This window comes from Ursus americanus, chromosome X, assembly GCF_024610735.1.
Source record: "Ursus americanus isolate L20-20 chromosome X, mUrsAme1.1.p, whole genome shotgun sequence".
In the NCBI taxonomy this organism is placed as follows: domain Eukaryota; kingdom Metazoa; phylum Chordata; class Mammalia; order Carnivora; family Ursidae; genus Ursus; species Ursus americanus.
The window spans coordinates 91,152,919-91,297,097 of NC_142164.1; the positions used below are offsets into that span (position 1 = coordinate 91,152,919).

Sequence of the window (144,179 nt, forward strand, 5' to 3'; positions counted from 1 at the left end):
AATGGCTCTAACCTGGCAGAAATTTTAATGAAAATGAGTGCTTAAGATAGACAACTAGAAGTGTAACTAGGGCCCTCATTAATTATGTACTAATTTATTACAGGGCAGTTAACACACAATGAAGACCCATTCATTAATCAGTGTATGCTTGCGTATACCTACTCACCACTCAGATATATCTAAGAGCTGCTGGGTTTTATATCATATGTGATACTGACTCTCCCTAAGTCAGTCTCTCTCTCTCTCTCTCTCTCTCTCTCCATCTCTCCATCTTTCTCTCTCACACACACACACACAATTTCCTACGGGCGGAGGCAGGGGGGACTAAGAAAAACCAAAGAGGAAACAAACAGGAAGGGCTTGCAAACTGCATTTTCAAGTCCTCCACAGTCAAGCCTCGCCTCGGATATTTTTTCTCCCTGCCTTCCTTCTTCTTCCTGGATATTGTACAGGGAGGAAAAAGGCACGAAAAGGAAGGCTAGCCTGCTCTTTTCACCATACGACTCACCAACAAACCGCTCCAAAGAACAAAAATATGATTTGGTTTTCCTTTCAAGTGATTTTTCAAATTCAGTTCAGAGGTGAAAGTAACAGGTACACAAAGGCAAAAGATGATGCTAGAATTTCTACAGATAAGGGACCTCGCCATTTGTGGAAGAGTCTAGGTGGAAATGACAAGGTTCAATATATGAAGGGAATGTTTAAAAATGTTTTTTAACCCTAAAGGCATCATCCATTGGACCTCAATTCATTAGCACTTCCAATTAAAGAAACAGGGAGAGAGGGCACCCCCAGTATGAGGTTTATGGTAATGCAGGAGGCCCAGATACTTAATATAGCATCAACTTTGGTATTTTTCACAACAGTACCCATAAAATGGCCAGGTTTCTTTATGGAGGAGAAGCAGGATATGTGCAGCCGCTGTTCTATTCTCCCGCACAGCTGCGCTCAGGGTGAACTGTCCTGGACCTGTGACCTGACTGCACTGATGGGCCCAACTCTTGCTGCGGCTGACCTTGAGGTCAGCCCTTCTGTCCAGAGGAAAGTCCAGCCTTATTGAGCCTGGAGCTTTTAGCTACGAACTGACATGGATGGAAGAGATAAGGAGAAATCCTGCCTTCCCAGGCAAAAGGAGGTCACATGATGAAGCACATACAGGAAAAAATAAACATCAGAATGTACCATTTAAAGACCAAAGGGAGGACAAGAAGTTGCTGGATGGTGGGGAGGTTGGTGGTGGTGGGGGGAGATTAGAGGTCCCAGGGAGCAAAAAAACCCACAAGTAAGATGACTGGCTCTCAGCAGCATTAAAAGTGCATCCGCTACTCACAGAGATGCCGAGCTCCAGCAAGCTTTCCCCACCCACCCCTTTGGCTGCCTTTTCATTTGCTTTCCTGGCCAAGTTTATGCCAAGACAACACGGCCTTGGCAAATCTGAGGCTGGCCATTTAGCTATTAATTTGGGACAGTGTTGAGTAAATAACCCAGATCCCCAAAAGAAGGCCTTATATGTAATTGGTATCGCTATATGTCACCCAGTTCCGAGGCCTGAATTATATCGCAGACCAAACTCAACCAAAAATACTTTATTTCCCAGTTCATTTTTGCTCTGCACAGCTAGTCTGCCAGCTCCTTTTCTCACATTACTGGCACTGTAATCCGTTGTTTCCAGCAAGCAAAATAAATATTTGCATTAAAAGGAGCTCCGAGCTAAGCCAGTCTATTCCTATTTACGAAGCCCCAGTGAATCAGAACCTTCTGCTGCACAAATACTGTGGTCAGGATTGGTTCTAGAATATAAAACACATACACTTCATTTTTACCCGTCAAGTGATCAGGACTCTGAGAACTGCATCCACATATGGAGATTCCATTTGGCTGAAATGCTTCTTTGAGGTCAAAATTGAGCATAATTGTCTATGCACATAGAAGGTACTTAAAATATAGGTTCCCTTTAAAATATATAAAAGACCTGCACATCACAAAACTCTCTTATATCCATGTTTATCATTGGCAACCCTCGTAACAATCCTGTGAGGTGAAGAGGGCTCTTTGCACTAGTAATGTTTTTCCTTTTATTCATGTGTTTCCTCAACATGGTTATAAATCACAAGCTTACCTTAGTTGCATTGAAACTATTGAGATTGGTTCTCTAAAGAAATTGAAACAGTTTGAGTATTACCTTGATTAAAATCTTAGTATGCCAAAGAAAGTTAAAGTTATGTAGTGCCATGGAAGAGCTCCAATTTAACACAGACCAACAAAATGACTTTCTCAAATTATCAGAAAGTAAATACTATTATCTTAATAATGTTGTCAGTTGCCTAAAGAATCACAGGGGTGTACATGCTGAAATACCTATTTGTCAAACCTCAGTTATTAGGCTACAAATGGAGCAAAAAAAGTGAAAACTGATGACTGAAATGCAACTGGGTAAAATATATGATATTTGGGGGTATGTTTGGAAGAGAAGGTCTGTAATTGTGTTAATGAAACAAATTGACAGAGTTGTAATATTCTCCAAAACTTTCCATTCTTAAAGTATACTGCAGTCTCCCCGTTGTGGAGAGATTCTCTCAATCTATCCTCAAATATTTCCATTGTTACCTCCAGGATTTATAACTATTCATGCCACATATAGTAACTAATATTACAATTACACTAGTGGTAGTGAAAATGCCCCTGTAGCCTTCACGAGGCAACCTGCCTAAGCGCTTATTCAGAAAAGGTTGTTATGCTTGGAAGGGAACAAGTTGGTTAATTAAACAAGTGACATGCCATGCTTTCTACCGCAGCACTCAACGGTGTTTTCCCCCTTCTTGGGAAAACAAGATAGAAGAGGATCTTCCAAAAGCTACAATTCTACTCTTTCAGGAAAATGAAAACTTTCAACATGTTTAAGTGCTAAACAAGCTTACCCTTCTTTCTAATTTACTGAGGTCTCGATTCATAAACACACACTCAAACATGCCTTTGCTTGGATTTGACACACAAAAGGGTTGCCTTTTCAGAAGGGTCAGCACAATGTCATAGTTACCCTGCTAGACCTTAAAAGGGTGGGCGAGCGTGAATGAGTCCAGTTGTTCTGAAGTTCCTTGAAATGAAACTGATATGTTGAACTAGATCATCACTTCTCAGCGCTTTAGGTTTCAGGTTTCAAGAACGAATGGTGGAAGGATCGGCAAACAGAAACAGAAGGTATCTTCCAGGGGTACTTTGGTTCACTGCTGTATCCCCAGATTCTAGTCTAGAGTACTGAATAAATACACTTGCGAAGTGAAACCCTGGATTTGAATCTTCATTCTGCCCCTTCCTAGCTGTGCGACTTTGTATTAATTACCTACATCACCTTGAAGTGTTGTTGGATGATGAAAAAAGCATGTATTCCATAAAGCCCTATATATTGGATGCTTATTACTTTCAGCCTATAGAGGCCAAAGGAAATGAAATTGAAACCAGATGCTGAAATGATAGGTACCACTATCATTTCAAAAGGAGACCACTCTGTAGAAGGAAGGCATTTTGCCTTAAGGCTTTCTGAGAGGGCCTAGACTCTTCATGAAAGAACCCAACTTTGAGAGTCATCCGAAAGCTGTCATTTACGTGGTGTTGCTCCAACCTGAGTATTTTCAAAGATGAACAAATGAGGCCAATTTTGTATATTTACATCTGAGGATATGAAAATGAAATAATAAACAAAAAAGGTGCAAGCTTTTCAAAACCATTTTGTCCTAGCTTGTTCTGATGAGTGCAAACATAAAGCCATAAAATATATAAAGGTCGTTCTTACCTTTCTTAGCCACAGATTCTTTGAGAATCTTATGAATGCTAGAGAACTTCATCCCAGGAAAGCAAGTGTGCACACGTGCACACATGTGCGCGCACACACACAGCACATGGCACTCGCACATACATGTCAACACACACACACACACACACATTTTTAGGCAACAGAGTATTCCCAACTCCTCCCAGTTTATCTATAAATCAAGAAGTTAGGAATTACTAAACTTAATAAGTGTTCAGGTTTACATGGAGATAGATGTAGAATATACATATATATTTTTTACATCTATCACATATATGCAAATATTTAAAGACTATTTCAATAATTCTTAAATCTTGTATGGTACGCAAGTCCCTCCTCACTCCAATATATGAAATCGCCAGTGACCAAATTCTAGGAAACGGGTAAGCTCACATTCTGACCCAACAGATGTTCCTACCGTGTTCTGCAAACCCCTATTTATCTGAAGTACTTTCACAACTTCCATGTGTATCTAGCAAGGTAGAATTAATAATGACACCTTGGCTCTGTGGGTATTGTAGACAGTTTCTAGTGGAGCCTGGGTCTTGGAGACTAAGGTGATCAGCCAAGGAATTCACTCATCTCTTAATCTAACAGCATAAACTTTAGCAATGTTCTTTTCACCATCGCTAGGTCCCATTCTCAGCCAGGGTCTGCCTGTCCCAGGAGACACAGTATTCCATCAAAGGCAGAAACGACACACCTTTGTAGTGGCTACCCTGATCTTCGAGATGAGTGATTTTTACCACGAGTGTATTTTACAGTTCAGCTAATAGCTTCATAGAGATTACATAAGCATTTTAATATTAATTAACAATAGAGAAGACACAGCTCACACTTCAAATTGAGAAGAACACTTGACAGTAACACTTGCTACTGTATTTGCTAGCCTATGAATTTTACTATTCTAATTGAGCTTTAGGAAAGAAAAAGGAACCAGGAAAAGAGATGTACGCCTAAAAAACCTTTGAATTTCGGGACTTAAACCAAGTTACGATATGTTTAGGGGTGCCTGGCTGGCTCAGTTAGAAGAGCATGCAACTCTTGATCTTAGGGTTGTGAGTTTGAGCCCTACATTGGGCATAGACGTTACTTAAAAATGAAATGGGGGGGAGAAGGTTATGGTATGTTTTCTCTAAAGTGCCCAGGGTAATGATAAAAAATAGAGATTCATATGCAAATTTCTCCATTCAGTAAAAACCATAAATTTCAATAAGCCTAGGACAACCAAGAGCTTCTTTTTTTGTCCTTCAGCAACCTGACATTTCATCCCTCCTAGCAATTTTCAGCTGGGCAATTACTTTAGTTTTTTACTGTGTTTATTTCTGAATTTAGGGGTGGAGGGCACCCACAAATGGCCAAATTCTCTTTCCAATTGCAAAGGTACTGGCATTTTATCAACATAGTCCACATTTCAATTTTGTTTTCTATGCCATAACTGAAAAACGGATGATTTCTCTTTCCCTTTTTCCTCTGATCTCTGGTTTCACATCTATTCCCTGAAATTTTATATCTCTACGGTTTTGAGAAGAGTTGTGGGGTCTTAATTCTGCAGGTTCTCAAACTGTTCTCCCTTAAGTCTGGTATCATGTTGCCTTCACCTGCCTTCTCCCTCCCTTCCCTCCTTCCTTCCTTCTGGCGACAATGTTAAGGCTCATGGTTGTGATACCATTGAATGTGGCTTATGTGGAAACTGCCTCGGGAAATCTCAGGGACCTTCTGCAGGGCCACAGTGGGAGATGGAGCCTTCTAGACAAAGACGCTGAAGAGAGGGAACTCGGCCTGATTGGGCTGCAGCAGATCGATCAGAAAGCACACCGTCCCGGAGAAGCCTTCATACAAGCTGTATATACTTTCAAGGACCCGAGAGCCGGCTTTGAATTCCTCCGTAAATAAAAACTCAGCAAACCTAAGAGAAGAAGAAGAACGTAAGAACAGTTTTAACACGAGTGTTGCCATATTATTGGCCTTCAGTTACTTCTTCCTCCTCTCTGCTAAGTTGAAGTTCTAGCACCATTATCTTTGCAGAACTGTTATATAATTGTGTATGTTTCACAACAAATTGTGTTGACAAGCAAATTCAACACTGTCAGAGTTTGCAAAGCAAATCAGTTCGGTATTTTCTGTGGATTTCTTTCCTTCTGTCATCCAATAATTAAAAGTAAAAGAGACAGATAAATAACCATATTTTTATTTATCTTGAATAGAAGCAAGCTGACGTATGACTGTTCCTTTAAAAGAGTAAATATGCTGTGTTTCTGCAGGCATATCATTTCTGAGCTAGGTTTCATTTATATGTGACAGAGAGCAGAGACTGAAAATAAATGGGCAAGATTTTATACAATCTGTGCTTTGGGCAAACAAAGGAATAAGATGAATGGGAAAAGGCAAGCAACATTTTATAATCACGACATCAAATAGCAAACTCAGCTACAAGATATATTATTTTTAGGACATCTGCCTTAAAAATAAATCACTAGCCTCTAGATTCTCAATGAAAGATCCTTTTTCTTCTACCTGTATTTGCCGCAAATCCTATTCAAATTATTGATAATGAGTAACATTTGTAGTAGTTTAAAGCTTTGAAAGTGCTGTGACCTGTGTTCTCTCTCTTCAGAGACCTGCTCTATTGGATTCTGCCAATGACACAATCACCAGTTCAGAGGAACTCACAGGTTGGTAAGGCCTGAGAGCTGATACTGCCATAAATTTAGATTATTGCTACTGTGTGCGGGGGGTGGGGGGAGGGTCCTACTAAGAGTAATTACTTATTTGATCTTTTTAGGGCTCTTGGAATTACCAACAGCAGCTTAAAATAAGTCAGCAGGAAACATGCTGCAATTCTGTTTGGTACAATTTTTCTATCAACTGTTTTCCTGAATATGCGGCAATTTTTAAATGGAGTTCAAAATTTTAGACAGTAGAATGATGATGCCTTTTAAGAGTTAATTCAAAATTTATAATTATGCAATGAAACTTCAAAGTATAGCTTCAAGGAGTCGTCACCTTTACAGTGCCACAGATCATTTTGCAGTCTGGACTCCTCCCAGAAAAAAAGTCCTCAAATGCAGAAAATAAAATACACAGGATTCCCAAGGAAATTAATTATATCAACGCACAGTTAGCAAAAGTTTTAAAACCAAATTTGTGAAATAATAACATATGGATTCTTTATTAACACATTAAAGAACAAGATCTAGTAGTGGGTCTAATAACTGCTGACATTTCTAAGTAGTTATCAGAGTCAAATATATTTCATAATATCTGCAAAAAGAGCAAAACGATGTGAGAATATCTATGCCTTCTACTGGTGAGAGTCACGGCTCCTGCTAATTCTCCTGTGGCTTATTACCTACGTTCAGAATTGAACGTAACGCTCCATTTCAGTTTGAGATGTAATAGTTTCTCAAGTAAATTCAGGAACCCTAGGTTAAGAAGCCCTGGTAGAGCAGAAAGAGGAAGGGCTTTGGAGTTGAGATCCTCAACTCTGATAATTTCATGTTATATGACCTTTGGCAAATTTCTTAATCTGACTTTAAAATGGTGAAGTTGCAGAGTTGTGTAAGATTACCTGTAAAGATTAAAGATACCATATATTAGGCTCTGAGCATATGGCAAGCATTTGATATATGGTAAATATCATTTTTCACATAAACATAGTAGAATGTTTATAAAACAGAGACTACCATTCCTCCAAACTTGAAAAGAAACCCATAGTTAATTTTGCTCTTTCTCCTCCTGACATCCCCACAAGCTTTGATTTATTTAGCACATTACTGAAATCACAGTCTGTAAATATTTAGTATCCTACATTTTAGTTTAAATATGATGAACATTTTTTGTGCTTTTCAAAATAATTTCTAAATGATATATAGCATTTTATAAGAGTACCAGCAATGTATGAGAGTAGCAGTTTCACTGTGTTCTGACTGGTATAGTGTGTTATCACATTCAAGTGAAAATGACTAATTGAATTTGAATTAAAAATAAATAAATAAATAAATAAATAAATAAATAAAGTGAAAATGATCACTCCCCAAATCTACCCAGTGATGCAAAATTCAAGCTAACAAATTCGTTTTTCTAAAAAATTCTGTCAAAATAGAAATCAGAATGGTAATTCTAGAACTAAAAAGAATTACAGACACTGAGAATGTAACATATCAAAACCTATTGATTATGACAAGAATTGAACTCTGGAAAACTCATTCATCTGAGAATTTTATTACTGTTATTATCAGAAAGATGTAAGGTATTCTAATGAAACATTTTTTTAACTGTAGAAAATAACAAAAGAAAGGAACACTAGAAAATCAAAATAAAGGCAGAAAGTTTCTGTAAATTAAAAAGCAAAAGAACCACAAAAAAGAATCAGTAACCAAAACCAAAAACCAGTTCCTTGAGAGGCTGAATGACATAGATGAAATGCTGATGTCTGACCAAAAAGGAAAAGCGTGAGGAATGCAAAAAGGCATATAATCACAGACATGGGAGATTTAAAATATCATGGAACTACACTGTTAAAACTTTAATCAAACATTTGAAAATCCATATGAATTAAATGATTTATAGAAATATATTCACTACCAAAACTAATTCAAGAAGAGGTAGAGGGGCGCCTGGGTGGCGCATACATTAAGCGTCTGCCTTCGGCTCAGGGCGTGATCCCGGCGTTCTGGGATCGAGCCCCACATCAGGCTCCTCCGCTAGGAGCCTGCTTCTTCCTCTCCCGCTCCCCCTGCTGTGTACCCTCTCTCGCTGGCTGTCTTTCACTCTGCTAATAAAAAAAATCTTTAAAAAAAAAGAAGAAGAAGAGGTAGAAACCCTGAATAGTTAAATAATGATGGAAGAAACCGAAACCATTATCAACTATTTTTCTTCAACTATAAATTTCAACTGGTGACCAAGTAATGTTTGTTATAGGAAGGTACATACTGTCTGACATTACTGTTTTAGGAACTGCCAAAATGAGGGAAGTTTCCCCAATTTAGGCCATAGAATATTTAACTTTGAATTATAATGAAGTGGAAATTTCAGTACACTAAAGCAATTAAATGCAATGCCCCCCAAATATTCAGATATGACCTGCACACTTTCAGGCTCTACCTGGAAGTGAGAAATGGAACCTGTCTGAAGGGCCCTGGACCCCAGAACCTCATAACTAAGACTCTGTAAGCTACGACTGGTCTGCCAGAAAGATAGAGGCCCTTTTCACTGGGCTTTCTAGCGCCTGACAACCTCTGATGAAACCGATCCCAAAGGTGATATCGTATTAGTCTAGACAGGATCCAAAAGGACTTTCTTTTTCTACATTTGGGAGATAAAGGGTCAGGCTGCAACCAAAGAGATTAGGGAGCTGGGAATCAAAATATGTTAATGGAATTCTGGAACAAGGAAGCTCCAAATGGAGGACTGACATATGTTAGTATTTTTCCTTCAGTGACTACCGGCAAATGTCATAAAAGGTATTTTATATGTGTGTTTTTTTTTTTTTACATTGACTACTAGCTAAGTTGGCTTGGGAAGACCTTTCTGAGAAAATGACTTTAGGGTGAAGATCTGGATGAAGTCAGGGGCCTGGGAGATATATGTAGAAAGTGAGCATTACAGGTGGCGGGAACCAAAACTTCAAAGACTGTGAGGTAGGTTGCCCCGGCACCTTAAAAGAACCCAAAGGAAGCCACTGTGGTAGAAAGAGCTAGGTGGAAAAGAGCAGACGATGCTCTCACAGAGGTAATGGGAGACAAGATCCTGTAGCGCCTTTTGTTCAGAAGACAGACTGGCTTTTACTCTGAGTCACACGGGAAGCCACTGGATTTGCCTGAACAGAGGAGTGTCATAATCTGACGTGATATACATTGTAAGAAGCAAATTTCAAAGGTCAGGGTGAAACACAGAAGCACTCCCAATAAAATCGTCATTACTATTGCTCATATTAATGACATTTTTGTGGAGAATCTGACCCATGCAATGGGGGAGAGGGGGAGAATACAAATGAGGAAGGAAGTAACAAAATTATAATTATTTGCAAATATGTCTGTCTATTTAGAAAACCCAATGGACTCTAATGAAAATCTAATAGAAACAGCAATGGAGTTCAGAAAGGTGGCCAGATATATCATTACACCCATCAAAACTAAGATGTTTATAAGATACAATGCAGATTTATACGAGAGAAGTGCATCTTAGATTGCTAAACTGCAGTAATATGCACATTTTAAAAAGCTTTCATAAATACCAGTATAAATGACCTGAAAATATAGTGCAGGAAAAGATTCTACTCACAAACCTGGAAATATAAAATACCTAGGAATAAAATTAAAAAGAAACATGCAGAACCTTCTTCATAAGATCAAAACCTTACCAAATGACATTTCTAAAAACTTAAATAAAGGGAAAACATACCAAGTTCCTGGATAGAAAAACAATATTCTAAAGATGTTAATTCTCACTAAAGTAACCTATAAATTTATTGAAATTCCAATCAAAATGACAGAATTTTTTTAATCTGAAAATTGATTCTAAAATACAATTGGAAGAATAAATGAGAGAAAATGAATAATAAAATATGACAAGTCAAGAAACAAACATTTATATAAATTGTTTATGATAAATTTGACATTTCAAATCATTGGAGTAATTGATCAATAGCTATTACTGGAATGTTTTGTTTTTTCATTAAAAAACACAAAGATACCCAGATAACAGCATTAAAAAAAAGTAAGTTCTAGATTAGTCAGAGATTTGAAAGTTAAGATAACTTTTAAATGGGTGGGAGAAATGGGTGAAAGAGGTATAAAGATTATTTTTTATAAGTTAAAATCACAAAGGCACTAAAAGTCAATGCAAATTGATATTTTTGTAATCTTGGAGCGGGAAAGGTCTCATAACACAAAATCCAGAAATCTTGAAAGTTTAGCAAGAAAAGTACTTAAAATTTTGGTCTGGCAAAAGACCATAAGCTAAGTTGAAAGAGAAATGGCAAAGTAGGAAAATATTTACAGCATATATTGTAACAAGGAGTTACAATCCTCAAGATAAGTATCACAATAGGATAAAAATGGGCAAAAGATAAAGACCAGGCTAGAAATACCCATTGGTCTAATGACTTCAATTCTAAAATTTCTGTGACAAGAAATGCTTGCACAAGTGCATAGAAATGTATGTACTGGATATCTGGGACAATTTTGCTTGTTATTTGTAAAGATCACATAGGTACCAAGTGTCCATTACTTATAGATCGGTGAAATTAATCATGGTACATCTATAAACTGAAATGAAGGATGTCCCTTAAAAATTGTTCATTTAAAATTATAAGCTGTAAATGGCATGTACAGTACTATTATATATACATACTAGTAGGATCTTATTAATATATGTATACATAGTTATATCTACATAAATATATGAACATGCATTTATGCACAGAGAAATGTCTAGAGTGATAGAACTCCAATTTTTAGTAATAATAACAGTGAACACTTACATTGCAGTTATTATGTGTCAGACACTGTTCTAAATGATAAATGAGGACATTATGCCAAGTGAAATAAGCCAGTTACAAAAAAACAAGTACAGCATGGTAACGCTTATATGAGGTATCTACGATAGCCAAACTCGTAGAAGCCAAGAATAGAATGGTGGTAGCCAGGTACTGGGGACAGAAGGGAAAGTGGAAAGTTGTTGCTCAATGGGTATAAAGTTTCAGCTATGCAAGGTGAATGAGTTCTAGAATCTGCTGTACAGCACTGCCTACAGCTAACACTTAAAAGTATGTTAAGAGGGGGACGCCTGGGTGGCGCAGTCAGTTAAGCATTTGACTCTTGGTTTCGGCTCAGGTCATGATCTCCGGGTTGTGGGATCGAGCCCCACATGGAGCTCCACCCTCAGTGTGGAGTGTGCTTGAGATTCTTTCTCCCTCTCCCTCTGCCCCTCCTGCTCGGGCTCGCGCTCTCTCTCTCAAATAAATAAATAAATCTTTAAAGAAAATATGTTAAGAGGACAGATGTCATGTGAAATGTTCTTACCACAGTAAAAAACAATCTCAAATATACATACCCTTTGGCCTAGCAATTGCACTTTTATCTTTCAGACATACCCATACATGTGCAAAATGATATGTTACAAGGTTATCCATGATAACATTATTCATAATGCAAAATACTGGAAATAACGCCCATAACCCTCTACACGGGACCTAGTAACTAAACTCTGGTTCATTCATACAATGCAACAATAAAAATGAAGAGTTGCTTATGTACTGATTTGGGGTGACTGCTAAGATAGCAAGGTGCTACCACTTGTATAAAAAAAAGAGGGACGAAACTTTATATATACAGTACACGTATTCGCTTGTATATATACAATATACACACAGAATATCTCTGAGAAGATAATTAAGAAACTGGTAACCCTGTCACCTGGAAAGAGAAGCAAATTGCTAGAGTGCACAGTTGATGTATCTCTTTTTTCACTTTTCAGGCCATGAGACTCTCTTACCTATTCAGAACATAAATTTGATTAATGTTTAGAAAAAAAATAAAAATAACATGCAAAGCTGAGCTGACCTCTGGGCTCGGTAGATGTATTTAGAGTTTCCAGTGAGGCGGTACAGCAGCAGGAAGACGTAAGCACTGCCAGCTACACCGTGGCAAATCCCCGGCCCCTTCTTCAGCAGGCCCTTCTGCCACGTAAGTTCCCCACACCGGATACACGTGTCCAGGTACTGTGGTTTTTTGGAAACCAGATAAGCTTTGGCAAACAGATAGGCAATTCCTGTGAAAACATCAAAGACATCAGAGGTGACTTTGGGGCTTTATGCTATGGAGCAGAACGTCTCCAACTGTAAAAGGCTCACACCCGTTCTAATCTGGTAGGTCTGGGGTGAGGCCTGAGATTCTGCGTTTCTACCGAGTGCCCTTCCGGGAACCACATTTTGAGTAGCAGTGCTATAGAATCTTCTAGTCTTGTTTTACCTGTGAGATTTAGTTGTTTGAATTGTATCGTGGTATTGGCCCCTGGAGAAAGAGCAACAAGTACAAGGAGTGATACAATCCATAATTTACAAATGGGTTAATATTTAATGATGCATAGTCTGGTAAGCATTATGCATATCTGGCTATTTGAAATGGCTAAGTGTTCATACAGTCTGCTCATTCCCCCACAGAGGTTCGGAATTTGTAATGTTAAAGTGCTTATAACTATACACCTTTCCTTAAGGCAAAACTGGGAGTCCTTCCAGAAACAACAATGATCCCAAACGACCTGGCCAAGATTTCTACCCCAGCTGTGAAGCGAGTCCTTCCCTACTCGATTGTTCCAAAGGAAGACATTTGCCTTCAAAACTCCTCAACAGAGGCAATCTTAATTACACAGGAGGGAACAGAAACAAGAGAAGCGACAGCTATTAATAGAAACGATTTCCCCCAAGTTCCAGGTACTCGTATTGGGAGAGGAGATTAGGAACACAAGATCCCTCTCTCTCCTGCATGGCCTCTAAGTCTCTCCTACAGAAGTGGGAAGACTGCAATTTAGCAGGTATCGCAACTAGCTCATCCATCAGGGTTATCTCTGCCTTTCACTGTTTTTTGACCAGCCTATTTTACAACTCTGTGGAGACAGAAATTACCTTGTAGACAACTGATAGTAATGTAAATACTTCCTATTCCTAGAAAATCACATTCTGTCTGGGAGAGCTTGTTTTGACTTCCCTTGGCCTTTGTGGAAGCAGCCAGTTTTGCATCTGTTAAGCAAATTCATGTCAGCACTCCTAATGGCCCATAAATATGTCTGCTCCTGGAATTTTCCTTTGAAACCAGCTATAACACCTTTCCCGTTCCCTCATTAATTAATGAGCTAAATAAAATTGGTTGACCTGTGTTTATTTTATATTTGTATAAGTCATGATTTTATTCTCTTTCAGAATTTATCATCTAACACTTCCTATAATTAATCCATAAAAACAGGCTCTCCTCAGCCAAGGCTTTCCAGTCAACCACTGACAATGGTCAGCTATAGCCTATTGTCCCTCTTCAGTTCTAGGAACAAAGTGTCTTCCACAAGCTAAAAGAAGATTTTAAAAGAACTGAACTTATTTAATTACACATTTATTCATTCACTGTATCCACTCATTTGTAAGCGATCATTGGATTACTATATACATAGTCTTAGGCAGGGCTTGCTTCATGGGCATGTGACCTATACAGTCTCCAAGGGTCTCCAGAAGGACCTCATGCTGGGTTTAATACTCTGCTGTTACCATTTTGAAATTAGTAATACATTCTTTAAAGAAGGCTGCATTTTCACTTTGTACTGGGCCCCCCCAAATTATGTAGCCAGTCCTGGCCTTGGGTCATATGAAATAAATGCTTCCTGACCTTCAGGAAGGTACTGTGTAGAAAGGGAGAGAAAAATTTGTACATGTGACTGATACCTCATAGGACATGGAGTTCCTGATGCTGTTGGAGCATAGAATGAATGATGCTGTCAATAACACTACAGGGACCAAAAAAGGGGAAGTTCCCTGAGGGAGACAGTTGGGTGAGGCCTAGGATAGAAGTAGGGCTTTCTTCAGGACGTTGCAGGATGCATAGGAATCTCTAGGCCCAACATGAGTTAGAGAGAGCGTTCCAGGCCTCAGGATCGACAAGGGCAAAGATTTGGAGCCAGGGCAAACAACCCACATGAAGACCAGTGGTGCAGTGTTCTAACCAAGGTAGATGGGGTTCACATGATGGGTGGTTTTACAAGTCCAGTGAGGCAGCATGGACTCCATTCTGTGGGCAATAGGGAACCAGTGGGAGGGAGTTTGTTGTGGATTGGTTTGTTTTTTATTTTTAATGATGCAGTATTAGTATTATAGACAAATTATAGACAAAATGTCCCACAGTGGTGTCAAGAGAGACCTAAAGAAGCACAATGGGGTAGCCATGAGCTGATCATGTTGGCAGAAAGATGGCAAAGAGGCTAATAAAAGGCTCAAAGGATTCGGTGGTCGTTCAGATATTAACTGAGCACCTACTATATACCAGGCACAGTAGGAGGTGCTAAGATTTTAAAAAGCCCCTCCCTTCATGGTGTTTACCACTTAACTGGAGGCATTCATTAGGTTACGTGGAACACACAGGAAGGCTCCTAACCCACACCTAGAGGCAGGAAAGGCCCACTGAGGGGAGTGACCCCATCCAGCCTGACTACCAAACATGAGGAAGAATTAGCCAGGTGAACTGGAAGCCCTTGGTGCTCTGCTGGACTGCCTTTACCCTACCTGCAGGTGCCCCATTTCCCAGGTGCTATGAGTTGACTGCTAATAAAGCTCACAGCTGTCCTCTTCTTGGGAGATGTGCACTCAGCCAAATGAGAGGCTATGCTATATGCCCACCTCCCCAGGAAATTTCAGCCAATGACGGCTGACACACGGAGACCAAAGGTCAGCTCCCCTGCCTCAGGATGGACCAACCCTGTAGTGTAATCTGGGCCTCTTAGCATCCACTCAGAAGCCAGGTGAAGCAAGTCTCCAGTTGAGTCACAAAAAACCCTCAGTGACTTAGCTCCTATTCTGTTCTGCCAACGTCTCATTCGTTACCTACTTGAAGCTTTTCAGTCAAACCAAAGCACCCACAGTTCCCCTTCCTTCACTATGTGGTTCCAAGCCTCTGACTGATTTTTCTTGGAATAATCTTCCCAACTATCTTGCCCTGGCCAACTCACCTCAGGCATCACTGCCTCCAGGAATCCCTCTTCTGAGTTCCCATCATTCCCTATACAAACCTGAGCACTTACACAATCTCATATTAAAATTATGTTTATATGTCTGCCTCCCCTAGAATGGGGCAAACTACCCACGGGCAGGATCTCTATCTTGTTCATTTTTGCTCCCCTAGTCTATATGGCATGGTGTTTGACGTGGCAAGGGCTCCACAAACATCTGCTGATGTTATAATGTCTCATTTCTCACCCCAGCACAGGCCGATACCGAAGCAGAGACAAGATGTGGAAGCAAGAAGAGTTCATATGGTCCAATTGCTGTGCCAGGCCATTAGCCCAAGGCAGCTTAATAGCTACTGATACTATTCCGGCCAGAGACAAAGGACCTCTTCCTGCAGCCTGAATCACAGAACGAATGGTACATGGAAGGGACCTTGAAAGACTTCTAAACCTGTTGTCTTCTAACCTGACCTCCTGAAATCCACAATAAGGCTGCTTAATCTAAAAGGAAGGAATGTTCGGTTTCTTTGCTTTTGATAGGAACTGTGTCATTCTGTCACCGGAACACTGATTATTGTCCACTGATAAGAAACCTAAGTCAGCAATGATATACGTGTTTGCCAAACACTGGGAAAAGAAATTATTACTTAAGGGAGAGGGGAGTTAAGATGGCGGAGGAGTAGGGGACCCCTTTCTCAGCCGGTCCCCTGAGTCGAGTTGGATAGGTACCAGACCAGCCTAAACAACCACGGAACCAGCCTGAGACGCAGGAAGATACATCTGGATCTCTACAAATGAACATCTCCAGCGCTGAGTATTGAGGTACGAAGCGGGGAGCCATGAAACCGCGCACAGATATCGGAAGATAAACGGAAGGGGGAGGGAGCCGCCGCGTTCGGGTGCCGGGAAGCGGTAGCCACTTGCACGGGGGAGCGGGCGGACTCGCGGACTGAGACCGTGAGCTGGGAACACACGTGCGACCAGTCTGAAAACCGGAGCGCCGGTGCGCTCACTGGATCCAGACTGAGACCGGGAGCTCCGGGAGCGCGCGGGGGCGGCTGGCGGCGTTAGAAACACAAAGGACAGAGACGCACGACCCTGGAAGTGAGGGCTGGGACACCGGGTGTGGGGTGCACATCCCTGGACGCTGCAGGGTTGAGCAGCACCAACAGAAACAGAGTTAGAGTGGCCAGAACATCAGTGGAGAACGGGCCGCGATCCCTCTGTTCTGAGACAGAGGCTGGGATTCGGCCACTGCTGCTCTGACTCTCAGAAGAGCCACAGCAAACCGCCAGGGAAAGCCGCCAGAGAACAAAAGCCTGGAAATACCGGCTCACAGGGTACTCATCCCCATCCCCCCCTTGCAGGGGACACGGAGACTCTACCCAAACAGGGTTGCCTGAGTATTGGAGCGGCAGGCCCCTCCCCCAGAAGGCAGGCTGAAAAATCAAGAAGCCCACATCCCTAAGATCCCTATAAACCATGGGCGCACAGCCTGGGTCCCGGTCAATAATTTGGTCTCTGGACAGCCCCGCAACCTCTCCTCATCAGAATGACGAGAAGGAGAAATGCCCCCCAGCAAAGAAAAGATAGTGAGTCTGTGGCCTCTGCCACAGAACTAATGGATATGGATATAACCAAATTATCAGAAATGGAATTCAGAGTAATAATGGTCAAGATGATGTGTAGACTTGAAAAAAGTATTAATGAAAATGTTAATGAGAATATAGAATCTCTAAGGGCGGAAATGAGAGCGAATCTGGCAGAAATTAAAAATGCTATCAGTCAAATGCAGTCAAAACTAGAGGCTCTGACAGCCAGCGTGAATGAGGCAGAAGAACGTATCAGCGAATTAGAGGATGGGTTAGTAGAAGAGAAAACTAAAATAGAATCTGGGCTAAAAAAAATCCATTCCCAAGAATGTAGATTACGGGAGATTACTGACTCAATGAAACGTTCCAATGTCAGAATCATCGGCATCCCTGAGGGGGTGGAGAAAAACAGAGGTCTAGAAGAGATATTTGAACAAATTGTAGCTGAAAACTTCCCTAATCTAGCAAAGGAAACAAGCATTCGTGTCCAAGAGGCAGAGAGGACCCCTCCCAAATTCAACCATGACAAACCTACGCCACGTCACGTCATAGTGCCATTCGCAAATATTAGATCCAAGGATACAGTATTGAAAGCGGCCAGGGCAAAGAAATTTCTCACATACCAAGGCAAAAGTATCAGGATTACGTCAGACCTGTCTACACAGACCTGGAATGAGAGAAAGGGTTGGGGGGGCATTTTTAAAGCTCTTTCAGAAAAAAGCATGCAGCCAAGGATCCTTCATCCAGCAAGGCTGTCATTCAGAATTGATGGAGAGATAAGGACCTTCCAGAATCACCAGTCACTGACCAATTTCATAACCACGAAACCAACCCTACAGGAGATATTAAGAGGGGTTCTATAAAAGTAAAAAGGCCCCAAGAGTGATACGGAACAGAAAGTCACAATCTATGGAAACAAAGACTTTACAGGCAACATGGCATCATTAAAATCATCTCTCTCAATAATCAGTCTCAATGTAAATGGCCTAAATGCCCCCATAAAATGACACAGGGTTGAGATTGGATAAAAAGACATGACCCATCCATTTGCTGTCTACAAGAGACTCATTTTGAACCTAAAGATACATTCAGACTGAAAGTGAAGGGATGGAATACCATCTTCCACGCCAACGGACCTCAAAAGAAAGCTGGGGTAGCAATTCTTATATCAGACAGATTGGATTTTAAACTAAAGACTATACTTAGAGACACAGAAGGGCACTATATTATTCTTAAGGATGTATCCAACAAGTGGATATGACAATTATAAATATATATGCCTCCAAAAGGGGTGCAGCAAGATACACAAGCCAACTCTTAACCACATTAAAGAGACATACAGATAAAAATACGCTAATAGTAGGGGACCTCAACACTCCACTATCAGCAATAGACAGACCACCTAAGCAAGAAATCAGCAAAGAAACAAGAGCTTTGAATGCCATACTCGACGAGTTGGACCTCATAGATATATATAGAACACTACACCCCAGAACCAAAGAATACTCACTCTATTCTAATGCCCATGAAACATTCTCAAGAATAGACCATGTTCTGGGTCACAAAAACAGGTCTCAACCGATACCAAAAGACTGAAATTATTCCCTGCATATTCTCAGACCACAACGCTTTGAAATTGGAACTCAACCACAAGGAAAAATTTGGAAGAAACGCAAACACTTGGAGACTAAGAACTATCCTGCTCAGGAATGAATCGATAAACCAGGAAATCAAAAATCAATTTAAACAATTTATGGAGACCAACGAGAATGAAAACACAACGGTCCAAAACCTATGGGATACTGCAAAGGCAGTCCTAAAGGGAAAATACATAGTCATCCAAGCATCACTGAAAAGAACAGAAAAATCTAAAATGCAGTTTTTATATTCTCACCTCAAGAAGCTGGAACAGCAACAGAGCGACAGGCTTAATCCATGCACGAGGAAGCAGCTGACCAAGATTAGAGCAGAAATCAATGAAGTAGAAACCAGAAGTACAGTAGAGCAGATCAACAGAACTAGAAGCTGGTTCGTTGAAAGAATTAATAAATTGACAGACCACTGGCAAGACTTATCCAAAAGAATAGAGAAAGGACCCAAATTAATAAAATTATGAATGAAAAATTAGAGGTCACAACCAACACCAATGAAATTGGAAGGATTATTAGAAACTTTTATCAACAGCTTTATGCCAATAAATTAAGCAATATGGAAGAGATGGAGGCCTTCCTGGAAACCTATAAACTACCAAGACTGAAACAGGAAGAAATTGATTTTTTAAACAGGCCAATTAATTATGAAGAGATTGAAACAGTGATAAACAACCTTCCAAAAAATAAAACTCCAGGCCCGGATGGTTTTCCTGGGGGAATTCTACCAAACATTCAAAGAAGAAATAATACCTATTCTCCTAAAGCTATTTCAAAAAATAGAAACAGAAGGAAAGCTACCAAACTCATTCTATGAGGCCAATATTACCTTGATCCCCAAACAGGCAAAGACCCCCAACAAAAAGGAGAATTACAGACCGATTTCCCTAATGAATATGGATGCCAAAATCCTCAACAAGATCCTGGCTAATAGAATCCAACAGTACATTAAAAGGATTATCCTTCATGACCAAGTGGGATTCATCCCTGGGATGCAAGGGTGGTTCAAGATTCGCAAATCAATCGGTGTCATAGATTTTATCCAGAAAGAAAAATTCAAAAACCATATGATTCTCTCAATATATGCAGAAAAAGCATTTGACAAAATACAGCATCCTTTCCTGATTAAAACCCTTCAGAGTGTAGGGATAGAGGCTACCTTCCTCAATTTCATAAAAACCATCTATGAAAAGCCTACAGCAAATATCATTCTCAATGCGGAGAAGCTGGAAGCCTTTCCCTTAGGATCAAGAACACGACAAGGATGCCCACTCTCGCCACTATTATTCAACATAGTACTAGAAGTCCTTGCAACAGCAATCGGACAACAAAAAGGGATAAAAGGTATCCAAATCGGCAAAGAAGAAGTCAAAATGTCTCTCTTCGCAGATGACATGATACTCTATATGGAAAACCCAAAAGAATCCACTCCCAAACTATTAGAAGTTATAGAGCAATTCAGTAATGTGGCGGGATACAAAATCAATGCTCAGAAATCAGTTGCATTTCTATACACAAATAATGAGACTGAAGAAAGAGAAATTAGGGAATCCATCCCATTTACAATAGCACCAAAAACCATACGTTACCTTGGAATTAACTTAACCAGAGACGTAAAGGGTCTATATTCTAGAAACTATAAATCACTCTTGAAAGACTTTGAAGAAGACACAAAAAGATGGAAAAATATTCCATGCTCATGGATAAGAAGAATTAACATAGTTAAAATGTCCATGCTACCCAGAGCAATCTACACTTTCAATGCTATCCCGATCAAAATACCAAACATTTTTCAAAGAACTGGAACAAATAGTCCTTAAATTTGTATGGAACCAGAAAAGGCCCCGAATCTCCAAGGAACTGTTGAAAAGGAAAAACAAAGCTGGGGGCATCACAATGCTGGATTTCGAGCTGTACTACAAAGCTGTGATCACAAAGACAGCATGGTACTGGCACAAAAACAGACACATAGACCAATGGAACAGAATAGAGAACCCAGAAATGGACCCTCGGCATTTTGGGCAACTAATCTTTGATAAAGCAGGAAAAAACATCCGGTGGAAAAAAGACAGTCTCTTCAATAAATGGTGCTGGGAAAATTGGACAGCTACATGCAAAAGAATGAAACTTGACCACTCTCTCACACCATACACAAAGATAAACTCCAAATGGATGAAAGACCTCGATGTGAGACAGGAATCCATCAAAATCCTAGAGGAAAATATAGGCAGCAACCTCTACAACATCGGCCAAAGCAACCTTTTTCATGACACATCTCCAAAGGCAAGAGAAACAAAAGATAAAATGAACTTGTGGGACTTCATCAAGATAAAAATCTTCTGCACAGCCAAGGAAACAGTCAAAAAATCTAAGAGGCAGCCCACGGAATGGGAGAAGATATTTGCAAATGATGCTACAGATAAAAGACTGGTATCCAAGATCTACAAAGAACTTCTCAAACTCAATACGCGAGAAACAAATAAACAAATCATAAAATGGGCAGAATATATGAACAGACACTTTTCCAATGAGGACATACAAATGGCTAACAGACACATGAAAAAATGTTCAAAATCATTAGCCATCAGGGAAATTCAAATCAAAACCACACTAAGATACCACCTTACGCCAGTTAGGATGGCAAAAATTGACAAGGCAAGAAACAACAATTGCTGGAGAGGATATGGAGAAAGGGGATCCCTCCTACATTGCTGGTGGGAATGCAAGTTGGTATAGCCACTGTGGAAAACAGTGTGGAGGTCCCTTAAAAAGTTAAAAATTGAGCTACCCTATGACCCAGCCATTGCAATACTGGGTATTTACCCTAAAGATAGAGACGTAGTGAAGAGAAGGGCCATATGCACCCCAATGTTCATAGCAGCTCTATCCACAATAGCTAAATCGTGGAAGGAACTGAGATGCCCTTCAACAGATGACTGGATTAAGAAGTTGTGGTCCACATATACAATGGAATATTACTCAGCTATCAGAACGAGTTCTCAACATTTGCTGCAACATGGACGGCACTGGAGGAGATAATGCTAAGTGAAATAAGCCAAGCAGAGAAAGACAATTATCATATGATTTCTCTCCTCTATGGAACATAAGAACTAGGAAGATCGGTAGGGGAAGAAAGGGATAAAGAAAGGGGGGGTAATCAGAAGGGGGAATGAAGCATGGGAGACTATGGACTCTGAGAAACAAACTGAGGGCTTCAGAGGGGAGGGGGGTGGGGGAATGGGATAGACTGGTGATGGGTAGTAAGGAGGGCACGTATTGCATGGTACACTGAGTGTTATACGCAACTAATGAATCATTGAACTTTACATCAAAAACCAGGGGTGTACTGTATGGTGACTAACAGAATATAATAAAAAAACATTAGAAAAATAAAAAAATAAAAATAAATAAAATTTTAAAAAAAGAAATTATTACTTAAGAAATACAGTTTGAGAAGCTAAAGCTGTGAAAGCACGCAATCTAGCAGAGCCTCGTGATAGCTAGGCTCCGCACGCGGAGTTCGAACAGACTGGAGCGTCACCACACAGGTCAGTTCTTCGGTCTGTCACTTCACTAAGGCATGTATTGTACGGTGCACGACAAAGGGACCAATGACACTGGCCCTGGCCAAGCCCTCGTTCTCTATTCAAAGTCACATACCCAGGAGCCCTTGCGAAATGATTTTAAAAACTAGTCACACGTGTGTTTTACATAGAGGCAAGGAAACGCACCGTCAGTGTTAGCACAGTACTGATGTAACATAATGCAATCCAGAGTTTATTTTAGCCACAGCATTTGTTTTAATGATTTTGTAAATGACTCTCATCCTGTATTTTGGAATCATTCAGGCTATGAGGAGGTCATACGCATCTGCCTGCTCTACTTCGTTGCACTTAGTGAGAAAAGCTAGATGCTACCCTGACTATTTCTAAATGTGGGTGCCTGCAGATCTTTTGGGTCATATCCCTCAGGAAGGGCCAGGGCCCACAGGACGAAGGGGATCTGTGGTGATCAAAAGACTGACTTTCACTGCTCCATCTCCACATACTCGTTTCACAGATGAAGAAACAAAGCCACGAAAGGCACACAGCAGTTTTCTCAAGGTCATTTAGTGTTGGAGCTACGACTAGAAGCCAAAGTTATTAACTTCGAGGCAAGAACTATTTGCACACTGCCTAAATGCTAACTAGGGCTGTGTGTCACCTGAGAGGTGGGATGAAGGACAGTCGATCAGAAACAATCACGGGGGAGATAAGATATCGCTGATCAAGTTCCACATTTGGATCATCTCTGGCAGGTTTTTATTCACGGAATCAGTCTGCTGCCCCAAACCATCTGCGCTGCTCATAAATCTACGCTCAAAAAAATGGTTTCCTCAAACCAGGGAAAATGATTTTTCTAAGTCATCTCCTTTAAGAATTTGGGGGGAGTTTAGTGTTGCTGACTTGATGGTCTTTAACCTGTACTTCTCAGCGGTATACTTCTCAGCGGTATAGTCACTCTTATGCTGTTTTTAGCACATCTCATAAAAGGAAGACCAATACCCTGGAGGTGGGAGTGCGGGGTGGCATACCTAATGGGCCCCAGTTGATTCTTTATTCATTTGTGAATTGCTTTATTTTTGGTAGTTCAGTGAATATGGGGGTTTAATGAGTTTGCTCTGCAACCTATGTTTAATCTTACCAAGGTACAGAACGTGAATGATATATGAGGACAAATAAAGTCCCCGAGGTGATGAATCCTACGCTATACTGTTCCAGTACATGATTTACGAAGACAGAAGGAATGTGGTGCACAAAGAGGATGGAATGACCGCCCTGCGAAGACACCCCCATCAATTAACTGACCCAGTCACTCATTTTAATGGATTATCTTCCCATCCTTTACAGGGCTTTTACTAGCACATTGAGTCCCTTTAAAATATTCTGCATTTAACTTGGGACACCTCCAAAATTCAAGGATTCTGGGGGTGCTTGGAGGATAGCCAGAGACCATCACTGAGGATGATTAAAGGGAAATGGGATGTGGGAGTGCTGAGCTTAACATGAAGAGATATCATTTCCAGAATGGTAAATAAGTTGTTTTTCTCCAAAAAGTTCAAAGCCAGAAGAAACAGGCTCACATCATCACCAGCGGGAAATAGCTTGGACATAAGGCACAGCGCGCCGGCACTGGAACAAGCAAACACAGGAGCCTTTGAAGTCCCTTCCTTAGGTAAATGCGGCAGGCGGAGAAAACATGGCCAATGAGCTAAAACTTGTTATTCTTCAACTCAAACTGTACCAAAGAAAAAATGAAATTGCAGCTGGATTACAGATCATTAATTAGGTAAGGAGCGGAAAGGCAGTAATAAAAATCAGGTAACAGACTAAAGAGAAATCGAATCTGTTTTAAAGCTTTGCTCATAGCACTGAAGCATAGCCTTGAAAATTAAATCCCCTCCTGAGACACCTGGGTGGCTCAGTTGGTGAAGCATCTGCCTTTGGCTCAGGTCATGATCCCAGGGTCCTGGGATCGAGCCCCGCATCAGGCTCCCTGCTCAGTGGGGAGCCTGCTTCTCCCTCTGCCTACCACTTCCCCTGCTTGTGCATGTTCTCTCTCTCTCAGCTAAATAAATAAAAATCTTCTTAAACAAAAGAAAATTAAATCCACTCCGAATCCAAAAAATTTGTGTCATTTTGGTATTTTAAATCTCTCCCCTGACCAATCTACTGAAATTAATTGATTTACTTGAATTTAACTTCTTTCAAATTGCTCCTTCTCAGAAAGCCTAATTAACAGTGTAATGGGATTTAAAAAAAAAAAAAAAAACGAAAGAAAGAAAGAAAAGAAAAGATGGAGTCTGATAAGTTTCTAGGCTCAATTCCAGAGAATTCACTGCAGATGGCTTCTCAGTTCTCTGGACTTTTTATTAGGTGATGATGGCAATCCTCATTTGAAGAATTATGGAATAGTGTATCTCAAACTTTAACGTGCATATAAATCATGTATGGATCTTGGTAATGTGCAGATTCTGATTCCGTGAGTCTGGGGTGGAGCCTAACATTTTGCATTTCTAATCAGCTCTCTTGTTGTCCCTGCCACTGGTCCAGGGGCCACATTTTGAATTACCAGCCTCCAGATTTATACCGTTCAACGCAGATACTGAGCTCTTGCCACGTGGCTAGTCTGAATTGAGATGGGGTGTTAGTATAAAATATATTCTGGCTTTCAAACACTTTAATATAAAAAAAACCTGAAACACCTCAAGTTTTAAATTGGTTGCATGTTGAAATAATCCTTGGTGTATATTGGGTCATAAAATATATACTATACTAATATATTATTAAGACCCATGTCACCTGTTTCTGTTTACATTTTTAATGGGGCTACTAAAAATGTAATTTCATATGTGGCTCATGTTATATTTTATTGGACAGTGCTAGTTTAATTTATATGCAAACAGAGATCATATATTTTTAAAACTGCAGGATCATTTCTAGAGATCTTTTACAGATCAAGACTTTTTTTGGTTTGCCAAGTTTCATCTTGACCTTTTGCACTCACGTAGTAATGACATAAGGTGAGAAATAGCCTCACTCCTCAGAAAAGACCCCCATGTTTGGCTAAACCCAGTGAAAGGCAGTGTCTGTAGATAACAGTGGGGGTGAGACCTGGGGCGCCGTGGCACCAGTGCACCAGCTCGTTCTCTCTCTCGATGGCCTCGCCGAGCTCGGGTGGCCAGTTGCAGTTCTGTTCCTGCTCCATGAGGAAGTCCACACTCTGCCATACCAGCTCCTGATCTGAGGGCTTGAGGTGCTCATGGTAAGACAGAAGCATCTGGAGAATGGACGACAGGCCGTGAGCTGCTCCTATATCAAGAAACCAAGCATAATTAATTCGCACAATTGGGAGGACAGCCCATTTAATTCAGTGAAAAGCCAATCATAGTACGAAAAAATAAAGGCAATATTACTTGAGAGCAGACATAATGGTAGAGCTTTCTCTTTGCACTCAGGCACTAGGAACTCCCCTCAAATGGCCTTACAGTTTTATCGAGTCAAAAACGATTCTTCTGGGGTGCCTGGGTGGCTGAGTCAGTTAAGTGTCCAACTCTTGGTTTTGGCTCAGGTCCTGATCTCAGGGTTGTGAGATCGAGACCTGCATCGGGCTGTGCACTCAGCGGAAAGTCTGATTGAGAATCTCTCTCTCCTTCTCCCTCTGCCCCTCCCCACCCCCCCCAATAAATAAAATCTTTAAAAAAATTCTTCCTAAAATTTAGTCATAATACTTGAAGGTACCTGTCTTTCACTGGATTTTAATTTGTTAGGTAAAAATGCTTTCCAGGAAAATATTTATGCATTAGATAGCAATCTGGTTTGTGCTATATATGCAAATGGCTAGAATGTTAATTTCTCTAAAAAGATGGAAAATGAAAGGAATAGTTCTATTAAGGAACTCTAGCAGACATTGCCAGTGCCCTGCCCATCACGTCGCCCACACTCACCATTCGGGGGCACCTCTCCTCCCCACCTTCTACCTCAAGCATTTATCCTTCTGCCTGAGGCTTTCTGTGGCCACAGGGGTATGCCCAGCCCACAGGGAGAGGACTGAAGTCCTAGGGAATTAACAGGTCTGGGAGCAGCCCTCGACCCAGGAAGCAGGGAATTGGTGGATGAATACCCCAGCTTCCTCACCGTTGGGATGGGACAATTTTGAGGCCTGTTCTAGACAGTCTCCAGGGTCCCCAGTGGAACTAAGCCTCAGTTTCCACATTTGTTCACTATTACAGCCTCTATTAACCTCTTTCTCTACCCTGTCTCACTTCTTCATTCCTTTATCAACACTTTCTAGGATCACCTCCCAAATAAGCCATTTATACCTAAATCCTTGTCTCAAGATCTGATTCTAGAGAAAGTCAGATAGGAACTTGAAGGTTCTTTGAGAAATCTCTCAGAGGACGACTAGTCTATAAGCTCATTGCTGAGGTTGGGTACCCTCATTACGTACAGGCTGTTGGTAAATGTCTGGGGATCACAAAGATAAGTGAGCAGAAGTCCTCATCCTGAAGGTGCACAAAGCCCGCTGAGGCAGCTGGACAGGCAAGCCACTCATTACAGCGTGATGTGATAAAGGCGCCGATAAAAGTGTGGCAGGGTGACCTGACGTTAACCAATTTTGCTTCAGCGTAAAACCTGAAACGTGTGAATGTTTCTCCAGAGAGGGTTCAATAAACCCTTCTTCCAAAAGCGCAAAGTTTCTCAATAGCTCCGATGATGTTTGATCAGCTTTGAAGTCTAGGTGTAAGTATTACAGGTAAGTTGAAGGGTTAGGGGAGGCCAGGCATTCTGAGCAAAAGGAACAGGCACAAAGATTTTGAAGATTTGAGAGCACTTTGCTTGTAGATTATACAGGACAGAAACAGAAAAGGGAGAGAGAGCGAGCTTGAGTTTGGAGAAGAGAGCGGGTGACCTACAAAGGGCCCTGTAAGTCATGCCCGGGAGTGATGGGGAGGCACTGAAAGATTCAAAAGGGAGTAACTAATTTTCATTCTACATGCCTCATATCTCGAAAATAGTCATTATGACTCAGTAGCCTGTTATTAATCCACTAATATTAAACACTTGGAAATGTCAGTGGCTTCATCCTAGTTTCCCTGTGCAGAGGCACCATTGGCAATGAGTGTGTAAACCGTTCACAAACTTTCAGTGAAATTCAGCCAATGAACTCACAACCTAGAGCAAGGCTTTTAGTCTTTGGGGCAAGCAATCATAAAAACAGCTACCTTTGTGTCAGACTAGGAGAACAAACATTAAATTGTGATTTGTAGTATCTATCAATATTTGTTTTTAAATGGCATTTTAAAGTGTTTCTAGTTAGGTGAATAGCGATGACCTATATCAAAAACAAAATTGTCTAGTTTTTACTCAGTGTGGATATTAGGGGACTTTGCGAACACTTCCACTTACCCAAGTATTCAGTTCCATAGTAAGAATACATCAGGGGGAATGGTTTCCTTTTTTTCATGGCATACTGCTTCCCAGAGTCCAGAATCGCCTGGCAAATCGATTTGATCTGTGCTGGGGTCAGTACCTGAGTAAGGAAATCAAGAAGCAGAAGTCAAATCAGGATCTTCTTTTTTTCCACAGACACTGGATTTTCTCATTAAGGTCCATCAGCATATTCCCCAAATTCTTTTCCTCTTAGTAAATAAGCTTAGCCAGCAGTAACTTTTTTTTTTTTAACAACTGATTCTCTTTTTGTTGTCAAGTTTATCCCACCCTCTTCAGAAAATTTGCTGTGTGGATGGGAAATACACACTTTTATTGCCCCAGGCTTTTATAAAATGCGAAGACCACTTTACCGCGGTTATACCATTAATCCTTGTCACAGGAACAAGAAATTGCACAGAAAAGAACAAAGACTGGGCCTAACGGATCATGCTTAACAAAGCTGTCACTCCCGGTGTACGGCGCTGGTCCGGCCCAGACAATGGGCCTTTGGCCTGTGTCATTTAGACCTTGCTTATAAAGCCAGAGTGCTATGACAGGCTGCTGCATGACAGACTCCTGGTGGCCTCTGCATTCCCAGAATGAAACCAAAGACCAGTAAGTACCGAGGCAAAATCACTTTCAATATCAAAATGACTCTGAGTAGAGAATGGCTAAAATGCAATGACTTGCAGTCTTCCATATTTTACTCAATCTACCCACAGTCCGTGTTAGCACCCTAGAGATGGAAATGTTCTCAAGCCTACAAAGCAGTGGTGAGTTTATCAGGATTCTGCTTAGGTGTGAGACGCTCCTCAGGGCAGATGCGATGCTCCCGGCTCCCTCTGGCTCACTCCTTCTATCTCGCCATGACTCTTTGGGGGAGCACTTACCACCTGGGGTGTTATGGCTCTGTCTCTGTCTCTACTTGACAATCAAGATGCCACAAGACTATGGCATCTCAGCAGTTTGGCATCCTCAGTTCCTAACACAGAACCTGGGGGGACCCTTGGGAGTAAATAAGTGCCAGGTTTGTACTGGCACGAAAAGCAGAGCCCTCTCTCTTTCCCTTCCTTCCACAACTATTTCTTAAGCCCCTACTATATGACGGGAAAGCTGTTCTAGATGCTGGAGGTATGACAATGAAAAGATAGACAAGACCTCTGCTCTCATGAAGCCAACCTTCCAAAAACGCAGACCTGCTCCAGCAGAGTACCAGTCAGAGTCACGGTGGCCACTGCCTGCCCCCCACCTGCCCCTCCAAAAATCACCTGAAGTTCAGCCTCGGCCTGATTGAATGAATCTAAGATCAAAGAAAAATCCATTGAATTTTGGCCTCTCTCCTAAGATTCACACATCAAAATCTTTCTGCCTGATATCCACCATTATACTCACCAATTTCTTCTGAAATAAAGTACTAATGTTTTTTTCTTTCCCTCTCTCTCTCTCTTTCTTTCTTTGCAGTGTTTTGCTCCTTTGATTTGCCCCACATGAGAAGGGCAAAATATAATCTAGATTTTGGTCTCCTCAAATCTAGCATTTAATTTGGGAAATTAATTACATAAAGAGGAGGCTGTTCATTAATTAATTCTGCCAATTAACACTTACTGAGTTACTAGTCTAGTGAGGCTCTATATGCGGTGTTATGGGGGAAATTCTAGAAACCCTGGGACATATTTGTTCCCTACAGGGAATTTACTATCCAGCACTGGAGATGAGATATAGCCAGAAATCTACCATAGAGCAATTTCAGTTCATGAGCCTGAGGGTGGAAAGAAACAGTAATACAGAGTATGTAACAGACAAGGAAGCACTAAGACTTTACTCTCTCATTTTCTATCTGGTTGCTCAGAAACAATGATGTTGTGGCTTTCAACTTAAATTTTTCTTCTATTAGCAACCTATCTTTGTCTCTTGGCTGTTCTCCTCCTTTCTGCTTAAAATTCCTGAAGACGCTATCTTCCCAGACATTCCTGCCATCATTTCTTTTTTTTTTTATTTAATAATGATTTTTTATTATATTATGTTAGTCACCATACAGTACATCCCCGGTTTTCGATGTAACCTGCCATCATTTCAAGGCTCAACACTGGGTCTTTGCAGAGCTGAACAGCAAATTTCACCTAAATGATTTCCTACCCTGCATCTACTCAAATTGCTACCCCAAATTTTCATTTGTTATTAAAAACACCTTTTCCTTTGTGCCTTTATCAGTGCCAACTGATCTTACATTGAGTCTTACTCTACTTAATAGCTTCCATCCCCAGTCCCGTATCAACGCCTCCAGACTGGCTTGCTCTCAGAAACATGCTAAGAGCCTCAAACGGCATGGATTTCACAGGACTCTAACCTGGTTCCAGCCCACATTTTCCTGGCAATATATCTGGCTCTTCAAATGAACTTATGTCCTGTCTGCCAATATTGGTCTTGAATCCATATGACAAGAAATAGTTTTTGTGATAGGAAAAGATCACTGAATTTTCGGGGTATGTGTTCATTAGAATTACTAAAATTCTCCCTATTTTACTTCTATGCTACTAATTGAAAATCAGCTTATTCTTTCCTCAGTTGAGCATTTATTCATGTTCTCTCTCTCTCTCTGCATGTGTGTGTGTGTTCACCTGCTTGTTTTAAATGCAGGAAAAAAATCAACTTAGATTACATGTGGTGTCCTCTTCCTTTCTTTCCATCTCTAATCCACAGCTCAGAATAGAGCACGAGTTTATAAAGTATTTCAAAACCTCCCCAGTCATGCATCATGTCTGCGTGGTTTCCTCTTATCTCTCAGAAACACTGTGAAAAACAAAGAACAACCATGCTAGCTTGGCTGGATAAAGACCAGTTATGCATGCAGTTCTCTATCTCTGGGAACAGACAAGACCTACCCTTGGGCTTATTGATCAGCAAATAAAAAGTGAAAACAGTGCTCATCAAAAGTGTGTGGATGAGGAATACTGAGGAAGAGTGTGCTGTTTTTCCCCCTGGGCAGACAGCACAGAAAGAAGACTAGAAGCGGTGGAAGGGGCTAGTCCTTCCCTCATCTGTCTGCTTTCTCAGGCGTCTCTCCAGCCCCGAGCCAGCACACAGGAACGTGCTTGTGAGCACACATGCTACCCTTGAGAAGATGGCCTCTGAGGTTCTGAAACACCGAGGTCCAGGGAATGAGGCAGTGGCATTTCCAGTGGGGGGAAAAAAGTGACGGGGTAACAGAGAGGGGTTCCCTGCCCATCAGGCCTTTACCAAAACAAACCCAAATTTCCTTTCCTGTATTTGTAGCACCTAAGGCCTATGTCTGTGTTGATGTCTTGGATGGATTTGATTCTTTAAATAAACTGTTCTCTACATTGAATTAAAATAAATTATGATACCTCAAAAATACAAAGCAAGGCCATGGTGGTTTGATTTAAAGTTTCATTAGTTTAATTGATTCCCTTCACCGATCCTCAAACCGAGGTGTCTGCAGTGAAATAGTTCCTATTGGGCTGGGCTCTGAGTTCGAAGAGCTGAGAGAATGATAAAGCCCATGCTATGTTTCTCGGCCCTACCTGAGGGTTGTGTGGTAACTGAACCATCTCCATGCCGAAAAGAGAGTTTCATTAAGGAAATGGATGAAATGAACCAAGCCACAGAAAGCTTCCTTCACCGCAGATCTCTTTCCCAGGCAAGTGTCCTGCCCACAGGCCCTCTGAAGTGGCAGTCGCTGCTAGCTATAGATCAACCACTGCCAACTGCGCAAGCAATAGTCCACAAGGTCCTGAGTGTGTGATTGCTCATCTGCGTGGAATGCAGAAAGCCACTCCTATCTCACACCAAACACACAGTAAGAATCTGATCTGATATGAATTTAGGCGTTTTCCTCCAGCAATTTATTTGACCCCAATTCTTTGCCTGCCATCATATGTGGCAGCATAGGTTTCTGCTCGGAGAAAAGAAACAAGCCATTTGACTACCAATGAACATCAAAATGACTTGATGCCCATGGACAATAGCTTTGAGGAAGAGGCTTCTGGGTTGTCAGAACCTGGGTATTTTCGAACTTAAAGTTGATACCATAAAGAATACACTTGAAGGACATACAGAGTCAGGAAGGAACTAAAAGCTGTTCAAGGTAAGAAGCGTTAACACAGAAAAGAAACCAGGAAGTTGAAAGTCGGTGTGGAGTTCCTGCTCTCCTTCCTGCACCCCCTTGTGCCAAGGCTTAGGAGAGATCCTATAATCCACTGGAGAGATTTGGGGATTTATAGGTAGCTAGGAGGTGTGCCCTTTGCTTCCTCCTGGAATTTGGGGAGATGGAAGCCTCAAAGATGTGTCTCTTGCCTCAGGGTTTAGGACCAGTAGAAGAGGTAACACTGCCTAGCACATCCCAGGAGACAGCCACAGACAACCCGAAGTTTCCTGTGCATACGATGACGAAGCAGGAAAAAATATCCCACCCCCAAAAGTAAACTTACTTTTAAAAATTCTCAGTTCAAATAATTTCAAATTAAAAAGTTAGGGAAATTTTTTTGTACAAAGTCAATATTCACAATTGGTTAGGTTTTTTTGTTCGTTTTACTTTTTATGCCATTTGGGGGTTGTGGTTTGGTTGGAACCTACTAGGTTACAGAGAAGAGCCAGGCCTTCAGAAAATCTCTGGAGTGGGTGGAGATTTACCTGAGGTGTTGAGAAGACAGAAACTGAGGGAAGCTCTTTTGAGGCACAAGAAGCTCAAAGAGACATGACAGGGCTAAAGGACAGCTTTCAAGCAGGAAACAGATCTTGATGAATCAAACACTTCCTATTTTGTGCAAAGCCTGTGCAAGGCACTCTGGGGGAAGATGTAATCTCAATAATTAGACTAATGATACCTGAACCATTTAAACAATGAAACTTTCAACATTTGTTTAAATTCAAAAAGTCAGGACCTATAGGGGTAAGGTGGAGGGAATAAATATTGGGGGCCTCGCAGATGGAGCCGGATCAGAGTTAAGCTTTGAAGGACAAGTAGGAAGTGGATAAATAAAAGTAGCTGGGAGGTGGGCATTTTAAGCTGTGGGATGATGGGGAAAATTCTGGGTATTAGGGCAATGCCTCTCAAACCACAATGTGCCAATTACCTGGTGCTCTCGTTAAAATCATCAAAAACTAATGATGTACTGTATGGTGACTAACATAACATAATAAAAAATTTCTTTTAAAAAAGTGCAGATTCTGAGTCAATCGGTCTGCGATGGGACGAGGATTCTACATTTCTAACAGGCTCCCAGGTGCTGCTGCCGCTGGTCCAGGGAATGCATCCGAAGCAGCAAGGGATCATACAGGAACACAGAGGCTGCTTGCAGCCGAGGATTTCTCCTGGGAAGGGTGAGAAATTAAACCGAAGGAACTGTAGGAAGTTCCCAAAGACATTCAAGGAAGTGAGAGGGAGCACCTGGCAAGAACACTGCACACCATAATTTAAGTGATCAGAATACCCAGAGAAGGGAAGCAAGCAACAATGGGAAATTCTCTTCCAACATGCTGCGTGTAGGAAAAATGTGTCCAAATTTGCAAATCCCAGTGGAGAGTTCTCTCAGCCAATGTGGCCAGGTTTGTTATTTTCTTAATTAGTCTCCAAACGCGGCACGTGTGCTGCTGTAGAATGAGCAAGTCCCTTCCATCTGGTTTTCCTGATGTTCCCTGACCATTACTATGCTGGGTGATGAGGAATGGGAGGGGGATGCTCTAGTTCATGATTATCTTCCAGTTATTAAAGACCTTCAGAAGGGAATTTCAGTTATAAACATTTGGTCCCAGATACCATTTCAAAGTTATTTCTTTTCCCTTCTCATGTCAGGAAACACAAGCCCAGAAAACACTAGAAACCAGAAAAGAAAAACAGGTTTTACCCCATTCTTGCAGACTGACTGCTGGCTTTAAAGATTTATTACAAGTACCTGGTAACCCAGTCTGCACCAAGTGCCACTAGATGATGTCATTGTTTTCTGCAAGACACTAAATGTCTCAGAGCCTGAGCTTCCTTACCTATGGAAAGAGGATCACAAGGACTTGCCCCACCTACCTCCTCAGGTCCTGGTGAGACTCTCACAAAAAGGAGCTGCCAGTGGTTGACTGCACACTGCAATCGCCTAGGGAGCTTTGAAAAATCCTGATGCCCTGGCCACACCCCAAACCAATTACATGAGACTGTCTGGGTGTGGGACCCAGGCATCAATATTTTTAAACCTCCCTGGGTGATTCCAAAGTATGGCAAAGTTTGAGAATCACTGCTATGAAATACTGAATAAATGCAAAAATAGTTCTTAAAAGCAAAATAATAATAATAATGATAATAGTAGGCTGATGATGATGATGATGATGGTGAAGAAGAAAAGGAGAAGAGCTAAAGGGAAAAAGAACAAAAGACCTCCCAAACAAAAGATACTCCCAGGTACTGAGAAACACCCTTGGTGTGAATCATGGGGGAGTAGAGGGAGAAACCGGATATGCCACGTATGGATATACTGGGTCAGGTCAGAGGTCCACGGAACCTCATCCAGTGTTTCCAACACAGGCACCAATGCACATATTGTAGGACAGTCATGGAGAAACCATGGAACCCAGCAGACAGGACACTGGACTAGGATTCAGGAGGTCTGGGCTGAGATCCAACTCTGCCACAGTGACCATGGTACAGTCAGCAGAACTCTGTTTCTTCATCTTTTTTTGCGGGGGTAGATAGAGGCAAAGGTAGAAGGAATTTTTTTAATTAACATATATTGTACTATCAGTTTCAGAGGCAGAATTTAGTGATTCATCAGTTGCATAGAACACCCAGTGCTCACCCCATCACATGCCCTCCTTAATGCCCACCACCGTTACCCCATCCTCCCACCCACCACCCCTCCAGCAACTGTTTCCTATAGTTGAGAGTCTCTTATGGTTTGTCTCCCTTTGTTTTCATCTCATTTTATTTTTCCTTCCCTTCCCCTATATTCATCTGTTTCCTAAATTACACATATGAGTGAAGTCATATGGTATTTGTCTCTCTCCAACTGACTTATTTCATTTGGTGTAATACCTTCTAGTTCCCCATGTCATTGCAAATGGCAAGATTTCATTCTTTTTGATGGCTGAGTAATATTCCATTGTGTATATATACCACTTCTTTATCTATTCCTCTGTTGATGGACATCTGGGCTCTTTCACTATTCTGGCTATTGTGGACACTGCTGCTATAAACATTGGGGTGCAGGTGCCCCTTTGAATCACTGTTTGTATCCTTCAGATAAATACCTAGTAGTTCAATTGCTGGGTCATAGGGTAGTTCTATTCTTAACTTTTTGAGGAACCTCCATACTGTTTTCCAGAGTGGCTGTACCACTTTACATTCCCACCAACACTGTAAGAGGGTTCCCCTTTCAGGGAGAGAGAACCCTAAGCAGGTACCATGCCCAGCGTGGAGCCCCAAGTGGGGCTTGATCTCATGACCCTGAGATTATGACCTGAGCAGAAATCAAGAGTCAGATCCTTAACCAACTGAGCCACCCAGGTGTGCCTCCCACCTTTAACATAAAGAGACTGGACTAAAATCTACCCACAAAGTCAGGGCTTCTTAAATTTTAGTGTGCCTTAAAAATCACCTAGTGAGAGGGCGCCTGGGTGGCTCAGTCGGTTAAGCAACTGCCTTCGGCTCAGGTCATGACCCCGGGGTCCTGGGATCGAGCCCTGCATTGGGCTCCCTGTTCCATGGGGAGTCTGCTTCTCCCTCTCCCTCTGCCTGCCGCTCCCCCTGTTTGTGAGTGCTCTCTCTCCCTCTCTCTCTCTCTGTCAAATGAATAAATTTTAAAAAATCTTTAAAAAAATCACCTCGTGAGCTAGCTAAAACACAGCCTCTTGGGCCTTCCCCTCAGAGATTCTGACTCAGTGGCTGTAGAATGGGGCCTAAGATCTTCTGTTTGTAACGAGCTCTCCGGTGGTGGGCGTGCTGCTGATCTGAGAACACCACATTGAAGAGCACTGTACTAGGTGACCCCTGAGGTTCCTCGGGGCTCCATACTCTGGTTCTCTAAGAGAATGGAGGAGTCTGGCTCTTGAATGAAAGAAGGAGCATAGCATGATGATAAAAAATCGGGGCTTTGAGGTCAGAGAGACCCGAGTTCCAGACTCAGCTTCATCACTTTCTAGCATGGTGGGTTTAGGCAAGTTACTTATACAGCAGTCTTCCCATATCTGAGGTTTTGCTTCCTGTGGTTTCAGTTACCCTCAGCCAGCCACAGTCCCAAAGAAGTGATCCTCCTTCTGATGAATCATCGGAAGTCAATAGGAGCCTATCGCTAAGTCACAACGCCTGCGTCATTCACCCCACTTCAGCTCATCACGTAGGCATCTTATCTCCCATCCGCACAAGAAGGGTGAATACAGGACAATATGATATTTGGAGAGAGACTACATTCACATAACTTTTATTGTGCTATTTTGTTACAATTGTTCTATTTTATTGTTAGTTTTGTTATTAATCTTTTACTGTGCCTAATTGATAAATTAAACTTTATTACAGGTATGTATGTTTAGGGAAAATAATAGTATATATAGGGTTCAGTACTATCGACGGTTTCAGGCATCCAGTGGGGGGGGGGGCTTAAAACATGCCCTGTGGATAAGGGGGTTGCTGCTGTACTTTCTAAGCCTCAGTTTACTCATTTGTAAAAAGCAGCAACAATAAGACCAGACCATCTCACTGCGCTGCTGTGAGGATTCCACATAAGACACTTAGAACAATTCCTGGCATAAAGCACATGCACGATACATGTAAGCTATCCGAAGTTCAATTAGTGACTCCACTCCCACCATTCAGCACCATTGACCTTGAGATCAGGATCGCTCAGGATCTCTCTCATAAAATAACCCTGCTGTTGCTCACCTCTAACCCCCATGTTCCTCCGCCCAAGGACCAGCTTGTGTCAGGTGGCATTCCTCAGTTGTTGTAACTTCTAATTTGTAAACTGGTAATGGATGGCCCTCCACGTCTGTGTATTTACCTTTCTCATCATCACACTCTGAGCCTTTCACCGTCCCACTTACCCAAGCCATGTTTCTTTGCTTCTGTAAAACAGTTCTCAAGTTTATCTAGTTTCTAGATAAGTCTCTGTCACTAACTGTGTAACTTTAGACCAATTGCAAAAACTCTCTGGACCTTGGTTTCCTCTTCTGAAAAAACAAGGAGTTAAGCTGGTCTTTAATGTGCCTTTCAGCAATAGTATTTTGTTTTTTTGTGATTCAACACTTTATGACAACCATGTACAAATCCGTCTATACTTATTTGGGCTCTAATTCTGGGATGTGGATGTGATAGTCTATTTCAGTGGTTTCATTTCTTACAGGCTAAGCCAAAGGTCCTTTGCAATGAGATCATAATGCATGTTTAACCTGTCGTCTATCCCAGATGTTATCAAGACGCATATTCTCTTATGTACTTTCTTCCTAAGTAGAAAGCTTAAAGAACTAGAAATTGTTTTAGCCTCTCGGCACTGGCTACTTGAATATCTGTAATCTCTGGCCTCCTGATGCCTCTATTAAGTGAATGGCTCCGTTATTAAGGCCAGGTGCATAATTGACATTTCACATCAGACCCTCCTTTAAGCCACTGCTGAATGAGTGAGTCATCACAGTGTTCTCAAATCGTGGTTCAAAGTACATTTTTTTCAAGTGCTTGCTGGGTGCACAACACTGTGCCAAAGATGAATAATTGAGTACAATCAGGTATATAATAAAGGCCTTTTCTATTTGGAAAGGCCAATTCTGATTACATATTTGTGGCTTCCACCATCAGTTAGCTACTCCACATCCGCTCTCCTCTTATTTCTTGATGACTAGATCTCAATTTTATTAGGGTGACAATTGTGTTTAGCTCTAGGTTATAAATAGTGAATAGCCTCAGCCAATCACATCAATCTTTTGCCTCTTGCCAGAGACTCCATTCTCAGGCTTCCTTGGAGCTAGGCTTGGGTAGGTAGCCTCATTTTGATAAATAGGGAAATCTTCTGGGGCAGGAGCTTCTTAGAAAGCTTATTATTTCATGATAAATGTAAATAAAGTGGATAGACTTGGCTGTTACCTGCCTTTCCTCCTTTTGGTGCTTTGGATGTTTATGTGAGGCCTGGAGCTATAGCAAACATTTTGCATCCCGAGGCAATAAGCACATGGATCAAAGGCCAACATTCAAAGAATGATGGAGAAGAAAAGATCCTGAGGTTTGTGGATATCATTGAGCATCTGTACCCCAACCAGGACTACCTATCTCCAGACTCTTGTTATAAGAGAAGAAGTATTCCCTTTTCAAAAGTCACGGTTCATTGGGTTACTTATGGCCAAACTCACATAAACTGGGTAGCCATAAAGTGCCAACCTAACAGGATGGCTAGCATTCATTTCCCTGTAAAGCAATTTTTGCCCACATGTGTCTCTGTTTCCATGGAAACCTCTAGCTCCGCAGCTCTTTAAAGTGAGGCTATCTTAAGTGGACAAATTCAAATGCAGTTTCCAGCCCTGGCGGCACTCACAAAGTTGGGATTGATTTTTCTTAAGTGCTATCCTAGAGCCCAGAGACAAAGCCTGGGAGGCAAACTGTCACCTCTGCTGCCATTGCCCTGGATGATCTCCCTTCTCCTTGCACTTAATGTGCTCTAGGTCAGGGACAACGGACACTCTCCAATCTGCCACCATGACAGTAGGTCTTCAAATCCTCAAAGTCAATTTGGGAAGACAGAGAGGAAGCCCATAGGAGGCTCAGCAACAAATGCTGTGAAGCAATTACCTGCTTTTTCCAGGAACCACTGTCATCTCAACTTAAGTGATTATATTATGTGCTGCCTACTTTGTCACTTTAGAGAGCTATTCATGAAAATGGCCGTAGAAGAAGAATATCTGAACAATTTGTGATGTTTTAAGGCTTGATAACTCTTTCACCTAGATACTTCTGACAGAACAAGCTAAAAGGGTTTCTTTTGCCAAGCTTTTTGACGTGGGCCTATCGGATTGATGGCTTCCCTGAAGGTCAGAAACGGGAGGGAAAGCAGAGTTTTTAAAAAATTGCTTAGATCTCCTCCCCCCCATATCTTAAAATACATTTTAGTAAATCTGTTCTTTGGGGCTCAAGGAACCAGTGTGACAGAGTGTGGGTTTGCCCATGAGTGGTACCTTCCCTGTGTGCAAAAGCTGCTAGGGTGGGGGTGGGGCAGAGTGGGTGACCATGGCTGAGAAATTCAGAATTTCTGGCTTTGTCATTTTATGGCCCTGGGCAAGTGATTTAACCTCTTTGGCTTCATGGTTTTCATCTATGAAACGACACTGCTGACCAAGAAACTTCCCACGACCTTTGTGGTTCATGATTTATATGCTTTATAAGTATGTGCATAACTTTCCTTCCTCCCTTCGTATTCACTTAGGTATTGTAGAGAACCCTCTGTGTAATCATGTCCAAAGTAGTTTTGTTGATATTGTGTCTTCAGGTGCTTGAAAGGGAAAATGACTGTGGTTTACTGTTTTCTGGTTTCTATTCAGAAAGTTTTAGCCAGGGATCTTAGGACAGCCAGATTATAAAATTCAGATAGAAATGCTTTCTACACAAATGACACACTGAAAAGGAGATTTGGGGTGCCCTGGGCATGAAGATGTGAAGGGAGTGGCCACCACCACCCCTGGTTAAGGATCAGGCAGCGATGATGAACAAAAGTGTCCCTGTGGCTGGTTTCGATTTTCACTTTATGCCTAAAGGAAGGAGAAGGAATAGAGAATCTTAGGAGGAACTGGCTCTGTGGCTGAAGACAGAAGAATGAAGTAAATCGACACCTCTGTTAAGGACAAGAAGGTCCCCAAATCCTCTTCATTAGATTTGAGCTTTCACAAATTCCAAGTGGGTTGCTGCCAAATGAATGGAGCTAGGGAGGCTTTTTCCTGGTGCTTAGCAAGGCTGGGATGAGCAACTGGGATATATAGCCGGTACTAAGCAAAGCAGGATTTATAACCTTGTAAGTTAGTAAATAAGGTCCTTGTCTTATATGGGGTTTATTTTGTAAATATTTATTGAGCCCCCCTATGGCTCACCAGAAGAACATCAGTGAACAAGAGAGACGAATCGTTGCCATCAGTGGAGATTACAGCCTAGTCTGAATAAATTCATATTGTGCTCCATATTTTATTACCCCAAATATGTCTTATTCAGCTACTCTCCATCATTTGCTATTATTTTAATGCGGCCGTCTTCATAAAAAGTAAATTGTATGCCTCATCTCATGTTGCCTGGGGAAAGTTTAACAGGAGATGAAATCCATTCACAGGCACCAATGCTCAGCTGAGTGTAAACACCAGAATCGTGACGATGGACATAGGAAAGAAATTTTCAGCTGGCCAGCTGCTATAGCATATAATTACATGAAAGGGTTTAAAAACCGAGGCCCCACTCTAGACCAAGATTTTACAGGAAACAAATGTAGGACTGGACACTCCTATTTTGTAAAAAGCCCCACTCATGATGCTGGGATACAGGCACTGCTTTATACGGCTTTGCATTGCAAATCCAGCGCTATTTAATATTGCAAATTGCACAGGTGGCTGGAACAAAGAACTCAGCTTAATCTTACGTGGTTCACGCAGCTTTGCTGTATTTATACCTGGTCACAGACGAGACTTCCAATTATAAGCCTAATGCCAGGTACCCTCCCTATAAGTTTGCTTCGTTAGTTGCAACAGAAAATACTACTGACCATTTAGCAAGTTTTGAATAAACAAAAGCATGCATCCCCGCAATACTGAGAGAGTAGCCCCGTGTCTCCTATGTAAAGTGGGTAGGCACATTAAATATATAATCAATTAGGAAGAGGCACTTACAAAATAAGGTCTCCCAATTACACCATAAAGGAACAACTCGAGACAAAATTTATCCAGGTACATGCATGTGAGATCTATATATCTCTCTATAAATACATAGATATGTTTACTGTGAAAGATGTATAATTTGGACTTCTGCTACAGTACACTAGTGTCCAAGGGAAATAAGTACCTAGGTCCACTTGTATAACAATGTCCACAGCATGGGGCGCCTGGGTGGCACAGCGGTTAAGCGTCTGCCTTCGGCTCAGGGCGTGATCCGGCGTTATGGGATCGAGCCCCACATCAGGCTCCTCCGCTATGAGCCTGCTTCTTCCTCTCCCACTCCCCCTGCTTGTGTTCCCTCTCTCGCTGGCTGTCTCTATCTCTGTCGAATAAATAAATAAAATCTTTAAAAAAAATGTCCACAGCAGCTTTATTCGTAAGAGTTTATTCATAAGACTTGGAAACATCCTAAATGTCCGTCAAGGGGAGAATGAATTAATAAATTGTGGTATATTCACACTATGGAACGCTACTCAACAACAAAAAGAGAACGAATGGCTGATACATGCAACCACATGGCTGGATCTCATGAACATGTTGAACAGAAGACTACTTGCTGTATGACTCCATTTATATGAAGTTCAAGAAGAAGGCAAAACGAATTACAGTGGTACAGAAGGGTGGTTGCTTCCCTGTGTCCTTTGTTGGGGGGGGTGGGAGGCAAGTGGTACTAAGTGGGATACAGGAACTTTCTGAGATGATAGAAATGTTCCTTTTCTTAATCTGGGTAGTGAGTATATGAGTCATACAGTGAAATCATTGAACTATGAGCTTAGGATTTGTACACTTTGCTATATGTAGACAATGCTTTAATTTTTAAAAGAAAGTAAATCAGGGTGTGAACGTTATCTGTCAAATACTAGAACAGATGGTTTCACTGTTCGTTAATACATTTTGTCTGAATGTCAAGATCCTTCAGTTATAAGACACTAACCTTACTAGCTATCCTGAAGAAGGGCCTTCCTGAATCTTGTGTGAAATCTGCCCCTTCTGGGCAAATGAATTGCATAAAGAAGCACATTACCTCTGGGATGATGCAGCCCCAGGCCAAGTCTTAGGGACCAAAATACAGAGGCTGGATTTCACTTCCTTCTCCATTTTAGTCAGATGCTCTTATGCAGGGCAACACCCCGCTAATCACACAGGGCTGCCTGGCTCTCTGGAAGCAAGCTGGAGCACTCCTGGAATCTAAGGGCAGCCAAACCTACAAAGGGACAAATACTTGGACCCAGAAATGTACCAGGCCCCAGGTAGTGTTCTCTCTCTTGGTGACACCGAACTCCGCCTCTTTCTTTCACTTTCCACAGACCCATTTCTCGATCTCTCTATAGCTGAAGGTGACCTCCCATCATACAATAACATATACCAGCTTCCACGTTTTATAATGTCCTTCAAATTTAGCCACACTGCGGGATCAATCAGAACCACTGAAACCCAATTTCAACTTCCTGAGAGGAAATCTGGTTGGCTCAGCCCCACTCAAGGGGATTTACCCCAATTGCATCAACACCTGTGCAGAAGTCCAGCCAGAGAGGGAGCAGTACTGTTTCACAGAGAACTGGGGATATCTGGAGTTAGCCAGACTTGCCCAGAAGGGTCTACTATACTTGTATCAGGCATGCATTTAAGTGAAATGATTAGAAAATCTGAGTTCCAGTGGCTTAGTCAAGTAAGAGGTTATTTTTTCTCATATAACAAAGTCTGGAAGTAGTGCACTGCTGATACGGTTTAGTGGTTTGTGACGTTAACCAGAACGTCACAATTCTCTCCTCCTTTCCCCAGGTTGGCTCATAGGCACAAAAAGGCTGCTGTAACTCCAGATACCATGTTTATATCCAAGGCAGGAAGAAATGGGGAAGGGCAGCACCAGTCATATACATTTTTTTTTTAATCAGGAAAGCAAAAGGTTTCCCAGAACTCCCAAGTCCACTTACACTGACATGTCATTAGCTAGTACCATGTGGCACAGCCACCTTGACAGAGAGGTTGAAAAACCAAGTAATTACCTGAAAATACTGCTATGTCAAACAAGATTAGGGTTCCGTTAGTAAGGATGATGTGGAAAATGGATATCTGGTAGGCAACAGACAATGTCTGTCACCATAGTGAACTATAGGAATCCATATTATCTAGAAAAATTTAAGTTAGCCATTCGTGATCGTGTCTGAACACAGGTGATGGAAAACATATTTAATTTTTTTTAATTCATTGCTTCTCACCACACACTAAGCCATTGTATATATATATTCAATTTTGCACTCCACCACGCAGGAACCTTCAGCTAGGATTTGCATTCTATTTCAAAAGCTGTCATGGAGGTAATTGGTCAAGGCAGGTTTATCGGCTCCCAGACTCATTATCCAACCGCTACACAAATGCCTCTTCTATACAGATAAAACAGGATTATAGGAAGGATGATTAAAGGAGCTCTGTTTTCTCTAAATATACCACTATTTCAGAAGTGATGTCAAAGATAATTATTTCAATATACGTAAATAGATACTATTCCATTTTAAATCCATTTGCTAGTGCAAAACAGGTGCGGGAGGTGAAGGGCGAGAGTCTGAGTTACCAAGTGCAGGCAGTTTTCACCTTTAGAAGGAATGGGTGGGACTAGATGGCTTTTAGGTCCCTCTGTGGCTGAGATTATCCTTTCTAAATGGACTGCAATCACGGTGTCTCCAAATCACAGGGACATTTCCAAGAATTGAATCTAGATTAGTGCCACTTTGCAACCGGAAGATGATGTATTCTATGAAGTGAGAAAAATGCCATGGAAAAGGACAGAATGTACTCACCCACAGGATAAGTAGAGAAACTCAAATCTTCTGGCTGATTTTCACATATGAATAAAATTGTGTTAAAAGACTATTACCACTGCTCTTTATGTTTAAATACTTATAAATACATTTAATAGCAACATTGGGGGGGATATGTTCATCGTGGGGGGAATCTTGTTTAGATATTTGTTCATAGAACATATATTCACATGAAAGCATATCATTCGTGTTAATCTTGTTCTTGCTTCGACTCATATTCTAACCTAAAAGTATAAGGAAAAGCCGCAAACTTTAGGGATCCGTTTATAAACCAATGAGAAAGGAGTTCTAAATATCTGCAGTTGGAAACTGTATTAATGTTCTGTCATTAATGATCGAGTCAGTTTTGCTGTCTGGATCTCAGTTTTCTCATATGTGAAATGGGAGATATTAAAGGACCTTAAAGGCCCTTTTCTTGCTCTAAATTTCCAGGTTTCTATCACTCAGTTAAAGAAGTTTATCCAGATCAGAGTTTGCTCTGGTGGCATCAAGCCTTCACTCCCAGTTCTCCTGTGTTGCCTTGAGTCTTACATGTCTTCCTTCAATTCTGTGAAGTTCCCCAGTATTCCCCTGCTAAAACTCCCCCTTTGTTTTTATTTCTGTAAATTTTTAGTACGGAATTCCAAAAGGTTATATATAAGAAGCGTACAAACTTTCCCATGTACCATTTACCCAGAGTCATGTTTTGTTAGCATTTTGTCACATTTGCTCTATCACTCTCTGGTTTTGGAGGGGGCATTTTAGAGTTAAGTTGCCTTTACCTCCAAATACTTCAGTATATATTTCCTGTAAATGAGGACATTCTCTTATCTAACTACAATATAATTATCCAAATCAGGAAATTGAACACTGATCCAATGCTATTATTTAATCTACAGTCCATATTTAAATTTTTTCAATAATCCCAATAAATCCCCCTAAAGAGTTTTTTCTCCTGTTACAGGACCCAATCCAGACTCACACACTGAACTGAGAGCGTTGAGCTGTCATGTCCTTTGGACTTCATTCATCTAGAACAGATCCTCAGCCTTTGTCTTTCTTGACTTTGACATTTTTAAAGAGTACAAGCAATTTATTTCCTTGGCTATCCCTCAGTTTGGATGTGTACGATGTTCCTCATGATCTGATTCGAGTTATGCATTTAGAGCAGGAATATCCCCGAACCCCTGTCATGATATTTGACCGTTACTGGCGCCCTCACTTTCAAAATTAAGCTACTTCAAGTTGAATCGCTATCATCTGAGATTTTAAAAGTTATGACTAATTTAAGGCCTTAGTTGCTCAAGACCCACAGGCTCTTTTAATGTAGTTTCAGTGGTAACATGTGTCATCACTTGGGCCTGGCTGCATCCTAGCTGGGAAGCAGGAGTTTGGGCCAAAGACGACCAGTGATAAACAGACTATGAAAGTCAGCTAAGTCAGGGGAGGGTAGATGGGTAGGTCCAGGAAGTCAGAGTCCGTGAGGTCAAAGTCTGCAAGTGCCAGTCAACAAGGACAGTAAGCACTGACTGTGGGGCAGGGGTTGTGGGCTCCCCGCCCGGCATTAGAGAGCTAATGGGTGGAGCTGGCCCTGGGCCCGTGGGGGTTAGTCACAGACCTCAGTGGAGAGCAGGAGTAAGGTGTCTCTGGCAATGGCAGATTCTGAGGTGCCAGTGCTATCTCGCATACCTCAGGGTTGGCATTACTCTGCGATTCCCCCTCACTCCGGACCAGTGCTTCTCAAATCTTAATGTGCGCAAGAATTCCCTGCAGATCTGGTGCAGGGGCAGAGTCAGATTCAGTAGGTCTGGGATGAGGCCTGATATTTTGCATTTTTAACCGATCCGTCCGCACGTCATGCCTGACCACCCTCTGGGTTTCAGAGCTGTAGGGGAACACTGGTTTTGGCTATAGCTGCAATGGATGGTGCCAACGCAACCTCACATACGTCGGAGTCCGCATTTACAGTGAGAGTCCTCTCGATACCATCACCTAGAAGCTTCGTTTAATCAGCCAGTTCAGAACCCACTGAATACCCTACGGAGTTATTTAAATCCAGAAAAGCAACTCCAAAAAGATAAAGAGGTGACAAAGGCAAAGGAGACATATTTGGCACACTGCCTAACCAGAAATAAAGTAAACGTCTGTACACATTACGCAATGAATAATGGCTTTCTAAAAAATAAGTTCACATAAAAATCTCATTTTGATAGCCCAGAAAACGTGCATGTCCCAAGAAAGGGTGGCTACCCCTGGCAGGGGAAGTGTTGGCTTTGCATCAGTCCTCGCTTTTTCTATAGAAAATTATAGTCTACCTACATAACAAACCTGGTGACTCAGGCTAATTTCCTTTTAGCAAGCACCTCTAAATAGGCCCGGCACAGCCTTCCCATAACACTCCCAGATGTTCTAAAACTGAGAAGGTTAGAACTGAAGTAACAAGGGCATTACTCACAGGAAACATGAACCTGCTTCTTATTAACAATTCACATTTCTGGCAAACTCTTTAAAAATCAGTGTTTTTGTAAGGCTCTGCTCTGAAAAGGCAAGAAGTGCCAGTTGGTGTTACAGCTCTGTGGCAGGTAGATTTAGGACATGGCAGCAGAAACACTATGAAAAACCCGTCTAGCAGTGCAGCGACTTGTTTATTACATTTGCTTTCAATTAAAGGGAAAGGAACCTCATCTTCAGAAAAAAAAAAAAAAAAAAAAAAAGAGAGATGCCGTTTTCTTCCAGCAGAGGGAGCCTATGAAAGAGCCAAATCAACCCTGAAACACCAGGGGTCATATGCTCCTGCCAAAGCGAAGGGTCATTTGCCCCCTCCCCCGCAAAAAAAAAAAAAAAAAAAGAAAAAGAAAAAAAAAACTAGTTTATTGAAACATGAAAGCATGACAATTTATTGAAATTTATATTTATATATATTTATAATTAAATTTATATTTATTGAAAAATAATGATTTCAGGTATTCCGCGAATGCTTGCTTAGTGAATAAACGCTCCACCTCCTCCCTCAGGGAGCCTTCTGTCTTGGTGACTTCCCATCCACACATCACGGAACGCCAGCATTAAATCATACACGTGGCTTCTGGGAGGGACCCACTTGGTAAACTGAGTTTGGTGGTGGGGGTGCAGAGCTAACTTTGTTTAAGGGCCTCCTTAATGGCACATGGTTTATCTTTAATCCTTCCATAATCCCAGAGGAAAGAGCCCCGTGCCATCTTGACAGGAGGCAACTAGTGATTTGTTCATGCTCACACACCTAGGAAGTGGGAAGTTGGATTCTTGTTCCAAATCTTCCTTCTACTGGAGTAGGATTATACATCCATACCTTTGTTATGTAACTGCAGGATTTCTCATTGGGTGGAACATACTTCCCGGCCCTACTGATGGGCTCTGCCATGCGAACTGCTTTGGTCAAAGGAATGTTAGTGACATAGAAGCTTTATTTTTCTTTTTTTTTTTTTTTTAAGATTTTATTTATTTATGTGACAGAGAGACAGCCAGTGAGAGAGGGAACACAGCAGGGGGAGTGGGAGAGGAAGAAGCAGGCTCCTAGTGGAGGAGCCTGATGTGGGACTCGATCCCCGTACGCCAGGATCACGCCCTGAGCCGAAGGCAGACGCTTTAACGACTGCGCTACCCAGGCGCCCCAGAAGCTTTATTTTTCTAAGATTTGTAAGTAATCTCTACACCCAACCCAGGGCTCGAACATAGGACCCTGACATCAAGAGTTGCATGCTCTTCTGAGCTAGCCATGTGCACCCACAGAAGCTTTAAACATGCCTGCATAGTTTATCTTGTCCTGAAATACATGGAGTTGGGCTGAACCCTACCTGCAGCCTGAAGCAGAACCACTCCACCTCCAGATGAGCTGCAGACCATCAGCAAGGAGAATCAGTACCTGTTATTGTAAGCCACTGAGATTTGGGATTGTTTGTTACAAAGAAAATTTGACTAATACAACTCTGTGAAATAGACCTAGCCCCAACTTGCAGATGAGAATACCGGGGCATTTAAATGGCTTACTCAAAGAGGAAAGAAATTTCCCAGGGGCACCTAGCAGAGTCCTTCCGATGTCTCATTGGCCAGAAACACATAACATGGCTACCTACACTATAAGCAAGGCTGAAAAGTATCTGGCATTATGATTCTCCACTGTGGAGACTAAGGTCCCCCATCCTGGAAGAAAGAGATAAAGGGATTTTGAAAGGCCATTTACCCGCATCTGCCATCCCATCCTTGTCAGGCTCCAAAGTCCATTATCTTTTTTACCCCCTGTTGTGTCCTATCATAAGTAGGTAGAAGCTACTTGGAAGTTCCTTCGACTTGACCTTGGTGAGCTCAATATGGTGGCATGATTTGGCTTATCCTTTTGCACTTCTGCACTTGCCAGGAGATCACCCTCCAGGTAACTAAGAACCCTAGGGGAATGAGGACACACATGGAGCCAACCTGAATCCACACAGAGCTACCCCATGAGTGAGGAAAACTAAATGTTTGTTGTTGCAAGCCAATGAGATTTAAAGGTGTTTGTTATGTATTTTAAAATAATAGCAACAGTGTTTTGAAATTTACCCAGCCCTAGCTGGCTATCAAGTACAGACTCTAAACTAATGGTAGAGGTGAGTTTCAATTTGTAGCTACCCAGAGGTATCTACACACAGTACTGCCTGGTAGCTACTAAGAGGATTCCAAAGAATCTTCTAGGAGACCCCCCTCTCTCCCGGGTGCCCTCAGTTTGAGTGGTATACAATAGTGTGGGTGCTCCTCCATTCAGAGGCAGTTCAAAGGGGATGAATTCTCACATGGGAGTGCCAGGAAGGTGCTATATGGGGGCTGACACACTTGTTATGGGTACCGAAGGCCCTGAGCACGTGACGAGGAAGCAATGGAGACAAGATTCAAGGTTGAGAATGACTCCTTAGCCACCACCATTACCTCCACTATTGTTGCCCAATTGCTAATATCTCAATAAAATGTGTTATGACCACTTACTCTCCCAAACTTCAGGTCACAGAATCTTTTGAGAGCAATAAGAACAACAACAAAAAATTGCCAGAAATGTGCTACCCCTTATATTGTGGCCACAGCTGGTACTAAATAAATGTGTCAGATACTAGGTATACAACAGCTAATAAAAAACTCTGCCTCTGTTCTCCTGGAGCTTGTAATGATGTAAGTAGTATTGTTTTGCAATCATTTCCTATAATAAAATAATTTCCAGATGGATAAAATATTTAAACATTTAAAAAGCAATCATACAAGTTGTAGAAGAAAACACACAGGAATGATTTTATATATGTTGCCAAATATATGACAATGTTAGTGTTTTAAATTTTACAAACCAAGAAAGAGCAACAATTCAAAGGAAAAATAGAAAAGGACATAAAAAAGGAATCTGCATATAATGATATGCAAAAGACTTCAAACTTCGGTGAAAATTATCTTCAAACCAGAAAAATGCAAATTAAAATGAGATACCAATTTTAATCTACCAGAGTGGCAGGAATAGGTAAGTAAAATTCAGAGCACAGGTAACTGGAGGGGCAACAAGCACTCTAACCCACTACTGAGGGGGAGGTAAATAGGTGCTGCTTCTTTGGCAGGCAATTTGGCAACACTGATCAAAAACTGTGCACATCGGTAGGAGAAGGAAAGGAAAAATGAAAGGGGGGTAAACAGAGGGGGAGATGAACCACGAGAGGCTATGGACTCCAGGAAACAAACTGAGAGTCTTAGAGGGGAGGGGGTGCAAGGATGGGCTAGCCCGGTGATGGGTAGTAAGGAGGGCACATATTGCAAGGAGCACTGGGTGTTATACGCAAACGATGAAGTATGGAACACTGCATCAAAAACTAATGACGTACTGTATGGTGACTAACATTGCATAAAAAAAAATGTGCACATGGAAACAATCTAAGAGTCCATTGACAGATGAATGGATAAAGAAGTTGTGGTATCTGGTACAGACAATGGAATATTATTCAGCCATAAAAAAGAATGAAATCCTGCTATTTGTGACAACATGGATGGACCTTGAGAGCATTATGCTAAGGGAATAAGTCAAAGACAAATACTGTGTGATCTCACTTATATGTGAAATCTAAAAACAAAACAAAACAAAACTTCATAGAAAAAGAGATCAGATTTGTGGTTATCAGACGTGGGAGGTTGGGGGAGGAGGAAGAGGAGGAAGGGTGTCCAAAGGTACAAACTTTCAGTTGTAAGTAGGTACTAGGGATGTAATGTGCAGCATAATGACCATAGCTAACACTGCTGTAGGATTTTTGGACAGTTGTTAAGAGAATAAATCCTTAGAGTTCTTACAACAAAGAAATTTTTTTTCCTTTTTCTGCTTTTTCTTTTTATTGTGTCAATATAACTTGATGGATGCTAACTAAACATTGTGATAATTGTTTCACAATATATGTAAGTCAAACCATTATGCTGTATATCCTTATCAGGGATGCGTGTCAATTATACCTCGATAAAACTGGAAAAAATATTAGGGAAACAATTGTCTTAGCTATAGGCATACAAAGATGTATGTCTAATATGTGACAGCGTTATAAGCAATGGCAAAAGACTAGAAACAACCAGAATGCCCATTAAGAGGGTATAGTTAAATCAAATGTGATACCAGCCGGACAATGAAATACTATCCAGCCACGAAAGGTACAAAGTAGATCTGTATATGTTAACATGAGAAGTTCTTCAATAGACATGATTGGATTCAAAAAGTAGGGTGCACGACAGTGTTCATAGCAGTGTTCTCGCACATGCATGTGTGTGGACATGTCTAGAATATTCCTGGGCAATTTCACAAGGAACAGGTAAAATTGTTTGCATTTGGGGATGAGAACTGGAGACTGTCAGTCTGAGATGAGAGGAAGACTGATCTCTCATTTGATACACCCCCTCGTACACTTTGTGTGTGTGCACCAAACGCACGCAGTCTGTTTTTAAAATGAAAATCTAGGGGCGCCTGGGTGGTGCAGTCGTTATGCGTCTGCCTTCGGCTCAGGGCGTGATACCGGCGTTATGGGATCGAGCCCCACATCAGGCTCCTCCGCTAAGAGCCTGCTTCTTCCTCTCCCACTCCCCCTGCTTGTGTTCCCTCTCTCGCTGGCTGTCTCTCTGTCAAATAAATAAATAAATAAATAAATCTTTTAAAAAAAATAATAAAATGAAAATCTAGTTAATACAAGTAAGTAGAATAATTGAACAGTTCTTAAAGGTGTACAGAAAAACAGAAAAACAAAAAGAAAGCCTAATAGCCTTCCTATTACTTTAGAAAAATCAATGCATTTAAAAGGATAACTTTTTTTTTTTTTTAAACAATGATCTAGTGATTAGACTGTGGAAGGCTGACTTTTCAAGGACTATTGAATTTCATTCAGTAGACAGAGAATGACCTGAAAAGCAAACTAATGACAGTTTTTCAGTCAGGAAGGGAGGTACGGTTATTTACATAAGTCTGAGGACACACGGAAGATAACATCTGCATTATCTTCACGGCTCATCTTCTACTGCAGAGAGGCCAAAGGGACAAGACCCTTGAGTTATACCTATGCTGGGACTGGTCCGGGAAGATTAAAATGTTTCTGAGGCACTGAGTCATTATGAAATTTGAAAGCAATCACTTCTGTCAAATTGGAAAAAAAAAAAAAACAGCTCCACAACAATTATTCTCTCCTTAAAATACAATGGAAATAAGCATGGAGGGCTTTTATGGGGGTAAATGCAGAGTAGCTGCACTGTACTTCAGTAAGGAAAGTGCACTCAATGCAAACAGAACAAAACAAAAGCCACAAAAAGCTGCCTATCAAAAGTTACCACTTCTATAGTCGAATGAATATTCTTGTTACCTGTCAATCAATGAAGAGGTGTTTAGCGCAGCTCGTATATCCTCAAGAGCAGCTAAGGGGAAACACTGCAGTTGGGTGTGATATGGTCATGCCTTAGGGGAATGTAGTTTTGTCATGGGGACAGATTCCGGCTTTAATCGATGCAGTACTGAAGACAAAGCTACTGACATTTGGAGAAAGGAGAAGCCTGAGGAGGCTTCATACAGGATTTGGAACAGAAGCTGCACCTGAAGGTAAGAGGACCCAGGGAGGTAAAATAGCAGGAGCAAAGGCCCAGAGCTGGACTGCCAGCAAACTGAGAAAATGGACACCCGGGGGACAGCACATCATGTGAAAGACAGAGAGAGAACGTTCGGGTTGAACAGAGAAGCTCAGTCCACTTTGCAGCAGGCTTGGAAACCATGCAGAAGTGAGCAATTCATGTGTTACCCATGAACTTACAAAATTCTGTCTTGCCACATGATAACGGATGATTGGGAGAAGGGGGAAAGGAAGGGTCCTGGCCCTTGTGGTTAAATATTTGAGATAACCTAAATATTAGGTTAAAAAAGGCTCCCCCCCCCCGCAACGTATGCTTTCTCAGTACAGTACGAACCTCCAAGAGTGGGTAAGAGTTTGCAAAGAAAATATTTGACCAAAGGTCCCTCTTTTTGCATAATCTCCAATATCACAACTCCGTTTGGGAACTGCCAGAGAGGCAACAGGGAACCTTTCCTGCTTCCAGACTAAGGAAGTGGGGTGAGGACTTGCACAAGGTCTATAAGCTGTGAGGTGTAAAATGAGCTAAACTGTTGACATGAAAGAAAACCCGGGAACTCTCCTTTATGACTACACAGGTTTCCCTCCAACTGGAGTTCCTCTCCCATACATAGAATTCTGACACCTCTCCACTACTCTAAGAAGTGTGATACTAGGAAATACCAAGTGGGAGGGCAGTGCTGTGGGGGGCTCCTCAAATGAAGAGGGAGCTGAGAAGCAGGAGGGAAAACAGATGGTAAAAAGAAGCAGAAGCTCTGGCAATGATGTCTTGAGAAAGACAAAGGAAGAGGAGAAGTCAGCCTCCACCTCCACACTGTAAGCCATCCTCAGAGGACACCTGAGAGGCGTGTGTGAGAGGAGCGGATAGTATCGCTTTGGCCTGAGCTATGGGTGCAGGGCCAAGGGGATACTAGTTTGGTGGGGAAGGATTTGGGGACAGGGGTTGAGCTGGATCCACACCAACATCACTTTTCCCATCTCGAGTTTCCAAGTGCCTCCCCGTCCCTGGCATATGGCGGTCACGAAGGTGGATCTCTTGGAGTTCAAAGTCAATCATTTCAAGTCACAAAATCAGACTAGACTAGGACTAGACACAGTCCAAAATTGTCTTAACCAATGAGTATCTTCCACAACAAACCAAAACCAATCATTTTATTGAAACTGGAGGGAAGAAAGATATAATTCTCAAGTGAGCTGAGGAAAATAGAAAAAAAATCACCAAATACTAATTAAAGGTGATAAAATGTTATTGGTATTCTCTTTACTTAGAAAGCTGCTTGTAAGGTAATATTTCGGTGAATGTGAAAATATTTGTTATGGGCTGCTATTGATCCACCCACACTTATTCTACCATAACGATGACCTTCAACCAGAATTCCCTTTAGCAAAGGAGTTTTGTGGAACTCAGTGCCTATAGCTAGAGAAAGACTACATAACTGATCTTCAGAACCAACCAAACATCTTAAATTTACTTGTCAAGCAACAGTATGCATATATTCGGCAAATACTGTGTCAAGCTCTGTATAGAGTCTACAGAACTAATAAAAGACCCAGTGCATGATCTCAACGCATGTATAACTGGACAAGAGACTGAGGGTTACACAAACACCCCCCCGGAGCTGCAGAGACTGTCTGAGGAGCAAAATAATGGAGGGAAAAATACAAAGGTGCTTGTTACTGAGATATCCAAAGTCAGCTTGGTCTAATTTAGAAAGGTTGAGATCTTGTATTAAATGCTTTCCTTAATCTGGATTTAAATGAGATGGGGGAGCTATTGATGTGACAGAAACAAGGCTGTGATCTGTGGGGATCAGTGTTAAGAAGTTGTGAGCTAAGAGTCTGCTGCCACTTCCCTAGCCCTTTGGGTCATTCCAGGAATGTACCAGAAGAGTTCATGTGATTGCAAGGGCCTCTCAGCTTTATTTGGATACTCCTTTAAGTCAGGCATGTGGGGTTCAATGTTAAAGAATAACTGAGGATCCAAATGACTGCTCTGGGTACACCACCTCATTTATCAGTTTTCAACAGCTGTTCCCACCAGTCTAAAGATATTGGGAACATAGCTAAATCTGTCCATCCTGGCCCTGGTCTCATGGTTAGTCCTACAGTCTTTGCCCCATTTGCAAATTCCCTGTGACACTGGAAAGTAAGACAGCCATAGGAATGCTGGATTTCTGGTTCTGGAAGTGGGGCCTCCAGCAGTTAAGATCTGCATGGGCCAGGCCAGATCAATGTGTTCTAGCTTCTGTGAAACCACATAGTCTCTGGAGCTAGACTTCATTTCCCTTGACCTGATGGGAAGTGAGGAGATGAAATTCATGGACTCCATCACAGGCCCAAATATCTGCCTCCTCCTCTTTTTTTAGGAAGGGTTCCATCCTCCAGTGGCCCAAGTGGTACCCAAATCTTTATGTGTGCCCTATTGGTCCTGGTTGTTGTTCCACATCTGAGACCCCAAGAGTCATCTGTTCTTTTGCCTTTAGGCCATCTTTCTCTGCAGACTTCCATACTCAGTATTTCACCAGAGCAGTTAGGGGGACTTAGGAGAGCAGAGTTCCAGAAAACTCCAACTGGTCAATAATGATAAGCACTTCAGGCATGGCAGAGTAAGAGGGCTGCAGAGAAGCAGAGAAGGAAACCAAGCTGTGTCACCTGAGGATCTGTTTACCTGCCTTTCTTGGGGGCATCCCCATTTTATGCCTTTTTGATGTGCCCCAGAGCTCTCATCTTGGCTAAGGCTTGAAGTCAGAAGGGATGTATTTTAGCAGAAAACAAAAAGGGAAAAGCATTCCAGGTAGGAGTGACAGTGTGAGCAATGGCTAAGTGTCATGCTTCAAGCACTCTGACGAAGAGAAATGAAGGGAGCTTGTTGATAGACTGGGATAAAAGAGAGAGAAGACTTGATGACATAGTGAGAGTCTGAGTAATGGGAGGGGTGAATGGAGGTTCTGTTCAGCTATCTTCCATTTCCAGGGAAAAAGGAATGACAGGAAATTTCCACTGAGTAAGAGGAAATGGTCGGAGCATCTGACAACACGGTTGAATGCAAGGAAGTGAAGGGACCATGGTTACTTTGCAAGTAACTTCTCCTTTTTGCTGTCTTGATCAAGGGCAGATTTTGTGACTAGTAACTAGTATTTAATTAGCAAGTTTCAAAAGTTTAATCATAATATATGTCACCAAATAGAATCATATTTTTCAAAAATGGCTCAACCGAATTTTAATCCCCTTTGTCAGTACCCTTACCAAAAAAAAAAAAAAAGGATTTTTTAAAAATTCCATTATGTATTTCTTCAGTGTCTCGTTTACTATCTCTCTCCATCTCCCCTTACTTGGGCTTCAACTCAGTGTTGCGTGAACTCTGCTAAATTTAGGAAGATCTGGTTACATCTCTAAGTAAAGTGTCTTCTGCAGACAATCCTGTCAGAACATACCCTCAAGGAGAATTTATTATGGAGTAAAAGTGGATGGGAAAAAGGGGTTTTGATTACTGGCAGAAAGGGGTGTACTTTCAAATACGAATCTGTGAAAGTGCTGTATAAATGATAATAGCAGTAATGATTATAATTATTCAGTCTTTTGGTTCCACTTTTTTTTATTTGAACTTAGGATCCCATGCAAAAGATTGAATATAGGTATATAATTTAGCCCAGCATTTCTTTTCATGCACTAGTCTACACAATTATCTCTTCAAGCAGAAGAGTGAGGATGCGACATTCCTTGCAATAACCCACCTTCCCTAGTAAATTGTACCGGTATAAGAATTAAATGACTGGAGTGTGGCATCGCCACCGGGATCAAGAATGAGAGGGAAGGCCCCAGAGAAAGAGAAGTGGAGGTCAAAGTGCATCCTTCCAAAAAGACATGTTGACGTCTTAATCTCTAGTACCTGTGAATGTGACCTTATTTGGAAATGGATGACTAAACTGAGGTCACTGGAGTGGGCCTTAATCCAATAGGACTGTGTCCTCAGAGAAAGTGGGAGTTCGGACACAGGCATGCACACAGGGAAGACAACGTGAAGGCACAGAGTACACCATCCCTGTATATCAGTGAAGACGAAGGTAGAGATCTACAAGCCAAGCGATGCCAAAGACTGCCAGCAAACCACCGGAAGCTCGGGGAGAAGCACGGAACAGATCCCACCTCACGGCCCGCAGAGGGAAGCCATCCTCTGACACCCTGATCTTGGACTCTGCCCTCCAGACCTGTGAGTCAATACCCTTCCATTGTTTATAAAACCAAGTTCATGGTACTTTGTTACAACAGCCCTAGGAAGCTAACCCAGGGTCGTAAGGGCAAGAGGTGACGAGTAGCACCACTTTTTACAAGGAACAGAGCTCCCCTTCCTCTGGTTGTTTCCCCATGATGGTCTCCTCAACTCCAGTTTTCAGCAATTCAAGGGCAGGAAGAGGATTAAGAGGTACAGGGCCACACGTGGTATTTACAAAGAGCAATATCCTAAAACCAAATACACATACCCAGCCTGAGTTGCTCTGTTTTCCAGAGATACCTATGAAGTTCCAGCTCGAGGCCAAATGGGTGACCTTGCCAAATGCCTCATGGCCTCCTCCCACAAGGAGACAGAGGGCCCCCGAGAGCCTTGGACGTGGCAGGGTCAAAGCAGCAGTGCACCGTTTTGGTTTGGCCTTCAAGAAGGCTCTTTCAGTACTACATGATCAGTGCAGGTAACTCTGCCGTATGGTATATTTGAAAGTTGCTAAGAGAACAGATCCTAAAAGTTCTCACTGCAAAGACAAAAACATTTTTCCTTTTTTGGGTATCTACCTGAGATGATGGACGCTAACTAAACTTTCTCTGGGAATCATTTCACAATATATGTAAGTCAAGTCATTATCTGTATACCTTAAACTTATATAGTACTGTATTGTCAATTAAATCTTAGTTTAAAAAAAAAAAGAGGGGTGCTCTCAGCTGGAGTAGGCCAGAAGCTGAGCAGGCCGGCTCCAGGCCTCCCATCTTACTTCTGACCAAAGCAGCTATGCTTTTCTTTCCTATAGGAATAGGGCTTAGACATCTGATTCCAATTAAACGAAGCGTTCCCCAGATTAAAGACAAATGCCTTGAAATTCCTTTGTAAGACCGCTGGGCTTCAGTCAAACTCATCTAGTAACCATTCTTCATCACCCTCCCTGCCTTAATGTCTTTCCCTCTCCTGGCAATGCCCTGACTCTTGATTCTACCAACCAAAGTCCTGCTGTGCCATAGTCTTTGCCACTTAAAAATACTTGTTCCCTGTAAAAAGAAGGTCAATTCTACTTGAATCTTGGACTAGAATTCCTAGAAGGCATAGACGGTAGACCAGCCCCTGGTGTGGATGGTCATATGCCCAAATTCTAGTCAATGAGACAAAGGGGAGGTTTGCTGGGAGGCACCTAGGAAAGAGTTGCTGATTTGATAAGAAAGCGGAAGAATTCTTTGTCCTACCTTCCCCCCTCCAACCCTCTGCTTCTTGCATATGAATACAGTTGAATGAGGCTGTGATTCTCAGAGCTACAACAACCATCTTAATGATCATAAGGGGGAAAAAGATGCATATTACACATTTGCATCAAAATGGACCTTGAAGGTAATATGTTAAGTGAAATAAGACAGAAAAACACTGTGATCTCACTTACAGAATCTTTAACCAACCCTCCCCGAACAACAAAAAGCAAACAAAACAAAACAAAAACAAAAAATCAAGCTCATAGGTACGTACAGAGACAGAACAGTGGTCGTCAGAGGTGGGGGGTGTGAGGTGGGCAAAATGGATGAAGGGGGTCAAATATATAAACTTCCAGTTATAAAATAAATAAGTCATGCAGATGTAATATACAGCATGGAGACTATAGTTAATAATCCTGTATTGCATACTTGAAAGTTTTGCTAATAGAGTAAATCTTAGTCATCACAAGAAAAAAAAATTTGTAACTAATATATGATGATGGAGAGAAACTGACTTATTGTGATCACTTTGCAATATATACCAATTTAGATCCTCACGCTGTACACACCTAAAACGAATACAATGTTGTATGCAATGACACCTTAAAAAAAAAAAAAAGCCTGCAGAGACACTGATCCAGAAACCTGACATCCTTGAATACCTGAATCAGCACTGGAGGCCACCTACCCCCCCAACTACTTCTTGTGTAAGAAAGAACCCCTCTTCTTCAATTCACTGCCAATCAGGTTTTCTGTTACAGTCAAATGCACTCCTAACTGACACATTTCCCATCCTCCAAGGCCCCTTCCAGGGAACATTCAGAGATCTCCCCACCTGCCAGCCAGACAAAATTTTTCTCTCTTTACTTCCATCTTCTTTGTGCCTACAGTTACAGCTGTTAATGCTCCTTATCACATTTGATAATTCATATTCAAATTTCATTTTTCTTTTACATTACAGGCCTATGAGGACAAGACGTTAATGTGTTCTTCCTCTGACAAAAGTGATCTTTTAAAACAGTGCTTTTAAAATTTTTAATTGACGTATACTTGACAATGTTACGTTAGTTTCATTGTGTACAACATAGTGATTTGACAAGTCTATATGTTATGCTGTGCTCACCACAAGGGTAGCTACCATCTGTTACCATACAAGGCTATTACGGTATCATTTGCTATACTTCTTATGCTGTGCCTTTCATCCCCACAACTTATTCATTCCGCAACTGGAAGTCTGTACCTCCCACTCTCCTTCACCCATTTTGCTCAGCCCCCACCCCCTCCCATGTAGCAACCACCAGTTTGTTCTCTGTACTTACGACTCTGTTTCTGCTTTTTGTTTATTCATTCGTTTTGCTTAGATTCCAGATATGAGCAGAATCATATGTATTTGTCTTTCTCAGTCTGACTTATTTCACTCGGCATTATACCCTCTACACCCATCCATGCTGTTGCAAATGGCAAGATCTCATCTTTATGGCTGAGAAATATTCTCACACACACACACACACCCCCCACATCTTCTTTATCCATTTATCTATCAATGGACACTTTAGTTGCTTCCATAACTTGGCTATTGTAAATAATACTGCAATAAACATAGAGGTGCGTGTAGCTTTTCAAATTAGTGTTTTGGTTTTCTTTGGGTAAATACCCAGTAGTGGAATTACTGGATCATATGGTAGTTCTATTTTTAATTTTTTTTTAAGGAACCTCCATAGTGCTTTCCAGAGTGGCTGCACCAATTTACATTCCCATCAACAGTACACAAGGGTTCCTTTTTCTCCACATTCTCCTCAACACTTGTTGTTTCTTGTCTTTTTGATTCTAGCCATTCTGACAGGTGTGAGGGGATAGCTCATTGTGGTTTTGATTTGCATTTCCCAGATGATTAGAGATGTTGAGCGTTAAAAACAATGCTTCTAAAAATTTAATGTGCATACAAATCACCTTATGATCTTGTTAGAAGTGGAGCTCCCTGGCCTCAACCACCGAGCGTCTGATTCGGTGGTTCTGGGGTGGGGCTCAAGAATATGTATGTCAAACAAGTTCTCAAACGATGCAGGTGCATGGTCCAGGGTCACTCTGAGGAAACACTGCTGTAAGACACAGGGCACCATTTCTATGATCCTTGTCACACACCACCTCCATTAACCTCGTTCCTTTTTGTATTGTACCCCCAGTGATTTTATGAACTCCTTGAGGGCAGGTATCATGTTTCATACCCCTTGGTACCTCCAGAGTACCTAGCCCAACAGCACTCAACAACCTTTACTGAGTAACTGAAAGGAATGAATGAGTGAAGTGAATACAGCATCTAACCTTCAGGTCTGCTTTCTTCTTCCCAACAGTGATAAATAGAACACAAGCCACTACCTCAACTGATATTTCTGCAGGGTTTCAGAATTCTAGTCAATAAAATGCAGCCAAGAGCTCTTTTCTTAATAATGGACCCCATTACGATGTAGAGACACTAGGATTTCACCCCTGATTCCTGTTGCATGAGGTCACGCATTTTTATGAGTTACAAATTTTTTATTATATGCTTTGTTCCCTCTGGTTCTCTGAGCCAAGAAGTGCCACTTAAAATAATCTAATAAGTAAATAAATTTTCCTCCAGGCAAAACCTCTTTGTCACATATATGCATTATCTGGTTAGAAAACATTATCCAGAGTGGTGGGAGTGCATAGAGAGTTCTTCCTGGAACCTGTAATGGTCGAATTGTTGCAAGGAACATTAAATTTGATTCTTATTTTGTTTTCTGATGGGCCTTGTTCTCAGGGAGGCCACTAAGGAAGAAGAAAATCTATGGTATTAGGACAGAGTGGGGGATGGGAGCCTGACTCTCCTCTACCACACAACTGCACTGAGTGTGGGGGCCAAGGCTACGAAATGAAGTATTTCCTTTCACCCAAACAGTGGAAAATAGTCTCTTTGCTGATGACCAAACCTTAAATAGCAGCATTATTTCTGAATTTTGATTTCTGATATTGCTGTTTAGACAGTTTAACAAGAAATACTCCTATCAGCAGGATGCCGGGTCTATGCCACTTTTTCAAAAAGTGGAAGAATGGGGAAAAGGTCCAGAGAGAGACATCCCCAATGAAAATTTGCTGAGCTGTTTCCTCTTCGTTCTCTGTTAACAGCAAGGGTAGAATGACTTGTTTAGGCCATAAGAAGAAAACGTGGTGAAGATAAAAGCTGATAGGAGATTCATTTCCAAGGCTTAAAAAGTACCAATAAAAGATAAATTACCTGAGCTCTATTTAATACATTCCAACCTTTGACTCTACAGTGGGGGTCTGTTGGACCCAGCACCCAATGTCCATTTACTTCTTCATTCAAAAGCCACTTACCAAGTACCAAAGCATAGTGGTTCAACAGTCCCCTCTGAGACCCCACTGTGTGAATTCTAATTATAGCTTCACTGTGTATTTGCTGTGAGAAGCTGGTGAAACCACTATCCTCTCCGAGCCCCAGAGTAATCACCTGAAAATGGAGACTGTAATAGAAGTTATCTCATAGGGTATGCCTCGCTCCTCACAGTGTAGACCATGAACCTGCAGCATCAACACTACCTGGGAACTTATGAGACCTGCAGAATCTTAGGCACCACCCCAGACAGAGCGAGCCAGGACCTGCATTTTAACATGATCCCCAGGTGATTTCTGTGCACATTAATATTTGAGAAGCACTGGATACATAAGAACACAGTCTCTGGAGAAATGTCTGTTCATGTCTTCTGCCCAATTTTTAATTGGATTGTTGGTTTTTTGGGTGTTGTCTCAGTTCTTTATATATTTCGGATACTAACTCTTTACTGGACACATCCTTTGCAAATATCTTTTCCCATTCCATAGGTTGTCTTATAGTTTTGTTGACTGTTTCCTTCGCTGGGCAGAAGCTATTCTGAAGTAGTTCCAATCGTTCATTTTTGCTTTTGTTTCCGTTGCCTCAGGAGACCTATCTAGAAAAATGTTGCTATAGCAGATGTCTGAGACATTTCTGCCTGTGCTCTCTTCTAGGATTTTTATGGGTTCAGGTCTCACATTCAGGTCTTTCATCCATTTTGAAAGTGTCTGGTGTGAGAAAGTGGTCCAGTTTCATTCTTTTGCATGTAGCTGACAAATTTTCCCAATACCATTTGAAGAGATTGTCTTTTTCCCATTGGATATTCTTTCCTGTTCTGTTGAAGATTAATTAACCACATAATTGTGGGTTTGTTTCTGAGTTTTACTGATCTATGTGTTCTACTGATCTATGCATCTATTTTTGTGCCAATGCCATACTGTTTTGATTACTACAGCTTTGTAATATAACTTGAAATTTGCAACTGTGATACCTCCAGCTTTGCTTTTGTTTTTCAAAATTGCTTTGGCTATTTGGGGTATTTTGTGGTTCCGTACAAATGCTCAGCTTGTTTACTCAATATCACTCATCATCAGTGAAATGCAGATCAAAACCACAATGAGCTATCACCTCACACCTGTCAAAATGGCTAAAATCAAAATCATAAGAAACAGCAAGTGTTGGCAAGGACACGGAGAAAAAGGAACCCTTATGTACTACTGGTGGGAATGCAAACTGGTGCAGCCACTCTGGAAAAGAGCATGGAAGTTGCTCAAAAAGTTAAAAATAGAATGACCCTATGACCCAGCAATTGTACTACTAGGTATTTACCCAAAGGATACAAAAATATTGATTTCAAAGGGATACATGCACCCCCACAATTATAGCAGCATTATTTGCAATAGCCAAATTATGGAAGAAGCCCAAGTGTCCATCAACTGATGGATGGATAAAGAAGTGGCACATATATATACAATGGAATATTATTCAGCCATAAAAATGAATGAAATCTTGCCATTTGCAATGACATGGACAAAGTTACAGAGTATAATGCAAAGTGAAGTCAGTTAGAGAAAGACAAATACCATATGATTTCATTCATATGTGGAATTTAAGAAACAAAGCAAATGAGCAAAGGAGGCGGGGGGAGAGAAAAAGGCAAACCAAGAAACAGACTGTTAACTCTAGAGAACAAACTGATGGTTAGCAGAGGGGAAGTGGGCTGGGGGATGGGTGAAATAGGTGATGGGGATTAAGGAGTGCATTTGGTGGGATGAGCACTGGGTGTTGTATGGAAGTGTTGAATCAGTGTATTGTACACCTGAAACTAATATTACACTGTATGTGAAATATACTGGAATTAAAATAAGTTTAAACCTCTCTAAATCCCAAGGTGACTTTCCAAGAGTCCTTCATGTAATTTTTTCTTTAATCCACGTTTACAGACAAAATTTATAAATATGTATTAAAAAAAACAACCAAAAAAAGAAAGAAAACAGTCTCTTGAGCCCACACTGCCTCCAATTTGTGCCTCCATTTCTTAACCCACAAAATAGGGATGATAATAAAAACTCGACTCACCGTTGAGAAGAGTAAGTGAATGAAGACTTGTGAAGAGCTTATAAAAGGGCACAGCACATAAGTATTCACTACGACTACTATTATAGTGAGGATTACTTGAGTTGTAAATGCTAAGTGCAGTAAATAAATAGAAAGTACTTGGTAAATATTAGCTGCAGTTGACAAAATACTGTTGGGTGTTGTCAAGAAACAGGATTTAAAACTAGACCCTGACCAGGGCATCTGGGTGACTCAGTTGGTTAGGTGTCTGACTCTTGATCTCAGCTCAGGTCTTGATCTCAGTGTTGTGAGTTGGACTCCGCATTGGGCTCCACACTGGGCATGAAGCCTACTTAAAAAATACATAGGAAAAAAATAGACTCTGACCTCATGACACTTAGGACCTATAGGTGTTAATCCTGCTCACACATGGTGCCCATTAAAAAAAGTCATCACAATAACAGTCTTTCTGAAGCACCCCCTCAATGGTAGTCAAGGCACCCATGCCACAGCCTGGATTTTAAATGATGGATCTAAACTATAATCCATGAGCCAAACTTGAGTTAATACTGCTCTAGACGCCATGAAGTGACTAATATGGTGTGGGGGAAAAGCCACATTCCTTGGCTCCCTCATTTTCAAGCAGTTCTCATATATTGCTCCCTGAGATTTATAAAGTGGACAATGTTCAGAAGAGCCCCATCTAGTAAATTATGTGGAAACAAGTTGATTGTGCTCAGCTGGGGGGAAAGGGCTTAGTTGTTAGTTAATTCTGTACATCTACACTATTTCCTAGGATAAGTTGTGTCCTGCAATGGTTCTTAAACTTGGCTGCCTATTAAAATCATCGGGAGTGCTTTTCCAGGCCCCACTGGCAGAGACACAGATGTAATTGCTTTGGAGTAAAGCTCAGGCATGGGTATTATTTTTAAAGTTCCCCAAGTGATTATAATGTGCAGCCATGGTTGAGAAACACTGCTATAAAACACATTAGGCCCAAAGGTGCCCCCAGTTAGTGGAGGGAAGTAGCAGAAAGTGAACAATAATCAAGGACAAAAGAGGAAGAGAAGGGAAGGATATCAGAAGGGATAGCTAATGAGCATTCTGCTTCTATGTCGTGGGATAAACCACCAGAAAAGTGGCTTTTTTCCCCCACCAGGCCACGTAGGGGTTTTGTAAATGTGATTAAGTTCCAGATGTTCGTCCCAGGTCCAGCATACGTCAGAACCCTGGAATAGCAGGGAAAAAAGGGGACAGATCCAGAAATGTAGGACTGAGAAAATGGGGTAAGGAGGAAACCATCCCAAATAATTGCCATAAAGCCTGTGGCCTTTACTCAAAGCTTTGCGAGGACCATCCCCCAGACTCATTTTCCCCATCAGCCAAACCTGGAAACAACCCACATGTGGGTAGAATGGGTTAAACACATTGCAATAAATTTATTGTGACTATTCCAAGTGATGAAATAAAGCAGGGACGGCAGGTGCGCTCAGCAGCACGGATGCATCTCACAGACATATCATGCAGAGAAGGCCGACACATACGAGCACAAGCTACGTGATCACGTTTGTCTGAAATTCCAGAACGAGCAAAACCAATCAGTGGTGAGAGAAGTCAGTAGAGCGGTTCTCTTTTGGAGGAGGGACTGACTGGGAGAAGCCTGAGGGGGCCTGCGGGGTGGGTGCTGGAAATGCTCTATATCCTGGTCCGGGTGGCATTATAACATGTGCACATATATACACTAATCACTGAGTTGAACACTTCAGGTGGGTGCACTTGACTGTATGCAAGGTATAACCTCAACAAAAAATAAAGAAAAAGAAACTTACTTGCCATTATTGCTCACTCAATAAGTGTTTATTGAAGGTCTACTCTGAGCCTGGCCATGTGTTAGGTGCTGAATAGAGAGGTGTACTAAACCGACAGAGCCCTTGCCCTCTTGGCACTTATATTCTAATGAAAATACACAACTTGGAACATAAACAAATGCATGTAATAGGTCATCATGAGGTTGTGATTGTGATAAAGGCCATGAAGAAAAATCAAGCAGGGTAAGGGGCTGTAATGTATGTGGGGGGGGGGCATGCTGTTTTAGATGGCAAAGTCAGAGAAGACCTTTCTCAGAGGGCAACGTTTCAGCAAGTTCAAGGCACCTGGTTTCCACCCTGTAGGAGATTAGAGGCAGTGCATTACGCGAGGATGGGAATGTCGTTTGAAGGCAGACAAATTGACAAAGAGTGTCCACTGAAAACAAGGGAAGGATACAGGAGCTATAAACTAGCAGGCCCGAGCATGCCAGTGACCCAGCGTGAGGGCCACATGCCTTCCCACCTTATGAGCCTCATTATGACATCCCCATGATAAAGTGCAAAACAGCCTTCTGTTCTATCACTTCTCTTACTATGTCATCCCCACTTCCTGCCCTCTCCTCCACTAGACAGTATCCTGAAGGCAGGAATTTGGTCCTGTTTGTCATTATATCCCCAGCACCTACTACTATGAGGGGACATGGCAAGGCAGTCAATAAATATTTACTATTTGCTTGGCTTTCTGATGTTGAGTCACCCCGAAAATATTGCTACAACACTACTATTTCCAGAATTCTCTGTGTGAGCGTGTAATAGAATTTAGACTTCAGAATGAATAATACATCAAGTTTTAAGTTTTAAGATTGAGCATTTAGGGGCACCTGGGTGGCTCAGTCAGTTAAGCGTCTGACTCTTCATTTCGGCTCTGGCCATGATCTCAGGGTCGTGAGATTAAGCCCTGCCTCGTGCTCCACACTGGGCATGGAGTCTGCTTAAGATTCTCTCTCTCCCTCCATCCCTTCCCCCCACTCCCCTCCCCCTCTCTAAAAAAAAAAAAAGATTGATAAAACAAGACAAAAGCGTCAGCCATCTGGAGCTGGAGAACTCACAGGAAACTCATTTCCCAAAGTTGCTAGGCAAATGAGGTGTTACTGTGCTAATCAATCTTGTCTTGACATCACCTGATCTCTCTCTCTCTCTCTCTCTGTCTCTGCCTCTCAGCCTGGAGACGTGGTGTGCAAACTTCAGGGGCTGGTTAGAAATGCAGGTTTCCAGGCTCCATCCTCAGAGATTACGATTCACTAGGCCTGAGACATGGGCAAGGATCATAAAACGACAACATTACGGAATGCTTAGTAATTGTAAATGCATCGTTCTAAATGCATTTCAGGTCCTATCTCAGCTATCCCACAGAATAATCGCACGACACACTTTACAGATGAGGAAAACGAGACCCAGAAGGCTCAGGTAACTTGCCTGGGAACACGCAAGCAAGTAGCTCTGAGATCCAAACTCAGGCACTCTGGATCCAAAGCCCACGCACTGAGGCTCCTCGGTGTATTGCCGTCGGGTATGGATTTACATCAAGCAGGCCAGTGACGCCGGTGGTCTGCAGGCACCACTGAAGAAACACTGGCCTACAGCAGTCTCTCCCTTCAATTCTTGCACCGTCTGTAACTGCTGTTACCTTGACCCTGTGCCTTCAGGGACCTCTCACATTTCCCACATCAGAAGGGGACCGCGGGCCCTATCCTTGCGGTTAAAGTGATGACTAGGTCTATATCCATGAGAAGGATGGAACAGAATACAAATCATGGTAAGATCGGTAAGCAAAGGCACCTCAAACCATGGTTTGGGATGGGCGAGAGAACAGAAGCGGCCACAGCCATGGGGCAGATGGACAAGGCACGGGGGTGCTGTGTGGTAAGAGGTGAGGGAGCTCAGGGGCATTCAGCACTCTGCTTCTCGGTCTCGGACTGAACCGGCAGGATCATCTGGGAGACCATGGAAAGCCTGGCGCTCTCTGCCTGAAGCCTCTCCCTGGCTTTAGGAGCGGGTTTGGTTAGAGTTAATGCCCCCAACCAACAAGGGACAGGAACTGGCGGATAAAGACACCACATTCCTCACTCCTCCTGGGGGACGACTCTCGGTTGCGTCTCGACACCAGCTATGAAAGGTCCCCATGGGACTGTGCCCCAGCTGCCCCCGAGCAGCCTGTTCATCATCATCACACCTTGTTGGCTTTCTTCCCTTCTTTACCTCACTTTCTACTCCCTCGCTATGCTTCCTGGGGTCACCTCCCACGTAAACTAGTCGCTCCCAAAACCTTGTCTCAGAGTGTACTTTAGGGGAACCTGAACTAGGACAGGGAGTACTTACAATAAACATAGTGGCTACTACAGGTGAAATTCTAAAATTGAGGAATCTCTTAGTGTGTAAGGAGGGCCGCTGCTGGCTGCAAAAGCCACTGATTAACACTGGGAGCTTCTGCTCTTCTTGTTGAATTCTTTTTTTATTCTCTCCTTCCCAGGTCTGTGGTCCGAAATGTTTAAAAATGGCCAACACTGGCCTCTTCAAGATGCAAGCAAAAAAATGGGGCTGTTTCTGAGATTAGACTATTTGTAAGGGCCAAGCATTCTGTCTACAAGGATAAAAGGAAAAGGAACAAGGTGCGAAATGTGGAGGCACTAATTTAAAGCCTATGACATGCCTTAGGTTCCCCTACGTGGCAGGCTACATTACCCAAAAATGTCCACAATAGCCCATCAACATACTCTTCCTTTGCATTCCCCGGTCCCGTGAGCCTCAACGGCCATTGTGACTGCCCGGGCCAACAGAGTACTTTAGAAGCGACACTATATGACATCCAAGGCTACAACATGAAGAGCCATGAGCTTCTGCTGTATTCTCAGGATGCTCACTTAATCCAGCCACCACACTGTTAGAAAGCCCAAGCAGGGGCGCCTGGGTAGTGCAGTCGTTAAGCGTCTGCCTTCGGCTCAGGGCGTGATCCCGGCATTCCGGGATCGAGTCCCACATCGGGCTCCTCCGCTGGGAGTCTGCTTCTTCCTCTCCCACTCCCCTGCTGTGTTCCCTCTCTCGCTGTCTGTCACATAAATAAATAAAATCTTAAAAAAAAGAAAAGAAAAGAAAAGAAAGCCCAAGCAGTCCATGGCAAGGCCAATGTGGAAAGGAACCAAGGCTCCCAACACCAGATGAGCTCCCAGCAGACAACCAGTGCCAACTTGCCACCCTGTGAGTGAGCCATCTTGAATACGGTTCCCCTAGCCCCAAGTTGAGCTCTCCCGGCTGATAACAGAAGGACAAGAAACAAGCCATCTCTCCTGAGATGAACCTTACCCAATTTCAGATTTTGGATCAAAATAAACGATTGTTATTCCAAACTACTGAGTTTCTTGAGGCAGTGTGTTAGGTAGCAGTAGGTAACTGATACACTCAGTTTCCCAAGAATGGAAAGCTGACTCGGAGTTTTTACCAAAACCTTCTTTTGGAAGCCAAAGTAGATTTTCCCCTTTCTCAAGCTTGTCGTCTCCAGTGCTCTCCCGGACCTCCATAGCCCTACCTCTTCCGCTAGTTCTGCTAGAGCAGCAGGGAAAGTTCCCCACCTTGCCAACAGCAAGAGCCTTCAAGTGACTGTAAATATTTGTTAATTGATAGATAGTTACAGTGTTCTTCTTATCCTGTCCAGGCGGGTTTCCTTGGAAACCTAATTTTCCATGGATTCCCTCGATTCCGTCTTGCAAACAAATTTTATTAGAGCAGAGATTGAGTCTTAGGTACTTTGGGTAAACTTAATAAATCCAAGGACCCATGTGGTCCGATCCTGGAGCAATGTCTCTTTTGGCAACTACAGATCATCAGAAAGCAGCTCCTTTCTTTTCTTGTCTTTCCAAGTACAATAAATCTATTCAGAACCGGCAGTAACACTTCCTCAAACCCCTTCCCCATTCTCCAGTGCTTTGGTCCCTCACAGCTGCTTCAGAACCTTTTACACACAAAATGATTTCTCTGGCCCCAGAAACCACTTGGGTTCTTTTTTTCCTCTTCTCTTTTCCCAAAACCTTGATTTAGCCTCTAGGTCAGCAAGGAATAATTTTTACCCACTCTAGGAAGGTGAAGGGGACAACAAAGAGGGATTCTGAGCAGACAAATACGGGTTTCTTTTTAGCAGGCAGGCAGGTTTCTGGAAGGAGGTGGGAGGGAAGGATGCTTCCACCAATTTTGATTTTGTCTCAATATATTATAAAGCATCCATTTTAATCTAGCTAATGAATACGGACAAAAAGATAAAAACAGGAAATAAGAAACTTTACGTTAATGAAAAGATGTGCTTAGAAATCTATTGAGAGAGGGGCGCCTGGGTGGCACAGCGGTTAAGCGTCTGCCTTCGGCTCAGGGCGTGATCCTGGCGTTGTGGGATTGAGCCCCACATCAGGCTCCTCTGCTATGAGCCTGCTTCTTCCTCTCCCACTCCCCCTGTTTGTGTTCCCTCTTTCACTGGCTGTCTCTATCTCTGTCAAAAAAAAAAAAAAGAGAGAAATCTATTGAGAGAATTTAGTTTTTAGATTTAACCTTAATATCAGGGAGTCTTCTCATTCTGTAGCACCAAGGAAAACCGAAAGCACATTGCTGGCAATTTAATCCAATTCCTGCTTTAAGTTTAATTCCCTTTGTCAACTCAATTACCTGATTTTTGTTTGTTTGTTTTCAGCCACTTCTGGCTCTCCTTTTTCCTACGTTAATGTGAATATTCAAGATTAATAAAGGCAACTTGATGATTTCCTGGTGGGGGGTTAGATTCTGAAGAGGGGTTTACAATTAGCCATCATTCCATATTTTAAGGTAGCTCTCAAGGACTTTCTCTTCCTTGGCCTTGGTTTGCTATGGTCCTTCACCCATGATCCAGGCATCCAATGGGTCATAATTCTGAGTCAGGGAAGAAATTTACCAGGTGTTTGTGCAAACAGTAGAAACCTGACTTAACAACAATTTTGAGTGCAATAGGAAAAGTAAAATAACTAACAGACTTTCTATTCTGAGTACAAAGATACTCAGGACTAGCTAAAATTAGTCTTTCCTCTTCCCCTAAAGAAAATTCCACATTTATTCTCGGTTTCCTGAAATTTCCTCTACCCCTTAACCCAGTGGTTCTGCAAGTATGGTCACTGCATCAGGACCATCAAGCATCACCTGGGAACTTAATGAAAACGCAAATTCCCTGTCCCTGTCCCAGACCTATGGAAACAAACTCCACAGTAGGCGCCAGCAACGTGCATATGAACAAGCCCCCCCAGGTGATCCTGATGCCTGCTGGATTGTGAGAACCCCTGCCTTAGAACATAAAACTGGATCAGAACGGGGCGCCTGGGTGGCCCAGTCGGTTAAGTGGGTTAAGCAGCTGCCTTCAGCTCAGGTTGTGATCCCGAGGTCCTGGGACAGAGGATCGAGCCCCTCTCGTCTGGGCTCTCTGCTCAGCAGGGAACCTGCTTCTCCCTCTCCCTCTGCCCTCCTCCCACTTGTGCTCTCTTGCTCTCACTCTATTTCAAATGGATAAGTAAAATCTTAAAAAAAAAAACACAAAACAAAACTGGATCAGAATGGTACAGTGAGCTGAAACTGAATGGACCTGAGTTCTGTTCTGTGCTCCGCTATTAGTTTACTGTGTGGCCTTCATCAAATCACTGCACCTCTCTGGATCTCAGTTTTCTTGTCTATAGAAAGAAGACCTTGAGACAGAACTCCTCTTAGGTCGTTACCACTTCTAGAAAGTAACAAAGTCACTGCCTTCAAGAGGACTAGCCAAGTACTGTAATATCATGGCATATGATTCCATTTTTTTTCATGTCAGATTTTTTAAAGTTTCAGGCAAGGCTAACCCAATCTTGTCAAAATGACTAAATACTTTAAACAGCTAGAAGCTGTATTTAAAACGTTTCTGTCAAGACCGAGTCATTTGTTAAAGTTGCTGGTGAATGCTCTCTGACAGTTTATCTCCCTCAGAATTTATCATTTCTTAGCCAGAAATATTAATTCATCTGATCAGTCCAGGAATCTTGATGTGCAATTATTTTTTATTTATGCTAAAAATAGATTCATAATTCCCCTTCCGTTCAGAAGAATATTTTCCCTGTACAGAAGTGACTCAGCATTTGTTAGGACTGTTATTAGGATGCCAACTGAGGATATTCTCTTGATAGAAATGATATTTCAACATATTCTTGCAAAAATATTAAAATTTAATTTTGATAGCAAATGCTACATAACATTTATATTCTAAGATGGTCCTGTGATACTGCTTTTGAAAACCTTTCATTTTCCCTCCTGATAAATTCAATTCGGTATTTTGGAGTTGAGAACAAGCTTAAGTAGAGACATAGAATGTGGGCTGGGCGCTTCTTGTCGAATTTCAACACATGATTCATTCCATCCATTTGTCAAACTTCAGAATGTGACAAGCAAGGCTCTGATGAAATGGATAGACTTTCCAGATGGGATGAAATCCTGATACAAGTAGTTTTGAAATTAGCTTAATCCTTCTATTACTCAGGGAGTAGGAAATGAAAAATGAGGTTTTTACCTGAAGAGTCAGTGATAATAGGTCAACTAAAGAGCTTACTTGGTCACAGTGAAAAATGGTTTCAGGATCTGGAAACAGAAAAAAACAAGGACATGTATATGGTGTGGGGGGGAAAAGTCTTTTAACACAGCACATTTGCTTCTTTTTTTTTTTTTTTAAGATTTCATTTATTTATTTGACAGAGAGAGAGAGACAGCCAGTGAGAGAGGGAATACAAGCAGGGGGAGTGGGAGAGGAAGAAGCAGGCTCCCAGTGGAGCAGGGACCCCGATGTGGGGCTCGATCCCAGCACCCTGGGATCCCGCCCTGAGCCGAAGGCAGACGCTTAATGACTGAGCCACCCAGGCGCCTCCGGCACATTTGCCTTTAAAAATAAATGTTAAGAGAAGAAACTAAGACATTACTTTCATAAATGTCACAACTGGACACAAGTCAATTGTTATACCCAGTCCACTTTTCAGTCCAAATCAGCTATATGTAAAGAAAATATAATATTTCCTTAGCACTGTGCTAGGCACTGTGGGATGGCAAAAAACCAGATGCAGTACAGAGGAAAAACAGGATCAAGAGACCAGGGTCCTCACTAAGCAACTAACCAGGTTACTCTGCACACGTTGCCCCTGGGCAAGTGGACTCATGAGGGAGAAGGTCCTTTCCAGCTCCCACGCTGTGTGAGTCCATCATAAGAACAGCCCTTTGTGGAGGAGATGGGCTTCATGTGAAACAGAGAATCAGATCGGCGTGTGGAAGCTCAGCTTGTTTCAAGCCCCCTGGACGGGGAGTTGTCTGGATGGGAGTATAGGAGTCTGCTGGTTCGGGCAAAGCCTCATGGGTGGAAATCAGGAGATTCTGTCTCCTTTACACAGTACTTCTGCCACAGAGAAAGTCCATTCAAGGGTCTGGGTTCCAGCTCGTCATTCAATAAATATTTATCGAGTGCTTACTATGTGTCAAACACTGTTTCAGAGGATAGATATATCATGGAACAAAACAAAGATTTCTGTCCTTAAGGAGCTTATATTCTTGCATGGCGTGGGAAGAAGAGTTATCCCGGCAGGCCTGAGACTGCCATCCTTAGAAAGATCTGCTTCCAAGGTTGGCCCTCAGCTGGCATTTGGGAACTTGTATTTCCGGACAACCACTCCCAGGACTAATAAGAGTGACTCACATGCCTAAACTGTTGGTGTGAATAATACAGTTTATCTGTGAACACCTGTTTTCCTTCTGGGAGGCCAGAATTTGGGTACATGCCTACGTGACCAGCCCCCTACACGACCAAACCCAGGGCACTCAGTCTCTAATGGGCTTCCCTGATGGGCAACATTTCACACGTGTTGTCTCAACTCCCTGTTAGTGGAATTAAGCACATACTTTTGGACTCCTCTGGGAGAGGATCTTTGGAAGCCTGCATCTAGTTCCTCCCCAGACTTCACTCCTGGCGCCTTTTCTCTTTGATGATTTTGCTTTGTGTCCTTTGGCTGCGATATGACTGTATCCTGAGTCCTTTCAGTTTTCCTACTGAATCATCGATCCTGGGGTTGTCTTGGGGACCCCCGACACACAGGAGGAGGAATTTCAGACTATATGCAATTAATACTATAAATGACTAAATTACCTAGTATACTAGAAGGTGATCATGCTAAAAAGAAAATGTAGAGCAGGGAAGGAGGACTGGGATGTTGTGGTGAAGGGGTGGAGTATACTGTATTAAACAGGAGGGGCAGTGTAGGTCTCATTGAAAAGGTGCCATTTGATCAAAGACCTGAAGGAGGTAAGGATATTATTAGCCAAAGTGATATGTGAAGGAAGAGCTTTCTAGATGAGGGCACAGCTCATGCAAAGACCCTGACATGTCAGTGTGCCTATGTGTTTGAGTAACAGTAAGGAGGCTGGTGTGCCTGGAGCAGGGAGAGTCAGGGGAAGATAGGTAGGAGAGGAGTTCAGAGAGGCGAGGCCAGGAAGGGAGGATGCCCATCATACAAGGCCTTGTAGGCCACCATGTGAGTAACCAGAACTAAAAATTAGAGTAGGATAACTAAGATGAAGTCAAGGGTGAGGCAAATACACAAAATTAGATGCACCATGGACCTTCATAGTTGGTGAGATGAAATTTTGCTTTGCTCTTAGAAGGAAAATCTCAGGTGTTGAATCATTATATTTCAATCTATAGGCAAGAATTATGTTCAAAGAAACCACATAATAGCTTAATAATTGGGATTAATAATCACCATCCATCTTTTGCTTTTCATGTGAACAGCAAACAGTAAAAGCATATCACTGAACACCACCGAATCATTCTGGCCACACCTTGCAGTTATATATATTTAATACCTAGCACTGGCCATATGGAGGGGCAGAGGGAGAAATCGTATACCTGTGAGGTGAAGAAAGGTATTTCGAATTATTTGTGGCAGCCTTAATGAGACATGTTGAGGGAAAAGGGGATGTGGGGGTACAGCGCCTGCCTGTACCTTTTCTGGCACACACACATCTCCCCAGGCTTCCCAGAAGTCTAGAACCCTGAGAAGATATATCCGCACATGCATGCCCAGCACACTACATCATGATGTCTCTGATATCACACATTGACAGACCGCAAAGCCTGCCACCAAGCCTTTCCCTGTCTGCCTCCATGCCCTAGGATTTTACCTTGTAGTTCCTCACAGCAAGAGGTGGCGTCCAATGGTCTATCCTTCGAAACTGGACTGGTCACGTGACTTGCTTTTGTCAACATGCAGCAGAAGTAATGAAGCACCACTTCTGAACCTAAGCCTCGAGAGGTCTTGCATGCTTCTATTCCCACTCCCGGAGCTCAGTGACCCCTACCACTCCAGCCAAGAGCTGGCCAGCTGGAAGGCATATAGATGAGGCCGTCCTCCATCAGCCTGCTGTGGCTGACCTTTCAGCCAGCCGCAGGAATAAGAGCAAGCCCAGCCAAGATCAGCCAAGCCTGGCCCAGATCTGCAGAACCATCAGATGGACTGGTGAGCAATAACAAAGGAAACACAGGCCACTAAGTTGTGAGGTAGTTTTGCAGCGATAACGGACACATGTGCCCAAGACCAAACGTCTCTGAAAAAATTCTCCAGATGACTCCTAATAGGAGCTCCAGAGCTCAAAGCACCGCAGAATCTCTCACAGCAGCTCTGAGGACAAAGGCAGACCTGACTACCAGTTTAAAGCCAGGAGGACTTGGAGGGAGGCCACGCACTTCCGGGACGGGATGCTTAACTTTGTAACAGCCCTTACATTTTGGCTTGAGAGTCCAACAGCTGTCATGCTGCTTCTCTCTCTCTCTCTCTCTCTCTCTCTCTCTGGCTCACGAGGAGAAGAGCAATTGAAATGTTGGAAACAATCTCTGCTCAAGTACAACAAAGGGCAGATTCTCACATGGCTCAGGGAGGCTGGCCTTTGGCAAAGTGGGGAACAGCAGGAAGGGCACAGATGCCAGAGCAGCTGAGAAAGAACTCAGTGCCTGGGTGAAGTGTGGGCAGGCTGCCCAGTGGGGAGGCTGGCAGCGTTTCAAGATCACAGCCTCGTTATGTGGAGCTGAGAGAATATTTTCATCTCCTAAGAACAACAGAGCTGCCCATTTTACTGTTTGTTTCTTAGGCAGCAACATGTAAGGTTAATTCAAAATCTGAATAGGTCTGTGCCTGTCAACCTCAATGCTCTTTAGATTCTCTTCGACTCCCTTTTTTTTTTTTTTTTTTGCTTTACTGCTGCACAAGGTATTCCTTCTAATCAATGTACTGTGAAAAGAAAAGGTCAAGATGTTTCAAGTACCCTCAAAGTCATACCAAGAAGTCTCTCAAAACAAGCTGAGTAAGTACCGTGGAAGCAGGCACAACGTTCTAATGAAAATGTGGATCATAAGATGACATACAAACTAGGAATCGCAGTGGGTTTCTGCATACATGCATCCATTTATTTGGTACCAAGGATGATGGCAAACAAGACAGGACATACTCCCTGACCTCTGGAGGTTGAGTTCTTGGGTCCGCTCACAAGGAGCACTCAGCCCTGGCACAGCTCAGGACCCAAAGTGCCAAGTGCAGTGGTAGAAGCAGTTTCCAAGTTCTGTGCAAACACAATAGAGTCTAACACTTACGAGTATGTCCAAAGCGCAGAGGAACCAATGTGAAGTTAGAGCCCAGCACTCCAATGTTCACATCTCCCAGGGACCATGAGTCCCGTTCATTCACTTGGAGGAATACACGAAAAACTCTGAAATTCTATGTTGTCATATCTCTGCCACACAATCCTACCAGGACCCTGCCCATCCTTTAGACCTGGACACGAGTTATTTTACACTCTTTTGGAAGCAGGAAAGGGAATTCTCTGTAAGAACTAATCTCCTGATTCAAGAGAGATCAAAGGAGGCCCACCCGTATCTTTTCCCAATCATCATCTCCTGCCAGACTTTCTATGGGAACCTGTGAAACACTTCGATTTCCTCTAGATGAATGAAATGAAATTAAAAGTTGTCTTTTATCTCACTGTTCTCCTCCAAATTCTAAAATCTACACAACACAGAAATCATCATTTCCTTTCATCCAGTGACCAGGCTACAGATAAAAATGTATGAGTGAATTCAGAGCCAGGAAGCACAGAGAAAGGGGATTAAACAAGGCAATCACCTTCAAAATGTTACAAAGCCAAGCTGAAAAGCCTGATCTTGACCATATGCGCTGTGTTTTTAATCAGGAGGATACGTCACCCTCTCTCCTCAAAACTGCATTTTTCTTCATCTTCAAAAGAAGAGTTAACTCCTAGCAACTAAATTATTTTAATAAGGTTAAATGAAAAAGAAGGGGGGGAATGTAGTTACCCAGCTCAACAGTGTGGAAAATCATAATCTCACACAGGTCTAATTAACTCTACTTGATTAAAAATGTTGTCTGAAAATCAACAGCAAACATAATAAGAATAAATGTCCAAAGAACATTTTTTTAAAGGAACATAATACCCCCTTGATTTTCACATTCCATGTTGCTTCATTTTTTATCAAAACTTTATTGATTGCTCCTTATCAAGAAGTGAATCTTGAAGTGTCCCAAGAGGCATTCTAATTATAATTAATAGTACAAGATTTTCTTTCGGAATCATTAGGGATTCATTAAACTGACAACACAAGCTGTTTAATACTTGAACTTTCTAATAAAACTGTAGGATAAGGGGTGCTTCCATTTTTATGTCTTTGGAAATTTTGTTGTTGACTCTCCAAGACACTTTGTGTGCCCAACGTCCGTATACCATTCCTTTCAATTTTAGCTCTAATTTGTGCCTTCAAAACCCAATGTATATATGTATCTCACTCGGAAGGAATAAAGTTTGGATGCTGAAAGGCTGTTTGACCTCTGCTTCTTCCCTCTACCAAGCCTCCCCCTAGCATATATTCTATTTCCTAGTAAGGAATATTGGATTCTGCTAAGAAAAGAACAAAGTTAGGCACAAAAGGCAGAAAAATTTTACTTCTAGTTACTTTAGGTATGGCATACATTTAGTTGTCTACCCGATATGTCTTTCTCCCTGACAGAACCCCAACAGTTTTCAAGGTGGCTCAGATAAATGCAAGCTTTTCCAGGCAGAAATTTCCAGGAGAAATTTGCTGGCGATTTCGTGGACAGATACTGTTTCCCTGATAAGTCCAGACATAGTACGGCCTTCCCTCTTCTACCTGCCTTGAACAAGACATTGTATCTGGAGCTCCCACACAGATTCTGCAACCTTCAGGTGGGAAAGGCAAAGAAGTACACCACCAACTCATTGAACGAATGCCAGCAGACACCTAACTGCAGACTTCTTTGCATGTTCAAATAATAACCCTATCGGCTTAAGCCACTGTAAGTCAGGTTTTCTACCACTTACAGCTAAAAGCATCGCTAACTTATACATTCAGGTAGGAAAGGAATCTAACTTTCACATTCAGATCTGAGTAGATTTCATTATTTGAAAAAATCCCTGTCAGAATACCGTACTTTGCTCCTTGGGAACAGAAGCATGTGAGGGCCTCACAGTGAGCAACGGCTGCACACAGGCTCTAGTGATATCTCTCATCACTCCTATTTCGCCCAGGACCAAAGCAAGCAATGAAACTGTTTTATTAAAGCAGTACTCACCCTCATGCACCAATGACCACAAGTTAGTTTTGCAAAGTGAAAGCTATGGCCTTCTGAGGACATTATTAAGTAGCATGGCACAGAGCCTGCATCATATGTCTCTCCTTGGGATTTGGGTTTTCTTTTCTTTTCTCTGATACAATGCTATGTGATTACCTTCAACATGACATTCATCACAACTCTTCCCTCAACAGCATTTTCCAACAAGAATAAAGTTGACATTTTTAATGAGCAAAGTAAAAAGATCTTAGAGGACACAGACATAAAAGGAGTGGTTTCTGATGAAAATAATGTCCACAGAGTAAGCAGAACGTTCTTACTAAGTGAACAAAGGGATGCAGGCAATGACTACTTTGGGGGACCCGGCCAAGCTTCCAGGTGAAGAGCTATGCCAGCACCCCACTTGCTAGTTTGAAAGAAGGGGTACCCTTCTGAAAGCAGGTGGTTCAAAAGTGTTTAACATCTTGCCACTCCATGTGTGGTCCTCATACCAGGAACAGTGGCATCACCCAGGAACTTCTCAGAAATGCAGAATCTCAGGCCCCGTCTTAGGTCTTTAATAGGCTATCCAGGTGATTCGGATGCATCAAAGTTGGAGAAGCCCTGGTTTAAAACTCTACAAACATTGCTAGCATGCTACACCACCAGAAATCGAGATGTAAATTATTCCCAGCCCAGCAGCAAATGGCAGGCATAGCCTAACATTCAGAGGGCCATAAACGTTGCCTGTGGACCCTGTAAGGATTTACAGCATTTGCCATGGCAGCAGGAAGAAAACTGACTCTGCTGGTGGCACTGATGATTAATACATTCAACTGGTCTAAAGATATTAATTTCCCCCTAAAAGGTCATTTATCAAGGTCTCTAAGGTTAATATATATTCTTCAAGATGACAATGATAACAACACTTGTTGCCAGGAACTACACTATGGATATGCAAGACACACTTTTCATAAAGATGCTTCCTCCTGTCACTTCAGCAAAGCAACACAAACGTCTCAGAAGTCTAGTATGCTGTCTGGTTTGTCCCACTATGCCACTGCAAAGGATTATCTTGGGCATTTGTGCTACTTGGTCAGACCCTAGAATGCTTCAGCAGATCGTCCGCGGCATTACCAAAGAGAACTGGGAGCTTACTTACAACCAAATCATGGAACCACTTTGCTTAAAAAGCAGAATACACGTTTTGAATCTAGTAAGATCACATAAACCCTGCAGCCTACACCGATTGTGCCAGCCCTGAAAGTCAGTGGTGCTCTCAACAGTGCACCAAGGAAAGGAGATGAAGCTGAAGTTTAGAGAACTTACTTTAAATTCATGCAGAGTGATCACTGGAAGCAGGAACTTTCCAAGAGAGCATCAGGATTCCTTGTCCTACAAACCAAGCTGGAAGTTCTTGGAAATAAGATTCCTGCTTCTAGCAGTGTGGTGGGCGAAGGCAGTGGTTCTCGACGTGTGGTTCCTAGAACAGCATCATCAGCATCACCTGGGAACTTGTTAGGACTGCAAATTCTCACATCCCACCCCACACCTACCCACAGCGACCTGTCTTTTAACAAGCTCTGCAGGTGATTCTGCTGGAAGCTAAACTTTGAGAACTATGAAGATCAATGCTAGTCAAACTACCACTGGTAAAGGACCAATTTTGTTTCTTTTATTTCTAAAACAACGTACTGATACGTTGCCAGAAAGAGTAAATGACTACGCATATTAAATACAAGTCCCATTTTTTAAATTATTAGATCCAACTGATAAAAATTATTTGGTGTCATTATTTAAAAAGTTCCTAAGTGCTTACTCTCCATTTCTGTACTTACATTCTTTTAGACCAGTAACAAATGTGCAGACGGTCCTGGCCTGCAAGCTACACTCTGAGTAGCACTGGTCTAGACAAACGGAAAGGCCTTTCCCTTTAACAAAGAAACCATGATTTTATCGATTCTAAGATGCACCTATTTTCTACATTTTATTTTTATTTTTTTAAAGATTTTATTTATTTATTTGACAGTGAGAGAGACAGCCAGCGAGAGAGGGAACACAAACAGGGGGAGTGGGAGAGGAAGAGGCAGGCTTCCCAGGGGAGCAGGGAGCCCGAAGCGGGGCTGGATCCCAGGACTCTGGGATCACGCTCTGAGCCGAAGGCAGACGCTTAATGACTGAGCCACCCAGGAGCCCCTATTTTCTACATTTTAACATCTCTGAAATTAGAATGTGTCTCAGAATCGCTATCCACCTGGAGACAGCAGGACTTTGCTCTTACGGTCTGTGCGTGTGCATCAAAACATCCAAAATGATGTCAACTACCTCGGAAAAAATGCCAGAGACAAAGTAGAACACTCTCTTAAGAAATGCTGCACCACAGTGCTTTTGATGGCACAGGGGACTGTATTTTGTGGAAAATCACAGACCATCATTGACTCAAAGGAGAAAATAATTCAGACCTGTTGAAGTGTGAATGTGAGAAAGTTGTATGAATATCGTAACAAATTTATTTTGCTTGTATTTTACTTTTAGGTATACACAAGAGTGATCTATGATAAAAGTCAATGTTTAAATAACTAAAGAGAGCTCTTTCAAGAAGTATAAAATCCTAACTGATAAAAGGTTTTGTGTCAGTTTAATGGACTGGTTTTTCTCTTTCTCATTGGTACATAAGCAAAATGCATCTTATAAAGGACAAAATCTTATGATTGATTAAATTCTGCATATCCTTCACAAGGCTTACTTGCCAATACACAGACTCAAATACAGTAAGTGAAGCCCCAAAGTGCCCCCTAAAAATAGTAAAGCAAAACAAAAAATTCGAGCTGAAGTGTATGTGATAAGCAAGGGAAGGCTGTCCTGAGGGCTAATGTTGGTATCTCCTGTATTAAGCTGGGGACCCAGGAAAAAGGCCAAAGTGGTTCCAGGCTGACAGTATTCCTGAATCCCAGAGGGAGCAAACACAAATCTCTGTAAGAAAGCATCCTCTATTTAGGCATCACATATTAAAATCAACCAAATAGGGCACTTGGGTGGCTCAGTCGTTAAGTATCTGCCTTTGGCTCGGGTTGTGATCCCAGGGTCCTGGGATAGAGCCCCATGTCAGGCTCCCTGCTCGGCGGGGAGCCTGCTTCTCCCTCTCCCGCTTCTCTGCTTGTGTTCTCTCTCTCGCTGTGTCTCTCTGTCAAATAAATAAATAAAATCTTTAAAAAAAATCAACCAAATATGTGTGCATGGTGAAAGACCAAAGACCCAAGGAAACAAGCCACCATGAGTGACAATATGCAGAAACAAACAAGAAAATTAGACCAAGGATTTCCAATACTTATTAACAGATACTATATCCCCAACAAATGGCATTAAATCCTCCAAAAAAGGTAAAAATCACAAAACTCAACAAGCAATATGAAAGCTTGAGAAAGGCTCACCTGGAACTTACAGAAAAGAAAAATAAAATTGACAGACATGAAACTCAATGGATGGGTTGGTTAAACAGCAGGTGAAACAATGCTCAAGAGAGAACTGGTGAACTGGAAGATAGATTTGAAGAGGTTACCTAGACTGCAGCACAGAGAAACAAGGAAATGGCAAATGTGAAAGAGAGGGTAAGCAACAGGTAATGTGTGTGTCCATTTGGATCCCAGAGGGATACAAAGCCCTGGTTCTCTACCTTGGTTGCACACTGGAATCACATGTGGAACTATAAAACTATTGATGTCTACGTCCCACTCCAGGAGACTCTGATTTAATTGTTCTAGAGCACTGCCTGAGCTTCAGGAACTTTTAAAGCTCCCCAGGTGATTCTAATGTGCAGCCAAGGTAGAAAAGCCCTGATACAAAAAATGGGGAACATCGTGAACTCGAGTTAGTCTTCTTAGTTATAAGACCAAAAGCACAAGGGACAAAGGAAAAAGTGGATAATCTGGGCTTTATAAAAATTAAAACTTTTGTGCGTCATTGATACAGTTAAAGGACGGACCACACAATGGGAGAACATATTTGCGATCCTTATTTCTGATAAGGTACTTGTAGTCAAAATATGCAAACAACTTCTGCAAATTGAGTAATAAAAAACAAATAATTACAAGTGAGCAAAGGATGGAAAAGACATTTCTCCAAAGATGTGCAAATGGCCAATAAGCACATGAAAAGGTGTTCAAAATCACAGTCATCAGGAAAGTACATATCAAAGCCACAATTCTGTACCACTTCACACCCACTTAACATGGCTATAATCAAAAAGTCTGGTAATAACAAGTGTAAAGGAGACGGTAGAGAACCTAGAACCCTCCTGCACTGCTGAGGTCATGGAAAATCGTGCAGCTGCTTTGGAAAAACAGGCTGTCAGTTTCTTAAAATGTTAAACATAAAGTTACCATTTGAGCAATTTTATTCTTAGGTATATACCCAAGAGAAATGAAAACGTATGTCCACAAACCTGTACAAGAATGTTCACAGAAGCATTTTTCACAATAGTCAGTAACTGGAAATAATTCGAATGTCTGTCAGCTGATGACAGGATAAATAAAATGTGATGTATCCATACAACGGAAAATTATTTGGCAGCAAAAAGGAATGAAGGACTGATAGACGCCAGAAAGTGGATGGACCTTGAAAATGTTTTTCTAAGTGAAAGAAGCCAGTCACAAAAGGCCACATATTCTATTATTCCATTTGTATGAAATGTTCAGAATAGGCAAATTCATAAAGACAAAGAAGTTGACTAGTGGTTGCCTAGGGCAGTGGGGGTAGGAATAGGAACTGGGGATAAGGGGGGAGTGACTGCTGATTGGCTTCAGGGTTTCCTTTTGCGGTGATAAAAATCTTCTAATCGATCATGGTGATGGTTGCACAACCCTGTGAACATATTAAAACCACTGAATTGTGTACTTCACATGTGTGAATAGTATGGTATGTGGATTCTATCTCAATAAAGTTAAAAATGGAGAACAGGTGATACTTGAAGGGACAACAGCTGAGAATTTTCCAGAACTGATTAAAGACAAGAATCCACAAATACTAGCAGCACAACAGAAACAAGTAGGGGGATTCCAGTGAAATCTACTCCTTAAACCCACGATGGTGAAACTGCAGAAAGCCAAAAACAAAGAAATCCCTGGCAATCAAAATCCAGAGGGCACTATGCACACATTGAAACCATCACAGCATTAATGGCTGGGGAACAGAATTCACAACAAGGGACCACTCTGAAGGTACCATGTTTGTCCTGAAATCTAGAAAAAATAAAACGCCAGGCAGTAACAGAAATCAAAGCAGTATTGTTCTGCCTTTGATTCACATTTGGACAGGAACACAGCTTGCCCGATGGAAAACACAGAATGCTTCCAGCTGCAAGGCTAAATGTTAAGAGCCATTTGACACAGTAGTTTTACTTAGAATCTCTAAGAAGTCCCTGGCACCAAGAGGAAGAACTGGGGACTGGTCCCGGCTGCAAATGCTGATGGGGAGTTATTTACGTGTTGGTCAATAGGCAAGGGCAGAAATCAGAAACAGCTGTGCCATAACGGGTACCACCTTGCTCATTAAAAGCTCATGCTAAGATGGGGGCGCCTGGGTGGTGCAGTCGTTAAGCATCTGCCTTCGGCTCAGGGTGTGATCCCAGCGTTCTGGGATCGACCCCACATCAGGCTCCTCTGCTGGGAGCCTGCTTCTTCCTCTCCCACTCCCCCTGCTTGTGTTCCCTCTCTCGCTGTCTCTCTCCGTCAGATAAATAAATAAAATCTTAAAAAAAAAACAAAACAAAACTCATGCTAAGATGAAGAGAAGTACTATGTCATAGGACGCTGTATAAAAATTCAGGTTCATATTTCCTCCCCATTTCTTAGATTTAATTATCTCTTCAGATATCTGTTTATTTGCTATGAGAAGGATTGATGAGGTATTCATTCCTTAGCTGTCGTAAAAGTATACTTACTGAAAACTGCCTTTGACTCTTCTCCTCCTACACATACGTGGTTCATAAATATTTAACAACTGTTTGAGGGACAGTATTTTAATATGCGATTAAACTGACAGTTTTCTACACTAAGTTATTCTCTTCTTTACAGGAAAAGCTTAAGTCCTTCAAAACAAACAAACAAACAAAAAGGCATTCTAATGGCTGATGAAGTGTCTACATCTGTCAATGTTTATAAAGCACGAATGCAAACTTGAAACAGTGGGAGATAAAGGTTGGAAAACATACAGAAGGTTTTATCGCCCACATGAATATAAAAGTAACAGATTATTTTTAAAAAGCAAAACAGAAAGCTTTTTAGATGTCAGGTATTATACAAGTCCAAAATTACAGTTTCCTAAAAGCTATCTTTAATGTTAACAATCAGAGAGTTCCATGCGTCAGCACAGAAAATGCCTAAGTGGATCATTTTGACCTGTCACAAGCTGGGTAAATTTCTCATTTTGTAACGTGAAAGTGGTAGAATTTTACCATCCTTTGGCTGTCACAAAGCTGATTGTGAGTGAAAATATGACAACATTTCATGACTAACCAAGTATCCTGTCCATCAAATATTTAATCCTAAGTGGCTCTGCTGTCAGAACCATAAAAGCTACAATGCATTAAGGTAAGAGCTGCTTTTAAAATGTGGGTTGCTCCTTCTGGACCCTCGAATAAAGGGGGTTATTTACTTTCATAAAATTAAAAGCATTTCATCTGCATTCCTTCCTTCAGTAAGTAAGTATTAAGAATCTTCTGTTTGCCAGGAGTGTGCTTATTATTCAGCTCAGTGGTAGTAAGAAGGGAGTGGAGATTAGCGGCTCAGAGTTGCCCCAGGTATGCTGCAGGAAAGGTTCCCTCGGAAATGTGTAGGATGAAAACAAACATGAAATGTGCAGTGAACAGTACACCCAGAAGGGCAGCCAGAGATGCTGGGGGGAAAGGGATCGATTAAGAAGGCTTGTGAGAAAAATAACAAAAGAAACTCAGAAAAATAACAAATGCGGTATTAGAAACTTTCTAAGGCTTACTTATCTCACAATTTGCCACCCATGCTCGATCCTCAAGTGTTAGCATCTGTGCTGGTCTTCAGCATCACACTACTAGTTGACCAGGGTCTATTTGGGCACTTCTCACCTGTGCCTGAAAGCCTTCCAGACACCTCCTCTCTTTGAGTTTTCCAGCTGCTGTGAGGAATTGGTGGGGTGGGGGGAGTGAGCAACTAATTCAGTCCTGAATCCCCAGGATGGATTTGGAGACTCTACCAACTCCCTCAAGGGTTCTCTCCATGAACTGCAACAATTATCTGCCATTTGGTTAACATTTATCGCTATATTTAGGGAATGCAGAATTTTGTTTAACACTAATGGTACCACCAGCCCAGGGCAGCAGAAAGATAACGACCTTGGAGAAAAACATGAGTCCTAGACTAGATTCTGTCCCTTCTCAACTGGGCGCTGTACGTCCCATAGGTAAACTCTAATTATATCTCTTGTCTCTTTCCAACTGGTTAGTTCCTATCAAAAGTATCGTGCTTGGAAAAGTTCTCTTTATCCTACTTATCAACCCTAATATCCTTGGGAAAGTTACTTAACCTCTCTGCAACGTTTTCTATTTTCTATTCTGAAAATGGAAGTAGTAATAATATCTAACTCGAAGAGATACTGTGAAGATTCAATAGGACAGTTTATGTGAAAAGTACTGAGCAGACTTAATATTCTATATAATTATTAGTTACTATTGGTTGCAATGACTTGGAAGCATTTTAGGATCTTGGAGCATCTTCAGAGCCACTGCCATGAAAAAAATGTTAATCCTGCTCTGCTTTACATAAATGCTTCAGCCGGTCTTTACTGTGTTCTAATCATCTTTTCACTTTTAATTATTTTAACTGGGTTCTCTCCTCTCCTTCTGGGGTAGAATCCTAAATGTAGCTCTGATCCTCACTTTCCTCAACACTTTATTAAGGAAGGCACGTGAAGTTGAACCATATCAAGATTTTAATTGACACAAAGCTATTCGACCGTTCAAACTAATAAAATATCATTACCTCCTAATTTAGTATGACTTCTAAGTATATAAAGGATACAGCAAACCATCTTTGATGAGGAAGCATTTGTTGACAAACTTTACCTATAAATGACCACATTATTTCATTACTAGGTAACATTCCATAAATGTTCTCTCAGAACGTTTTTGAATCACTGAGCAGGAACAGCATAAATGTGAAGAATAGAACAGAATATGGAGAAGTCACAGCTAAAAAAGCACAAGTAAGGTTAATTTTAAAAAAGTTATTTTCTTGGTATTCATATTTCTCAAAAAAAAAAAAACAAAACACGTGCAAAGCTTTAAAAAGGAAGAGCTCCTTGAAATAATATTGGCCTCCTGTCCCCAACCTCTCTCCATCCACATTCTGTTCCTGAGGCAAAAACTTAAAACATTTGTATTTTTGCCATTTATCTTCATATTTCTTCTTATACAGCTATATCCTGGCTTTTCCATTTTAGGTTATGGAAGATGAAGGTTTAGCTCTATTATCTCTCCATACATACATTCCCTTTCTCAAACACCTTAGTTATATCACATCTTTTACCAAAACAATATTTGGTTAAATCAATACTCAGCAAAACCAGGTACAATGATTACCATTTCCTTCCTCCTAGTTTATCCCACCTCGGAGTTAATAATTGCCTTTTCTTTTTATATTGTTTGGTTTTGTATCTGTCTGTAACAAATGCACGCCCAAACTTTCCAACTGACCTACAAAACTCCCCTAGGTATATCCAAAAACATCAGGTAAGCTTTCTGGGTTTTTTTCCCCCCCTCTTGGCAACATCCCAGCTGTAGCACTGCTTCACTGGCTGCCTTCAAGGCTGGATACCCAGCTGTCATTTGGGGCTGTCTTTTCCATCACTCTGGAAGTTTCCTATCATTTCACCTGCATTGGGGCTCCAGATTTTGAGATTCCCATATTTTCCTATTTCTTGGTTCAGTCCCCCTTTACGATGGAGATTATATATATATATATATAAATTTTTTTATCAGTTATAAAGTTGTTGAAGTGTTCCAGATGGTGGCTGGTTTACTTAGAACCTCTGGCCTCTCAGTTCTTTTAACACATGTCCTGCGAGGCTGGATTATTTCTGTCTTATGCTTTTGAAAGAAACAAGAATGTTTGCTTTTGAAAGAAAAAAATGTCTTTTTTTTTTTTGAGACCTTGCAAGGTTATTTTTTTTCCTACTCTCACACTTGATCATTTTGGTTGCTATAGAATTCTGGTTGATAAGTAATTTTCTCTGTTAATTTTGGAGGCCTTGCTCCATTGTCTTGTAGCTTCCTAAATTGCTATTCAAAGCCCAATGTTAATCCTTTTATGGAACCAGTTTTACTTTTCTCCTTGGAAGCCTTTATAATCTCTTTATTCTTTTTCCATCCACCATGTTGGCAGGCCCCTGAAATATTTACTGGGACTGACTACTAGACAGAGGTTGAACTTCCTCTAATTAGTCTTTTCTCTTTTTATCAATCTCATTGTCTTTTGGCTGAACTTTCAGTGACATTTCCTCGATTTAGTATTCTAATCCTTCTACTGAATTATTTTTACTTCTGCCATATTTTTAATTCCGAAGAGTTCTTTTTCTGTCCTCTGAATATTGCTTTCAATAACATCCTGCCTTTATTTCATACATGTGATTGCTTTCCTCTCTGGCAATATTAATTATAGATTTGGGCACTCAGTAAGTTTTCTTCTGCTCCCAATATTAACTGTTTACTCCACGTTTGGCTTTCCTTTATGTTGTGATCACTGTCTCACATCAGATGCTTTCTTCAAATGTCTTCTGACAGGTCCTATTTAAGAGACTCAACCTAAAAAGCTCATTGGGAACCCGGGGTGGGAAAAGAGTGCTAGCCAATTGGTGGCATTGACTGTAGGGTGACAAGGAGGTGTAACTGCTTTGTCATTGAAAGGGGATACACCAACAAATGTATTTGTGGTTATTTTTGTTGAATCTATTTGACAAGCATAGACCCTCCTTCAGCCTGCCCTCTCTTGGTGGGTGAGTGTGTCTGCCAGTGCTCTGGGGGCTGAGTTGAGAGGCTAGGCATGTAATATGATGCGGGGGAGGGGAGGTGTAGTGTGAGGGTGGGTGTTTCACCATTCAGCATGTAATGTTGCTATTTTCAGCGAAGTACCTCATCTCTGCCCTTGACTGTGACCTGGGCCTCAAAGCTCAGAACCTCTCTAATTCAGTCTGTCAAGAAAGTGATGATCAAGGCTTCTACTAAGGTCTGAAGGGCCCCCATATAGAAACTGGGTGTTCCTACCTGATCCCCTCAGATCCTTTCCACTGAGTCTGTGACTCCACCTCCCCCCCAGCCGTGTCCGTATGTTTTGCTTCTAAAAACCCTGGCCTGCAGCCTTCTTTCAGGGTCCAGCTTTTAGGCTACAAGAGGCACACTGGACACATGTTAACAGAGTGGACATACCTGTGAAGATGATAGCCCGCACCCCCAGCTGTAGTGAATTACTGGTCCAAGAGTGTGCCTCTAGTCAGGACAAACCCTGTGCTGTAACTTACACTCCAGAGCTCTTCTACAGGACGAGACAGAGCTGGGACTCAGCCTAAATCACACCTTTGCTTGGCTTCCTGCCCTTTGTTCTTGCCCCCACTCCTCCCATACTGGTTTCTTCTAGAAGCACTTTTTAAAAAAATATTTACTTATTTGAAAGACAGAGAGACGAGAGAGAGAGAGAGAGAGAGAGAGAGAGAACGAGCAGGGGGGAGGGGCAGAGAGAGAGAGAGAAGCAGACTCCCTGCTAAGCAAGGAGTCCGATGTGGGACTCGATCCCAGGACCCAGAGATATGACCTGAGCCGAAGGCAGTCCCTTAACAGACTGAGCCGCCCAGGCGCCCCTTAGAAGCACTTTCTTAATGTAGCACTTCCACATCAATCTACAGCCCAGAGTCGGCTTTTGGAGAACCAGCCTAAGACCATCATCCAGTTGCTTGGGTTTGGGAACGGATCTAGAGGTCTAATCACTCTATCAACCTTGCAACTAGTTCTTCTGTTTTCAGACCTGATTCAAGCCCCCACATTACCATGGGTTTTGAGAACCTCCCATTCCTGAACATTTCTAGTGTTCCAGGAAGCCCAGGCTTCGGGAAATTTGTGACAATTGTAGACCACCTTCCTGTACTGCCATTTTTATTCAATTCTAAATCACACTTCAGCGACACCTTCAGCTTCATAGCATCTATTCTTCCAAATGTCTTGGGTACAATTCGCTCTCCTCTTAGCAGTGTAAACTTTAGTAGAAAAACATGCAAAAGTCTGACCTGACTTAAAGCCCTAGAGGTGAAGCAGTTCTATAGTCAGACAAACGGGGCTTAAACAACTGTACCAGCTGTGTGATGACAGGCAAGTTACTGAACCTCTGGGTCATATAATTGATCATATAATATGCTTATCACAGTGCCTGTCATACAGGAAGTCCAGTCCTTTTAGTTATTTTCTGGTGGTGATAACAAGTTTGTGGTACTGTCACCCTGTGCCTTCACCTAGTTCCCACCATTTCTGAGATGCTTGCTCAAGGTTAGGGGAATAGTCTAAGGCAGTGGCTCTAAAAATGTCGCCTCCAAATGAGCAGCAGCATCTGGAAGTTGTTAATAGTGCAAAGTCTCAGGCCCCGCTCCAGACCTACAGAATCAGAAACTCTGGCGATGGAGCCCAGCCATCTGTGTTATCACAAGCCCTCTAAGGGATTCTAATGCATGCTCACATGTGAGAAATACTGACCTAACACCACAGATCAGAGACAAATAGAACAGACCCCACAAAGATGAAGGTCAAGACCTACAGCCAGTTAGTGGGATATTGAAGACTGTAAGCAGAACTAATGAATATACATAGCCACTCAATGATTCCAGATAGGAGGAGGTCATAATTATACTTTTATTATTAGAGCAATGTAAATATTAAGATCATGATATAAATGAATATAAACAGGAGCTAGGGACTAAAGAGCAAAATGTTGATTTAAGTTTATAGAATTGACAGTGAGCCTACACCACATAGTCTTGAAACGCAAATAGAAAAGTGCATTAATGCAAGAAAACTTAATTTCTGGGCCCAGAAGCTTAAGAAACACTTGAAAGAATCCTTAATTGTATTAATCTTTTTCTGAAACAAGCTAGCAAATATACATGATCCGGAACATTTGCTGAGGAGAACTCATTTGATGTTGTCACTTCACCAGAGATACAACTATTGGAATTCGGCTCAAATTCTGAATTAGCGCCATGCAAGCAAATGATCTTTAGAGGCAGAGACGAGAACTTAAGAACAGGAGAGTGTTTCCTCAATCTCGGATTCTGGGGCAACAGACCAAGAAGCTTTCCACCATCACTTGCATAGCAATTTCCAGTCGCTGAAAGCCAACTAGGTGATTTACTCTGTGGAGCACAAGTCAGAGACGCAGGAAAAGCCAATTCCTAGAATAAGACCGCAAAGGGTCTGAAATCTTCAAAAGAGAAAAGAACAGCCCTTTTCGCAGAGAAAGCAAAGTGCAGGGGGCAGCACGCCTAGGTCCGTGTTTCGGGGGTGATGACCGGCCACTCAGTTTACTTTGACACACATTCTCTCTGAGCGGCTCGGCTTCATCTCCTGTGTGGCAGAGCAGAGGCTGGTTCCCTCCAGGCCTTAATGGCCTCTGTGTGAAGATCTCAAAGCTCTGCTGCTGAGATCAGGGGCAGAGCAGCTCTGAACGCCACTACAGCGAACATCAGACAGACTGGCCGAATGTCCAAGAAGCGTACCTATATTATTCAGCCAACAGAGTTTTGCTTCACATTGACGATAATCATACTTAAAATACTAAGAATGGCTCACTCTGTGCCTAACAGACCCTCTGCTAAGCACATCACATGCCCATTCTCAGTGGATCTTCTCAACACGCCTACAAGGTGAGTGCTGCTCGCACTGCATTTCGCACATGAAAAAATTCAGCCTCAAAGATAATAAGAAACTTGGGTGAGGTCAACTGACGATCGTGGTGGAGCCAGGATCTGATCCCAAAGCTACCGGACTCTGAAGTTCTGCTCTTATTTTTTTTAAAGATTTTATTTATTTATTTATTTGACAGAGAGAGACAGCCAGCGAGAGAGGGAACACAAGCAGGGGGAGTGGGAGAGGAAGAAGCAGGCTCCTAGTGGAGGAGCCTGATGTGGGGCTCGATCCCAGAACGCTGGGATCACGCCCTGAGCCGAAGGCAGACGCTTAACGACTGTGCCACCCAGGCGCCCCAGGAAGTTCTGCTCTTAAACACAATGTTTTAATGCCTTCATTCAGAGTCCAACCTATTTCAACAGTTGCAATTTGTGATGCACATGCAATTCTCTTTGCCTCACAAGGAAAGAACATTTCAAATAGTAAGATTATGGTATTGAAATGTGCAGGAGGATAATACTTCCTTTCTGGTTGAGCACTAGATCTCTTCAGCCTGAGATAGCTTGTAAAGTCTGTTAGGAACGTGGCTCCCTCCTAAAGTCATTGTATAAGTGGAGATTCAGCCAGTCCCCACAGTGTGTGCTTTGAGATTGGTGATGTTTTGGTTGCCATGGACACCAGATTTCAACACACCACTGAGCACGGGAAATCCATTCCATGCAAAGCAATGGAGCCAGCAGATGGGCACAGTGACAGCTAACTGCACATAGTGCTATGACCAACATTTGTTTTGCCACCTCTAATTTAGATGATGTTCTCACCCATCACGTCTGTAAGACTGCCTCTCATCTGAGAAACAGCTTCTTTATGGGCCAGGTAGCAACACTCACACTTCAACGTGTCAAAGTCATTCGTTTGTCTGGGTTGTTGAATGGGTAAAGCTATTCAGAAAAGGAAACCTGATCTTAAACAAAATACTTCCTTGTTCAGCTTGCGAAAAGATGGATCAAATGACTTCTTGAAAATTTAATTTGTCCAAGTGGCTAGCATCACAAGAGTAATGAGTCTATTAACTTGGTGGGTTTCCCTAGTAACTCAATCCATAAAGAAAATAATTAGGCAAAGATAAGTAGTGCTAATATATAAATAATGCATGAAAACGACATGTTTTTCTTTGGGACAAACCAAACATCCAAGGCATTGTACTTAATTAATGAGGATAGGTCAGAGATCAATCAGTGAAAGTCAATCATGAAGAAAAACACTTACTTGACCGTACCATGGATTGTCGGCCAGTTTACCAGGAGACCATCACCAGGTGGGGATATTAAAGGACGTCCCTGCCACACGGAGGAAATCTGTGTGTTTGTAGGGGCCAGTCACATGACAAACATCACTCATTAAATTAACCGGCAAAAACGAAACAGCCAAGTTAATAAAAAATTAATACAATCTATCATTTTCACATTCAGAGGTCAATAAATAGAGTGAAATTCCATTAAAACAACCTCTTATAGAACACTGGGAGGTTAAGTTATTGGCACAACAATTCAATCCATTTAAAAGAATTTTACTACACACATTTCCCCCCAATTTATTCAGTAATAAGAAAATTACAAACCATGTTCTCACCAAATAATTACAATGCAAACAATAAGCTTAGGTTTTAGTGGAACGTATTTAATAGATGAAAAGGTATAAATAAATTCTAAGGAAACCTGCATTACTGAGTATGTTTGTTAAATCATTGTATCACAAAAAATAAAAAGGAAAAAGTCTAAGCATTTTCCATTTAAGAATGGGGGCAGCACTACTTTATGTCACACAGGTAAATTTAATTAACGATTCTAAAATGGGAGTCATTATATGAGCATCAAGATCATGTTTCCTATCTGATCTGGAAATGTAATAAAGTGTCTCTTCTATTATTATGAACTAATTTAAAACTGTTGTAACTTGGTCTATTTGGGCCTTTAAAGAAATTCTTAAAAACCTTATATATATAGTGCAAAATTATATTTATCAGGGGAAAAAAAAAAAGAATCCATGCATTCATTCAGATTGGTAACAGAGTTCTTAAACCTGCAAGGAGATGTGCCAGGCAGTGAATCTTTCCTTCAGCATTAACTACAAACTGAAGAGCTAATACTCTGGCATTTATGGAAGAAAGCATTTTCCACACAAAGAACACTGAAAATCATGAAGTTTTGGGGGAATCCATCAAATCTGTTGATAGGCAATCCCACAGAATTGGAAGAAAAATAGTCAGTTAGAGCTTTTGATACTCAAGTCCGCTCAGTGAACCAGCAGCAACAGCAGCAACATCACCTGGGACCTTGCTAGGGCTGTGGGAACTGGGGCCTTACCCTAGACCTGCTGAATCAAAACTTGATTTTTAACAAGATCCCCAGGAGATCTGTGTGCACACTGACGTGTGAGGAGCACTAAGTGAAAGCACAGATTTGACAACCAGCCTGCAGGGGGCGGAACCCCATTTCTGCCACTGACTAGCTGTGTAACCCGGAGCAAGTTCCCCAACTTCGCTGCGCCTCAGGTCCCTCACTGGGTGTGATGGGGACAGCAAATGGTGCTGAAGTCATCAGGCTGCTGGTAGTATTAAATGACATAGAATATGTAAAGTGCTTATCAACAGTGCGCACGGTAAGTGATAGATCACTGTTAGTCCTTACATCCTTTTAGCAATCACAGGGTTCTGGCTCAAGAGTAACAGAGGATCTAAGCTGTAAGCCCATAGATGTGCCCCACTTGCTTGTGGGTTGATAATCAGGCAACTAGGAACTGGACTCAGCCTACAAAAACCCACATTCCGCAACCTGCTGTCATTTCAAGCCAGACTTGAGGGGTTTTCATACGCAGTGCATAGCACACGGCTGCTTACAGAGACCACTCAAATCCTATGCATTCTGTTTGGTGAGTGCTGAGGGGAACAATAGCGGGACTCATTTTCTACACTAGAAACCTCCATCCTCATTTTCTACGTATCAGTTTGTCATCTACTAAAAAGTCTGATAAACCCAGCACTGAAAATAATGTAGAAACGCCAATACTCCCCAACACTCAAGGAGGAAAAGGAAATTGATGAAATCTTTCTGGAAAGCAGTTTTGGTAATCTCTATCAAATAAAAACTATCTGTAAACTTTGAATGAGCAGCTGTGTTTTAAAAAATTTATCTAGGGGCGCCTGGGTGTCCCAGTTGGTTAAGCGTCTGCCTTCGGCTCAGGTCATGATCCCAGAGTCCCACATTGGGCTCCTTGCTCAGCGGGAAGCCTGCTTCTCCCTCTGCATGCCACTCCCCCTGCTTGCGCTCGAGTGCTCTCTGGCAAATAAATAAAAGCTTAAAAAACAAATAATTTATCCTACATATATATGTACTTGCAACAGAAGGCAAAGACACATAAATATATATATAAAAAGACATGTATGTCTGTACATATGACATGTAAATATTGTATATATGCATGTTATATGTATAAGTGTATTCTTTACAGCATTGGTTTTGGCAGCAAAAAAAGAAAAAAAACTTGAATCAATTTAATATACATCAATAATGGTTAAATTGTGCTACAGCCATTAAATCAAACCAGTACAAAGAAAGAGACCTCTCTCTATGCAGTCATGTGCAAGAAAACTATAGAATATATATGATTTCTGTAGATGAATAAAGATATATGTAGTTTACATAGAATATTTCTAAAAAAGATAAATCATTAACAATGATATGTTTGACGAAGACATTTTGTTATGTATCTTTCTGTATCTTCTTACTGTTTGGCTTTACCTTGTGAGTATGAAGACAGTAATAATTTTTAAGAAAAAACAGGGGGGAAAAAGATCTCAAACAACCTAACATTATACCTCCAGGAACTAGAAAAAGGAAAAAAAATTAAGCCCCAAGTTAGCAGAAGGAAGGAAGTAAAAAACATTACAGCAGAAACAAAATACAGACCAGGAATACAACAGAAAAGATCAACTAAGAACTGGTTCTTTGAAAAGATGAACAAAGCTGACAAACCTATAGCTAGACTAAGAAAACAGAGAAGACTGAAAATCAGAAGAGACACTGTAAGTGACACCACCCAAATGCAAAGAGACTACTGTGAACAACTATACACCAACAAATCGGACAATCGAGAAGAAATGGATGAATTCATAGAAACACACAATCTACCAAGACTGAATCATGAAGAAATAGAAAATTGGGGTGTCTGCGTGGCTCAGGTCATGATCCCAGGGTCCTGGGATAGAGCCCCGCAGCGGGCTCCCTGCTCAGCGGGGAGTCTGGTTCCCCCTCTCCCTCTGCCTGCTGCTCCCCCTACTTGTGCTTTGTCAAATAAATAAATAAAATCTTTAAAATGAAGTAGAAAATCTAAACAGACCAATAAGGAGTAAGGAGATGAATCAGTAATCAAAAACCTCCCATGAAAACCAGACCAGGACAAACTGGTGCTGAAGAAGTCTACCAAGCAATTAAAAAAGAATGTCAATCCTTCCCAAATTCTTCCAAAAAACTGAAAAGGAGGGGACACTTCCAACTCATTTTATGAGGCCAGCATTACCCTGACACCAAAGCCAGATAAAGGCACTACAGGCCAATACCCCTAATGAATAAAGATGCAAACATTTGCAACAAAATACTAGCAAACCAAATTCAAAACACATTAAAGGATCATACAACATGACCAGATGGGATTCATCCCCATGATGCAAGAAGGGTTCAACATACACTAATAAATGTGATACAGCACATAAATAGAAGGAAAGATCAAAAAATCATATGATAATTTCAAGACATGCAGAAAAAGCATTTGACAAAATTCAACACCCAATTATGATAAAAACTCTCAGCAAATTGGGTATGGAAAGAACATACCTCAACATGATCAAGGCCATATAAGAGAAGCCCACAGCTAACATCATACTCAATGATAAAAGGTTGAACACTTTCCTCTAAGATCAGGAACAAGACACAAGGGTGCTCACACTCACCACGCCTAGTCAACATAGTACTAGAAAAAATTCTAAAAGACATGAAACCACAAAAGACCCTGACTAGCCAAAGAAATCCTAGGGAAGAACGCCACAGTTCGAGGCATCACCCTTCTTGATTTTGAACTATATTAGAAAGCTATATTAATAAAAACAGTATGGTACTGGCATAAAAATAGACATATAGACCAATGAAAGCAAATCAGGAGCCCAGAAATAAATCCACACATATATGGTCAACTAATATCTGACATGGGAGCCAAGACTACTCAATGGGGAAAAGATAGTTTCTTCAATAAATGGTGCTGAAAAAACTGAATAACCACAGGCAGAAAAATGAAACTGAACTCCTATCTTGCACCACTCACAAAAATTAACTCAAAATGGATTAAAGACTTAAACGTAAGACCTGAAACTGTGAAACATGAAGAAAACAAAGAAAATGCTCCTTGACATTGGTCTTAGCAATGATTTTCTGGATAGGACACCAAAAGCACAAGCCCCAAAAGCAGAAATCAGTAAATAGGACTTACCAAATGAAAAAGCTTCCGCACAGCAAAGGAAACCATAAACAAAATGAAAAGGCAACCTATGGAATAGAAGAAAATATCTGCAAACTGTATTTTGAATAAGAGGTTAATATCCAAAATATATAAACAACTCCATACAACTCAATAGCAAAACAACTTGATTTAAAGATGGGCAGAGGAACTGTACAGACATTTTTCCAAAGAAGACATACCCATGGCCAACGGGTATATGCAACGGGTACGTGCTCAATATCATTAACCACCAGGGAAATGCAGATCAAAACCACTACGGGATCTCACCTCACTCCTGTTAGAAGGGCTATCATCAGAAACACAAATAACAAGTGTTGGTGAGGATGTGGAGAAAAGGAAACCCTTGTGCATTGTTGGTGAGAATGTAAATTGATAGTCTGGAGGGTCCTCAAAAAACTAAAAATAGAACTACCCTATGACCCAGCAATTCCACTTCTGGGTATTTATCCAAAGGAAATGAAAACAGGATCTCAAAGAGATGTATGCATCCCCATGTTCATGACATTATTCACAATGGCCAAGGAAGTGGGAGGTCATAAGACAGACCTTGCCAAGGGGCGTCAGGAGGCAGACATTTGGTATCCACTCAACAGCTGCTTCCTTCTTCTCTTTCTTGTCAGAACCATCATTCAATGATCCAGATTAAAAATGAAGGACATTAGTTTTCCCAGCCTCCCCTGAAACCAGAAGTGGCCAGTGACTAAGTGCTAGACAATGAGGCAGAAGGGAAATTCTTCAAGTATAAAATGTTTTATACGATTTTTTTTTTAATTGCAAGAAAAAAGCCTCAGACCCTTCCTTTCTACTTCAGTTGAATGGGAACACAATGCTTGGAATGACAGTAACTATCTTGCAACCCTGGAGAGTGGGACACTCTTACACTGAGAACTGCAGAGAGGAAGGTTGGAAAGGGCTTGGGTTCTGATGACTTTCTCGAGCTGCCAGACCAATCTGTAATGGCTTAGCTCTACACCCCTTAGAAAGTGAGGTTATAAATGTTCCCATTATTCAGATCATTTTTTACTGGACATTCTATTATTTGCAGCTAAAAGCATCCCCGCTTACACAGCTGCAAACCACCTGCCTTAGGAATGAGCCAAGGACCCAATTAACAATCTAGTCATAGATAATTACATGTATGTGTGTGTGTGTGTGTGTGTATATATATATATATATATATATATATATATATATATATATATATAAAATTATAATTATGGCAGGAAGATAGATTCCTTGTATTCGGGATGATTTTCTATATGATGTTCAGAATCACTTTTGATTTTCAGTTAGTAGACCCAAAAGGGAACAACACTGATTCCATTAAGCAGCTATTCTGTGCCAAGCACTATACTAGGCACTTTATCTAAAGTGAGTCACCACAGCAACCTCCAGACCAGCCCCCTTTGGCTGGGGAAGTAAAATCACATCTGTATTTCCTCAAATCTCATTTAAACAACTTAGCATCTCCTTTCATTACAAATGCACACCACAAACCACCCAAGTACTTGTGACTTTGCCACCTATAGAAATCACAGCTATATTCATATCACACCGCAGTTGTTGAAGAGAGCTTGAAATATCATTGACCCTCATCACTCTTTCAAAGGTATCATAATCCTTAGGCTTGCTGCAAAATCTTGTTATTTAATGTGTTAATAAACACAAATGCTACTGCATTACAATTTTTTAAACGTTTTGGTAACTGAATGTTGATAAACTGGCTTCCTTTGTAATCCTAAGTGTTTGATTTTATGCACCTAAAAATGCTATTCAAAGAGGTACTGATGGCCTCGCCAGATTTACAAAGGAGTCCTTGGCACAAAAGGGGTTTAGACACCCTGAAACTAGCCTCCCTTGTGACTGCTCAATCCACTGTCCATGCAGAAAACTAGGGTGATCTTTTTTAAAGGTAAGTAATACGAAGACATGACCATTTAAACCTGAAACAAGTCCCAACTCCGGACTGACCTGGCCCTGCAGAATCGGGTTTGAGCCGGCTCCCGGCTCCTTCCTCGTGGGGTGGGGGGAGGGCTCTCCCATCCCTCTAGTCCTAGCTCACTCTGCTCCCATTATGCTGGCAGCCTTCCATTTCTTTGAAATCTCCAAGCAGATTCCCACCTGGGGGGCTTCATCCTTGTTGTCTCCTCTGCCTGGAATGCCTGCTCTTGTGCGTGGGTTTCAGTGATGAGCCAGGCCATCAACTCCACCGAGAAGTCTTCCTGGCTACGGTCTGCCAAGCAGCACCCCTCCCCTCTCCTGTCCTGCCCCCAGGTATTTCCTGTTTACTTCCTTCAGAGCACTTGCCACAACATAATTACATTGATTTTTGTTCACCACTAACTCCTGGCATCTAGCAAGGCGCCTGGCACATGCAAAAACCTGACATTCATGGAATTAAGGAATAAATGACAGAAGTGAAAAGGAAGCTATCATTCATCCATTTTACAAGTGAGGAAATTGAGGCTCAGAGATGTTAAATTACTTGTCCAAGGTCACCCAGTGGCAAAGTTATTATTTTAATTGTGGTCCCTAGGCCTCCCCTTTATCCCTCCATCGTTTCTTTCTAACTTTCTTTTCCCGGCTACATTTTCACCAATCTGGAAAGCAGAATGGACCCAATATAAGTTCTTATGGTGTGATTTCATAGGACTTCAGTGCCCCATTGCTCAAGGATATCTGCTTAACCGTCAAAGCTACTTCCCTTGAGTATTTCCAGGAGAGCCAAATTGAACAAAAATATATTACCTGGTTAGAGTGACTCTTCCTGTCGCTCTCTCTCTACATCCATCGACACACGGTTTTTCTCATCTCTGAATCTTATCAATACAAACAATAAAATCGGATAGAAGGAAGTCAAAAAAGGGTAGACTGAGGAAGAAAAATTTTAAACCCCAAATTAAACGTTAGTATATGGAAGTACTTAAGGCACTTTACACCAGCTTATGTGGGCAATTCTAGCCATAGGCTTTCTAGCAGCCTGCATCAAGTGAGAAACATGTCAGTTATGTGACATATTCTGAAGATTAAAAAATTCAATCAATTTCCAGGAAGAGCACAACTATTTCTGTACTCTACGTACTGAGAGAAATTCCCCTTGTGGGTCCTTATAATGAAAGCATGATAGGATAGAGTAATCAGTATTCTCAACTACAACCTTATAAAAAAATATATCAAGCTTCAGAGAATGGTGTCTCCTAGCATATCTCAATAGACATGACTGGTATGCCAAAACCTATGCAGCACTGCATTGCCTTCCTCCTTCAAAGCGTGGTCCCTGGACCAGCAGCCTCACCTGGGAACTTGTTAGAAATGCAGAATCTCAGGCCCAATGCCAGGCCTGCTGAGTATTCCATTGACAAGATCTGCAGGTGATTCCCATGAACATGCAAATTTAACAAGCATCAGTCTAAAGGTTAAGCTTGATCTGAGGCAAAATTTCCAAGAAATGGGTATTCACTTATTCAGGCAACACATATTTACTGAGACCTTGGTGGTAGGAAAGGTTTAATACCAAGAGGACATATTCCTACCAGTAGGACATCAAAAGCACCACCATAAAGGAAAATATTGATCAAGAGGTCACCATTCAAAATGAGTGGCAAAGCAAGCCATAAACAATATTTGCAATAATCCCAAAAGAAAAGGTGAGAACCTGAATATGTCCCAGGTACCATCTTAATGACGGGAATATAGCAATAAAATAAAACTCTCTACACATATGGAGCTTACCTTCTAACTGGAAAAGACATAAACAAGTAAAATGAAACACGTAAAGGACATCAAGTCAGGGGACAAGGATGCAGTTTCATAGAGGGTGAACAGGGAAGGCTTCACTGATGAGGTAGCGACCTATACAAGGTCGAAGAGCTAGCTATAAAAATAGCTAGGGGAAGAGTATTCCAAGCAAAGGGAACAGCGAGTACAAATACTCCGAGACAATAAATGCCTGAAACAGCAAGAAGGCCAGTGTGGTTGAAGCAAAGTGAGCAAAAGTGGAATAGGTATGCAGGGGGGCCAAATCATGTGGGACTTTGTCAGCCATTTTAAGGATCAGAGCTCTGAGAAAGATGAGAAGTCATTGGAGAAAAAGTAATAGGGAGCCACTGCAGGATGCTGAGTGGGGAAAAGGCATAATGAAGTGCTTTTAAGATTGGTTTCTAAAAGGTGAGTGTAATGGCTTGAGAGAATCCAGCTGAGTATTTTGCACTAATCCCAGTAAATGGGGATTCATTCATTCAGTTATTTATTAGGTGCCAAAGCTGTGCCAAGTAGTGTGGGGAGGATCTAGACTAGGGTGATAACTGAGGGAAATGCCAGAGGAAAGTGTATATAAATGACATTGGAAGGAAAGAAACCCAGGACATAATAACAGATTATTTATAGAGAAATGACAGAAGTTGGCAACTCAATTTAATCAATGTTTATGGATCATCTACCGAGGGCAAAGCCATATGCTGGCTAGGATTCGGGAGTGGGGATGGCGCAGATGTATTTTCCCCTCATAAGGGCTGCCAGCCAGGCGTGCTTAGCCCCTGCCCTGCACTTCTCAAGCCTGAATTTCTCAAGATTACTGCAGCTGAGGCTGGCACTGAGACTAGCTTTTTGCTCAGGTTAAGAGCTGGTTTTGGTGGTGGTTGGGGGGGTAGTTAACCCTCAGAGCTTGCTCTGTCTCCTGGGAGTAGGGGCCAAAGCACCTCAAATTGATTCGTATAAAAAGACAGATTTGGTTTGGCAGGAAGGCAGCAGAAAGGTCTTAATAAATGTCTTTTTGGATCAGCGCTGCAGACTGGCCCTGGGCCACCAGTTTTGGGGCGAGTCCTTGAGATCTATTTCCACCTGTATGACCTGATGGGTCTCCCACTCTTTGCCACTCCATTCTGGAGAGAAGGCCCCAAGACACAAAAAGGGAAAGCAGCAAAAACAAAAACAAACAAACCCCCAATTTAAAAATTGTGTACCACCAGACTGCAAGGTCTGAGCAGCAGATGCAAATGTAATGCAAATGATATGTAAATAGCCCTGTGGCCTTCGAAAAGGTTTTATACAACTGGAAGGGCCCTTGGGGAACTGCTAGAAGATAACAGTGACTCAGAAGCAGAGTGAACTATTTCCAGACAACTTTGTCACACAGATCTTTGCTACCCTGCTAGCACAGTGCATAGTCTTTATTTTTTTCTCACTTGGATCAACCTCACCTGCTATAAATAAAAAAAAATCAAGTCTGCGTCTGGTATCTTAGAAGTTATCTAAGTTAATTACACTTTAAAAATACTGTGTACCTTTAATTTTTCTTCAAACGCCTCTTTCACCCAAATAAAGTCATGTTGAATGTGTCACTTCCTCCCTAGAACAATATTTGGCTCCACTGGGTTATGAATGAAAATGCCTCTCTTTCAGTTCTAGTTACTATGATCCTTTGGAGGATTTTTTTTTCCCCTACTCTACAGGAACTGGCACATTCTCTTCTAAAAGTCACATGCGGTATTCAAAGTGAATCTAGAAAACAACAACCCAAACCCATATGTAGCTGTGAAACCCAATTCACTTCAAGGAGCCATTGGAAAGCTATTCATTAAGAAAACCTGCCTTGTTAAGTACGCTGTTGTCTTGACAATCCTAACTACGCGTTTAAGAATGAAAAATGTACATTCGATTACAATGGGGTAAGCTTGTCTCCATTTATGCATTTACAAGAGGACACCCCATCAGACACGCATTTTCAAAGAGCCCTGAGATGAACTGAATGGTAAGCAACCACAGTCAGCACATCAGACCCGCAGCTGGGCAGTAATTCTGGGTTACAGACCGAGGCGGGGGGGGGGGGGGCGGCAGTCGCCAAAGCCATTTATCTCCATGTTAGCGGTGGAAACAATGACAGCCTAACCAGCCCCCAAAACTTCCAGTACTTTGTTTGCTAGCACTCTTAACATTCGAGGGTGCTTCAGCTTTTTGACAAGAGGGTCAAAGGAAGGGAAATCCCTTTCATTTTCGGAGAGTTTTTCCCCCCCTCACTTGAAAGGTCCTCCAGGAAGCTGTTGGGCAAAGAGGCATCTGGAGAGATGCACGTTCGGCGTAAAACAAGAACAAAGCGCAAAGACACGGAATCCCAACAAATGAGCGACTGAAAAAGAGAAGAGGGAAGACGGACAAAAACAGGAGATAAACCTCTGGAGACTGAGGAAACCACAACGCCAAGCAGAGTAACAAAGAGAAGGAGAAGAGCCGGGGGCGCTGCTCCCGCAGGCGGGAGTCCGGGGACGGGCCGGGCAGGCGGCGAGCGCCCCCCCGCGGCCGGGGCTGCCTCTTACCTCCTGGGCGAGTTTCTGCTTGAGCACGAGCGCAGCGCACAGGTAGCCCGCGCGGCCCACGAACAGCTCGTCGGAGCCGCACTCCAGGAAGGAGACCGGCGCGCAGACGGCGCACAGAGCCCGGAACTTGCCGAGCGGCTGCACGTAGTCGGACCGGCCCAGGGCGTGGTACACGAGCGTGGCCACGGCGTACACGCCCGCTCCCCCGAGCAGGAAGGCAGCGCGGGTGTCGGCGTCCGGCTCGCCCCACTCCTCAGCGCGGGCGCACGCGTCTATGAGGCGTTTGGCAGAGCGCAGGTAGCGCTCCCGGGACCCGGCAAAGAGCGGGCTCTGCGAGACGTGGTAGAGCATGTAGGCCACCCCGGCCACGCCGCCGTACAGCCCGCCCTGGCAGCTGCTAGCCGCGGCCGCCGCCCCCCGGGCCTCAGCGCCACCCCCGAGCGGGGGCAGCTCCTGAAGGATGCGCTCGATGGTGGCGGTGACCAAGGGCGCCACCGCCTCCTCGCACTGGCCCGCCAGCAGACTGCCCTGGTAGTCATCGAAGCGGTTGGCGAAGCAGCGCTTGGTGTCCATGCTGCTGCCCGTGCCCCCCAATGCCGGGCCGGGGTCCGCTTGAGGGCGCGCCCTGAAGACCCGCGCACCACCTCTCGCTCTCGGAGGCACTCGGCTGGCGGTTGATGCGGCGGGGATGGAGCTGGGAGGCTGAGACAGTAGGTGACAAGAGGAGGCGGGCGCGAGGAAGAAGCACGGAGCGGATTGCCAAGTGGGGCACCGGGCTGCCGCGAAGCTCCCGAGTGGCCCAGGCGGGCGCGGGGGATGCGCGTCGTACACCCCCCTCCGAGAGGCTGCGCCCTCGCCGAACCCGCCCCCTCCTGCGCCGCCGCAGCTCCACCGCCTCTCCAAGGGGCCGAGGTGATCTCTGGCAGGACCCACGCGGGGCCCGCGCCACTCCTCCCGCTCCGCCCCCGGCTCCTCCTTTCCCGGCGGAAGGCCGGGGACGTGCGGGACACCGATCCGGAAAGCGGAGGCTGGGCACACACACACACCTGGCACTGAAGGTGAAGACTTCGAGTCCCTAGTACGCTTAAAGTGTGGTCCTCGAGTCAGCAGATCAGCATCACCTGGGAGCGTGTTAACGCAGCAGCTCAGACTTCGCCCCAAACCTATCGAATCAAAACCAGCATATTTAGCAAGATCCCCAGGTGATTCACATGCACATTAAAGGTTGAGAAGCCACTGAACAAGGGGGAAAAATTTAGGAAAAAACGGAGAGCCCTCCTGAAACTTGTTTTCTCATCTTGGTCAGTTTGGAATTCTCAATCTGAATGTTTCAATCCCAAAGGCTGAGGGCTTTGAGTACACATCACATTTCAAGCATGGAATTGGTGGAAAGCCCCGCAGGGAAACTTTCTTGGCCTTGGTTGTCGTGTTGCTTTTCTTGGAGTATGCAGAAGTAAAAATTGAAAGAACCACACCAGGTTAAGGTAAGAGGGTAGAGGTTCTGTCTTTCTCCTACTCTAGAGGCCCCTCCCTCCCATGCATGCACAGTAAGAGTCTAGTAAATATGTTGACGTCATTAACTGGTTAATATACGAGCAAATTCTGCCTGAGAATTTTAATTCGGCATTTTTACCCTTTTCAGCGGGTCCTTAATTACCTCTTTCCTCCAATCCTTCCTCCTCCTGTTTCTTCCCTTCTGCTTTTCTTCCGCAGGCGTTATTGAGGGTCTCCTATGTGTCCTGGACTCTGGAAATAGATGAATAAACAAAGTAGACACGGTCCTAGACCTCTTGGAGCATGCAGTCCACTGGGAAAGACAAAAAAAAAATGAACAATTATAAAAACAAGCTGCCTTTCTTTTGCTCAGCTGTTTTAAAATAATTCTTCCATTCCCAGAGTGTTGACAAGTGAAGGCCAAAGAGGTCACCTCTTCCAGGGGTATTTGCATTTTGATAGGGACTGTGCAAGACACAAAAGAATAAGTGAGTCGTGGAAAAGTTTCTGACACTTTGTGGGGAGAGCAACTGCTGCACTTACGTGAAAGGCCAGTTTTGTTTGGAGGCAGTTTTTTCCTCAACAGTGGTAATTGTCACAGTGATTTGGAAGCAGAGATTAAATAGCCTGCCCCTCTGTCCTTGCTCGATGCATTCTGGAAAAGGAGCTCTGCTTGCCAAGATTACTGCCAGGACTGACACATCCACATAGTGGATGCTATGGCCTCCATCCTCCTATAACGCTGCCAAAACAGGTTTATTTTGAATTATAATAATAAAAAAGCTAAGTCCACTTTTAGGCAGGGAGCTTGCTGGGTTAAGGGTATCAAAGGAGCAACTGGAATGTTTCGCTTCTTCTTGGGCCTTCTTCCTCATCCCTCAATTGCGGTAAACATTAGGAGTGACTTTTGTCCCTTCAGACAAGGAGACCTAAAATGCAAACTTTCACAGGCAGAAATGAAGCCTTATTCCATTTCATTCCTCCACACCTGCCCCTTGTCATGAATCTAGAGGCAACTCTGTCAATTTTGACTTCGATTATCTTTTCACAATTCCCAGCACCCGGGTAGCACCAGCAGCAATGACAGGGACTTGGGCTCACTGATTTCAAAATTAAAAAAACAAACAAAAAATGGTAAGCAGGTCTCCATGAGATGGAGCTTTGCCCTTTCCCAGTTGTGTCACCCCCTCTGTTGCCCCAAAATGCTGCCTAGCAAGCAACCACAAAATCTTGTAGCCTGTAACAATGTTTACTGCTCATACCTCTGGGATCTTGGCTGGGCTAATTCATGTGTCTGGGGGTGGGCTGGCTGTTGCTTGGTGAGATTGGTGCAACTGGGCTCTAGTTCACACGTCTCTCATCCTGCAGCCAACCCCAGCATGCCCGCATGACAGTGGCAGAGGGGCAACAGCCCAGGTGAAAACGTGCAAGACTTCTTTAGGTCTGATCTTAAAACTGACACATTTTTACCTGCCTTAATCTATTGGCAAGTCACATGAAAAATGCAGGGTGTCTTTATGGAACTCCAAAGTATATGGCAAAGGGTGTGTATACGGAGGGGGGAGGGTGAATTATTGGGGTTCCTAGGGGTTTTGGACAGTGATGCCAACAAGTAAAACAGAGGTCACCAGATGGAAGTGAAATAGCATGATTTGGGAGAAGCAAGAAGTTAGAGGTATCTGGAAGCCCTCTTAAACTCATAGGATAAATTAACCCTCTTACCTATAAATGTCTTTCCCGAAGACCCCACCACTTGGTCTGTTGCACAATCATCTGGCAAAATGTCAGTCCAGAATGTCCTTCAGGGTGGGGCTAGCTCTTTAGGCCGCGGGAGGCCTTGCCTCCAATTGCCATTTACTTAATTTGCAAGCGGTATTGCTTATTTTAATATCAAGACTCCACTAGAATACACTCTCCGTGAGGGTAGGGCTTTTTGTTACATTTATTTACTGATCGGCACCAAGAGCCTAGAATAGTCCCTGGCACATGTAGTGGTCATTCAATAAAAGATTGTGAAATGACGAATGAATTACTCTAAGAGCACCATAGCAAGGGAACCTGTAGTGTAGAATGCAGAGTAAAATCTATTGGAAGCTTACCCTGACTTGAGGAAACCCCCACTGCTTTCTTGGATCCTTTTGCTCTTGTGAATACAAGAATGTAAACATTCTGCAGTTTCTGCCTCCTTTCTTTGTCTCTCCACAGGCTGGTGACCTATACACTTTACAGTGACTTCACACAATCTATTTTTACTAACTAACCAGGTGTAGGAGATTTCATTTCCCAAATACGGCCCTAACAACATCTCCTATGCCATGTGCTCCTCTAAATTCAGACCCTGACATTCCTCTCATCAGATGGTAGGGTATGTGTCCACTCTTCTTGAACCCGAGTGGACTTATAACTAACTTATAACCAGTAGAATGTGATCGAAATTATACTGCATGGCATCCAAAGCTAAAATAAAAAATGGTGCAGCTTCCATGTTATATGCTGGACCACTCCTCGTTGGAGCCTTGAACCGCCTTGTAAGAATCTGACTACCCTGACGTGGCCATATTGTGAGGAAGTACAGACAAGATAAAGAGGCCACTTCCAGGTGCCTGCGTTGACAGCACAGCTGACAGCATCAGCTGACAGCCATGTGAGTGAGCCACCTTGAATATACAGTCCAACTGAGCCCTCAGATGACAGAAGTTCTATGAGAACCACCATCCCAAGCCCTTCCAGAATTCCTGACCCACAAAATTATGAGCAAAATAAAATAGTTGTTTTAAGCTACTAAGTTTTAGGGTAATTTGTTGTGCAGCAAACGTAACTAGAATAGCTTGCTAGTTTCCCATCATCCAATGCCATAAAGGCCCCTATAATCTATATTGCCCCCTCAAGAGTTCAACAAATAGTCAAGAAGAGGAATATTTGGGGAAACTCTGGACAGGGAGACAGGAAGTATGCAGGTACACAGAAAATTGTTTTCCAAAATAATAAGTCTAGTTGGATTCTCTAGAAGTAGCAATGACCCCACAAAGAAATATGCAGCCTATACAAAATATTGCCAAAGACATTTATTTTGCCCTTATCTGCAAGATTTGTCCTGATCTTTACAGAATCTCTAGCAGCATTTGCTGACAAGCAGCTCCCAACACGTGGTTTCTGTGATCTTGCTGAATTGCCCAGTTCCTAGTTCTTCCTCAGGATTTCCTTATTATGCAGATTATGCAAAAGTATGGATGGAAAATAGTTTTAGTGGGTTCATCAAGGAAATCACATAAAAATTATGCAAAACTATCCAGGAAGAAAATATTAAAATCAAAGGATTTCTCTGATGCAAATCATTGCTCTCTCAGGTTGAATATGAAAAAAAAAAAACTCAGTAATTTTATAACTGTCAAACCTCAACACTTAAGGGTTAGTACATTTTATGGGATAAACCATCTTAAAAATACTTTCAGAAAGTTTTCCGAAGTTTTGCTCCAAGGGCTCATCCTAGAAATGGTTTAGTTAACTGAATCAGAGCTATGTCTAGTCCTTATAGTACATTTTCTTTGGAAATGCTTCTCTGATTTTTTAGCTTAGTTACCTAAGCCTTGGAGACCTCTCCTGCTTCTGCTCTTTTGCCCCCTGTAGCCCTTCTCAAACTAACAGCCTGAATAGTATAAGCCAGATTCTATCTTCTGATTGATGTCAATGTTACACCTGTCCCTCAAAGTGAAATCCAGAGCCCATCTCACCCTTCTTTACTTCTTCGACCTCTCTCTTATTCTTCCCCTTGCTCCTTCAATTCCAGCCGCACTGGCTGCCTCAATATTCCTCAAACATACTAGTCAGAGTCTTAACTTGGAAAGTTTTCTTTGGGGGCGCCTGGGTGGCTCAGTTGGTTAAGCGACTGCCTTTGGCTCAGGTCATGATCCTGGAGTCCCAGGATGGAGTCCTGCATCAGGCCCCCTGCTCAGCAGGGAGTCTGCTTCTCCTTCTGACCCTCCCCCCTCTCATGCTCTCTCTCTCTCTCTCTCTCTCTCTCATTCTCTCTCTCTCTCAAAGAAATAAGTAAAAATCTTAGAAAAGTTTTCCTTGCAGTTTTCTCTTCCTGGGATGCTCTTCAGAAGATACACTTGCCCTTTTACCTCTCAATGAATTCTTCCCTAACTTATTTAAATTATAACCCTCCCCTGCCAACCATTAGGATCTACTCACTATATATTTTTACTGATTTATGTTGTTTCTTGTCTGTCTCCTTTTCCTAGAATGTAATCCCCACAAGGACAAGCATTTTTGTCTCCATGGTTCGCTGCTTTATCCCAAGCACCTAGATTAATGCCTGGTACACAATCTTTGCTATTTATCGATGTCTGTGATACCCTTCTTAATGTCAACAACTTCCACCAATCCCTAACTCAGTGCTGGGCTTTGGTGTCCACTTTCATGATCAGTTTCTTGATAGTGCTTCTCTGTATAAGCAGCCCTTAAAATGTGCATTTTTGACATTAGATTTGATTTTCTTTCTTGCCTTTTTTTCTCTACATCCAACATTATCCATTTTAAGCATTTTTTTAGCCATTACATGTCAAACATGATCACCAGCACACAATGTAATGGCAGATTAGAAACTAGGCAAAAGAAGTAAGTAGACTGTCACCCATCACTCTTTTTGAAGGAGGGACAGCCCGGTGTGATCAGTCACACTGACCAAGAACAAGTTATAATGTACACCCTACATTACTGGATATGAGAAAAATATATGTCAATTATACCTTTGGGTACTATAATGTGTGTGTATGGATGTATGACTTGAATGCACTATAATAAAATATTGCTGTGTGGGGCAAAATACTAAAACACATATGCCTCTGTTTTAAACTGATGAATCTGTGTAAAGTTATCTTAAATTGGCAAGTGAAGATGGGGGCGTTCCTTTGGTTAGAGTAAATTCTTCAACTTGAAAATTTTAAGTTTCCTACATGTAGTCATTTTTAAGGTTTTCTCCAATATTCAGGATTAAGAGGGGGAGGAGTGATTGAGAATCCCTGTGGTGGTATAGTTCAACAGATGTCAAATAATGACCTAGTAATGAATAATGCATTAATTGATACTCCTGCTTTTTGTCCTATGATAAAGCAATATTTCTATTTCTACATCTATAGTTCTCGTTGTTGAAAGAAGTTTCGATGTGAAATACAAGGTAGAGTTTTTCTCTGATGCAATTTCTAGACACTTGCATGAATGCAAAAGAGGTAGTAGTTAGAAGATCAGATATGTCTCCAATATTTGATACTGATTATGACTTCGGAATGCTCATGTGCACACTTTTCCAACTGTCTCCAATATGAAATGATTTCTCAGTATATCTTGGCCCAGCATTCCTATGAGATATAATAAAGAGTGATATCCAGAAAGAACAGAGGTCTCAGCCCTGGTCCAAAAGGTAGAAAAATCCATTACCAGATAACCAAAGAAAGCTAACTGCTTTAGGTTGGCAAGGATTAACAGAATCATGAAGCTGGAAAGATCCAAGAAACCATCAATTTAATCCTTTCCTTTAACAATGAGGAAACTGGGGCCCATTGCAGTCATACAGTAGGGAGTCGCTGAATGGTGAGAAAGAGTAGTGACGGGATCATATCTGTGCTTTAGAAAGATCATTTTTCTAGAAAATTGGAGGCTATATTTGAGAGGCGCAAGATTTATCAGGATGGTAAGTAGAATAATCAAGAAATGAGGAAATATGAGCTAGGTCAGTAACAGGAAAGATGGAGAGATTTAGAAGGAGTCAAGAGATATTAAGCAGGTTGGATTTACAGGGTTTGATGACTGACTGGTTGTAGGAGTAAGGAAGAAAAATCAAAGATTACGGCTGGTTTCTGCTCTGGACAATTGGGCCAACGGAGGTGCTGTACACCAAGTCAAAGGATATAGGTAGTAGAATAGGTATGAGAAAAAGGACAATGGCTAATTCAGTTTGGAAACTTTTGAGTATGACTTTCAGTCTTATGGGGAAATATATATATGGTGTGTGTGTGTGTGTATGTGTGTGTATAATTTCAGTATTTAAGTCCTGAAGATGCAGTCAAAATTCAGTAAGTCTGATTCAAGGAGGCTGATGGAGGTAAGCTTTGGAAATGGGTTAATATAGTGAGAACATGGGGAAAAAAACATGCACCTAAACTTCAGAGCAAGGTCTGTTGTGCTTGTCAACCCAGCTTCCATTCCCTTCTCCTATCAATAATATCTTGAATTTCCTTTGAGAAACAACCATCCCTCATTCCCATAACATGTAATTTGAAGGAAGCTAAACCATTCCTGTGTCCCCAAGGGTGAGCATATATCCCAGGTCTGCCCATGGAGAAGCAATTCTGAGAGGTTAGAACCATTGGGGAAGCTGGGATTGCTAAAGTAGGATTAAATTTACATTTGCTGGTGGCCATCCTGTGAATGCAAGGAGAAAGCAGGTGTAAAGCACACAGAAGAAAGCAGAACTGAGTCACAGATAAGAAGTGCGACCTGATGATGTTGGTACACCTGTGCCTGGCTTTACTTGAAGAACCATTCAGTTATGGGACCCAGTACGTTCCTTCTTTTGCTCAAGTGGGTGTCTGTCACTTACAAAAGAAAGAGGTCTGGACTAATTTGGGTTTTTGATAATTTAAAGTAGTTTGTGGGGGTGCCTGGGTGATGCAGTCAGTTAAGCGTCTGACCATTGGTTTTGGCTCAGGTCGTGATCTCAGGGTTATGAAGTCGAGCCCCATGGGGCTCCACACTGAGTGCACAGTCTGCTTGAGACTCTCTCCCCTTCTCCCTTTGCCCCTCCCCCCCGCTTGTGTGTGCGCACACTCTCTCTACCCCTCCCTCCCCCTCCCTCTAAAATAAATAAATCTTAAAAGAGATAGCTTGCTGTGATTTGTTTAGAGAAGCTGGATAGGCAGGGAAGGAAGCAAGAAAAATGTTGGGAAAGGTTGTAGAAGTCATGTTTGAGGGGATGAGTGAGAACAAGGGCTGATTGAGAAGAGCTCTTGAGCAATGAATGAGTGGAGGTGTTGAAATGAGACCTGATGTCAAATTCCGCCTCCACCAAATCTGTGTGACTTTGAGAAAGTTATTTAACTTTCCTTACCCTCATTTTTTTCATCTATAAATTGGTAACAATAAGAGAATCTGTCTTATAGGATGGTTAGGATAATGCCTATAAAGGATTTATCTTGATGTCTCGCTCCGAATAAATGTTAGCATTTGTCCAAAATCATCATTATTCTACATGTGGTTACTTCAAGAAGTGTATTCCTGTTGCCTGATTACCACCTAACCTCTTGTATCTTCCTCTTTTCCTAAGTTGATTCTCCTTAGAAAAGAGTTGGGGGGGGGCATTCTCTGTTTATTTTGCTTATTCTTTCTCAATGATTCCTAAATCAAGCACATTACATTTAGAGGCCTAAAGATTTCTTTTTTCTTTCTTTCTTTCTTTTTCTTTTTCTTTTTTTTTTTTTAGTGTGACAAATTCAATTTCTAAGGTAGAAAAAGAAATCATGCTGTGTTTTTCAGCTTTGATGTGATTGCTGGTAATAAAGATTCAAGTTGACAAATTTTGTTCCTGATGAATAAGACAGAACAAAATTAATCTTTTTCAAGGCTGTCTGGTTCTGCAGTGCTAAGCGTAGGCAGAAAGCAAAAACATGTGACATAAAGCCATGTAGGTGAGCAGATCTGCAAAGGAGGATAAGCAGGCACTAAATGAGGGGGATGTTTGACTCAGTGGTTTTCAATCTTTTAAGTACAATGGAAGCTTTCCACAATTTCTCCTTACTTTACCAAACTCTCACAACTTTTGGGGGGAAAAAACCCTGCAAGATGTCTTTGGTTGCTGTGGTTATTTGAACTGCTTCTGAAAGGATTGACAGAGAAATTCGGTTTATTATTGGCTAGAAGTTGTATAGCACAAACTTAGTTTAAAAAGAAAAAAGTCAGTATATTCAGTCTCTAATTATATTTTCTCTTTCAATCAAGATGTTCTAGAAAGTTGTCAGTATTATCTGTCTATTTAACATGCAAGCAATTAGAACCTTCACTTAACTGAATCGCCAGGCCACCACTACTCAGTAAAATTGATTTTTATTCAGATGGTGACATTTAGCCTCTTTTTGTCAAGAGCGCTATACATTTAGATTTTGAGTTTTGCATGAGGCATACAAAATTGGAATTCAGATATAGAGTACTAGTGGATTCAGGAGAGATCAGCAGGTAAATACATATACATGATGAGTGTAAAAGCATCCAAAAGATTGGCCTTCTATAAAAGGGAGCCTGGAGATAAGTCAATGGAATAGAACATCATGACAGTCTAATAGGTTCCTGCTGCCAGATAAATGTCATGAAAAATCAGAGATATTTATCTAGTCTCAATATTTATTTTTAAATCTGAGGTCTATTATATCTTATAATGGCTTTATTTCATTTACCAAATGATTAAATATAAATACAAATGAAGCCATTTATTTAGTACAGGCTCACTCTGGTTTGTGATGCAGACTAAGTATCTAGACCAAAAAAAGATGTGGAGTGTGAATCTGGCTAAGGGATTAACATCTGGGTATCTATCCTATTCTTCCTAATTAACCAAAACAGCATGAGAGCCATTGTTTTCCTATGGGTAAAAACAAAAAGAGGATTTGCTTTCCTGAGAACTACACTTTTACGTATTTTCATTATTCTTCTAAACTTCTTCCTTTTCATAAAACATTTGGGAGAAGAGAAAAACTTTGAATCTTCGATTTATATCATCCTATATCTGTAAAGTTTTAAGATTTCATAATATTACCTACCACCTAAAGCAGGCATCTATCTGCATCCATTAGGATTATATTTAGCTGCTTAAAAGGAAAAATATATTAAAAATTAAGCACAACAATTTCTCTCACCTATTAAAAAAAGTCAAAGGTACAGAGAGTGATGTCAGCAAGATGCCAGAATAGAAGCCCCAGACCTTCCTTCCTCCCAGGGAAATAGATTCCACAGCAATATATGAACCAATTCCCTCTGTGAGAAATCTGAAGGCCAGTTAAGAGGTTTCTGCACCCGAGGCCAAGCATGAGACCAGTCACATTGAAGTCAATAGGAACATTTGTGGTACTCTCTTGCCATAGCCCCTCTCCCTGGCACAGTGCCATGTAATCTGGAGCCTCACTCCTGGCTTTAACCTAGGAAGGGAAAGAGAAGACTAAGTCATATATCCAATGTTCTGACTTTTAGGAGGCTGCCCAAGGGACTGGCTTCTGCTTCACCTGTCTTGGAGCACTGGTGGAAACTGGTATAGTCTAGGTGCGTGGAGGTTGCTGAGAACAAAAAAGAGCTGGATAGCATGCTAGAGCTCTAGGGGAACGACAGTACAATAGACAGGTGATACAACTCAGTAGCCTCTTTTAGTGAGGGAAGAGAAGACTGGAACATGTCTCCACCATTCTGGATTTCCAGGGGACTTCCTGAGGGACTGGCTTCTATCTTGCCTGTCTCAGAGTGTGGATGGGCCCAGCATACTCCAGATGCTGCAGGGCCACTATGAACAAAAAGAGCTGTGTGACATGCTGCTGTTCCAGAAAGCCCATGGCACAGCAGACAACGGCTGATATTGTTTGGTGGCCTCTCCCTCAGTGGGAAAGGAGTGGAGTATGCATCTGACATCCTGGCTTTTGGGGAGGGCTGCTTGAGGGACTAGTTCCTGTCTCACTTGTCTCAGAAAAGAGACAGGAACTGGCATACTCTAGATGTCTGGGGGCTACAGAGAATGAAGAGCTGGGCAACATGCTGCTGCTTCAGAGGACCTACCGTATAGCAGACACACACCAGAGGGAGCAAGAGATTATGAACGCCTGAAAAAAAAAATCCAACAAATCTCTCTAACTAGGAATCAGCATGTATAAGGCCAAAGAACACACATTCACAAAAAAGGCTTGAGGGGCCCCCAGAATCTCTAGCTGAGCTGATTGGTGAAGATATTTTCTTGTATGAAGTCAGTCTGTAAGGACTGAGAGAGTTGACCATTTTTTCAAATGTGCAAATGCCAACACAAAGTTACAAGGAACATAAACAAGGAAAAATGACCCAATCAAAGGAATAAAATAAATCTCCAGAAACTGACCCTAAAGAAACAAAGGTATATGAATTACATGGCAAAGAATTCAAAACAACTGTCATAAAGATGCTCAAGGATCTTGGGAAAACTATGAATGATCAAAGTGAGAATTTCAACAAAGAGATAGAAAATATGAAAAAAGTGAATAGAAATTTTAGATCTGAAGAATGCAATAACTGAATTGAGAAGTTCCTTAGAGAGATCCAACACCAGACATGAACAAGCATATGAAAGAACTTGCAAACTTGAAGAAAAGTTCATTGGAAATTATCCAGTCAAATGAGCAAAAAGAAAAAGGACAGAAAAAGGGTAAAGAAAACCTAAAGAAATTATGGGACATCAAAAGACCAATCTGCACTTTACTAGGGTCCCAAGAGGAGAAGAGAGAGAAAAAGAAAGTTTATTTCAAGATATAATGACTGAAAACTTTACAAATCTGGGGAAGAAAATGAACTTCCAGATTCAGGAAGCCCAACAGATACCAAATAAGATGGAACTAAAGAATTTCAAACTGAGACACATTATAATGAAGTTTTCAAAAGTCAATGGCAAAGTTTTGAAAGCAGCACGAGAAAAGTGGCTCATCACATACAAGGGAACCCTATAAGAATATCAATGGATTTCTCAGCAGAAACCTTGCAGGCCAAAAGCGAGTGCAATGATATATTCAACATGCTAGAAGAAAAAACCGCCAGACAAGAATACTGTATCCAGCAAAATATTCCTTTGTGCCCCACAGTCATTTAAAATTAAACAAATTTCCTAGATAAAAGCTGAGAGAGCTCATCACCACTAGAATTGCCTTACAAGAAATATTAAAGGGAGACATTCAAGTTGAAATGAAAAGATGCTGAACAGTTACAGAAAAACATAGGAAAATAAGCTCACTTTTAAAGGTAAATACATAAACAAGTACAGAATAGTGTAATACTGAAGTGGCGATGTGTGAATCACTTTTAATTCTGGTATAGAAGTTAAAAAATGAAGTATAAAAAATAACTATAAAATATATTAATGGATATGCAATATAAAATGTAATTTGTTACATCAACATAAACTGTTGAGGGGCAGAAGTAAAAGTATAAAGTTGTATTTTGTTTGAAGTTGATTTGCTATCATCTTATAGTAGATTGTTATAAGGTGTTCTTTGTAAGGCCCATGGTAACCACAAAGAACATACCTTTAGAAGATACACAAAAGAATATGAGAAATGAGTCAGAGCATGCTACTACAGAAGGAAGTCAGTGAAACACAAATGAAGAGAGCAAGAGGGGAAAAGAGAGACAAAACAAGCCAGAATGTAGTTTTCTAAATGGCAATAAGTTATTGCCTATCAATAATTACTTTAAATGTCATTGGATTAAAGTTTTCAATAAAAAAAACAGTGACTGCATGGATTTTTTAAAGATTCAATTACACGTTGTCTACAAGACTCATTTTAGATTTAAGGACACAGGCTGAAAGTGAAGAGATGGAAAAAGATATTTCACACAAATGGTAATCAGAAGAGCGCAGGGGTGACCATACTTATACCAGACAACAGAGACTTCAAGTAAGATATTGTCACAAGAAACAAAGAACAAATATATAATGATAAAATGGCCAATTCACCAGGAAGATATAACAATTATATATGCATCCAAGAAGAAAGGACATAAATATATGAAGAAAACACTGACAGAAATGAAGGGAGAAATTGACAGCAACACAATGATAATAGGAGATTTCAATATCTCATTTTCAATAATGGCTAGAATATCCAGGAAGAATATCAATAAGAAAGGACTTGACAACATTATAGACAAAACGGACCTAGCAGACATATATAGAACATTCCACCCAATAGCAACAGAATAAACATTCTTCTCAAACACAGATGGAACAATCTCCAGGATAGATCACATGTTAAGTCACAAAACAAGTCTTAACAAATTTTAAAAAATTGAAATCATTCCAAGTACCTTTTCCAAGCACAATGGAATGAGACTGGAAATCAGTAGCTTTAGGAAAACTGGAAAATTCACAAATATGTGGAAATTAACACATTCTTGAACAAACAATAGGTCAAAGAAGAAAACAAAATGTAAATTAGAAAGTATTATGAGACAAATGAAAGTAAAAGCATAAAATCCCACTAAAACTATGGGATACAACAAAAGCAGTACAAATAGGGAAGTTTAAGCAAAAAAAAAAAAAAAAGCCCACATTAAAAAGGATCAATCTCAAATAAAAACCCTAACTTTACACCTCAAGGAACTAAAGAAAGAAGAAAAAACTAAGCCCAAGAATATCAGAAGGAAGGAAATAATAAAGGTTAAAGCAGATATAAGTGAAATAGTGAATAGAAAAAGAATAGAAAAAACAACAAAAGATTTGCTTTTTTTAAAAGAAAAACTAAAGTAGCAAACCTTTGCTAGACTAAGAAAGAGTACTCAAATCAGAAATGAAAAAGAAGACATTACAACTGATGCCACAGAAATAAAATGGATTATGAGACTTGTAAGAACAGTATATGCCAAGAAATTGGATAACCTGGAAGAAATAGGTAAATTTCTAGAAACATACAGCCTACCAAAGTGGAATTATGAAGAAATAGAAAATCTGAATAGATCTAGAACTAGTAAGGAGATTGAATCAGTAATCAAAAACCTCCAAACAAAGAAAATCCCAGGACCAGATGGCCTCATGGGTGAATTCTGGCAAACATTTAAAGAACAAATGATGCCAATTTTTCTCAAACTCCTCAAAAAACTTGAGAAAATACTTCCAAATTCATTTTATGAAGCCAGCATTACCCTGAAACCAAAGCCAGAAAAAGACACTACCAGAGAAGAAAAATAGATGAATCAATGAACACAGATGCAAAAATTGTGAACAAAATACTGACAAACTGAATTCAATATCACATTAAAAGAAATATACACCTTGATCAAGTGGGATTTATCCCTAGGATCCAAGGATGGTTCAACATACCCAAATCAATAAATATGATACACCTTGTTAACAGAATAAAGGATAAAAATTGCACGATTATCTGAATATTTGAAGAAAAAGCATTTTACAGAATGCAGCACCTTTTCATGATAGAACTCTCAGCAAACTATGTGTAGAAGAAATTTACCTCAACATATGAAAGGCTATATATAAAAAGACTGCAGCAAATATTATACTCAATAGTGAACAATTGAAATCTTTTCCTTTAATATCAAGAATAAGGCAAGAATGCCCATTCTTGCCACTTTTATTCAGCATTGTACTGGAAGTCCTAGCCAAAACAACTAGAGAAGAAACAGAAATAAAAGGCATCCAAGTCAGAAAAAAAAAGATAAAATTATCTCTGTTCACAAATAACATGATTTTACACATAAAAACCCTGAAGTTTCCACAAAAAACCTTGAGCACTAATAAATGACTTCAGTAAATTTGTAGGATAAAAATCAATGTGCTAAAATTAGTTGCATTTCTATACACTAACAATGAACAATCCAAAAGGGAAATTAAGAAAACATCCCCATTTACAATAGCAGCAAAAGAATAAAATACTTAGGAAGAAACTTATCCAAGGAGGCAAAAGATTTGTACACTGAAAACTACAAAACACTGCTGAAAGAAATTAAGATGCAAATAGATGGAACGACTTCCCATGTTCATGGATCAGAAGACAATTATTGTTGGGACACCTGGGTGGCTCAATCAGATAAACATCTGCCTTTTGGCTCAGGTCATGATACCAGGCTCCTGGGATTGAGCCTGCATCAGGTTCCTTGCTCAGCGAGGAGTCTGTTTCTCCCTCTCCCTTTGCCTGCCACTCCCCCTGCTTGTGCTCTCTCTCTCTCTCTCTCTCTGACAAATAAATACAATCGTAAAAAAAAAAAAAAAACCCCACAATTATTGTTAAAATGCTCATAGTACCCAAAGTGACCTACAGATTTAATGAAATCCCATCAAATGCCAATGGCTTTTTTTTTTTTACAGAAATAGAAAAAATAATCCTGAAATTCATATGGAACTACAAAGGGCCCTGAATAGCCAAAACAATCTTGAGAAAGAAGAACAAAGCTAGAGGCCTCACACTTACTGATTTCAAAACATATCACAACACTAGAGTAATAAAAATAATCAATATAGTCTGGCATTTAGGCAGACATATAGGCCAATAGAGAGCTCAGACATAAACACATGCATATATAGTAAAATGATCTTTGACAAGCGTGCCAAGAATATACAATGGGAAAATGGTCTTCAATAAATGGTCTTGGGAAAACTGAATATCCACATGTAAAAGAATGAAATTTGACCGTCTTGTAAAACACACAAAAATCAACTCAAAATGGATTAAAGACTTAAATGTAAGTCCTGAAAGTATAAGCAAACTTAGGAGAAAAACTTTCTGACATTGAATTTGGCAATGATTTCTTGAATATGACACCAAAAGCACAAGCAACAAAAGCTTTGGGACTATATCAAACTAAAAAGCTTCTGTGCAGCAAAGGAAACAAACAAAAAAACAGAATGGAAAAGTGACCTATGGATTGGGAGGAAATATTTGCAAACCCTGTCTCAGATAATGGGTTAATATTCAAAATACATAAAGAACACAACTCAATAGCAAAAACAAAATACCTGATTTTAAAAATGGGCAAAGGGCTTGAATAGACATTTTTCAAACAAAGACATACAAATGGCCAATAGGTATATAAAAAGATGCTCAACATCACTAATAATCAGGGAAATGTAAATTAAAACCACAGTGAGATATGTCCTCACACCTCTTAGGATGGCCATGATTCCAAACACAAAAAATAGCGTGGAGAGATTGGAGCCCTTGCACACTACTGATGGGAATACAAAGTGGTGCCACTGCTGTGAAGAACTATATGGCATTTCTCAAAAAAATTAAAAATAGAACTGCCGTATGATTCAGGAATCCCACTTCTGGGTATTTATCCAAATGAATTGAAATTAGTATTTCAATGAAATATTTGTACTTCCACATTCATTGCAGCATTATTCACAATAGCCAGGAGGTGGAAACAACCTAAATGTACTTCCATGGATGAATGGATAAAGCAAATGTCATATATAAATACAGTGGAATATTATTCAGCCATAAAAAATAAATAATTCCTGTCGTATGCTGCAGTATGAATGAACCTTGAAGAAATCATGCCAAGTGAAATAAGCCAGTTACAGAAGCACAAATACTGTGTTATTCCACTTTCGTGAGGTATCTGAAGTAGTCACACTCATGGAAGCAGAAAGTAGATGGTGACTGCTAGGGGCTCAATTGGGGGCAGGATTTGGGGAGATATTGTTCAGTTGGTATAGTTTCAGGCATGAAAGATGGAAGTATTCTAGAGATCTGTTATACAACCTGTGCTTATAGTTAACAGTATTGTACTATATACCGAAAAGTTTAAGAGAGTAGATCTCAAGTCACATGTCTTTTACCATAATAGAAAAAGCCCAAGGCACGGAGGCAGGACTGATAAGATAACATCACAGTGACACCAAGGACCTGGGCTGCTTTTGTCTTTCTGCTCTACTATATTTAAGTACATGGCTTCCACTTTCTGAGACACTTCACAGCTGAAGATGGCTACTGCAGTTCCAGCCACAAAGTCTAAATTCCAGGCTTGCAGCAAGGAAATGAATTGAGGGAGGGAAAAGGTTTTTCTTCTACACTGAATTAACCCTTTGAAAGTGCCCTCTTTGAAATCCCACAGAGTATTTCTGCTTCTTTCTAATTGTCAGTCATATTGCCCTATCTAATTTAAGGGTGACTGGAACAGTCTTTTAGTTGGATGTATTGCCACTCTGCATAAAACTAGGGTTTTATTATTAAGGAGTAAAGGGAGAAAAGATGCTATTTTAGGCTCTATATAGCCTATATGGTTATACATAGGTCCATATACCCATACGTTACAATGTATTAGTCTCTGCCAGGAGCTATGATCTTCTGGCTTTTTTACAAGATGCCCCTGGAAATGCAGCCTTATTCTGAATCTAGAGTTAGGCCATGAGAGGACATTTGCATCTATTAAAATATCTTTGTCTGTAATGAGCAGACTCCAATTATCCCAGGTTTTCTTCAAGAAGAAATCTAGCAACAGATCAATAAGGAAGAACTGGGTGGGTAGTGCATGTGGGATTTGGACTAGATAGTATTCCTGGAAAAAGTGATGCTGTCATCTTGGGATTCACAGTGCTAAAGGAAATGGATGATTCTTCAGACTAAAGTTTGCCAATTCCCTAAATTATTATTCCTAAAAATTGGTTTCCAAATGCTTCTGGTTCTCCTAGGAATTCTAATTTTCAATGATCCTCTTAAAAGCCAACCACTCGAAGCAAACAAACTAAACGTGGCCTGTGGAGGTTGTTGCCAGTTGTTTTGGCTGTACACTAGTTGAATTCCATCCTCTGTTTGAGGAATTCACACTTTGTGAGTTTTAGTGAGAGGCAAAACCTATCTCCTCCTGTAGAATTAAAAATGCCATATTTAGATTTTCCCCAGTGTTCCTTGTACTGAGAATGTGAGTATACAAGTACATTCTGCTAATCAGATATATTTCTCAGTGAATTCAGTCTTTGAACTGAAGCCAACGATGCACAAAAATCTGTGGCAATGAGATTCATCTCAGGTGGGAAGTATACTTGTATCAAGACAGAGTTCCCAGGGCAACAGGGACAGGGTTCTAGTAGCAGCATATAATGTCCAATTCCATGGTAGTTGTGACACGAACTTTAGTATCCACTGTACAGTGATGATGGCAGCTGAATCCTCAGTAGGCTATTCTGTGAGGTCATTTAAGTCAATGTCTCTGGCCCTTAGTCTCTGTGTCCAGTTTTCCACCCCTCCCAGAGTTTCTATGACCTGCCCAATTTCCTGTTAATGAATCACTTTTCTGTTCAAATGAGCCAAAGTTGTTATTAGCCTGACATAACCTCCAATCTCTCTAAGTGTCCAGAGTTTCTATTTTCTCCTGATCTTTGCTGTTCTAATCTTTTCAATTTGAAAATAATTTTCTTCAATGGAAAAATAATAGAAACATCATAGAAGTGGAATGGTTTGGGCTTTCCTTCTATCATCTGTTATGATCCAACGAATACTCCTATAATTTCCTGTATCTTCTCGCTGAGAAAATAATTTCTTAGGAAGTATCATGTCTTCTTTTTTACATTTATATAATGAGCCTAAACAGTCTGTGTCTTCCTAATGCCATTCTTAGGGCTTCATGATACTCTTTTTTATACATATTTGGTTAATTCCTTCATCTTGTTTTTGTCTTTTAAAAATCTTTGTTGCCCAGCAAATTCCCTGTGTAACTGCATTGGTTTCTTTTCTTTTTTTTTTATTTAAATTCAATTAGCCAACATATAGTACATCATTAGTTTTAGATGTAGACTGCATTGGTTTCTTTAGATGCTTCTGTATTGGGCAGGACCCAATTCAACCGCTCTACCTGGTTTCCAGCAAAAGGGAACTTATAGGCTCCTAACTCACTTATCCTGGCATGGCTAGAGCCAGTTGATAAAATAGTGATGTTAATTTCTCTGTTTGTCTCTCTCTGTCCTCACATCCCTCCCTCCACCCTACCTCCTAGATTGGATGCATTCTTAGGCAAGATCTTTCCTTGTGCTGACGCAAGAGCTGCCAGTAGACAGTGGAGATAGGCTTCAGTTCTACAGGTTAACAACCCTAATAAAAAGAGTACTTCTCTATTTTGTTAAAGTTGCTTAAAATAAAATTATTATTTTTTATTTAAAATCAATTAATAATGTATTCTTAGTTTCAGGGGTAGAATTTAGTGATTCATCAGTTGCATATAACACCCAGTGGTCATTACATCAAGTGCCCTCTGTAATGCCCATCACCCAGTTACCCCATCCCCGCCCCCCAGCAACCCTCCTTTGTTAACTATAGGAAGGAGGGCTTTGCTTTAGATTTTGACTCTCTTTGGCTTGATTTGGATCACATGCCCATTCCAGAACAAATCTGATTGGCCACACTTTGGTCATATGCTCATGTGTGGGACCAAACTACATATTCTGGGAGTGGAAGAGAAGTGATTCCCCAGCAGAAATTAAAGTGTTGATACCAAAGCAAACGGTAAAAGATGCCAAACAAAACATCCCAAACCCTTTTTAGTCTTTCACCCCCACACTTAACTGCAAACTGTAGAAGAGTTCTTTTCTGGGGTTTTTTTTCTGTGAAAATTTTGAAACCTTTGCTTCCCAAATATGTATGCAGATATATCCAGAGTCTAAGTCAGGCAATTTCTAAGACAACAAGGTAATATTCTTCAGATCCCTAATACTTATACATCACCATCATTACCATCCAAGTCTTTGTAGTTAGAATTAAATGAAAAGGAGCCATTCCCTTGTTACTCTCACTCTCCATTGACAGTTGAAACCTTTACCAGGAGTAGACAAGAATTATCAGATATTCTATCTTTAGTAGAATGAGATGTCTGAAAGTACATGGTGGCTGAAACTCCCTCATTACTGAGCCAGTTATGCTATAATGTTAAACTAATTGGAAAACAGGAGAGGTAAGAACAATTCAAACCTCTCAATCTCTTCCAGGTTTTATCTAGGTATTCTTTTTCACCAAAAAGGAACCATCATTATAAATTTTAGTCCTGGTTTTGCCACACAATAGCATGTAACTTAGGCAAGTCTCCTTAACCTCTTTGTATCTCAGGTTTTTAAAAATCTATTTCAGAAGTTGGTTTAGGCCAAAGTATGGTACAATATAATAAAACGATTTACAAATAAGAGATTCTAAAATCCTGACTATGTTTATTAGAATACTTTTGGTTGCAGGTGATAAAAACCCAAATCAAGCCAATTTGGGCAATAAATTCAGGCAACTTATTGGCTTATAAAACCAAGGGAAGGACAGGTAGATAGCTAGGACTCAGGGACGAATAGAATTATGGACTTGAGTATTTCTAGGACAGTCTCATTCTGTCTCTATCCCCTTCTTTCAAACATGGAGGAATATGGTAACCTCACCATTCACAATGTTCACCATCAAAGGGAAACTGAAATTTATTCTATTAACAATTTAATAAGCTCCTACTATGTGACCAACACTATTTGAGGTGCTAAAGGTATATCAGAGAACAAAACAAAGTTCCTGCTCCTTATGGACCTTCCAATCCAGGGAACCAAATTTAAAATTCTAAGGAAGAGCTTTGATGGTCTCTGTTTGAGTCATGGGCTCACTCCTGGATCAGTCAGTGATGGTCAGGTAAGAGCTTGATAAAGAGGTGGGCTCTATCTCCAGAAATGTGGGTTCATTCAGTGGGTCCTAGGAATTTGCAATTTTAACAAGCCCTCCCAACCAGTTCTGATTTAGGTGATTTTTGAAAGAAACCAAGGCACACTTTTCTCTGGCACAGATACACCATCATTTTTGGCATTTGCTTAGAATGTCACACCTCTATTCAGATGCTCTAATGCTAGGAGATATGTTCTTCTCCAACAGCACTGTCTGGATCTTTGGCAATAAGGGCCAACCATAACAGTAAATGAAGTAGATTTACTAAAGAAGCAAAATAGCAACAGCCACATTGAAACAATTGTGGACTTTTGTAAAAAGTCAGCATGAGGCAACAACTCAGGCATGAGGAAGCTTATGGAAAAATGACTTTTCTTTACCACGTGTGACAAGTGATGAAAAATACAAGTCTTTGGAATTTCTGCAACTGCTTGTTTTTTTTCAAGCTACATGTTTAGCCAAGCCTAATTTGCATGGAAATTGGTTGAAGGTGAAGATCAATTTTTTCTCTAATAAGATGACTTCTGAAAATCAATGTACAAGTGCTTGATGAGAAGAACATTCTAAGGCATTGCAGGTAACTGAGTTAAAGCAAACGGACTTGGGAAGGGCCACTTCCCTTGTTCTGGGGACTGTCATTGCTGGAAAATGATGAGAAGGGGCATTTTGCAGGCCAACCAGATTGCCAAGCTCATTTGCCTGCTGTGAGAATTTTGCATGTAAGTGTCCCAATTGGGGCTTAGCTGAAGGATGTTAGGGAAACAGAAAAGGAATTGGGTAGGACTGGGTTGGATGGCAAAAGAAATAGACTGGATGAAATCTTTTATCTCCTCTTTTATTTCTAATTATGGCTTTTTGAAAAATCTGTGTCAGATTATATTTGAGTAATTTTAGTAGGCATTAATCACAAAATGGTCCAAGAGACAGATTCTGTAGTGGTGTGATTATTTTCACCATTTCTTACTTTAAAATCCCTTTGATGATGAATTCACTTTAAAGAGAAATTCACTTGGTTATTTTTAAGTTATAAGACATTTAAATATATGTTCTCCCTGCATGGAAGAATAATCCTTTAATAACATATGGTTTAAGTCATTTGACTATTCTTAATTAATATACATGCCTATAAAATGTATATGTATCCTATGTGGTTTGAAAAAACACAATATTAATGAGCTTATATTCTGTATGGGTAATCTATGAGATGTGGTGGTGGTGGAGAGGAAGGAACAGGGGACACAAAGGGAATAAAACATTTCCCCTTCTTAAGGACCCTTTAACCCAGTCGGAAATACAGATGTATAAATAATATTAGTAACTAGTTGATACGGGCAAAATAAAATACAGGCTAAAGAGTACTGAGTGTGTAAAACTCTGTGTGCATGTGTGTGTATTTCTATATTTATATAGAAACACAGCATAAAAAACTGCCTTAGGTCATGATCCTCAGAAGCAGACCCTGAGAAGAGGATTTGCATGCAAGTGATTTATTAAGGATATGCTCCTGTGGCAGGGTGTGGTATGGAGGAGAGGAGCTGGGGATGAGAGTGGAAGAAGTAGAAAGGGGAAAGAGAAAACACCAAGTAAGAGTGCCATTTTAGGTCAATTTACATAAAGGGTAGCTTCAACCTATTTTCATGAGGGAGCTCTGGAATGTAAGTTACACTTCTTAGAGTCATCCCAACCTGAAGCATTGTAGCTGTGTTTTCATACTTCTACATCCACAATCATTGCAAAGCATTTCCAGTAGCCTGAGGGGAGTCCTTCTGAAGGAAAGCTGCAGGTGTTAGCCTGGCTGTTGAAAACACACCAAAGTTGAGGCAGGGACATAGGAAAACCCATAAAAAGGGATCATTGTGCCCTCTACAGCAAGTGTAAGCTATTTTGCCTAATTGCAAAATATACATCATCTATTGTAAGGCATTATAATATGATGATACTATTTCTACTTAATTCTACTAAGGAGTGATATATTCATGTTGTTATGCCCTCATGTAGGCACTTAAAACATAACGCCTTAGAGTAGATATTTAAAATGATTTACTGTTGAATGAATGAGTAGATTAATTAATGCACAAGGAACAGATAAAAGTCCAATTCTCATAATATGAAATTTTCCTTTGGAGCCATATATATGAAATAAGAGTCTATAGTTTAGGGCTTTAAAGAATGCATTACTTAAAAATTTTCCTTTAAACAGTAAATGCTTCATAAAAAATACATCTCATAACCCTATCATTTTAAACCCCAGATGCTTTCTAGTGGTTTTCTATTCTGCCTGAATAAAGCCTCTGCCATGCACTTGGCAAATCTCCATGAGGGGAGATGGTTCTCTCTTTCAATTATTGATTCATTATATATGTATTTATGGAGGGCCTACGAGTTCAAGGACATGTGGTCCCTCTCCTGAAAGAGCATTCAGAGTAGGAGGAACTCCAGCCTCACAGCAGATGAATTATCACAGAAGGCCACGTGCAGGAGGGACTCCTCACCCAAGGATACTTAGGGTGAGTCTCCACAGTGAGTTGGTATTTGAATGCTAAGTTGGCATTTGCCAGGTGAGGAAGGAGAGAATTGACATTCTAGTCAGGGAGTTGGCTCATTTGAAGGCAGAAATAATAATAATATCTAGCTAATATTTATTGAAGGCTTCCTCTGTGCAATATGAATCATTATGGATGTGTAAAAGACTTTGGGGTCCAACAGGAATGTGACTAAAGTAGGTAGAATCTGATTGTGAAAAGTCTTGTGTGATGAGGTTCATAAATGGTGTGAGAGTAATTAGTATCATTGACTGATTTCCTGGGGTACTAAGGAACTCCTAACAAGGAACAGAAACATCCTTAACTTTGGGAGGTCTTTACGAGCACGCATCTACTTGTGGACACAAAAGACTATCCACGCGCATGATCTTAAAGTCAGAAAATATTAAATGCAAATGCTAGTGACTGACTACCTACCTCTACCACAGTCAAACTACTTTTTTTTAAAAGATTTTATTTATTTATTTGACAGAGTCAGCCAGCGAGAGAGGGAACACAAGCAGGGGGAGTGGGAGAGGAAGAAGCAGGCTCATAGCAGAGGAGCCTGATGTGGGGCTCGATCCCGTAATGCCGGGATCACGCCCTGAGCCGAAGGCAGACGCTTAACCGCTGTCCACCCAGGCACCCCCACAGTCAAACTACTAGTTGCAACTATGGGTCACACTCATGACCTTGGTCTTATTATCCTCAGTCATTCATTTGAGGACCCTAGAACAGCACTTCTCATCCTTTAACATGTATGTGAATAATCTAAAGATCTTGTTAAAATGCAGATTCTGATTAGTAGGTTTGGGGTGGAGTATAAGATTCTGTACTTTTTATAAGTTCTTAGGTAATGCTGATGCTTCTGGTTTATGGACCACATTTTGAGTAATAAGACTGTAGTTCACTGGCTGTGCATTGGAATCACCATAAAGCTTTACAAACTGCTGACACCTGGATTCCACCCACATAAAATCTGATTTAATGTGTCAGGGGTGTGGCATGAGCAGTGGAATTTTTTAAAATTCCCAAGGTGATTCCAATAAGCAGCAAAGATTGAGAACTACTGTAATTAGTTACAAATGTACAGGTAAATGACTAAGGAGTGTATCTGACATGTGGACAAAGCACAGTTTGGAGAAGAAAAAATCTGTTGAAGAGATGATTTTGGAAAATGGAAGAATTATCACTCTGATTGGAATAGAATACTTAACATATTTAAACAAAGATTACCAAGGCATGCAAATGAAGTTTCATATTGCAATAGTCAATCATTCATATTAATAACTTAGCAATTAGAATTGAAAGTGTATTCTTTAAACATTTACATACATTATAATACTGAATTCTTAATAAAAATATTTTTCCATTTAGAAAAGCAATATGTGCTGATGGTAGAAAATTTGAAAACTATAACCCAACATCTAGAGAAATATAATATTTTCATATATTTCCTTTCATAATTTTTAAGTCTTTACATAGAGTTTCTTGATTTTTACAAGACTGTGGAATTGCTGTATTTTTTATTAAAAGCACTTTAAAAGTATAATTTTTAATGGCTGCATTCCTCTACTGTTGTTTATCTAGTATTTCATTATTTTTTTATAAGCCAAGATGGGACGTTATATTCTTTCCCCTTTGGCAGAGTGGTTCCTCATAATATATGTCACAACAGAACTTAGTTCAATTAAATAATTTTTACTACACTGCCATACTCTCTCATTTCTAAAAACAAGGACCTATTGTGAAATCTCAATATGAAAATTATGTAACTCTATAAATGACAGCACAACTAAGCTATGACACAGGAATATTTTTGTTATTGTTAGTGGGTTGGGTTTTACTTTCCCTTTGGACAAATGGGACTTAGCTTAAAAGTACATGACGATTTCTTATCTTGCTTGGTTATTCATACATCTAGTTGCTAATTTGGATGTTGGGACTGCTGCAAAGAGATATATAGAAATTGCTCAAGACTTGACAGATGCTTAAAATAGCACAAACCAAGCGATGGAAACAGCCTTTGGTAGAAAAGGTGCAATCAGCTTTGCTCTAAGTTGTCTGAAGGAGGAATCATCATCTTTCTTATTGCTAGCAGTAATTGAACAGTAACTCTCATTATTTGGTTTGATAAGGTTCTAGTGACGGCTTTTTACAATTTGCTCTGGCTAGCAGTTGGTGGCTTTGTCATTTCATTAAAACTCCCTGAATACTTCATGTGTATAATCAGTGATGAGTCTTTGAAAATGGTGTTATAATTATTCCCTTACTATTATTTTTAGTTGGTTGATTTTAAGACGATATCCTTATTGGACATTGTCTTCTCCTACTCTAAAGGTTACTACCACCCTAAATTTGGCATTTATTATTTCTGTTTGTTTCTTTATACTTTATGTATGTCATATATATAATTTATATATGTATGTATATATATTTGCATGTTGATAAACTATTTATAAATGGTATCATACTGTACATACCCTCTATAATTTACTTTTCAGATCATCATAGATCTTGAGATCTATCTCTAGTGATACATGTAGCTCCAATTCATTCATTTTAATTGCTGTATATTATTATATGACCATGCTATACCACAATATACTTATCCAGTTTGCACTGATGTATATTAGAGCTGTTTTACTCCTTTTTATACTAAAATCATGCTATAAACACCTACTCATGTCTATGTATGAGAATTTCTTTAAAGAGTATACCTAGGATCAGAATTGCTGGGTTATGAGATCATACATTTTACTAGATATTGCCAAATTTTAAACCAAAATAGTTGAGGCAAATTATAATCCCTACCAGCACTAACTGAGAGGTTGCATTGGTTTGCATCCTTATCAGTCCATGGTATTATCAAACTTTTTATTTTTTGTCAATCTGTTGAATATATAATGGTATTTGTGGTTGTTTCAATATTTATCTCCTAGATTATTGCATTGTTACTTTATTCGTTGGTCAGTGAGTTTTCGTAGTGTATGAATTGCTTGTTCATATATTTTGCCTGTTTTTGATTGGGCTGTTTGCCTTTCTTTTATTTATTTGTAGCACCTTTTAATATATTCCTTTAACTAATCCTGTTAGTGATGTGTGTTATAAAAATCTTCTCATAGTCTATCTTGTCAGTGTTTTATGATATCTTTTGATGCATAAACATTTTTAATTTTAATGTAAACTTTAAATTTATTAGTTTTTTCCATTATGGTTGATACTTTTTTAAAATTTAAATTCAATTAGCCATCATATAGTACATCATTAGTCTCAGATGTAGTGTTCAACAATTTATCAGTTGCATGTAACACCCAGTGCTCATCAAAGCATGTGCCCTCCTCGGGGCGCCTGGGTAGCGCAGTCGTTAAGCATCTGCCTTTGGCTCAGGGCGTGATCCCAGCGTTGTGGGATCAAGCCCCACATCAGGCTCCTCTGCTAGGAGCCTGCTTCTTCCTCTCCCACTTCCCCTGTTTGTGTTCCCTCTCTTGCTGGCTGTCTCTCTCTGTCAAATAAATAAATAAAATCTTAAAAAAAAAATCATGTGCCCTCCTTAATGCCAATCAACCAATTACCCCATCCCCCTACCCACCTCCCCTCCAACAACCCTCAGTTTGTTTCCTATAGTTAAGAGTTTCTCATGGTTTTTCTCCCTCTTTGATGATTTCCCATTCAGTTTTCCCTCCCTTCCCCATGGTTGATACTTTTAATGTCTTGTTTAAAAGCACTTTTCTACCTCCCATCATAAAGAAAATTTTTTAAAAAGATTATCTTTTAAATTCCTCCTAAAAGTTTTAAACTTTTTCTTTTTCATTTTTAAATATCACAATCTACTGAAATCATTTTTGGTATATGATGTAAGGTATGGATTCAATTTTTCCTCTATTGTTAACCAACTACCATGTCATTTATTAAACCATTTATCCTTTTCCCACTAAACTGCAATACCACCGTTATCATTTATAAAGTTTCTATAAACACACAGATCGATTTCTGAACTTTCTACTCAGTTCCATTTGCCTGTTTATCTATCTCTGAACCAATACTGTTTACTAGATACTGTAGCTTTCTGATAAGTCTTGATATCTGGTAAAGCAAGTTCTTTCTAGTTCTTTTCTTCAAAATAATCCTGGCTATTCTTGGACCTTTGGTCTTCCATATTAATTTTAAAATCAGCTTCTAAAGTCCCAAGAAAATACAGTTGAAATCTTTATTGGAATTACATAGAATTTATCGATTAATATGGGGAGTAGATAACTTTAAAATATTGAGTGTTCCTATCTGTTGATATAATTTTTCTCCCTATTTACTTAGGCCTTTATTGTCTTTCAATAATTTTAAAATTTTTGGCATAGAAGTTTTGTACAACTTCTGTTAGATTTATCCCTTCCGAGGAACTTTATATTTTCATTGGTAATAATGATAGTCCTTTCTGGAAATTACCCTGACTCTTTATTGCTGGTGTGTAAGAATGCAGCTGATTTTTGTGTGTTGCCCATATGTCCAGAAACCTTGCTGAACTCTCCTTTATTTATTGTAATAATATCTCAGACTAGTAACATTTAAAAGCTTGAATAAATTTTAATACTTTTTCTGAATACAAAAGTAATACATGGTCACTCTAAAAAAAAAAAAAACTGAAAGTACCAGAGAAAATCCTTGTAAACATTTTGCTTTATGTAGTTTATTTGATTTTGCTGTCTTTTTACCTTCCTTCCTTCCTTTAAAAAAAACTTTTATAATAGAAAATTTCCAACATATACAAAAGTAAAAAAAAATTATAATAAACCTCCATGTTTTAATCTTCCAGTTTTCACAATTACCAACTCATGGTTAATCTTTTTTAATATATTACCCTGTATTACTCCTTTCTCTCCCTCCCAGATAATTTTGAAATAAATTTCAAACATCATATAGTTACATCTGTAAATACCTCAGAATATAGGTCTAAAACGGTGGTCCCCACATCAACAGCTTTGGCATCACCTGGGAACTAGTCAGAAATGCAGATTCTCAGGCTCTACCAGAGATCTACCAGATCAGAAACTCTGGGAGTAGAGGCTAAGCAATCTGTTTTTAAATTAGCCTCTCATTTATGCTAATGTACCTTCATGTTAAAGAACCCCTCTACTAAAACATGAGAACACTTAAAAAAAAAAAAAAACCTCAATATCATTGACATGCTCAAATGATTCCTTTATATCATCAGTCAGTGTTCAAGTTTCTCTAGAAGTCTAGTTTGCTTTATTTGAATTTTTGATAAGAATAATTTATATGTGAGTGGTATACTTCCATCATGAGGCTCATAATGTCTGATTTTCTTGCTTTTCATGCAGTTAGCAGACACTGATGGTCACTTTCCAGATTCATTATATCATTAGGGTCACAAAATGGTCATATTCTAACTCTGTTGTTCCTTCATTTATTGCTGGAATACTTCTAAAAACAGAAATTTTCCTGCATCAACTGTTTGTTGACTTTGACATACAGTGCATATAGGAAAAGCAAGATAAATGCTTGGTTCTTTCCCTTTATTTTCCAGCTTTTAAAATAATAAGTTGGTTTTTTGGCATAGATTTAAACAAATTTGATGTGCTTTAATTATTGTTATTATTCTTATTGATGTCCCCTTTCTTTCTTATAATTGAGTTTTTATTTATAGCAAAGCTATATTTGCACAGAGTATAAAAAGTCAAATCATTTCCCCATTTCCCCTTCCAGCAGCAACAATTTTTAATTTTTTTAGCTAATTAATTTTGTATCTTTAAATAACTTGCCTTTTGCTTTCTTTGTTTTCAGTTTTTAGCATTATCTATTAACTTTCCATTACTCAAGATGAGGATTAACTCACTTTCACCCTTCCAGTACCCACCATACACATGTACCCATCATCTATCATCTTCATATAGTTACAATGTAGTTATGGTGAGTTCAATATTAAGTGTTTTCCTTGACTATGTAAGTACTGTTCACAACTGAGCCCCATGCAATACTACGGTTATTTTTCCATTTTTGCACAACTTTTAATTTTACCTGGAGCTAATGATTGCCGCTCTTTGTTTGCTCGCCTAATTTTCTACATTCTTATTACCAACTCAAACCTGAACTCTCCATTAGTTGTCAAAATCTCCTCTTAACACTTTGATAATCCAGTGTTTTCTCCATTTCAACATCTTGAATAACCCTCTCTAAAATCTTCCAACCACCTACAATTTGTACAGCTGGGTCTATACTCTTGGTGCACAATTGTTATTCTATGATCTTCTCTCACCCTTTAGCCTATGAATGTCTTGGCTTCTTTAGTTGCATCCACTGTTTCCTAGTTTCCTTATCTTCCTTTCCTTGATTCATTCCCTATATTGATGAAGCTCATCCTCTAGTAGGTTCCTAGGAAAGGACATAAAAGAGGTAAATTTGGGGGGACTTTGCTTGTACAAAAATATTTTCATTCTTTTCTGATACTTCATTGATAATTAAATAGAATTCTAGCATAGGAATAATTTTCCTTTAGAATCTCGAAGGCATTTCCCCATTGTCTTCTAGCTACTGGGTTGTTCTTAAGAGGTCCGAAGTCATTCTAATCTCTGGCCTTTTGAATATGAACAGTTTATTCTCTCTGGAAGCAAATAGGATCATCTCTGTCCTTAGGGTTGTTGAAATTAGTTATGATATGCCTTGATGTAGGTCTATCTTTTATAAATTTTGCTAGGCAATTGATAAGCCCTTTAAACTTAAAGCCCATGTTCTTCAGTTATAGGACATTTTATTACTAGTTCTTTAATAATCTCTTCCTCTCCATTTTCTTTGTGCCATTTTTCTGTGATTTTCATTAATTGGTTGTTGGACCATCTGGATTTGTCCTTTAATTTTCTTATCTTTTACGTACTATCTTTGTCTTCTTGCTCTACTTTCTTGAAGATTTCTTCAACATTATATTATAAGCTTTTAATTTCCCTATCATAATTTTCATTTCTGAAATACTTTTTTTTGTTCTCTTAATGTTCCTTTTACTAGCACCCCCTTATTATTTTATGGATGCAATATTTTCTTCTCTGAAAATACTAATGAAATTCTCTTCTTTAAAATTTTCTTCTTGCAAATTCAGTTTCTACCCCCACATTCCTTTTTCTGTTTGTATGTTTGTTTTGTCTTATTTGTCCTCTGTCTTTCAGGTTAGAGGCTTTCCTCAGAAGATCAGTCTTTGGTTTATCTGTTCATACTTAAGAATGCAGTACTACAAAGCTGACTAGAAATTCTATGGGAGTAGGCACTGTTTGTTGAGAACGGGTGACATGGTAATGTGGTAGCATGACTGGTATATTCCCTCGGGTGACATCTGATATCTATATCCACAAAGAAGGATTATCCAATAATCTGCCTAGAAGGCACAAGTCTGGCTGCCATTGCTTGCTACAGGGTCTGAGAGGAATAAGAGGGCTGGGAGAAGTGGCATATCAAATTCAGTCTATAAATTTTTACATGCTCCCTTATTTTTCATACAATACCCCTGACCTCAACTGTACTTGGTTTTCCCCAACCAGAAGTGGCCTATCCTATACTCTTCAATGACCAATCCCCAGTTGCTGCCATAACACAGACAGGGCAATCAAGTGTAGTACATAGTGAAGGGGATCTGGACTCAAAATGCTTCATAAAAAGAATTTCACCCAGTCCTCCTGCAGTCAGTCCCACCTACACCCCAACTATCAGGATTAGCTGTTATCACCAGTTCCTAAGCTTTTTAAGGTGCTGCTAGATAAATCATTTGGTTCTCAGCTTTCCCTGCTGCCAGTTTAGGATTCACATTTCTCAGGTTTTCTAGGTCATTTACTGCTTTCCAGTTTCCAAATTTTGTTGCTGTTGTCTTATCTCCTATTGTACTTATCCTTTCAGGTTTCTTTCTTTAAAAAATTCCCTTTCCTGTTGTTTCAGTGAAGCTTTGGAAAAGAACAAAAGGAAGGCCCTACATTTCCAGATTCACAATTCCTTCTAAAGTAGGAACTGTTGTCGTAAGAAGATAGTTCAGTCATTGTTCTTCAAGAAATAAATCATATCCCCATTTCACAGATAGAATATTTTAGGGACAGAGAAGCCAAGTCATTTTTCCAAGATGACAGAGTTGGGAATGGGGCAGTGGCTCAGTGTATTTGTGTTGAAGAAAAAAACATGCCATAACATTATGCAATTGCCACATTCCTGACATAAGTTACTCTATCCTGCCTGCTCATTGCATTGCATTTGACCTCGACCAATGTCACAGCCAAGCAATAAAAGCCAGCGCTAGTTTCTGAATACAAAATGACCAGGCTAAACATTCGCATATTACTCTCTTCAGCAAAAAATGGAACTAATGTGACCTAGTATTTTTCATGATAATGACTGTAATTAACTAACCAAGCTGAACGAGCCTTGGAATTCATCTGAGAAAAGACTACCATTGCCAGCTTTCAGAAACTGGAGGCATGACAATTTTGTGAGTTGGGTCTTTCAGAGACAGGAAAAAAGCTGAAGCCATCTTTAATTTAATTTAGTACCTGAAAGTAGGTCTCCAAATGAAAATGATGCTTTACCCTTTAGAAGCAGAGTTTTCTGGATCCTTAGGCCTCCTGAAGCAATTTACTGCATAGATTTCTCTTAGGTCAGCAGGATGGTTATTCCAGGTTTAAGCCAAGAACATTTCACAATCAATTTTTGCTCGGATTCATTATTCTTACAGCTAGCTGTTGGGCTTATATTACATCACTAGAAGTCAGATAATATTGCCAGCAGATAATGTCATAATCTGTTGATGAAACTATTCATTATTTTTCCTGCCATTTTTAAATTTACATGTGATATAAACTGCGTCTCCCCTATTAAAATGTGTCAAACGTGCTGATGTTCTATACACCTCAATTGTGTTCTCTTAATTCTAAGGGGGAAATGAACCTATACCAGAAACCTAGCGTTACTCTATAAGAATGCCTCTGAATTAATTATACTTCCTATTAGAGCAGCTCTATTCTAAAATGCATTAAATTCCATTTCCAGACATTTATATTGAAACTGGTCATTGCTGCCGGTTCGTGGTTTTGCTCTCAGGAAGAAGGCTGCTATATTTAAATTAATCAATAAGGGATAGATACAGTTGAAAAATAGTTTATGACTTTGTGTTTTTAGAGTAAAGATGTGGAAAGAAACATCCTGTAAAGTGTGAGAACAAGAACTCATCCTGGAGGTTACCTAGACCAGCTCAATCATTTTATAGAAAACTGAGTCTCAGAGTGATTTAGTGACTTTATCTCACAATGCTCAGTTATTTTTTGGTGGACCTAGGAGTTCTCAAGTTTCCTCAGACCCATTATCTTTCCACTTTACAGTGGCATTAGGGTATTTAAATATTACTCAGCCATAAAAAAGAATGAATGCTTGCCATTTGCAAAAACATGGATGGAACTATAGAGGGCATTATGCTAAGAGAAATAGTCAGAAAAAGGCAAATACCATATGGTTTCACTCATATGTGGAATTTAAGAAACAAAACAAAGAAACAGATATAAAAGGAGACAAACCAAAAAACAGATTCTTAACTGTAGAGAACAAGCTTGCGGTTGCCAGAGGGAAGGTGAGTGGAGGGATGGATGAAATAGGTGAAGGAGATTAAGAGTACACTTATAGTGATGAGCACTGAGTAATGTCTAGAATTGTTGAGTCACTATATTGTACACCAGAAACTAATATAACACTGTATATTAACTACACTGGGCTTAAAATAAAATAAAAATTAAATTAAAAAACCTATTTTTTAATAAAAAGATAAATCATTATTTTAAATTTTTATTGAGAAATAATTTAAAACTTACAGAAAAATTGCATATAAAGTACAAATAACTCCCTAGCTTTACCTTTTATCTAGTTATATCAGTTGTTAACATTTTTCCACATATGCATTATATGTGTTCGTACTGTAGAGGAGCAGAATTTGCCACCCCCTAAGAATATGTCTCTTAGGCATAAGGATTATTTAAGGCTAATTATTTTTAAGAAGCTGCAAACACAGGAGAAGCTTGGAAAGCCTAGTAGATGTTACCCTTTTGAAAGAGACATTTATATATATAAGGGAAATCTCCATTTGTAAGTGTGTTTCCCTCTCTGTACCAGTAAGAGGCAGATGACTCAATCTCCAGAAACTCTTTTCAATGGAAAAGGCAATTACCTAAATTTGTGTAACAACCTTACCCTTGATTACGCTGCTTTGCTTGGTAACTTTCCATAACTAGCTTCTCCTTTCCCCAACATCTTTTGTCTTTAGCAGGAGATGATATTTAAGGTGATTGCTTCAGTCATTTTAGAGAATAACTCAGGTTTCTTGACCCTCTCCCATGTATGTAGGAAGTGTACACGTTATTAAACTTTTATTTAGTTTTCTTCTGTTAATCTGTCTTAAGTCAATTAACTATTAGACCAGCCAAAGAAACTAGAAGGATAGAAGGAAATTTTTTTTCACCCCTACCTTGTATACACACATGGACGGACGGACACACACACACACACACACACACACACACACGCTGAATTATTTCAGGTTGAAGAGGCAGATGGATGCAGCTTACTTCACATTACCATATATATCCTAAAAGCAAGGAAATTCTCTTATAAAACTATGTATAAGTATCAAATTCAGGAATATTGACATTAATACTGCTAAAAAGAAAACCACATACCCAAAATGGTGGCACTTAGTCCAAGTCACCAGACTGCGGCTTAATACCTACTCTAATTACAATTTCAATTTCCTTCAGAAATGTAGTTTTAACTGGTCAGTCAGGAATTTTCTGCACCAATGAGGTAATCTGTCAGATGTGCTGATATTCTATATACCTCAGTTGTGTTCTCTTTACTCTGTGGGTGAAACGAATTTGATCTTGGGTCTAAACATGGACCCTCTCTATCCCCCCTCCCCCAAGAAGATGAGGTAATCTGCATGATAGGGCTCCTTGGTCTTCCTCCAAAGAGAAAGCTACCTTGCCTGGGACAAGTCTTTTCTTTTGCTAATAACTATTGCCCCACCCTCCCTCCTGTAAAAACCTTCCTTTTTGTACAACTCCTCAGAGCTCTCCTCTACTTGCTAGATGGGATGCTGCCCAATTTATTAATCATTTAGCAAAGCCAATTAGATCTTCAAATTTACTTGGTTGAATTTTGTTTTTTAACAATACAATGTTATTATCATATAATATACAGTCCATATCCAATTTTCACCAATCATCATAATAATGACTGTCGGTCAGTTCTTTTTTTCCTCCTAGATCCAATCTAGGTTTATGCATTGCATGTAGTTGTCATGTCTCTCTAGCCTCCTTTAAAAGATGAAAGATTTATATGATCTGAAGAGAAACCAGAGTATTTAGCCTCCTTTAATATGGACTAGTTCTTAGCTTTTCTTTGTCTTTCATAACATGGATATTCTTAAGGAATACAGGCTAGCTGTTTCTTAGGAGTCTCTCAGTTTGGGTTCGTCTGATGTTGCCTCATGATTAGATTGATTTCTGTACTCTTCTGGCAGAAATGCTACATAAATGACTTTGTGTCCTTCTTAGAGCATCACATCGTGAGACATATGATATTGGGTTTTGGGGGGTTTAATAAAGATTTTATTTATTTATTTGAGAGAGAGAGAATTGGGGGGGAGGGGCAGAGGAAGAAGCCCCAGACTCTCCACTGAGCAGGGATCCTAAGGCAGGACTTGATCCTAAGACTGAGCTGAAGGCAGCCATTTAACCAACTGAGCCACCCAGAAGTCCATGGTATTGGTTTATCCATTATCGGTAATAACATCTTTGACGTTTGGCTAAGTGGGGTCTTCCAGGTTTCTTAGCAGGATAGTTCAGCACAACATGAGGAGCAAGAAAATCTGCATGAAAGGAGGTACCTAAAATCCCTCTGTGACCTGCACTAGATAAAAATTTGGCATGAGGTAAGGTTAAATATGGTTCTTTGCAGTGCCAGCCAGTGTGATTCAGCCCTGCAGCTAGGGGTCCACACCAAGGGTCTCAGATTATATAGTTTTTGCAGGCCTCCTTCTCCTGCCAAACCATGCAGTCTGCAATGTTTGCATGGCAGCTCTTCTTGGGACCTGCTGAGGTTTTTTTCCCCCTAGGAAGCCAACACTGTGTAGATATCCCTTTAGAGGATAGTAACTCACAAATCATTATCTCAAAATCCAAAAACACTCAAGCTGGATGAAACCATGGTCTGTATAACCTAGGCTCCTTATTGATTGGTTGTGGAGATATTTGCTAACAAGCTTAACTTTATCTACTTCAGCTTACTTATGGAACAGGCAATGATATTGACCCAGGAATGTATTTCCCAAGGATCTGACTAGTTTCAGAGACCTCCTTTCACCACTCAGTTCTTCTCTCTCCTTGGCTGAGGTAATAAGAATAGAAGGGATTTTTTAAAAACATGGTTTTGGTTGTCTTCCTCAGAGAGTCAGTCTCACTCTGGTGGAGACCTTACCTGCCACCCACTCCTATGCCCTGTGCTTTCTCTTACTAAGCTGGAATAATGGAATAATTTTTAAAAATTGACTTAACATAAATATTCTTTTTTTTAAGATTTTATTTATTCATTTGACAGAGAGAGACAGCCAGCGAGAGAGGGAACACAAGCAGGGGGAGTGGGAGAGGAAGAAGCAGGCTCCCAGTGAGGAGCCCGATGCGGGGCTCAATCCCAGGACCCTGGGATCACGCCCTGAGCCAAAGGCAGACGCTTAACGACTGAGCCACCCAGGCGCCCCTAACATAAATATTCTTAATTAGTGATCACCAGGTGTCTAAAAAATGTAAAGTCATATGGAACCATGGGACTTGACATAGGATATTCTACCCTTTTTAGGGTCTCTTTGGAAATAAGAAGAATCAAATAAAATGAACAAGTAGTTCTCTATACAAATGTTTCCAGGCCTACCTTTTAAACTTCAAAATTATTTAATAATGAGTTGCTGCTGAGACCAGAGCTTATCCCACATTTTAGAATGTTATGGTTAAGAAGGACTGTCATTAATGATGAACCTACAAGCTGCCCCAGTTTCTCCATTACAAATGAAAATAATCTGATATGAAGAGACATATTTGGAAGAAGCTTGAATTCATTTGGCCTTCTGGTCAAGTGAAGGCTATTTAGCTTGTAAGGAGCAGAAACATACTTAAATTAGCAACAGGCAAGCTCATGGACATGGGACTGGGTCTCACAGGAGTTGTAACTGGAGAGGGGTTCTGTATTCAGGGCTTTTCTGGAGACAGACATAAGAGTTCCTGCTTCTTTACCATAAAGCTCCACGATTTCTTTGACTTAGCTGCATTCCATATGTGTGCTTCTTTCTGTTTCTCACCAACTCATTTTTTTTAATTTCTTAAAGAAAGTCTGATAGGACCAGGGGTGGTGTTTTAGTTCGAGTTCTCCCAAAAGTAGATCCTGAGAAAAGGGTTTGTTAGAAGTAATTTTCAGAGTGATACCAGGAAGCATAGAGAAGGAAAAGAGACAGGGGGAAATCAGGAAAAGATTTGTTGAGGGAGAAGAGGCAAGTTGGTGGAAGTGTAGGGGACCTCATTTCATCTGGTCCCTTGAATTTAGGTTGATAACTATCAAATCATTCTGACCACCCATGAATTCAACCTGAAATTTAAGAAAAGAATTGCTGTAACTCTACAAGTAGAAAAGCAACAACTTTTTGAAAGGGAAGAGGTGCGGAGAAGCAAATCTGAGGGTATATATCAGAAGATAAATGGTGGGGGGAGAGAGCCTCCATAAGCCAGCTACTGGAAAGTGGTATAGTCCCAGAGCACACTAGAAATCTACTCCAGTGAGAGACATCCCTGCCTGAAAGGTGCTCACTTGGTGAAACAGGGCAGAATCGTAGGTGGGACAGTGTAGTCTCAGGATCCCCAGATTCACAGAAAGAACAGGGGTGCCTGAGCCAGTAGAGGTCCCAAGCATTAGAGCAGAGAAACTGGTTATGGTTAGCAAGCTCAGGGCGGGGCTCTCAGCTCTGTTTACCATGAACTGCAAGCTGTGGCTTGATCGGGTGACAGCTCTCCGTGTGGGGACCCTGCAAAGGACAGGAAAGCAGTGACCCTCTGCCTTTCTCCGGGAGGATTGGTGTGGGTACACACGACAGGAGTCTGCAGAGTTTGGCACACACAAAAGTGAAGAGCGCTTATCCCTGAGGATTTACTAAAGAGAAGCGACCGCAAGCTTTCAGCTCCGGGGCTGGAGATCAAAGCATGGCCATTTTAATTTTGATCTTCTAAAGAGGCGCAGAAAGCCTTCAAGGAACAAAAGCCACACAGAGTAACCTAAAACAGCTTACACTGAGCCCAGCCCCCTGGCAAGGGATGGTCTAACTATGCCCAGGCAAAGACACCTGAGAATCAGCACAGCAGGCCCCTACCCCAGAAGACCAACTGGAAGAACAGGTGAACAGCAAGTTTATGGACCACACAGGACTGTAAAACTCCAGTGCTAGAGGAAAATAGTATATAGATTTCAAGTTTTTTTTCCTCATGATTTGTTTATCTTTCAGTTTAAAATTTTCCATTTCTTTTTTCTCTTTTTCCCTTTTCAACTATTTTCTTATTTTATCAACTCTTTGTTTTTAAGTCTTTTTTTAACTTTCATTTTTTACATTTACATTTTATAGATATATTCTTCATTTTTGGCTTCCTTTCCCTCTATTCAGTTTTATTTTTGTATATATATAAGTTTTGCTTTCTTTACAATTTTTAGATTTAGTGCCTTCTAAGACACAGACCAAAATACACTCAGGACCAAGTGGATCACCCTGTTTTGTCCACCCTGTGAGATTATATTCTCTCTCCCCCCTCTTTTTTTTCTTTTTTTCTTTTCTGGTTTCTGACCTCTTTGGATTTCTCTAGTGTGTATTTTGCTTGGGTCATGGTTGATATTTTTCATTTTGTTCAGTCCATCCATTCTTCTTTGGACAAAATGAATAGAGGGAGGAATTCACAACAAAAGAAAGAACTAGAGCTAATACTCTCTGCCATAGATCTAATCAATTTGGATGTAAGTAAAATGTCAGAGCTGGATTTCAGGATAATGATTATAAAGTTACTAGCTGGGCTTGAAAAAAAGCATAAAAGACACTAGAGAATCTCTTAGTGCACAAATGACCTCTAATCAGGCTGAAATTAAAAATGCTCTGAGATGTAGTCTAAATTGGATGCTCTAACAGCTAGGGTAAATGAGGCAGAAGAGAGAGTAAGTGACATAGAAGACAAGTTGATAGGAAGGAAGCTGAGGAAAAGAGAGAAAAACAACTAGTGGATCCTGAGGGGAGGTTTCAAGAAATCAGCGATGCCATAAAACAAAACAATATTAGAATTATTAGGGTCCCTGAAGGAGAAGAAAGAGGGCCAGAAGATGTGTTTCAGCAAATCATAGCTGAAAAACTTCCCTAATCTGGGGAAGGAAACAGACATTCAAGTCTGAGTGGTAGAGAGGACCCCTCCCAAAATCAATAAAAATATACCAACACCCCAACATATAGTAGCAAAGCTTGCAAATTTCAGAGATGAAGAGAAAATCCTGAAAGCAGCTCAAGACAAGAGTTTCTTAACCTACAGGGGTAGGAATATTAGACTGGCATCAGATCTACCCACAGGGACCCAGCAGGCCAGAAAGGACTGGATGATAGATTCAGGGTACTAAATGCGAAAAACACACAGCCAAGAATACTTTATCCGGCAAGGCTGTCATTCAGAATGGAAGGAGAGATACAGAGATTCTAGGACAAACAGAAACTGAAAGAATATGTGACAACCAAGACAGCCCTGCAAGAAATATTAAGGGGTATCCTGTAAGCAAAGAGAGAGCCCAAGAGTAACATAGACCAGAAAGAAACAGAGACAATCTACAGAAACAGGGACTTTACAGACAATTCAGTGGCATTAAATTAATATCTTTCAGTAGTTACTCTGAATGTAAAGGGCTAAATGCTCCAATCAAAAGACACAGGGTATCAGATTGGATAAAAAAGCAAGACCCATCCATATGCTGTCTACAAGAAATTCATTTTAGACCCAAAGACACCTCTAGACCGAAAGTGAGGGGGTAGAGAACAATTTACCACACTAATGGACCTCAAAAGAAAGCTGGGGTAGCCATCTTCATATCAGGAAAATTAGATTTTAAACCAAAGATTGTAGTAAGGAGTGAAGAGTGACATTATATCATACTTAAGCATCTACAACAAGATCTAACAATTATAAAATTTTATGGTCCTAACTTGGGAGCAGCCAATTAATCAACCAATTAATAACCAAATTGAAGAAACACATTGATTATATTACAATAATAGTAGGGGATTGCAACACTCCACTCACAACAATGAGCATATCATCTAAGCAGAAGATCAACAAGGAAACAAGGGCTTTGAATGACACACTGGACCAGATGGACTTCACAGATACATACAGAGCATTCCATCCTAAAGCAACAGGATACACATTCTTCTCGAGTGCACATGGAACATTCTCCAGAATAGATCACATACTGGGTCACAATTCAGGTCTCAACCAATACCAAAAGACGGATTATTCCCTGCATATTTTCAGACCACAATGCTTTGAAACTTTCAATCACAAGAGGAAATCTGGAAGCAACTCAAACACATGAAGGTTAAAGAGCATCCCACTGAAGAATGAATGGGTCAACCAGGAAATTAAAGAAGAATTTTTAAAATGCATGGAAACTAATAAAAATAAAAGCACAACTGTTCAAAACTTTTGGGATACGGCAAAGGCAGTCCTAAAAGGGAAGTACATTGCAATATAAGCCTCTCTCAAAAAATTAGAAAGGTCTCAAATACACAAGCTAACCTTACACCTAAAGGAGCTGGAGAAAGAACAGCAAATAAAGCCTAAATCAAGCAGGAGAAGAGAAATAATAAAGATTAGAGCAGAAGTCAATGAAATAGAAACCAGAAGAATGGTAGAACAGATCAATGAAACTAGAAGCTAGTTCTTTGAAAGAATTAATAAGATCAATAAGCCTCTGGCCAGACTTATCAAAAAGAAAAGAGAAAGAACCCAAATTAATAAAATCATGAAGGAAAAGGGAGAGATCACAACCAACACCAAGGAAATACAAACAAGTTTAAGAACATATTATGAGCAACTATATGCCAACAATTTAGGCAATCTGGAAGAAATGGGTGCATTCCTGGAAATTGATAAACTACCAAAACTGAAACATGAAGAAATAGAAAATCTGAACAGACCAATAACCAGCCAAGAAATTGAAGCAGTAATCAAAAACCTCCCCAGAGAAACAAGAGTCCAGGGCCAGATGGCTTCCCAGGGGAATTCTATCAAACATTTAAAGAAGAAATAATACCTATTCTACTGAAGCTGTTTCAAAAAATAGAAATGGAAGGAAAACTTCCAAAGTCGTTCTATGAGGCCAGCATTACCTTGATCCCAAAACCAGACAAAGACACTATCAAAAAGGAGAATTACAGACCAATATCCCTGATGAACATGTGTGCAAAAATTCTCACCAAAATTTTAACCAATAGGATCCAATAGTACATTAAAAGGATTATTCACCACCAAGTGGGATTTATTCCTGGTCTGCAAGGGTGGTTCAACATTCACAAATCAATCAGTGTGAATATCACATTAATAAAAGAAAGGACAAGAGCCATCTGATCCTCTCAAGTGATGCAAAAAAACATTTGACAATATATAGCATCCTTTCTTGATTAAAACTCTCCACAGTATAGGGATAGAGGGAACATACCTCAATATCACAAAAGCCACCTATGAAAAGCCCACATTGAATATCATTCTCAATGGGGAAAGACTGAGAGTGTTTTCCTTAAGGTCAGGTACATGATACTCTCACCAAGGTTGTTTGACATAGTACTAGAAGTCCTAGCCTCAGCAATCGACAACAAAAAGATTTAAAAAGCTTTCAAATTGGCAAAGAAGAGGTCAAACTCTCACTCTTCACAGATGACATGATATTTTAAGTGGAAAACCCAAAAGACTCCACCCCAAAATTGATACAACTCAAACTGGAATTCAGCAATGTGGCAGGATGTAAAATCAATGCACAGAAATCTGTTGCATTTCTATACACTAACAATGAGACAGAAGAAAGGGAAATTAAGGAACGGATCCCATTTACAATTGCACCAAAAACCATAAGATACCTAGGAATAAACCTAACCAAAGAGGTAAAGGATCTGTATTCTGAAAACTGCAGAACACTTATGAAAGAAATTGAGGAAGACACAAAGAAATGGAAAAACATTCCATGCTCATGGATTAGAAGAAAAAATAGTTAAAATGTCTATGCTACCCAGAGTAATCTACACATTCAATGCAATCCCTATTAAAATATCATCAACATTTTTCACAGAGCTGGAACAAATAATTTTAAAATTTGTATAGAACCAGAAAAGACCCCAAATAGCCAAAGGAGTGTTGAAAAAGAAAACCAAACTAGTGGCATTACAATGCCAGACTTCAAGCTATATTACAAAGCTGTAATCATCAAGGCAGTGTGGTACTGGCACAAAAACAGGCACATAGATCAATGGACCAGAATGAAGAACCCAGAAATGGACCCTCAACTCTATGGTCAAGTAATCTATGGCAAAGCAGGAAAGACTATCCAATGGAAAAAAGACAGTGCCTTCAATAAATGCTGCTGGGAATATTGGATAGCAACGTGTAGAAGAATGAAACTGGACCTTTTTCTTACACTATACACAAAGATAAACTCAAAATGGATGAAAGACCTAAATGTGAGACAGGAATCCATCAAAATCCTAGAGGAGAACACAGGTAGCAACCTCTTCAACCTCGGCCACAACAACTCCTGGCAAGACACATCTCTAAAGGCAAGGGAAACAAAAGCAAAAATGAGCTATTGGGACTTCATCAAGATAGAAAGCTTCTGCACAGCAAGGGAAACAGTCAACAAAACTAAAAGGCATCCTACGGAATGGGAGAAGATATTTGCAAATGACATATCAGATAAAGGGCTAGTATC

At 40.8% G+C, this 144,179-nt stretch overlaps 1 protein-coding gene across 1 annotated transcript; it reads right to left on the bottom strand.

Moving 5' to 3' along the window:
* Positions 1–4,589: 4,589 nt before the first annotated feature.
* LANCL3 (LanC like family member 3) lies at positions 4,590–102,653 on the bottom strand. The gene is made up of 5 exons (XM_045790468.2): positions 101,696–102,653; positions 27,704–27,827; positions 25,409–25,606; positions 12,376–12,583; positions 4,590–5,717 (listed from the first exon to the last, which is right to left on the bottom strand). The coding sequence occupies exons 1-5, from the start codon at positions 102,266–102,268 to the stop codon at positions 5,558–5,560; spliced, it is 1,263 nt and encodes a 420-aa protein (XP_045646424.1). The 5' UTR covers positions 102,269–102,653; the 3' UTR covers positions 4,590–5,557.
* Between the last annotated feature and the right edge of the window lie 41,526 nt (positions 102,654–144,179).

Coding starts and splice junctions, on each gene's coding strand:
- LANCL3 (XM_045790468.2), bottom strand. CDS start 102,268: ATGGACACCAAGCGCTGCTTCGCCAACCGCTTCGATGACTACCAGGGC. Junction 27,828..101,695: donor AGCAGAAACTCGCCCAGGAG/GTAAGAGGCAGC, acceptor TTCCTTACTCAG/GTACTGACCCCAGCACAGAT. Junction 5,718..12,375: donor TACATCTACCGAGCCCAGAG/GTCAGCTCAGCT, acceptor TTCTTCTCTTAG/GTTTGCTGAGTTTTTATTTA.